Genomic DNA, 144,179 nt, shown 5'->3' on the forward strand with positions numbered 1-144,179 from the left:
ACAGGGATGCAAACGGGTCAGGACCAAAAAAGAGAGGAATTGTCTGGCGGGGGGGGGGGGGGTGTCACCATTAACAAATAATTACATTACAATATCACGGAAAAGTCAATTTCCAGTAGTTCCAGATGCTTTAAAAAAAATCCTTTGTAATATTTCAATTTAGGAGATACTGATTTTTAGGTCTTCACTGAATGTTAGTCATAATTATTACTATTAAAATAAACTGAATAAATAAAGACATGGGATGTTTCATTCAGTGTGTAATGGACATATAGGCCTATATAATGTGTTAGTTTCACTTTAATTGAACACATTCTACATCGCGGAGGTGACTTTTTTTTTTTTTTTTTAGAAACTTCATTAAGTCAGCATGGTGCAATACAGGCGACGTCTTTCCACTCAGGGCTTCCTTCACCTCTGAAACGGGGCAGAGCTCCGTGGAAACACCTGCCTGACACAGCAACGTAGGGAACCGTGCATGTCCACGGTGCACAGCTCCACATGCACGGGGGGAAAACGGCGTCGCCGTCGCACCGACTGCACGCGGCTACGCGCCGCTTTAACGAGCGCGCACGTCGCGCGTCTACATCGGAGGTCGGCTGTTATCAGTATAATCAGAGACAACCATGAATGAGTTCGCCTCAGTTTCACGTGATTGTCACTGTCAGCCTGTTAGAAAAACATTTTACTGACCCCAGCTGAGACGCTGAGACACTGAGACCCCCCCCCCCTTTACCCTTTACCGGGTAAAGTTAGCCTGCCGCTCCGCTCCACCATGACACTGACACACCCTCTCTCTCTTCTCTGTCACCGCCGGTAAAGTTAGCCTGCCGCTCCGCTCCACCATGACACTGACACACACCCTCTCTCCTCTCTGTCACCTGTAGCCTCACTCTGCCGCTCCGCTCCATCGTTACACTGACACACCCTCTCTCTCTCCTCATCCGTAGCCTGACTCCTGACACCTGACTGCTGCTTGACCTCCCTCCTCTCTGTTTCTGTCAAAGATAACATGTTTTGTCAGGCTTTTGCACAAGCCAAGCTAATTAACGTTCGTCAGTTAGGTTACGTTACCAGGTTGGCCGCACTACTTACCTTGCTCTATTTTACTTGTCCCAGCTTCACCGTCACTACATTTTTTTTTAAATATTTGTTTAGAGCATTTCTCAACCCTTTGTTTTCCTCTTCTCTTTTTCTCTTTTCTTTTCTTTTCTGGGCACCGGACTTGTGCTGACCAGACATTTTGAGTGTAGGCCTTCTGAACTAATAATAACGTCAATAACAAATTCGATCACGGGCCAAACCATTTTTGTGTTTGGGGTGGGGGGTGGGGGTTCTTGACCACCACTATTTTAAAGGAAAATTAGGAAGAAAACAAATAAGAAAGACTTAAATGTATTAAACATATCTTTTTCCACATAGGACTAATTTGACAATAATAATAAAAAAAAAGTCCACAATTTAATGAGGGCCCAGTTGTGGGCCCCCCCTCTTTCCTGGGCCCGGGACAGCAGACCCGTTTGTCCCCCCCTATCGGCGGGCCTGTCTACCACATCACATCAGGTGATTTTCCATCCTTCCTCACTATTACTCACCACATTAACCTGCTGTCATGAATGTTTTCACATCAACAACAGATCAAATTGTTCGATATCCACTCATAATAACATCATCATCAGCTCTGCAGCTATAGCCTGTCCTGAGTTAAGTAAGATTGGATCTTTGACTTCCTCCTCCTAACGAGCTCACCTCGCTACACCCTGCCATCAGTCACTGAGCTTGTTTAGCAGAGATCACATCACATGCTTCCAGTACAACACAAAATAGTCAGAGGAATTATTTATCGACTGTATCATGCACCAGGGATGCAATAGACTAGAAGATGACATAACTCTGCAAAGAGTTTGCATCTATCTATCTACATTTGTTTAATCATATGATAAGCAATAGGACTGTGATTTAACATAATGACGTAACAACAGCTGTCTTTTCTTTCTTTTGGCCGCGTTTGGGCTGAGAATTAATGCTCGTAAATTGGGCCGCATCGGGTTCGGGCTTCCGACCCGGTCGGGTTTAAATTCTCTGGCCAGTTGAGAACTCTAGCATGAATTAAACAGCTTGGAAACTGCTCAAACAGGCGATCATGGGCTTTGAGAGGTTCTTTAGATCCACAAGAACTTGCAGAAAATAGAAACAGACCCGGCTTCTGATTGAGACCAGATTTTATTCGCTCAAACCTGCAGCTCGACCCGGCGCAGTACAGGAGACCGGCGTCTATTTGAGAATTTACAGGATGTCCACAGTGCCAACAGAAAGTGCTTTTTTTGTTTGTGTGTATGTTTCTGTGTAAACCCCCCCCCCCCCCCCCCCCCCCCCCCCCCCCCAAAAAAAAAAAAAAAAAAAACAAATACTCAGGGTGGTCTATGCAAAAATGTCCCAGCTACAGATCACTGAATTATCTTCTATTCATAATCTGACACTCAGACGTTTCTCTCCCACGTCAGAACCAACTCATTTCACCTCGGTTATGGTGATGTTGTAGATTTAGCTTTAAAGCCTGATTGACTTCGGTTTACTCAGTGGGAAAAAAAAAGTCTAATCAGATGTAGATGCCGCAGAGAGAATTGCCACATATTATGATCCTTATGATACAGCAGCCGCGGCGGTCGGGTCTTTTACCCTGAATGTGTGAGACATTTCCTCTCTGCTCTGGCTTTGTTCCAGCTCTTTCTTAGAAAAGTGGCAGAGGAGCAAATGAGAGAAGAGGAGGAGGAGAGACAGAGTCAGTCAGCAGTGTCTTTAATGGTGCTGGTTAACTGCCCCCGTTCAACATACGTGATATATGATCATGCCATGTATTGATTGACGTGGCAGTACGGCAGTGGGGTGTGTATTCATTTACTGAAGCTTTACATTGTTGTTCTGTATTTATCGCTATTAATAATGACGTGATTTCATGTTTTAATCCAAACTGTATTAACATCATTAGATTAGATTGGCCAATTATGGTTCACTAAGAGGATTACATCATTTCTAACTGAGATCCCTCCATGCTTCATGTTCATATTTTATCATTTTGCCCTTAATTCATACAGAGATGAATTACAGTATGTGACCCCGCCGCCTCGTGTCTCAGCTCACCCCCTCACTGTTTATTTCTGTGAAGGCAGTGATAGATGTGTGGCCGCGGGTTTTGTATACCACCCAGAGCGCTCTGTTACACTGTGGCCTTTCACAGCTGCTGCCTCTCGCCCCTCAGCTAAATCCAAGAGACGCTGGTGGAGCCGGGGAAGCCACCCGGCGCGGGAGCTGCTGTTTATCCAGGAACATACCATCACTAATGACTGATTTATGCACTCCCGTGGTCCTGCGCTTTGTCGTGTGGGGAGAGGCAAATCAGAAAAACAAACCCATGGAAACTGCATGGCTTTGTGTTTGCAGAGGTGTGTGTGTGGGCGTGGTTGGAAGAGGGTGAAGGGGAGGGGGGGGAGGGGGTCTAGAGGTGGCTAAACAATGTCACGCCAATAAGAGCTAATTTGAATGTGAAAGGCGTCAGGTTTCGCTCTGGGACCAGTCCACCCCATCCTGTCTGACAGAGGCAAATTGAGAGAAATACCACAATGGCATGATTCAATAGTCTGACGGACAAACATATCTATAGACACCGGAGCTTGGATGATCACACAATTAATAATCAATGAATTGTTTGAGTCAATTTCAAACAGTTTCTAGTTCACCTGTGAATATTCGCATTTCAGGTCATACTGTAGTTATCTCAAGGAAATTTAAATCGAAAGCAACTGGACTTGGTTATTTGTCTAGGAAGACGTTTCACCTCTCATCCAAGAGGCTTCATCAGTTCATGTTCACATCTGACCAGGCTGAGGCTGGTCCAGTTTCTAGTTCCAGCCTCTGAAAGCTGGAGTTGGTCATCATCCCTTTGGGGAACATGAAATCCGATGGCGGTCCATCTCATGCTGGACCAGATCTCACCTGACAGACGACCAATGCCATCAATGGATCTGCACCATTCGCACCATCAGCTAAAACCTCTCAGCCACTCATTAAACCCCTCAGCAGACCAATCGACAGTGACTGTGTTTACATGCATGGTTCAGGTCAATATTCTGGTTTCTTAAACATTCAGAACAACCCGTTTACATGCGTGAGCAAACAGGTTTATTCCTGTATATAATTGTAATCAATTGGGATATCCTGATCAAAACAGCGATACACGGACAATGTCTCGACGCACAGAGAATGTCATGACGCAATGCGCGTTATTTCAGCTTCTTCTTCCTGTATCCAAACACAAAAACAACAACAACAGCAGCAGCACGGCAGATAATGAACAGCCCGGGAGCTGGTAGCAGTCGCCTTCGTTGGCGCTTTGGTGCTGGTACTGACCCACCACCAGTACTTGACACTATTCTTTGTCACTTTCTTTATTAATGGAAGTTTTGTTTTGTTTTGTTTATTTAGATCCCCATTTGCTTTTGCCACGCAGCAGCTATTCTTCCTGGGGTCTTTTCATCTTAATAAATGACAAATACAAACCATTAACACACAACACATACTTACAAAAATACATACAGAAAACACATACTTAATACATACACGTACAAAACAAAACATCCAAGACGAACACTTAAAGGGACAACGAGGAGTTTTGGAAAAGCGAAGTGTTTTCACACTACATTTATGAGCCTCCGCGCGCACCGTAAAATTCTTTGACCGGCGCAAGACGGACTCATGTTTTCATTCATCAATAATTAAAGTCAGAGGTTCAAAGACGATCACATACCGTTGTAGTTCCGACCATAAACGGCCACTCTGCGGCGTTATTCTCGTGACTCGCCACGAAACCGAAAGTAAGGAAACGCTGGTCGGCTCGACCAGCATCTCCACCACCACTAATAATAACAAAATAACGATAGAGACAAAACGATATATTTATCAAAAATGGGCCCATTAACAAGTGTGGGTAGCGGAGATTCATCCACATTAATATGAGACTTTTTTTTGTCGCGGAATTTTTTGTTCTGCCGATGGAGAAACTCCTCGTTGTCCCTTTAACATACATTACCAGCTCCTACATTGAATCACTACACAACAAGGATGCCAAGACCCAATTTACAGATACTAATGGTCAAAATTACGATCAAAATAATAATCTCGTAGTTTCATTTTAAAACTAACCATATTTCTTTGTTGTATAAGGCTTTGTTGTATAAGGCGAGAATGTTATTTGCAAGTGGTTCCTGTACTCAAAAGACCAAGAGAACGAGGATATCCTGATAGGCGTATACATGACCAAATATTCAGGTTAGAAAAGAAGTAACCTAGGGCTCATTTTCAGGTTTTTCAAAAGGGTTATTGGTGTTTATATGACCGCATACAACCAGGTTATTGCTAATATTCTGGTTATGAAATGGTTGTGACTGCATGTAGATGTAGTCGGTGTGTCAGTTCGGGGTTTGGGGGGGGGGGGGGGGGTTGGTTGCACTTCTCCTGCCACAGCCTCTCTTTTATGTTTGAGGCTGATAAGACGGGGGAGTTTTCATGTTTAAGTGTTGCCCGGAGCAGTTTCTCAGATACATCACCGGGGCTGAAGCAGAGAGAAGAAGCCGCTCAGAGGGAAAAGTAGTTAACGATGGATGGTAGAGTTGGTGGTCAGAGAGAAAACAAAGGGGGGGAGGAGAGAAGAAGTGGAGGACGGCGGGCGGTCGGAGGCCTGTCAGTGGATGTGCTTTGTTCCAGGGTCAGAAACCTCCGCGTGTTTATTGAGTTATTCATCTCCTCGCATCCACAGGGACTCCCACTCTCCTTAGGCACAGACACAAAGGCTGCTTAGCACAGACACGTGGCTGTGGATGTCTGACCGACTACGTGTGTGTATGTGTATGTGTGTGTGTGTGTGTGTGTGTGTGTGTCTCTTTGCCTTGCGTTGAGATCATTCAACTAAAATAAGGGTGCTGATGTTGGCATCAGAGGGCTGACTCGTGTGCTACTCTGTCATGACGCAGGAAAAGAAAAAGAAAACCAGTGTGTGAGTTATCAGAAAAGACTTCTGGCTGGATGTGTGACACGACTGAATACTGAAGGTGGTGAAATCATATCCAGCTGCAGTGGGCGTCCAGCCATGATGGCAATAAACTGACTGGGGGGCCGAGGAGGAAAAGAATGAAAAACACTGTTACTCATGATATAAAGGGTCATTTTCTAGAGGCTGTAAGTCGTTTTTTGAGGATATGAACTAAATTCTTGTCATTCAGTTATGATATTGTTATTGCCAATCTCTAAAGAAATTGGGTTTATGCTTTAATTGGTAGTGGGCTTAAATTTACAGCGAGTCTGCATTAGAGACTTGGCACATGAAGTGTGATAGAGGAGAATGTTTGTTACACAGTCTGATGAAGGTTCCTCATAAGAAATGTAGCATCCAGTGGTTTTGGAGTGCGTTTGGACTGCGTTTCCACTGCAGGAACCTCAGGGTATTTTACAGGATGGAGCTTGAGGTTTGCTCGGCGTTGATTGGGTGTACTCAGAGCAGGATGTGACGCCAAGAAAAAGTGCCACAAACCCACCAATCAGCAAAGAGAAAGTGTCGATACAAACACCAGAATAACAACAACAACAGAAGCGGTAAAATAATCCATTCATTTTGTATTTATTTATTTTTACATCAATGTGTTTTCTCTTCCTGTCAAATGAATTAAAATGTTCGATGACTCATCCTGCACTCTAGGGTGTTCAGAATATGGCACCCAATTAAAATTGTTTTTCAAATTTTACGTCCCTCCCCCAAACTTTAAAGGGCCAACGAGGAGTTTTCTCCATCAGCAGAACGAAAAATTCCGCGACAATAAAAAAGTCTCATATTAATGTGGATGAATCTCCGCTACCCACACTTGTTAATGGGCCCATTTTCGATAAATATATCGTTTTGTCTCTATCGTTATTTTTTTATTATTAGTGGTGGCGGAAATGCTGGGCGAGCCGACCAGCGTTTCCTTACTTTCGGTTTCGCGGCGAGTCATGAGAATAACACCGCCGAATCGCCGTTTATGGTGGGAACTACGACGGTATGTGATCGTCTTCGAACCTCTGACTTTAATTTAAGAAAAAAACGCTTTGCTTTTCAAAAACTCCTCGTTGTCCCTTTAAATACTGTTAGCAATTGCCACAGCCTCAGTGCTATAATGAGCTTATTCGCGAACATACCATGTACTCCTGAGATGTACAGGGGAAGGTGAAGGGGAGGGAGAGACGTCCTTCACATGATCACGTACATTCAACACTATTAGCTACTGTAGACAGCAATCAATATCCATGACAGGTTCCTCACCAGCTTCCAATTTTTACGGGAAACACTTAACCATGAGGAACTGAAGGACACTCCTCAGTCTTTCAGGACGTCTTAACACACACAAACACACACCAACCGCGTCTCAGAGAACACAGTGTAAACAGGTTCATGTAAAACCCAGGCGACCTCTCTGTAAACAGCAATAAACTGCATCAGGAAGCGGACGGATCGGTTTGCATATTTGTGTTTAGAGCTTTCAGAAAGTGGTGCAAATGTATGAACTCTCAGAAACAGGCAAATGGATGCTGCATGCAGTGGACCATTCACACGTCTCAAACAGTGCACAAGAGCTACACAGCTCAAGAAGAAGGTCTTTAACACCACAGACTGAGGTTTCAGCTGCAGCAGCAGTTTGGTAAAAGGCTGGAAAAGATAAAGGTTTGAGTTCAAATCAATACAGATCCAGTTTCAGATCACTCATGACTTTTTCAACATTTTATCGAGACCATGATCTTTCCTAAGACCTTAAAGGGATAGTTCAACATTTTGGCAAATTGCCACAATCCATATAATCATAGCAGTAGGTTCAATACCTTTAATTATCGGTGCATGTTGTTTTGAGATCAGCGGGGCAGAGATGCGAGCTGCTCAGTGAACACAATGGAGGTGAATGGTACAGGTCCACTGTCCCTCATCCAACTCCTCAAATACATAATCCAACAACTCCAAAACATTATGGTGGTCCATGAAATAATAACATAACATTACGAGACAGAGTTGTTTTCGAGGTAAATACGTAACCGGAACTACATTCCAGACATGGCTGCTGGGCGGAGTGATTTCAAAAGTGCAAGTAGTTCAGAGAATTTGCTTTGTGTGTCGTAATGTTACATAATTATACGTTATTATTTCATAGCGTGGTGAATGTGCAGGTCACAACTTGTCCATGAAAGTGTTGTGGAGTTGTTGGATTGTGTATTTGAGCAGTTGGATGAGGGACAGGGGACCTGTACCATTCACCTCCATTGTGTTCGCTGAGCAGCTCATGTCTCTGCCCCGCAGATCTCAAAACAACATGCACCGATAATTAAAGGTAATGAACCTACTGCTATGGGATTATGGTGAATTTGCCAAAATGTTGAACTATCCCTTTAACCACGTACTTGAGTTCTTCTATAGGAACACTGAAAGCCTCATAATGTTTTAACTACAGAAACACACATCATCGTGAAAATGACTGAAACATGTCGGCACTGAACCTTTATCAGATGAACCCACTCGTGTGTTATTGTTCCCTCTCAGTATAGCCAGGGATGGCATTTAAATTAGCTAATAGCATATGAATAGCAATTTCTAGGAAACACACACACACACACACACACACACACACACACACACACACACACACACACACACACACACACACACACACATATCATCACACTGCGCACACACATGCACATTTAACTCAGTGGTACTTTATTAAAATGACAGTTCTATTACATATTCATGAAGCCTGATGTGAAGGACATCAGTGATGTGATCTACAGACTGACACAAACACACACGCTCTCTCTCTCTCTCTCTCTCTCTCTCTCTCTCTCTCTCTCTCTCTCTCTCTCTCTCTCTCTCTCTCTCTCTCTCACACACACACACACACACACACACACACACACACACACACACACACACACACACACACACACACACACACACACACACACACACACACACACATTTTGATGATATCATCTTTAGGTTGCTCAGCCCAGCTTTTTGCTCCAGGCTGTAGCATGGTCAGCATTCTGTGTGTGTGTGTGTGTGTGTGTGAGTAGTTAACGTGAGGTATGTAATGAATAATGAATTTAGGTGAATCTAGGTTATATGGCCAACTGGGAGGGACAAAGTGGGAATAGCCTATTCTCTCCTCATGTGTTCACTTTGTGTGTGTGCGTGTCTGTGTGCATTTAAGGGGAAGCACTCTCCTCTCTCCCCTCCCCTCTCCTTTCTCTGCTTTTGCTTAATCTCTCCATCCACACTTCCCAGATCGGAATCTATCAATGAATTAATTTCTCGCTCCGTCGCGCACTATCCGTCCACCTGCACCCCCTCCCTCATCCTTACTCTCTTTTCCCCGCCCCCCCAGCCCCTGATCCCCCTCAAACCCCGGGCCTCCCTGTAGACCATCCCACCTGCACCCGCCCTGCCTCCTCCTCCTCCTCCCCCTCCCCTCAGGCCTCCCAGTGGACTGGCTGGTCCACCTGCCTCTGCCCTCTGCAGGCCCCTCAGGTTCTGTGGGACTGCTCAGGACCCTGGGGTGCCAAGGAGGAAATTAGTACAGTATGTTCAATGTTAACTGGTACAGAACGGAAATATGGCTGCCCACAGGCTCTGAACCGGCTCCATAAAGCTGTCAGTCAAATTTACAGCGTGTGTTTCAGTGTCACCAAAGATGCTATAAACCTAATGCTGTGTTTCGCCTGGTTTACGTTACCAGCACAAAAACACACTTAGTACTGTTTTGTTGTTGTTGTTTTTTTTACAGTTTGATGCTTATTTGCCTTCCATAATTTTATGAGAACTACTGATAAACAGGGCAGTTGTATAGGGGAGAAAGGTGATGATAATTCTAGGGGCCCAGCGCCCAGAAGGGTCCACAAAAAACCCCAGTAGTCTAATCTTTGTATGACTGAATTATTCTGCATAAGACCCTGACTAATACTCATAGTAATGCTGCATTAGCATCAAAACAAAGTCGGCTAAATAAAAAATGATAATACATACGTAGTCTAAGAAAAGAAGTGGAAAAGTCAGGGGCCCACTTTAGTATTCTTTCAGATGTTTACGTTTATGGTCTGTGGCTGTAAAACCAGGTCAATCAGGCACTATACTTAGTTTATTTTATTTCGGTCTAGACATGTCACCTCATCTTACATTAGAAATTAGATCGCACATAAATACACCAGCTTGACAAGGTCTTTAAAGACAAGAAAAAGAAAAACAACAACAAAAGAACAAGAAACAAAACGGACATTTGGACCGAAGAGGTGTAGGCGGAAGATTAGCTTATTTTGCCTACCCTATTTATAAATCAAGTTATATTTAAAATATACAAATATCAGCAAATAACAGAGTCAAAAAAAGAAAAAAAAAGAATATATATATATATACGTATACGTATATATATATGTATTCCTTCAACAAACAACAAACAAACAAAAAACAAAAAACAAAAGCAGCTCTACAGCCCGGCATCCATCACAGCTGATGTAGACTTACAATGTAGGAACACAACAACTCAGATTTGTGTAATTTGAGTTGTACAAGTTTGTCAATGGTGGTTTAAATGACTCCAAACATGTGTTATAAATAATACAATTTTATGCACTAATGTGTCATCAATGCAGGAGACACTTAACTTAAACCTTTCTTGTTTAACATTAACACAATATATAATATCAAATAAGTTTGTAACACATTGTATTGCATTTGTACTCACTAGTTATAACTTCTCACATGAAGACATCAGTTCTGTTTTTACATCCGTCTCATTCAGTATCTGTACTGTACATATATCTGCTCACAACTTCAAAATGAAACAGTTTAATAGGTATATACCACTTGTTTAAAGTCAAAAATGACAAATATTGGGGCATCGTAAAGCTCACTTGGTTAAGCAAACCTGAGGCTATAGTCCTCGCTGCAGAGCCCCTGGTTCGATTCCCCCCAGCGGCCCTTTGCTCTGTGTCATTTCCCCTCTCTGTCTCTCTAAAACTGTCCTGTCAATTAAATGCAAAAAAGACAAATATTTAAACACCAATCAAATGCACTAAATAATTTTACAACTACAATAGATGGTGGCTAAATTTATCCAAATAAAAACACAGTCTTCCTGTCAAACTGCACCAATCACAGGTGCCCTATGGAGCCTGAGAGGCAAAACCCAGGGCAGAGTCCACAGATGCACCGTTGCTGCTCATAAAGCTTTATTGATGTGAGCACACTGTAATGATTAAACACAACTTATGAGTAAACCATTTTCATGAATGATCCTCTCTCACAACTGGGTCCTGTCATCTGGGCAGTAACAGGACACTGTTCCTGAAAACGAATGAAAGAACAAAAACATTTTCTACGACAAAAACCTTCGAATATCTTGTTTTGTTCAATTAAGTGCCTAAAACCCAGAACCTTTCAATTTAACAGCGGTGAGACCAGAGTGAGCCTGAACAACGAGGATATGAAGCCAAACCACAGGCGCTCAAACACTAATCTTTACAACCCGCAGCACTAAAAGGATCAGAAAAAACTCTTCCTGCACATCACTCATCTCCAAATCCTAAATGGACCGTCCAGCTCTCTAATGGCTCCATGTGATTTAATTCAAGAGGCCGGAACGCGCCACGTTGCCGGCGACAAAGGGACAATGAAGAGCGAACAATACTCTGCATTAAATGTCAGCGTGTTCTCCGTCAGCGCGGGTCAAGGATCTTTAAGCTGCTGCCTCAATAAAGACACGCCGACACACTCCACGTCTGAAAAGAGACCATCCGCCATCCTGCATAACACTTAATTCATTAATGAGCGGCGGCCCTCCCCCATCCTTAACTCAGCGCCGCAGTGGGAGGCCTATGAATATTTAAATTAAAGGAAGTCCACATTAATAATCTCTCTTTTTTTTTGATTAATGAGCATAAACCAGAATCAGAGTGTAGCCTATAGTGTGTGGCAGATATTATTATCAGTAGAAGCGGAGCATGCTGGGACACCGACATCACCAGCCGTCATTTAGTTTTCGGCACGTCTGTTACATTTTCCGTTTCCCCCTCGCTACATCAGGGAACCCCTGCTGCCGCTCGTTATCTTTCCCCCCATTAACACACACACACACACACACACACACACACACACACACACACACACACACACACACACACACACACACACACACACACACACACACACACACACACACACACACTTCCATCATGTCCCAGTGCTCTGTTTGGGTCATTTATTTTGTAAATAAGCCTGGCAGGTAACAGCAGCCCTAAGGGCCAGGGGCAGGTGTGTGTTCACATGTGTGTGCGTGTGTGTGTATTTGAGTGGCTATGAAGGAAGACAGATGTGTGTGTGTGTGTGTGTGTGTGTGTGTGCGAGAGAGAGAGAGAGAGAGAGAGAGAGAGAGAGAGAGAGAGAGAGAGAGAAAGAGAGTGTGTTAAGAGTCATAATTGACAACCACAGCCGACTACATGGGTGAGGATCTGACAATAGGAGCCAAAATTGGGGTCATGTATGTTTCCTCTGTGTGTGTGTAAGTGTGTGTGCATTCGTGTATGTGTGTGTGAGGATGTGTGTTGGGGACAGGTTGCGTAATTATTATATAAAGGAGGGGGTCTACATTAGCCAGCTGTCACTTCTTGCCTCTCACTGTGTGTGTGTGTGTGTGTGTGTGTGTTTCAAGAGGATCCTCTCAGACGGCCTGGGCCGAGGACTCCAGGCCATTACACTCACAGATTGACAAGTTATGACAACCCGCTGCAACCTCCTCTGCTCTTGTTGTCTCTTCTCATTTCCAGGACTCTGGTGTGTCAGGTCCACTCACCACTTTGATTCACACTAACATCTCTCCACAGCTTTAGGCTGAGCTGTCATCCAAGTGTGTTCAGGCGTCTACAGAGGATGAACCCCACAGACTTTGGTGATCCCTAGGCTTTTTATACTGTATAGCACCACAATTAGCTTTTTTGCATTTCAGTGAAATGTCCCACCAACTACTCAATTCATGATCCTCATTGTCCCCGCCATGACATCCAGTCACATGGATAATCCACTGGAAAATATAACCCTCATAATAAGTAACAGAACTGCTGTTCTAACTCTCTGAGCTATAAAATTCAGCACATCTGTTTTGTCCATGTTAGGGCGGGTTCACACCTAAAGGTTCGTTATCTGATTTGAACCAACGCGAGGATGATACATCCGGTTTGCATTCAAAAAGGTCAAACTGAAACGGTCCAAAAACTGAAAACAAAAGTCACATGACCACAAATGCCGTTCGGTTATTGGTCATATAGTTTAGGTGAGTAAAACGACTTCCTCGCATCATGGAGCATCGTCGGCTTATTTTCATGTTGGTGCCGAATTTGAGTCAAGCTACAGTATATCAGCAGATTTTAACATGCCACGCATTTGAACGGCAGTACATAATGTAATAATACATGCATTTAGCTAAAAGGGATAGTTCAACATTTTGGAAAATTGGCCCATTGCCATAATCCCTATAGTTATAGCAGTAGGTTTGTTACCTTTAATTGTCGATGCAAGCTATTTTTAGAACGGCGGAGCAGAGCCGTGAGCTGCTCAGAGCTACGCTACGGAGGCTCACGGGATTTCTTGGTTTCTCTCATCAAACTCATCAAATACACAATCCAACAACTCCAAACCGCTCTGGTGGACAAGTTGTGACCTGCACATTCACCACGCTATGAGATAATAACGGAACGTTACGAGACTGAGTTGTCGAGGTAAATTCATGCAAAACCGCTGATGCGTGTTCCTGTCAGGGGCAGTTTCTCGGCAAGCAGTCTCTGCATTTACCTCTAAAACAACTCTGTCTCGTAATGTTCTGTTACAGTATTATCTCATTGATGAGGGAAACCAAGAAATCCCATTAGCCTCCGTAGCATAGCTCTCAGCAGCTCGCGGCTTGGCCGTTCTAAAAATAGCTTGCTCCGACAAATAAGGCAACAAACCTACTCCTAAAACTATATGGATTATGACAACGGGCCAATTTGCCAAAATGTTGAACTATCCCTTTAAGACGCTCAACAATCTCCCAAACGAACCGCACCAAGGGGATAAACGCTCCAGGATTCGAACGCAACCTTAAAGTCACAACCCGCAACTTCCTGAAGACTTCCCAGTTCCCAAATGGAACTTCATATGGGGAAGTCTATGGCCACGATGATTTGCGCAATTTATGAAGAAAAGAAAAACCTCACAATCAAGCAAACGTTTACTGTCATCTGCCATGTTTCTGCATAAAAACCGCTATCAACTCCAAAAGTTCTCTGACGTTTGGCCTCGTTGTCCAGCTCCGGCCCGTTCATGTTGGTTATCTGGCTGGAAACTCATTTTTCAGATTATTCTGACACATCTGAATGTAGAAAACATACAAGCACTATCTTTCTTGAAAATGTGCTCATGTTTTTCCCTGCAGCATTTCCTCATAATTCCAGTCATTGACAGAAAAAAACAATACAGCATTATTTTTCATCTATTTATTTCCATCATCTTCCTGAGCACTTGACCAGTCTTATTAACTATTCATCTTCACACTGCGGTGGAGAATCAATGTGTTTGCACCGAAATCGGGCAATTAGCTTAAATTTTACGCTGCGCACAAGTGGAATAACATTTAAAATCCAAATTAGAGCTCATCCCTTTTAATGTTTTCAAATCTCCGTATTCTGACTCATGCCAGCGTGGATGTGTTTGCTTCAGCTGAGTCATCCTCTACATGGATTTGTAGCTCATATGGACTGTATGCATTATATGTTGTGTTTTCTTGATTTTATATGTGTCTTTTGTTGTTTCTAGACACTATACTGTATATCTCTTTTGTGTTTCAAATCTTTTTTATTCTTATTCTCTTATATTGTGTCAGGATATCATTGATAAATAGATTACAGTAAGTAAAAGTAAGAGTTTATTTAATAAAGGTTTATAGTTCTATTCAGGAACTACTAGGGACTCTGGCAAAAGTTACATTTCCCTGCAAAATGGATTGATAGCAGCGATACAGACAGAATCTTTCTTTGCTTGTTTGCATCATCAGAGGGATCCCTTTGCATTTCTTTCACTCCCATTGGCTCATATCAACGCCTTTGAGCTATTTTAGATCACACTGTGAGTTTTTAGAAGTGCAGGACGGGTTTTCACCAGCTTTGAGATCAGCTCACTGATGAGCGCGTAATCCCACACTTCATGTGGAAACAAGAAAAGGAACAAACTTGGAGGTTGTGGTGTTTTTTTTGGGTCTTTTTTTGGCCCGCACAGCCAAGCGGCGATAGGAGGGAACAAAAGGGAGAAAGCCTGATCCATCTGTGTGTGTGTGTGTGTGTGTGTGTGTGTGTGCTTTCACCCCCACCCCCCACCTGCCACCCCACCCCAACACTCCTGCTGTCACGGGTCAGTGTTCAGTCACCGGGCAGGGACAAAAGAGAAGATGTTGAGATGAATGGAAATGCAGCTGATGTGGCAGAAACACACACTCACACACAATCTGTCTTTGTAATGTCATTAGCAGAGAAGATGTTTCCTGCTGCTTTGATCTGATCTAGTCTTTATCAGATGACCTGATCCCCTCTCTCTCTCCGTCTCTCTGTCTCTCTGTCTCTCTGTCTCTCTCTCGACAAAGGATCCAATATTCTGAATTTTGGAGAAATATTTAGGCTCCAAACTGTGATCAAATATTGTAATTAATGTGTAATATCACACACACCCTGGAGTTAATTGAGATTTTTTTTTGGTTTGTAGGTCAATATTAAATTAGGTTTGCCCCTTGGAATATATTAATATTTGTCTTGTTCTGAGATGATTTATGTTTGGAGGAATTAATGATCTCTTTTCTTCTCTCTCCCCATCCTGTGTGCATGTGTGTGTGTGTGTGTGCCCTCCCTTCCTCCAACCTTTCATCCATCCTTTGTTCTCTGGGTCAATTCTCTCCCCCCTTTCTTGGTCCTCTTCTTCCTCCACAGACGCCCTGACAGCCAGAGACACAGAGAGCCTCACACTCTGGACTGTGACAGCGACACACACCCACCAACTTAAAACACACCGTTGTTTACTCATCTCCACTCTCCAGAGGGTCTGGAGAGGTGGTGGTGGTGGGGGGCCGCCGGTGGGGTGGAGGAGGTCGTCCCTGGAGTGTGTGTGTGTGTGTCTGGTCGGGTGTGTTAAACTGGGGAGGCTGAGTGTGTGTTTTTTTATGTGTTGATGAGTGTGTGGGTGTCTCGTGCCACTTTTGATGGGACATTGAGAGATGTGTGTGTCACAGCGTCGGTGGATGGGCTATAGGGGGCCAAGCTCCCCCACCCTCCCCACCCTCCCCCTCCTCCTCCTCCTCCTCCCTCTGTCCTTCCTCACGCCTCCGCTCGCTCAGGGAGCCATCCACATCCCCCCAAACTGTAAGTATACTGCTCCCATGTCAACATCTCAATAGAAGTAGCCTACACTGCAAAAACTCAAGAATATTTGTCTCATTTCTAGTCAAAACAAATCTCTTTCCACTTAAAATAAGACTCATCACCTAAAAATTCACTTGTTTTTAGATCATTTTCACTTGTTCCAAAGTCCAAACTAATTTTCACTTGAAATAAGTAGAAAAATCTGCCAGTAAAAGCAAGTTTTTTGTGCTTGTAATAAGAAAGAAAAACTTGCACCACTATCAGATTTTTCTTCTTATTTCAAGTGAAAATATGCTTGAAAGGAGTAAAAAAGTGTCTTAGTTACTTAGTAAAAGTTACTTTTAATATGATGAGTCTTATTTGAGACTCATGAGATTTGTTTTGACTAGAAATTACATTTTGAGTAGAAATAAGACAAATATTCTTGGTAAGATATTTGAGTTTTTGCAGTGTAGCCCATAGCGTGCGAGGAAGTCTTTTTTCCATTGCTCAGTATTCCAATTTCAAAATCTACACAAACAAAACGTTTAAATATCAGAGTAGGCCTAGTTTGCACCAGTGTGAATCACCTCACCTTTGTCCTTCACTCGTTTGCATATTGCATTGCCATGGCAACAGCACCGGGTGCTGAATCAGCAGCTTTGGGCGCAGTTGCTATGGCAACAAGGTCAGTCCGAGGTGAGGCGAGTAAATAGGAGCAATAGTGACCTCAAGACCTTTGTTGTGGAAATTGTAAAACCAAACAGAGTGGGTTCTCAGCTGCTGGTAGCGGGGAGGAAGGTGACATATTTAACAGTTTCCATGTGTCCAGCTGTCAGTCATGTAAACACTGTCTCTGAGAAAATACACAGGGTCTTGTATCTGAAGCTTTTCTCACTGGCAGCTCTACACATGTTCAAACATTCATACTCAGAGGTGACAGAGGTGAAACATTACAGCGACAGAGACACATACAATATATTTAAAACTATGTAACTAAACACACAAAATTATTATATTATATTATATTATATTATATTATATTATATACACTGCCCGTCACCACTTGGATTTAACTAAGCTAATAGGTCAGAGCCTCCCATTGGATAATTACTGCATGGATGATTATGTTTCAGCTGGCTACACTTGAACGCTAACTGATGCAGTCTCATTTCTTAAACAACCATGTCATAAGACACATCCTGTGGTCGTGGAAAAGATGTTAATCTGTTTCAGAAGGGTCAAATTATTGGCATTCGTCAAGCAAATAAAACATCTAGGGAGATTACTGAGACAGTCCTGTCCAACGCATTATTAAAAACTAGACAGATAGTAGGGAACCATCATCGTTTGGAAATAAATGTTGTGACATTGCAGAAGCTTATTGAAACAATGGCAAAATGTGTGCTGAAATCAAAGCTAAAGGCGGTGCAACGAAATATTAGAGTGTGTGACTTTTTGGGGGATGGGCAGTGTATAATAAAACATTCATCTCTGCTTGACATACTACTGTATTTACATTTTTCAATCAATTGTTAAGTTGAATAGGCCTACTGTATGAAATTGCTTTTAGAAATAAGTTTATATTAAAAACAGAAGTAGGCTATACCACGTGATATTATGAAATGTCAGCAAGTTCATTTTAATTCTGTGCTGAAATTATGATTTATAGTCAATTATGTATTTCTCTGGTTATTCTCTTGTCTTGTTCATTTATCTGCAATTATCGGTGTTTGCTCTTGTCTTTGTTTGAAAAGGAGTCGTACCAAATGTACCATTTCAACACAATCACCTAAGCTCAAGTACAAACACATTTATCCACACAATCAGGTTAGAATGACCCCTGCCCCGCCCCCCCACACTGGGGTTAAGTTCAAAGGTCAGCGGGCTTAGCCAGGCCGGTCCCAGAGGACAGGAAGAGGGGATGAGAGGAGTCAGGTTCAGTTCGACCTTCAGCTGACGACCTTCTCCCATGGGCGGGGCAGGGAGAGGAAGACGTAGAGGAGGAGGAGGAGGAGGAGAAGAACCGAGAGAATATAAAGAGGGAAGGAAAGAAATGGATAAAAAGGGACAGGGGAGGTGAAGAGATGAGATAGACAGAGGAAAGGGTGGAGAGGGAGATGCAAAGGAGAAAAAAAGATAAAGAGAGTCAGGATGTAAAATGATCCACCAGTGACGCCAGTGAGTCTGAGCCAGAAAACTGAGACAAAGACAAGTCCAAGACCTGTAGTTGATGTTACTCATAATGAAGTAATATCAATAAGTATAGCTACTCTTTAACATGCTGTCAACATCAGCATCCATCTTCTAAGCTCATATCTGTGTGTGTGTGTGTCTCCGGCATTTTAACCTCGGCCTTCTTTAAGTGTTTTCTTTTCTGCTCTCCTGTTTCTGCTTTCCCACGGACAAACAGACAAAGTCCATAACAGTAAGTGACTCTCCTCTTTGTGACAATGAAGATGTGTGTGTGGATTTGTGACAGCTCTCTCTCTCTCTCTCTCTCTCTCTCTCTGTTCTGCACACACAGACACACATCTGTCATACAGATGATGGAGGCCAGTAGTCCAGTCTGTCACATTGAGTGTCTGTCCTCCATCATCCGTCACTGCAGTCAAGCACAATATAATCGGACAGTGAAACCCCAGTCTTCCCTCTGCAGAGACCTGTAGCCTACCTACTATAAGTCAGGAAAAATGTAGCCTATTAGTTGCCACAGAGTAGCTGTTAGCATGACATCAGGGTTACATTAATTATTTACAATCATCATTTTTGCATTTCTGCCTAATAACACCGATAACAACACACTACGTGATAGATAATGTATGAAATGTTTACAGGTAGAAATTGCACAATAGCTAGGCTACTGTCCGTACAACTGATTCAGTGACACAAAAAAAGACATTATTGTGGCCAGTAAACAGTTTCAGCTTGAGATTACTGAAGTTCCTTCGAGCCTCCAAGATTCGAGTCAAGCTAAAATAAAAAAAAATCCGACCTCTGAGTTCTAATGGAAGTCCTTTTAGCCCCAGTGATTAAGCTAGCTGTTTCCTTCTGCCTCCAGATATGTTAAGTGTTAAGTTTGGTTATTAGATTGGTATTGATCTTATCTAACTTGAGTACTCCAAAATGTCATAAATGGAGTCACAAGGTTACCACAAAGAAACAACAAAAACTTTTCTTCACACTGTTCTGTGTAGCAGCTGTGGTTCACTAGGCTACATTTCTGTCCCTTTCAACAAGCTCCCTCATTTTCAAGTCCCTGAGCCGGGCACTTAGAGCAGGATGTGGTTACAGTCCATTACACTCTGTTTATTTAATATGCAGGTTTTACCGTAATCATTATAGCTACCGAAATTTGATATCAATCATTTAGTCCTTCTGCAAACTTTATAATAAGTCCTGAAACTTTTAGAAGATGGTTAGGAGAGAAACTGTGCCACGCAGATATAGGATGTAGCCTATATTAGCTAATGGTTAGCTAAAATAAATGGTTGAGATAAGCAGCTAAGAACAAACGAAACAATTTCAATAGTTAGCTCAATCTAAGACAGGTGACAAACTGTGTTTAGCCATAGACATATAACTATAGTATGAATAGTTAAAATAAACAGTCTAAAACGAATCTAGTTTAAAAGTATTTAAATAAGCTAGCTGAAATACATAGCTAAAACTATCTATCTATCTATCTATCTATCTATCTATCTATCTATCTATCTATCTATCTATCTATCTATCTATCTATCTATCTATCTATCTATCTATCTATCTATCTATCTATCTATCTATCTATCTATCCTCTTACTTCAGCCGGTGTAGATCAAGGAGGGGTAGTCTGGCTTCAGTCTGGCCCACGCTTATGTATTTGCTTGCCTACTACTACTTACTGTACAATCAGTTGTACATCAATAGTATTTCATTACTCTGTGTGTGTGTGTGTGTGTGTGTGTGTGCTCAGTTTCACAGCCTCCTGTGCTGATGGAGATGCCGACATCGTTCACAGCCTTCTCTCCAGAGGACCTCAAACTGCCCTGTACGGCCACCGGTAACCCAACACCCACGTACGTACAGCGTGACCTGTGTTTCAATTACCCGCTCTCTGTGTGTGTGTATGTACATAAGTTGATGGACAAATAAGACATATGCATATGTCTGGCTTCCTGCCTCTGGCCTTTCTGTTGGCATGGCAATAAATGTTCCTCTAATGAAATCATAGCAATAATAAAATCATCTCTCTTCCTTTCCTTGTCTCTTTTGTTCTCCTCCCACTTCTCTCTCCTGCTCACTGACCCATCTATCTATCTATCTATCTATCTATCTATCTATCTATCTATCTATCTATCTATCTATCTATCTATCTATCTATCTATCTATCTATCTATCTATCTATCTATCTATCTATCTATCTATCTACCCGTCCGTCCATCTGTCCATCCATCCATTCATCCATCCATCCATTACTGTATTTTGTCCTGTTTTACAAGATTTACATCTTCAGTAGAAACCAATGAGATTTGAGTTGAGAGCCACAGACAGAGGGAAGTCTGTCACTTTTTGCTGACCAGACTAAAACAGATATCATAATATAGACTATCACCAGTTATATGAACTTATCCAGTGTCAGTCCAGGTGTCCTTAGAACAGTTTTAATCTGTTCTTTGGTCATTGTAGGTATTGAGGTCATCACATTTCCTAGAAATGCGGTTGACATGGTGAGAAACTTTCCCCTGGTCTCTGTAGTTTCCGGTGGGTGAAGGACGGTGAACAGTTCGGCCCCGAGCTGGAGGGATCTGGGACATTTAACGCCAGTAACGACGAGCCCCTCGACGTGTACCAAGGATACTACCGTTGCTATGCTTCCAACCCACTGGGGACCGCCGTGACCAAAACTGTACATGTCATCGTGGAGCGTGAGTCTCACACACACACACACACACACACACACACATGCACACAGAATGAGTACTACATGAAACATACATTCATAGATGAATGAAATGTTATGAAGGTTGTACACACACCCTTCGCTCTCTGTCTTGCTTATCTCTTTCCTACACACACAAGCACACACACACATACACACTCCAGTGACTCAGTGAGGTTGACTGGGGCCACCTGTTCTGCGCTCTCATCTCTTGTTACCGTGGCAACCATTTCCCGGAGACGGAGCCGTGACGTCACTCGTTCGGGAGGCTGCTCCAGCCTCTGACAAACATGTGCTGGTTAGAGCAGAGAGTTGACACCCAGAGCGCAGGACATCAGCTGCACAACCATGTCACCATTTACACAGTCGCCATCACATCAAATCACATCAGATGCTATTTATACAGCACTTTTCATACATAAAAGTAACACATAGTGCCTCACCCCCACAAATACAGACAGAAACACAGAGGCATACAGACACACACACATAAGGTGTGGGGCCCTCTAGCCACCCGGGCAAGAGCCATGAGGAAACATTGGAGCTAAAAAACTGAGGGAATAAAACAGTAAAATGAGATAAAAGGTATATAATGAACAATATAGATAAAATGCTCTTTAGCTCATAAATTCAAAACATTAATAAACCTAAAAATAAAAAAATAACAAAAACATGTAGTTAAAACATGTAGCTAAAATAATATAAAAGAGAGATTAAAGGTGATAGCTACAAGTTTAATTCCTTCTGGCCAGTAGGTGTAGAACTCACACTGCCTGCTCTCGCTCCAACCAGAAAGTTGTAGCTATAACCTTTAAATATGATAAGAAGCGTGATTAAAAGGAATAAAAGGAATAAAAGAAATCAATTAAAAGCCTGATTGAAAAAGTGAGTCTTAAAGAAAAAAAAAAAAAAAAAAAAAACCTCAACAGTCTCTGCAGCCCTGAGGCTCTCTGGCAGGCTGCTCCACAATCAGGGGCCATAATAATTGAATTAACTGAAAGAATTATGTAATAACTGGAGATTAGAGATACTCTATTTAGGACCAGGGAGCAGGACATTACAATAATCTAAACAACACCAGTTAAAAGCATGAATCAACACCTCTGTGCTGGCCCCAGCATCATGTTTACAGCCTCTAACTGCAGATCAACTGATGACTTGATAATTATATAGAGTCTCCTGTATTTATTACTGCATAATGTTCACATCACATAATAATATTTTTTATGTCTTTTTGTCTTCTACATGTAATACATCTCTCGTTTCACCATGATCCCGACCTAGTTTCCTCCCGTCTGCCATTTCCTTTCATCAGTGATGTTACAGCAACAGAAGAAATAAGATGCTCTGCACAGTTTACAGTAGAGAAGCAGTTTACAGTCAGAGGGGAACTGAAATAGAGAGCTGCTGCGCTGACTCACAGGCTCCCTGCAGCATCTCACTGCATCATTCACTAGTAGTGCTTCCTGAACCGAACTGTTGCTAAGACAGAGTGTAAATACAACACAGATGACAGCAGCCAGGGATGTGTTGAAAAGGCAGAGACTGATCAGAAGCAGGACTGATGCCTTGATGAAGTGTGACATCATGACCTGAGGTTTTTAACTAACACTTGTGCTTTTTCTTTTCTTTCTTTCTTTTAGCTCAACCGATTCTTCAGAAACAACAGAAAGTGGATAAGCGGGAGTACGAGGGGGAGAGCATCGTGCTGTCGTGCAACCCTCCAGAGAGCTCAGTTCCTCCATATATCCACTGGATGGACCGTAGTGAGTCTGTCTTCCTCTGTCCTGTTCTATCAGCTGCCACTGTCTGAGAGACAGTTTTGATTGAGATGTGTATTTTGTATGTTTCATGTGCCTTCGGCCCCCACACTGATTTAAAAAAGGATTAAAATGCAACATTATGTCAAAAAAAGAAAAAAAGGATAGGCTACGGTGTCAAGAAAAAGTATGTGAACCCTTTGGAATTTCCTAGTTTTCTGCATTAATTAACCATTTAATGTGATCTGATCTACATCTAAGTCACAAGTATAAACAAACACAATGTGCTTAACCTAATACCACACAAATAATTATAATACTTCATTTCTTATTGAACATATCCATTAAACATTCACAGTGCAGGTGGAAAAGTAAGTGAACCCTTGTGTTTCCTGTAGCTGCAGATCAGAACTGAACAACACTCAGGATGAATCCTGGACCATTGGTCCTGACAGAACGGCTTCAGCTCAGCCATGTTACTATAGGATGTCTGGTGTGAACGGCTCTCTGGAGCTCATTCCATAGCATTCCTACTGGATTCAGGTCTGGGCTCTGACTGGGCCACTCCCCAAAGGTGGAGTTTCTGTTTTTGAAGCTACTCTAGACAAAACTGTAGGAAGCCTGGATAAACTCTGGAAGTCATTTTGCCCTCGATGATGGTAAACTGTCCAGGCCCTGAGGCAGTAAAGCCCCAGACCATGATGCAGTGCCATTTTTACACCATACATACAGAAAATATATATATATAAAAAATGTATTAATAAAAAAAATACAAATGATGAAATCTTAGTTTCATCAGTCCACAAAACATTTTCCCATTAGTGTTGTGGAGTGGCAAACTTCAGACCTGCAATGGAAAGTAAAGCAATTAATGCAGAAAACTAGGAAATTCCAAAGGGTTCACATAGTTTTTCTTGCAACTATGCAGTCTATCTATTTTTTAATGGCTGTGGATCTAACTTAAATAAGGTTTCATATGACAGAGTTTAGTGATATAGCTTAACATGTGCGAGCCTGTTTACATGGACGCCTTAAACTTTAGAATGACAAAAAAAAAAAGATTTCTGTTGCCTCCTGATTCTTGTCGTCTAACGAGAATGAGAGATATAAAATGAAACATCTGGAATCTGCAGCTGTTTTTTCTGTGCCTGTCCATCCCTAACTCCTCCGCCCCGTCGGAGGGATTTGCATCGCTGCGCTGCATTGCAGACCGTTTCCACTCAAACTAATGAATGCAGCATCGTCAGCTGATGTTTCTGGACTCTTTTATATTTCTTTCATTTTTTTCTGTTTCTCCCTCCCTCCCTCCCTCCCTCCCTCCCTCTTTCTCTCTGCTGGTATTGCTCTTCCTGATGAAATAGTGCCTTTTAAGGTGTCAATTTCAGTTAAGTCACCACTGCAGTGCTGCTGAGGAGTGTTCCCTTCAACTTGAAGAGAAAATTTATTCTTTCTGGTTTTTTCATGCCTTATCTCTCCTGAATGTGTGTGTGTGTGTGTTTGTTGTTTGTCTCAGGGATGGTGCACATCCAGCAGGATGGCAGAGTGACGGTCGGCCTGAACGGGAACTTGTACTTTTCCAATCTCCTGCGGAGCGACAGCAGAGACGACTACATCTGCAACGCCCAGTACACGGCAGCCCGGACCATCCTCCCTGAGACCGCTGTTAAACTCACCGTCATTCACAGTGAGCACACACACACAGAATACACACCTATAAACACATATGAAGAAGTGCAAGAGTATAATTTGTTTTGTCAACATTTCATACAGATTACAGGAGGAAGGAAAAGTGCAGATGAAACCTCCAGAGCAGCGTCAGTGCTTCTTTCAGTGCCTTGTGCTGTTTCGCTGTTAGAGCACTGCCTTATCCTCCCAGTTGGGAAAAGATCTGGACCTGCTCAGCATTTTTAATGTCTATATCACAAAGCATAAATAGAATGTACACCGTCTGTTTAACACTGCATTCCCCAACGCAGTAAAAGCCAAGATGTCCTGACTTTCAGTTTAACTCCAAAAACTGCTGCAGTCTACATTTCCTCCAAAGGAACTGGACCCAATTCAGTCACAGTAGAAGCTGACACTTTTTCTCCATTGGTTTGGCTTGTTTCTTGAAACTGAAATTACATTCTCAAAACTCTAAGATCATTTGGCAAAACAGTCTTACGGTTCAGCACAACACCATAGCTGACTTGCAAAAGTGCATAATTTCTCCCAAAACCAGGGCCGTTGCTAGGAATTCTGGGGCCCCTGAAAGAATACTAAAGTGGGCCCCTGACTTTTCCACTTTTTTTCTTAGACTTCATAGTATTATCATTTTTTATTTAGCCTACTTATACTGAGTATTAGTCAGGGTCTTATGCAGAATAATTCAGTCATGCAAAGATTAGACTACTGGGTTTTTTTGTGGGCCCTACTGGGCACTGGGCCCCTACAATTATCATCACCTTTCTCCCCTATACAACGGCCCTGCCCAAAACTGTTCACTAATGTGTCAAAACATAATTCCTTTCTCATATAAATAGTCAGTGCCCCCAAAATACACCATCCCTTTGGCATTGTGTAAGCACTGCAAGTCAAAATGTTTTGTCGCTATGGCAGAGAACCATTGAAATGTCCCTCATGTCCACCTCTCAGTCTTCGCCCAGTCCTTCATTCACAATGGTTACTGTACTAGTTTTTTTGTCTAGCTAACAGAATACAATTGTGTATAAAACTGAAAGAAAAAAAAGATTTTACGATAATCATCATCACACATTGCACTCATACAAGGAAATTTTACAGTAACCATTGTTATTCGCACACATAAATTACGTAACTTCCATTCATCAGAGTAAAAAGATGTTCTTGACTAATTTTGACAGTTGAACAGACTAATTTGCATGTGATGACTTATAGAATGAAATGAAGCTGACATGTTTTGGAGAGAACAACCATTAGACTGAGAATCAAAAATCAGTTTAGATCAACAAGATCTATTCACTTGGAAATTGTGCTAAATGTAGGCTATCTCTATTTAATCATTTGCAAAGATGTACGAAGACATTTGCAAATAATGTGATAAAATGAATGAGAAATACAATTCTGTTACATGAACATTTGCCAAGTGGTTTGGAGGTTTTGTCCATGTTGTTTGGAGAATGTCATTTCCGTTTCGAAAAATGAGCCAAACCAATGGAGGAAAACTGTAATGCAATTTGCAGGATGTGACCTGTGATGTTCTTGAACGTGAATTTCTCTGCTTTGGACTGACACAGAAACAACACAGTTCTGCAGTATACATCGAATGTATCATTTCAGATCTCTCTGTCTCTCTCTCTCTGCAGGTAATGATGTCGGTCGTGTTAGGAAACCCCGCCTCTTCACTCCCATGGGGCTCCACAGCAAAGTGAAAACCCTCAGCGGTCAGAGTCTCACCCTTGAATGTATCCCCAAAGGCCTGTAAGGACCTCTTATAGATGTGTTTGTGTCTAGAACTTTCAGTGTGTGTGTGTGTGTGTGTGTGTGTGTGTGTGTGTGTGTGTGTGTGTGTCGACAGGTTGTCTGATTTGCACGCTTTCATCTTCACAAACGAATGAATTCTCTTTCATTCACTCTACCTGACCACCGACAACACTGTCACACTGGCTAAATCATGTAGACTTGTCTATAATCTTAATTATACATGATGATAACAATATATTACTAACTACACGAGAAGGAGATGTGGTGTGTTCATGGTCCTGCAGTCAGTGTGTATAAACACGGAGCCAGGTCTGTGTGGTGGTGATCAATAAATACACTGTGAGCTGGTCACATCATCGCATGTGAAACAGCCGAGCCAATCACAGTGACACACGCTCAACAAATACAGGGATGGTTTACATACAACAAAACTACGGAGGCCCTGAGAGCAGTTTGAACTGGAGAAATGTAGTTTGTAAAAACTACTTCCACTCATCATAGCTACTCATTTAACTCAGTGTTAAATAAATCAACATGTGGTGTATACGAAACAAAATGTAATAGCCTACAAATAATTCACATGCCAGCAGAAATGTGCTTCTAAACTCAGTTTTTTTTTTGTTTAAAGTAAAAAAGTTGAGTTTTTGGTCAACATACTGTAGGTTAGGTAATATATAGCCTATAGGTTGGGTAATATAAAGAGAAAATGAAAATCCTACCCCACTTGTAATTCAGAAATGTATCAGTCAACAAAATATGTAATAAACAATACAAAGAGGTCGACATATTCTAGATCGCTGTGTCTTGAACAACAATGTTTAAAATTAAAACCAGGACAGGAACGCCAGGGCCAGCCAATCAGAGGCAGCGTTGACTTGGCATGATTCATGCCTTTTATCAAAGAGAGTTCTGGAACACAATAATGGTAAAATAAAATTGATATTAGCCTAGGTCTTTTTTTTTTATAGAAAAAAATATTATTTAAAAAATTGAAGTTTGTAAACTGAGTAGTTAAACTACAAAAAATGACCAAAAAAGTAGTTGAAATACTCGACGCAGCACAAAATATGAATGTAGTTTAACTACCAGCAAGTCACAGCAAATTGTAATTAAGCTATGTAGTTCAACTAGGCTACATGTAGCTTAAGTCTCCCCAACACTGCTTGACAGGCCCATTCCTGGGCAAGGCAAGGCAATTTCATTCAGCCCATTTTTACAAACAGTTTGGTTTGAGGTTTTTACATGGCAACATAACAGAGTTTTTTTTTTCTTCTTTTGATATTTGCTTAAATGAAAATGCCTAAACAGATTCACAGATGAAATTAAAAAGAGAGACTCAGGGAAATGATCATGGTAGCAGCATTATACAATTATGTTTCAATCCCAACTGTATCAGTCATTCAGGTGAATTCTTCATCAGATGCTGCATATTTAATAAGTTACGTGTCCTGTTGCCTTCGGTTGCCGCGGGGATTCACATGTTCCACAGCTGTGAACATCAGATGCTTTTAGCCCAAAGTACAAAACACTGAGCCAGACAGTAATCCTGACGGCTCAGTAGGATCCTGTCACTGGAATCACTCGTATCCAACATGACTCCGTTAACTGTTCCTGCCAGGTCTTCACACTCATAGAAATGTCAGATGTCAGATAGGTTGAGCTTGATGTTTTATTGTTAAAGGGATAGTTCACCCAAAATTGAAATTTCAGTTACAGGGGGTCTCGGCGTAGCAGTGCATGTCCATTATAACGGTTGCAAATGGATACCAACTGTCTTCGTAACAAAAAGACACACCAAAAAACATCCAAATACCTCCATGCTGCTTGTATGTAATGTCCGTCTTGTATTGAAGCCCCGAAATGCGAAATTGTCCCAAAAAAAATGAAATAAGTCTATATTTCAAGCTTGTTTGTAGCGGAAGCTTCTCGAAGTTCCTCTTCCTGGTTCGTCAAATTTGACGAACCGGGAAGAGGAGCTTCGAGAAGCTTCCGCTACAAAATCTTGAAATATAGACTTATTAAATTTTTTCCGGGACAATTTCGCATTTCGGGGCTTCAATACAAGACGGACATTTGAGCAGCATGGAGGTATTTTGGTGTGTCTTTTTGTTACAAAGACAGTTGGTATCCATTTGCAACCATTATATGGACATGCACTGCTACGCCGAGACCCCCTGTAACTCAGAGAAGCCACGGAGGACTCTGAAACTTCTCCCAGCCCTTAGTCCACATGAAGGGGAGTGTAATTTCAATTTTGGGTGAACTATCCCTTTAACCTTGGAAACAGTAGCTTGATATTTTGTGTGCCACCAAATAAAGACCAAAGAGTCTGGTCCACACACACACACACACATACACTCAGTGTATTATACCATTGACAACACTCCATATTCCTCAGCGATCAGTCGATCTCTTTCCACGTCTGTTTTTCTGCTTTCTTGCCATTCTCATCATCCTCTCCTCCGTCTGTCTGCAGACCCACCCCAGCGGTGAAGTGGACGAAGAAAGACGGCATCCTGACCGAACCCAGTGCGAAGGAGGAAAAAAATGGCCGCTGGCTCTACTTCAAAAACATCAGTCACGAGGACGACGGAGAGTACGAGTGCAGAGCCTCCAACGAGCACGGCTCCGTCCACCACACCTTCACTGTCAACGTGGAAGGCAGGCCGCTCCGCACACACACGAACACACTTTGGCCTTGCAGCATTGTTTTTTTTTTGAGGGGGGGGTTTAAACCTTACTGTTAATGTTTTGTGTTTGCAGCGGCTCCGTACTGGGTGAAGCAGCCTCAGAACCTGCTGTACGCTCCCGGGGAAACTGTACGACTAGACTGTAAGGCTGAAGGTACGCCGCCGCCCCTCGTCACCTGGAGCATCAACGGTCAGCCTCTTGCAGGTACGGCAAGGTTCCATGTTCTCTTTATCTTTAAGTTGTATTTTTAGGGCTTTTTATTCCTTTATTATAGAGAGAGTGAGTGAGAGAGAGAGACAGCTCCTCTGGCTCTAATGCTTAAAGCAGAAGTAAGCGGAATGTTTGTGTTAATATAAGTCTTAAATAGTTCTATCTTCCGACAGCAATCACTTCTATAGAGTGTTTGGTCTGAAACACGGGTCTGTCAGTCACTCTGCTCTGCTGTAAACTGAGGAGAAAACTTTCCTTGTATCCTACAACCTTTATCCAATGAGGAGAGAGAACGGCATAAAGGGGCGGTCCTCTCTGTGTGTGCAGCCAAGGGATGCGCCTGAATGTGGTGACGTAGGGACGAGGACCAATAGATCCATGACGAGGGCGGGGGCTGCTAACTCCATCGGCTGACAAGAAGTTATGGTGCGTTCAAGGCAGCCCGTAACTCGTGTTTTTCCGACCTGTGAAGTGGTACCAGTTCGATCTGGTACGAGTTCACGGGTCTGAAGTTACGAGTGGCCGTTATAGTGACTTTCACAGGCAACAGGTCGGAAAAACACGAGTAACGGGTTGCCTGGAACGCTACAAAGTCGTAAGTCGTGACTTGAAGCCGTAACTTACGGTTTCAAAAGTCTGCCTGGAACGCAGCATTAGCCAAAACGACCGGATCGCTTACTTCTGCTTTAAGAAAGAAAGAAAGAAAGAAAGAAAGAAAGAAAGAAAGAAAGAAAGAAAGAAAGAAAGAAAGAAAGAAGGAGAGGAAGTGGAGCCTGTAGCAGCTGCTTCTTCTTTTGTTGGAGGACAGCGTCTTGTTAAAACATTTCTTTGTTCAGCACTTTGTGTTTGACAAACTCACAGCACCATCAGTCTGCTCTGTCCCAGACTCCTGTGTCTAACCTCTCCACCTCCCCCACCCCTCCCCTCCCTCTCCTCTGTTTCCCCCTCCCCTCGTCCAGAAGTGGATGACGATCCTCGTCGGATTATGAAAGACGATAAATTGATACTGATGGACGTGGTGTATTCCGACACGGCCGTGTATCAGTGCGAGGCCGCCAACGAGCACGGCTCCATTCTCCTCAACACCTTCCTCCATGTGATCGGTGTGTACCCCACCCAGCTCAGTGAGACGCTCTCTCTGCGTCTGTCCTCCCCTCGCACGTCCCTGACTCACCCTCGTGTCTCCGTCTGTCCCCTGTGTCTCAGAGCTCCCTCCTCAGATCCTCTCCTCTGATGGCGTCGTGTACAAAGTCATCGAGGGTGGAGACATCAAGCTGCACTGTGAGACCTTCGGTTCTCCACGGCCGCATGTCACATGGTGAGACACACACACCACATCTATCTATCTATCTATCTATCTATCTATCTATCTATCTATCTATCTATCTATCTATCTATCTATCTATCTATCTATCTATCTATCTATCTATCTATCTATCTATCTATCTATCTATCTATTTATTTATTTCTATCTACCCTGTTTCTCTGTCTTTTTCTTTCTTTCTTTCTTTCTTTCTTTCTTTCTTTCTTTCTTTCTTTTCTATCTATCTATAATCAATCAATAATCATTTTTTAGTAGCATGTACTGTTATTCATAAATGACATGTATAATTGTCTATTGTTTTTTATTTATTTATTTATTTATTTATTTATTACAAAACTCGTTATCAGCACCATTTGTTAGTGGGAAAAATGTTATGTCTGATTTTGTATTGATTATCTTTAAGTTTATTTGGGATGTTAAGTTTGTAGGACCCAAACTTTGTCCATCTGAATACTGGAAAATGGGACTTCCATACAAATTTCCCATATGGAGAAATTGCCCTTTTGCTGTTTAGGACTAAATAATAATAATAAGAGTTACGTAAAGTTTTCTGTTGACTTTTCACCAGGCCTTGTCGTTCAGCTGCTGCCTTATCAGTGAATATAGCAGCGCCCCCCGGTGGCTGCTGTCTGTAAGCTCAGTGTCCCATGAAGGAGCCGACCACACCCTGGTCTGGAGTCAGTTTCAGCCAGTCAGTCGGTGGCGTCTCCATGCTGACTGTTGTTATACACACACAATAGTGTTTAATGACGTGTGCAAAAGGGCCGAGGAGACAGAGCAACAACCGTCTGTGACTGTTTGACTGTTTCCTCTGGAGCCAAATATGGAACGATAACTCAGTAGCAGTAGCATATCAGTCGGTTGAGACGAAGGTCATATATTTGGTCATATTCCTAGGAATGTGAGGTTTTCTGGGGCTGTTTATAAGCATTATATTTTACATTAGTGTTTATATTTTGATATTACACACATATTTATGCATGTTGTCATTTCTGGCCAATTCTAATATTATTTACATATTATGTTAACATGTTGTTTAATTTTAAGCCAAAAAAAAACAAAAGAAAACTGACAGACCCAGCAGTATAGGCCATTATATAAGACATTACACAGAAAATAAAGTTAAATTAGTTAACAAAATTTCAAATTATGAAAATGCATGACTGCAGTATTTCAGTATTTGGAGTGTATGAGAGGCCGGCCTCATACATTATGCTCAGAGTGCTGCTTCCCTCTCTGGCCCATCTTTTATTGATCCTCTTCAGTCTATTATTAAATCACTGATGGGTCAGAATACACACTTTCACAGATGGAGACACAGGGATTCATTGCAGCTGCTGTCATACTAATCCCTGTGTGTGTATAAGCCCCGAAAGAGCTGCAGGGACACCTCAGATCAGTGTGTGCAAGGATCAATATTTCTTTCTATATATTTGTGTGTGCGTGTGTGTGTGTGTTGTCTGTAGGGAAAGTGAAAACATGGTTCCTCTGCTGTTGGACCCTCGTGTCTCCTTGCTGACCAATGGAACCATCGAGCTGTCCGATGCCAGTCACTACGACAGTGGGACGTACACGTGCTTCGTCAGACACACTAATATCTCCATCACTGCTCATCTGGAAGTCTACAGTGAGTCTCACACACACATTCTGCTGCCAAACACTCTTATTAGCTTTATACCCAACAGAATATTCACTAACACAGTGGTTCTCAACGTGGGGTCCGGGGACCCCTAGGGGTCCTTGAGAGATCTGAAGGGGGTCCCCAATTTATTTCTTGAAAATTTACCACTTTTTTCTGGAAGTTTTTTTTATTTTTATTTTTTTTTATTTTACCACTTTTTCTAGATTTTTTTTTTACTTTTTTGTTTTAGAAATTTTACCACTTTTTTCTAAAAAAAATTTATTTTGAACATTTTTTACGAGATATTTTACCACTTTTTTTTAAAGAATTATTATTATTATTATTTTATTTTTTTTTTAGGATTTTTACCACTTCTTCCTAGAAATGTTTAAATGTTTTTGGAGAAATTGGACCATTTTTTTTCCAGAAATTTCTCTATAATATTTCCAAAAATTCACGCCATTGGCCCTAATTTAAAAGTATAAAAAAGTAATATTATTCAGTCTCAGAACAAATATTTGTGTATTTCTGGTGTTTACTTCTACATTTGGTCCAATGGGGGTCCGTGGTCTAATTTGTGTCAATTTAGGGGTCCTTGATGTACAAAAGGTTGAGAACCACTGCACTAACACACCCTCCTGTCCCGTATGTCCTCCCTTTAGATCGAACAGTGATCCTGACTGGCCCCCAGGACGTGCGCGCTCTCAGGGGAACAAGCGTTCTGCTGGACTGTCAGTTCTACAAGGACCCTCGGCTGTACAATAAACAGATCGTCTGGAGGATGAACGGACAAAAACTGCTGGAGTCGCCGCATGATGACAAGTAAAGACACGTTTGACGTTCACAGCTAAACTAAAGCATGTTAGGGTCAGGTTGCTTCAGCCATGTTTCTCCTGCTGTGTGGGAAATAGCTTCACGGCGAACCTCAGGGTGTGTCTTTTCCTATGTGATTATGTAATGGTGATAGCTTTAAGCCCTAATTTTACTCACACTTTTTTTCTCAGTTCTGATTCTGACATTTGTCCCAGATAGAATAGAGAATAGAACAGAAAAATACTTTATTCATCCCCCTGGAAGGAAATTCCAAGTTGTCCAGCAGTAACGAAAACATGTGACAAAATAGATAAGACTTTATCCACACACACACACAGAGCAATAATTAACCTAAAATGATATAAATACAATGAAAGCAAAGCAGTTCATGGCCTAAACAAATGGCATTGTGCATCCTGATGGCAGCAGGAATGAAAGATTTCCTGAATCTTTCCGTTCTGCAGATGAGCCTTCAGTTTACTCCCCATCCTCCTCCACCCCAGCAGACAATGGCAAAGAATGTAACACTTGCAATGACGGACTGATAGGACATGCGCAGCATTACATTATGTCAAAGGAGCTGAGTCTTCTCAAAAAGGAGTGCCTGCTTTGTGTCTTTTTGTACTTCAAACTTTATTTATTTAGCACTTTTTATACATATAAAATGCAACACAAACTGGAACAATCTACCAGCAGAACTGAAATCAGCCCCAACTGTGAGCACTTTGAAATCCAGGTTAAAAACATTTCTCTTTTCATGTGCTTATGGCTGAGCTCTTTTTAAGAACTTTAAACTTTATCCAATTTCTTTTCTTTAACTTTTTTTTATTCTTCTTTGCTCTTGCTTTTAACTCTATGTTCAATATTTACTTTTTTTTATTTATTTATTTTTTACATTTTTTAAAATTATTATTATTATTTTAATTTTTTATTTTATGCTGTTCTTTTTAAATGTTTTGTCTTTATGTAAAGCACATTGAGTTGCCTTGGTATGAAATGCGCTATATAAATAGGATGCCTTGCCTTACCCTACTTTTGTGTGTGTGTGTGTGTAGGTACACTTTCTTTGAGAATGGAACCTTGAAGGTGACAAACATCCAATCAGACAATACGGCACCTTACACCTGTGAGATCATCACTGACCTGGACAACGTGAAAGCAAGTGGCTCCATCACTGTCGTGGGTATGTCTGTGTGTGTGTCTGTGTGTGTGTGTGTGTGTTTCTGTGTTTCCCCACTGTGTGTGGGTGGTACAGTTCAGTTTTAAACACTAATGCTTGTCCCCTGGGCCCTCAGCACAACCGGACCCTCCTAAGGACCTGTCTCTGTCTGAAGTGGCCGACCACAGTCTCACTCTCAGCTGGATCCCAGGACAGTCTCACAACAGCCCCGTCACAGGTGCTTAACACACTCCCACACACACACACACACACACACATATATATAATATATATATATAACATACAGTAATACAGACTGGCTGTATTTAGTTACATCTTCAAATTCCAAAGGCAGCTCATGTTACACATAGAATTCTGCAGCTTCTGTCAGGGCCGTTGCTAGGAATTCTGGGCCCCCTGAAAGAATACTAAAGTGGGCCCCTGACTTTTCCACTTTTTTTCTTAGACTACGAATGTATTATCATTTTTTATTAAGCCTACTTTGTTTTGATGCTAATGCAGCATTACTATGAGTATTAGTTAGGGTCTTATGCAGAATAATTCAGTCATACAAAGATTAGACTACTGGGTTTTTTTGTGGACCATACTGGGCGCTGGGCCCCTAGAATTATCATCACCTTTCTCCCCTATCCACAATTTTCCGAACGTCATCTATGGTCAAAACCGGAAGCCGGTTTTGCCAGCTTGGTGGAATTGTACGTTTCCGTTTCCATGGTTTTCAGTCGTTGTCATAGTTGCGGTAAACGCGTGGATCTATTAACGCTGGCTTTTAACACGGATGTCAATTTGTGTGATATCTATTGTTAAAAGCTGGTGTGATGATCCATGTGTTTTACAGATTTTCATTGAAAAAAAAAAAAAAAGAAATCCATGCATTTACCGCGACTACCGAAACCATGGAAACGTAACATAAAATTCCACCGGAAGAGCAAAACCGGCAAAACAGGCTTACGTTTTTGACGTTCGGAAAAAGGTGGATACAACGGCCCTGGCTTCTGTTATGAATGATCAAGATCTTTAGCTCTGACCAGATGTTGCCAGATGCTGACAGCAGAGAATCCCTCCTCTATCCACAAGTTTCCGAACGTCATCTATGGTCAAAACTGGCTTCCGGTTTGCCGGTTTGGTGGAATTTTACGTTTACGTTTCCATGGTTTTCAGGCGTTGTCATAGTTGCGGTAAACGCATGGATCTATTAACGCTGGCTTTTAACACAGATGTCAATTTGTGTGATATCCACTGTTAAAAGCTGCTGCGATGATCCATGCCTTTTACCGATTTTCATTGGGGGAAAAAAAAATTAAAATCCATGCATTTACCGCGGCTACTGAAACCATGGAAACGTAAACATAACATTCCAAAACCGGCAAAACAGGCTACGTTTTTGACGTTCGGAAAAAGGTGGATAGATACAGAACATTTTCCACACATTGTTTTGTCATTGTTTTCATGCTGTAGGATTTTGCTGTTTACCTGTGTCTCCCTGTTAGACTTCATCGTGGAGGCGCAGGAGGAGCAGCACACCGAGGAGGGGAAGTGGAAGTGGGAGGAGTGGAAGCGAGTGCCTGGGGACTTCAACCACGTGCAGCTGACCCTCCACCCCTACTGCACCTACCGCTTCAGGGTCATCGCCGTCAACGACGTCGGCGTCAGCGCCCCCAGCATGGCCTCGCACCACCACCGGACGCCACCTGCTGGTGAGTGATGCCAGACCGCGGAGCTGTGACACCAAGGGTCTGATTTAATAAAGGTTTGCATGTGTAAAAACGAATGCAAACTTGATTGCACGCGCAAACACATGTTGAAGCTGATATACTAACCGGGCGCACCGAGGATTGCGTCGCTCAAACGGGCAAATTAGCACGCACAATCTGTTTTGCATGTTTGCCTATGCAAATCTGGGTGTTTCTGCCAGTGTTACCTTAGATCACCCGTTTTGCGTGAATTTTTTTTACCAGGAGCACCCCTTATCTGGGATCTTAGTAAATCAGGCCCTAAGTGCATTCAAGTTAGATCAGGGACAAACTTTCTGCCTTAGGGGCCACAATGGGTTTAAGGTTAGGGTGTGAACTAATATAAATTACATGTTAAAGCCATATACCTCAAAGTAAAAGAACACTTAAATTCAAACTACATTAAGTTTCAGTGGGAGCAGTGTTGTTGGTCACCCTTTTTTCCCCAGTGAATCAAAGTTTGCAGACTTTGCTATAACTTGGACAATTTGGTACCAGTATTTGACAGGATGGATTAAAGAGCCCAACAGGCCGCTAATGGCACGCGGGCCGTAGCTTGCCCATGCCTGTGCTAGATCATTCTCAAAGAAACTATAGCCTGAAGTTGATACGTGCTATGTCTTCACGCTGACACCTCTGGATGAGAGCAAAAAATAAGAAAGGTTTTATCGATTCAGTCTTGCTCCTTCACAATAGAGTAGAAAATAAGGCTGTTAAACAGAAAAAATGCGACTGGAAAATAAATCCACAACTGGATATAGTCCACAACAACATCTACAACACAACTGGAAAACTGTGCAGCTCCACTCTTCCACAATTTTTGCAGAGGCTGCTGCATTTCTTTTTCTGTAGGCTACTGCCATAAAAATGACTTTAAGTGTTGGCAATCAATCGTAACACTGTGTATATAATAGATAAACAACTACTTGTAACACTAAATTGCAACACCAAAAATAGAGACTCAAGCTGAATGGAAGTTTTTTCCATTCAGCTGTTCAGATTAAACAGACAGAGCTTGTCCAGCTGTTTCCCAGATCCCCTGCTTGATGCTAAGCTAAGCTAACTGCCTGCTAGCTGTCCTTTCACTCTGACAGGATAGGAGAGTGATAACAGTCTTCTCTATCTCAGGAAAGCTAATAAACACACTTATCAAACTCTGGGATGTTTTTCTGTCTGTGCTCCCTCTTCCAGTTCCTGACAGTAACCCCACCAATGTGCGCAGTGACTCCACAGACCCAAAGGCTCTGGTCATCACATGGGATGTGAGTAGCCTACATGAACCTGTGTGCTCATGCATGATGTGTTTGAAAGAAACAAAGTAATACATTAAAACATTATTTATCTGCTTCATAAATAAACTTCATTATTGTTATTGTTGTTATTAGAGCCCTAAGGTGTTTTTGCATTTCACTTAGCCTATGTTTTTTCATTTTATGTTATGTAGCCTACTTTGTCATTCTCCAGGATATTCTAGACTGCATGTCCAGAAGGAAATATTGTTGTAGCCTACTTTTTACTCTGCAACAGCCTGAAATGCTCTTCAAATAACTTATTTTCTTTTTTTAAATAAGATTTTACTGTTGGAGACTGTAGGCTGAACTCATCAGTTAGAATTAGCTCCATATCAACAGTGTTGGGCATGTTACTTTAAAAAAAAGTTACTTTCCCCTAAAAGTTACTCAGTGTAACTGAATTACAACACTATAAAAGTAACTAATTACCAGGAAAAGTTACCATTGCTTTACTTTTTATTTTATTTTAGCTCAAATATGTCAAATTACTTGGACTCGCCCCCTCTAACACCCCTACCATACTGAGTGAGTTGGTTAGTTCCAGATAAATGTCTCTGATGGACTTCAAAAAAAGTGTAGCCCATATAACGTACACTTAAACAGGTGTTTTATTTTGTGATGGGACTTCTTGAGTCAAGTAACGGCGCATTTTGTTGCCAGTAACGGTAACAGGGGAAACAGTAACTTCTTTGATTACTCGTTACTGAAAAAAGTAGCGCTGTTAGTGAATGGAAGCTTTTACTTATATTGCTGCGCTACTGCTGTTGCTAAGGTTAACAGATTCGTCTCATCCCACTCTACATCCCTGTGTCTTTGCAGGACATGGAGAAGCGCTTGCATAACGGCCAGGGCTTCCAGTACAAGGTGTCATGGCGGGAAGCTGGGAGAATGGGTGTACACTGGAACCACACCTACGTAAAGTCTCCGCCATTCTCGGTGAACAACACGGGGTCCTACACGCCCTTCGAGATCAAGGTCCGGGCCGTCAACTCGCTTGGAGAAGGACCGGATCCAGAGCCTGAGATTGGACACTCTGGAGAGGACAGTACGTCACCTGACCTGACCCTATTGTGATGAGATCTTGCCCACTGGTTGGAAGTGTAGCCCCCTGCTGGTGCCCTCTGAATTCACACTTAAAGGGATACTTCGCCCAAAATCAATAATTCACCAATTTTCCACTCACCGTCATGCCAACGAAGGGTTGAGAGAACCTTCGGAGTTATCAAAACCCTTTTGGAGTTCTGGAGGGGGTCCAGCTAGCGGATTTTCATATAATATATATGAATGAATGAATGAATGAATGAATGAATGAAGAATGAATGTATATATATATAATATAATATAATCGTCCAAAACACAACAGAGCCACTGGGAGCTACTGCTTCAACAAGGCTAAAAACAGAGATAATTTTTTCTGAACAACTTTTTCATGTGGTGGCTTCAGGACACTTAGATCAGTACAGACGAGCAGTATGGAGGTATTTTGATGTTTCATAGTGTGTGTTTTGGACGATTCAAAAGTGAGCTCTATCCGCCGCCATTATATGAAAACCGGTTTCTAGCCGGACCCCCCCTGGAACTCCAAAAGCGTTTTGATAACTCTGAAAGTTCTCCAAACCCTTCCTTGGCATGACGGTGAGCAGAAAATTGGTGAATTATCGATTTTGGGGCTAAGTATCCCTATAATTCCATTCATATATTTCGTTATTTCAACAAAATTTCGAGTGACCATCGCAAAACTAGAAGATACACATTATAGCTCACACAGAAAGGAATCCCATAGAAAAGTACCTTAAGACAAAATGACAATCCCTGTTGTTGATCCTTTTCCCTCTTGTGTCCCTCTCAGTGCCTGAAGATGCTCCCACTGGAGTAGAAACCACGGTGATGAACAGCACAGTCATAGTGAGGTGGAACAAAGCCCAGAACATCCGGGGTCTGCTGCTGGGATACAAGGTACTGCTGCTCACCACAACCCAGCAGCTCCTCCACCTTTCTCCAGGGATCCAGAGGAAACTGTGTTGATCTTTTCCTGCCGTTCGACCTCGGCACACAAACACACATTTTCTTAAGTTGTTGGTCCTGTTCGATTTATATAGCAGGACATGTAGGAAAAACATTTTGCGGTGTAGATAGCACCACCAAGTGGCTCTTTTTATGATGCCACTCATAACCCTTGCACCATTTAGCTTGAAGCAAAACACGTTTCCGCCAGTCTTCATAGTTCATCATATTTTCATCAGTTTTTGTACAACCAAACAAAACCAAATCATGAGAACCAAAAAGAGAAAAACTGTTGATCAGCTGCCATTATTCTTCATGTTTCATCACAGGTTTAATCTTAAAAAAAAAATCTCAAATTGACAAATGTGGTAGTAACAAGGCAGTGCAGGTTTATTATTTGTGTCATATACAAAATCATCTTAGGGTTTTATTTTACACATCAGTATTGTCAAAATGATCACACACCTTATTATCTGATGTTACAAATTCAACGATTTAGGTCTACATTTTTTTTCTCTTCAGAAAGTGAACAGGTGAACCAAATTTGGTTGAATATGTTTCTGAAATAGATAAAATAGAGTAGAGCAAAGCGAGGTAGGAATAAGAATAGATAAATAGAATAAAACAGTAAAAGTGTAGTTTTGCATTAAAAGGGGCTTGAGTTTAGTAGTCTGAGTGAACATTCAATGCTGGGGATGCAAGAATCTCTTACATACAGTAGATTATTTCTAAATAATTAACAGAAAAGAAGATAGGCTTTTTTACTTTTCAAAGGCGGGGGGAGGGGGGGGGGGATACGAGTGCTCGTGGTGGAAACAAAGGTAACTCCAGGTGTCGCGGGGTGCTCTTGAAATTGAAAAGATTTTGTAGAGACGAAAAAAACACAACCTTACTTCAGGCACTCACGCGCAGGAGACAAGGTGATGCGTAAAAAGCCTTTAATAAATCAGGGCATGGATACAAAAGAACGCCGACCGGTTTCGACCGACAGGTGGGAGTCTCTTATATAAACTCTGTGGGTGGGCCAATGGCTGGCTGCTAATCAAAAACAATACAGGTAAACAATTACATTGTGCGTATCAACCAAAGAATATAATGGTGAAAAATGATATGTAATCAAAGGATATATATTCAAAGAATAATAATAAGGGCTCTGTTTATGGACAATGAGGACATACCAAACAAATAAAAAAATGAAGAAACTTAGTAAATCCAACTAGGGCAAATCGTGACAATATCAAGTGAATATATTAAAAATGGGTGTATCGAAAAAAACATGATTACAGTAAATCACAAGGGAATTATCACAGGCAATATAAAGTTATCACATAACATCACATCAGAGTTATCATATCGTCGTATATCTACAAAAATAATCTGTGAAAAAGAAAATATAAAAAACACTGTAGTGTGTCAATGTAAAGAAAAGTATATTGTAGATGGGTGTATCACTAAAGACATGATACAATCGCAACATGATTATCACAGGCAGAGAAACGTATATCTAGGCAGTTATAGGAAGGGTCTAAAGTCTATCTCCTCGTTCAGGCCAGGGTGTATCAAGGCATCAAACTGGAAAATCCAAAATGTTTCTCTTTGGAGGAGTTTTTGGAGGCGATCTCCTCCTCTGATAGACTGCTCCATCGTATCTATTCCCTCCACTCTTAAAAGACTGTCATTGCCATTGTGATGGCTATGAAAGGGGCGTGCCATGGGGTAATCAACATTATTTGTTGCCACAATGATTACAGTTAGTTTGTAAACACTTATATGTGCCCACAGGTCTTTTAAGCCATGTCTATCTCTTCTGGGGGGGAGATAGCTGTGGGTGAGTTTATCCTGAATAGAGGGAGCTTGTCTGTAGTGGAAGGAGGGGGGGATGCTGAAAAACTTCTTTTAGGGAGGGATCACTCCTAAGTATATCCCAGTTGGATAGGATGATCTGCCTGATGGACTGGGCTTGTTGGCTGAAGCATGTGCCAAAACTGATACCTAAACGATCTCTCTTGTGTTTTTTAGATGGCTCCAAGAGATGTTGTCGTCTAATGGAGGCTGCCTTAGTCTGGGCAGCAGAGGAATACTTTAGACTCTAGAGTTAGTATTCCAAAGACAAGATCAATTTCCTGGATTTGTTTATTTACAAAGGGGCTGACAACAATTTGCACACTACTTTATACAGAAAACCCACAGACCGTAACTCCTTGTTGCATTATGACTCCTTTCACCCTCAGCACCTTAAAAACAACATTCCTTTTGGGCAATTCCAAAGGATAAGGAGGATCTGTGACCAAGACTGTGATTTCCAGATACAGGCTCAACACATGACCAAACGTTTCACAGATAGATCTTATTAAAAAAAACAGTTGTCTCTGCTGCCCAGACTGAGGCAGCCTCCATTAGACGACAACATCTCTTGGAGCCATCTAAAAAACACAAGAGAGATCGTTTAGGTATCAGTTTTGGCACATGCTTCAGCCAACAAGCCCAGTCCATCAGGCAGATCATCCTATCCAACTGGGATATACTTAGGAGTGATCCCTCCCTAAAAGAAGTTTTTCAGCATCCCCCCCTCCTTCCACTACAGACAAGCTCCCTCTATTCAGGATAAACTCACCCACAGCTATCTCCCCCCCCAGAAGAGATAGACATGGCTTAAAAGACTTGTGGGCACATATAAGTGTTTACAAACTAACTGTAATCATTGTGGCAACAAATAATGTTGATTACCCCATGGCACGCTCCTTTCATAGCCATCACAATGGCAATGACAGTCTTTTAAGAGTGGAGGGAATAGATACGATGGAGCAGTCTATCAGAGGAGGAGATCGCCTCCAAAAACTCCTCCAAAGAGAAACATTTTGGATTTTCCAGTTTGATGCCTTGATACACCCTGGCCTGAACGAGGAGATAGACTTTAGACCCTTCCTATAACTGCCTAGATATACGTTTCTCTGCCTGTGATAATCATGTTGCGATTGTATCATGTCTTTAGTGATACACCCATCTACAATATACTTTTCTTTACATTGACACACTACAGTGTTTTTTATATTTTCTTTTTCACAGATTATTTTTGTAGATATACGACGATATGATAACTCTGATGTGATGTTATGTGATAACTTTATATTGCCTGTGATAATTCCCTTGTGATTTACTGTAATCATGTTTTTTCGATACACCCATTTTTAATACTTGATATTGTCACGATTTGCCCTAGTTGGATTTACTAAGTTTCTTCGTTTTTCCCTTTCTTCCCCACATTTTCTTTGCTCTAGATTATTTAGTGTGGGTATATATTTTTCCTTATTTGTTTGGTATGTCCTCATTGTCCACAAACATAGCCCTTATTATTATTCTTTGAATATATATCCTTTGATTACATATAATTTTTCACCATTATATTCTTTGGTTGATACGCACAATGTAATTGTTTACCTGTATTAATTTATCATCTATTGTTTTTGATTAGCAGCCAGCCATTGGCCCACCCACAGAGTTTATATAAGAGACTCCTACCTGTGACTCTGATCCTTGATCCACGCCCTGAAGAAGACCGTGTCCGTCGAAACCGGTCGGCGTTCTTTTGTATCCATGCCCTGATTTATTAAAGGCTTTTTACGCATCACCTTGTCTCCTGCGCGTGAGTGCCTGAAGTAAGCCTTGTGCTTTTTTCGTCTCTACAGGCTTTTTTTCTTATTTTATATTTTTATATTTAAGTATATTTGCAGTTACGGCTGCAAACATTATTGTCACATTATTACCAATTTCATCTACAGGTGTATTTTCTGAAAATACTGCAACAACATGAGTTACAGTAATAGGCACACTGAAAGCCGCTCAGTGGTTTAACTGCATTACTGCTTTCTCCCCATCAGCTCCACATCACAAGGTCGGGCCCCCAGGTTCCACGGGGCCGGAGGTCTCTTGGAAAAAGGCACAGGGCCGAAGAGAAGGAGGAGAGGATGGAGCAATGGAAGAAGGATGACAGAGAGAGCAAAGAGGTGGTTGTCAACGGTGACAAGACCTCAGTGGAGGTACCCGATCTGAGGCTGTTCTCTCGATATGAAGTGTCCGTCGCTGTTTTTAACAGCAAAGGGGACGGACCCCACTCTGCACCTCACCGCTTCAGCACTCCAGAGGGAGGTATGTCTGTCTATCTATCTATCTATCTATCTATCTATCTATCTATCTATCTATCTATCTATCTATCTATCTATCTATCTATCTATCTATCTATCTATCTATCTATCTGCAACTTTACCTGGGGAATTATTTGAAGACTGAAGCAAAAGAACAGATTTGACTTAATTATTTGCTAACTGTGTGCATGTGTGTGTGTGTGTGTGTAGCTCCTGGTAAACCTGCATCGCTGTGGTGTGAGAGCCCAACAGACAAATCACTGATCCTCTACTGGAGCCCTCCAGAAGAAACCAATGGCATTCTGACAGGCTACATGGTGGAGTACCAACAGGGTAAGTTAGGGTAGACAACAATGGAATATTTTTGTTGGCTGATCCTTTTGATTGCACACACACACTCTCTCTCTCTGTATGTATATTTGGATTTAGCCTACGTAAATACAGCGATTTATTAGAGTCACCACAAAGAAAGGAAGCAGGAACTAGAGTTACTGCTGCAAACATTATTGATAAAGTTATTATTATTATTATTATTATTATTATTATTATTATTATTATTATTATTATTATTATTATTATTATTTCTGTTACCCATAGGTCACCACTTGCAGAACAAGCTGCAGTACAACAGTGTAGAGGTCTTCACGGTTCCAATTTGACAGACCCGAACCCAAATGGACCCGTGAAAATTGTACCTGGAGCCGACTGGCCCGAGCTATTATTGTAAATATGAGTTCCGTACCCGAGCGGCACCGAGATATGTCAGAACCGAACCCTAAAAAACCTGTGGACCCGAAATGCCAAAGTTGCTTTATGATTTAATACAAGTTGTCTAGCGTTAAATAAGACTTGTTTTTATTAGCTACTTCTTTCTGTTTCTTACCTAAACGTAGTCTTCTTCTACCTGGATCCGGCTGCGGCCGCTGCCAGCCCCCACTGGCCATAACGTGATGTAAACAGAAATAAATCCACGAAAAAAGAAAAGAAGGTTCCACCGCACTCAATGGGGTACATTCAATTAAATTATTATTAAAACCGCAGCAACGCGTTTCGCCCTGTGGGCTTCATCAGGCAGAAATAAATCCACGTCGTCATTTTCTTGTTTAGATGGTCATGTACTACTGTAATCCTTATTCTTAGCCATCGCTAACGCTAATCCAGTAGAACATATTTCCTCTTGTTTAATTAAAGCAGAAGTGAGTGATCCGGTCGTTTTCGCTAATGCTGCGTTCCAGGCAGGCTTTTGAAACCGTAAATTACAGCTTCAAGTCACAACTTACGACTTTGTAGCGTTCCAGGCAACCCACTCGTGTTTTTCCGACCTGTTTTACCGGTGAAAGTCACTATAACGGTCACTTGTAACTTCCGACCCGTGAACTCGTACCAGATCGAACTGGTACAACTTCACAGGTCGGAAAAACACGAGTTACGAGTTGCCTTGAACGCACCATAACAGTCCTCGTCCCTACGTCACCACATTCACGTGCATCCCTTGGCTGCACACACAGCCCTGCATGCCGTTCTCTCTCCTCATTGGATAAAAACTGTAGGATACGAGACCCGTGTTTCAGACCAAACACTCGTGATTGCTGTTGGAAGATATAACTATTTAAGACTTATATTAACACAAATATATCACTTACTCACTCACCACGTAACGTTACCGCGGTAACAACACGCTACGGCAACTCGATTGTTTAACCATTTTGAACCATTAACCAAAACGTTACGTTAATAAACAAACTTTTTAACTGCCCCGAGTCCTGACCTAGGCTCTAACTTCTGCTTGAACTGTCACCTTTGACGTCATCATCAGAGTCGTGTAGTTGTTTTGATCATGTGACATAAGTCACACAGGCAGCTCGCAGCCTCGCATTGGACAGAAGGGGGAGGGTGATTGACAGCTGTGACCGTCAATCGCCGGGTCCTCTCGGGTACCGTAGGACCCGGCCTTTCACAATAAGAGCCCCGAGACAAACTCTCCCGGTTCCGACCCGGCCCCGGCGTCACTTCTTGTGAATGGACCCAAGACCCGAGCCGGGTCGGGTCGGAACCTTGGGTTTTCGGGCTGTTGGGTTTTTCCGAAGACCTCTACAACAGTGTAAAATCTGACTTGTGACTTGTGTTTCCTCCGTAGTGGTGGAGGGCAGGGACAGCCCGTTCCAGATCCAGAGCCTCAGTGACCCCGCTGTGACTCACATGTTGCTGGAGCAGCTGGATCCAGACAGCTTTTACACCTTCAGGGTGATGGCACGCACTGCCAGCGGAGTGGGGCCTCCACACACACTGGTGGCCGCCACGCTGCTGGAAGGAGGTGAACAACAACTGTGATTCGCTGTCAACAGCACCAGTCTTTTTTTTTGCTTCTCATATCTCTCCTTTTTTTATTCTCATTCTTTATTTCTTCCCTTCCAGCTCCTCCGACCAACATCACCTTAATCCCAGGTAACACCTCGCTCAACCTGACCTGGGTGCCCGGAGAGCGAGAAAGGAATCACGGCTTCCACATCGACTACCTCAGGAAGACTCGTGAGTTCACTTCCCTGCTTGATCAATCTAAAAAGAGACACATGGAAGAGTACAAGAGAGTGTTACTATCAATTATTAAATGAACACACGCTTAAAAGCTTTGCAGCAGGCACCGGTCACGACTGCCGTTACGAGGCGAGGACAGGACACGTCCATGTTAGTCCAACCTGGTTCCCTCTGCAAAAAAGACATTGGGATTTTTTACAGTCTTTTGGATTATGACAGAAAATAATCTCAGTTACAGTTATGGCAGGATAATCTCCACTAATGCAACACTGTATGATGTTTGAACCAGCAGGATTAGAAAGCTAATGTAAGGGTGAAGATTAATTTATCAGATTATATTATATTAGATTAGATTAGATTAGATTAGATTAGATTAGATTAGATAGATCTTTATTCATCCTGAAGGAAATTCTTATGGCAGGTTGCTCTAAAAGGGAATGTTCAAAGGAAATGCAATTACAAAGAAAAGAAACTACAAAGAGGAACGATGCCTAAGAATAAGACAGGAATATTTAATAAAATATTATATCCTTCAATGTCTAAAACAATAAAAATATACAATACTAGTGCAAAAAGGAGTGGCCTAAACATAATTTGAATTTCTCTGGCAAGGAGTATGAGGCTGTAACATGTTGAACATTGTGACTTTTAACATCCCCTACAAGCTCTGCCTCATTTTGACACTTCAAAACAAACTAATTACGACTAAAATGCAATGTATGTGTGTGTGTGTGTGTGTGTGTGTGTGTGTGTGTGTGTGTGTGTGTGTGTGTGTGTGTGTGTGTGTGTGTGTGTGTGTGTGTGTGTGTGTGTGTGTGTGTGTGTGTGTGTATTTGCTGCAGCTGGGGCCGACTGGGAGAAGTCAGAGGTGGTGAACTCCACACAGGGGTTCTTCTGGCTGACGGGCCTCCAGCCGTCCACTCAGTACCACCTCCGCATCACACATGGGAACAAGACTCAGTGGGAGGATGTGATCTGGACCGTAGGACCAGGTGTGAACCTTAGCTCTCAGTCTTCCAGGTCATCGTAGTCTTCAGGTGCCGAAGTTGAGGGCAGCTGGACTTCTTTCTTGGTTGATTGAAGAAGTTTCACCTCTCATCCAAAGGGCGGAACATGAGGAAGCCTTTGGAAAGAAGTCCAGCTGACCCTCAACTCACCACCTGAAGACTTAAAGGAGACATAATCTGCCCCTTTTCCACAAATTAAAATAGTTCCCAGGTGTCTTAAAGACATGTCTGTGACATGCCCTGGTCAAAATCCCCCAAGGATCAAACATCACAGCTCTTTTCATCCTCTCAAAACAGCCCTGTTCAGAACGGCTGCTTTCAGTGCCTGTCCCTTTAAAGGGAGCCTGAAAATTACAGATTTTTTTGTCAACTCTCACATTTTGAGGACCAGAAGGCAAGACAAACACCTACATATATGTTAAAGGACAATTCCAGGCGAATTCAACTCGGTTGTGTATTTTCCTATCATTTTAGGTCTAAAAGAAGGAATCTGAAGATTTTCAGTTTAATTGCTCCTGTTTTGCGGTAGTTGCGTCTGTCCCCGCATCGCCACGGCAGCAATGAATGGGAGTGGATGTAAGTTCCGCTGTTTAGGCTGTTTACATCCCTCAAAGCCGCAATTTTTTTCCACAGACAGCGTCAGATGGCGACTCAAACATGCACCCAGAAGTTTATTTACTTCAAGTAAGCCGACATGTTTGTAAAACTAGATCTAATTCAAAGTCTCCCGGAGTCTCGCGAGACCCAGTTGCCGTGCTCGGTGTGTTCAGGTGCAGTGGGAGCTACCGTTTGTGTCATAAACACAGGAATATCAACTCTTGACTTGCTTTAAGTAAACATTTTTTTCCACAGACAGCGTCAGGTGGCTACTCAAACATGCGGCGAGAAGTTTTTTTTACTTGAAGCAAGTAAAGAGTTGATATTCCTGTGTTTATGACACAAACGGTAGCTTTCCCACTGCACCTGAACACACCGCGCACGGCAACTGGGTCTCGCGTGAGACTCCGGGAGACTTTGAATTAGATCTAGTTTTACAAACATGTCAGCTTGCTTGAAGTTAATAAACTTCTCGGTGCATGTTTGAGTCGCCATCTGACGCTGTCTGTGGAAAAAAATTGCGGCTTTGAGGGATGTAAACAGCCTAAGCAGCAGAACTTACATCCACTCCCATTCATTGCTGTCGTGGCGATGCGGGGACAGACACAACTACTGCAAAACAGGAGCAATTACACTGAAAATCTTCAGATTCCTTCTTTTAGAACTAAAACGATAGGAACATACACCCCCGAGTTGAATTCGCCTGGAATTGTCCTTTAAAGTCCCACTTCCGCGACCCTTTTCGGCCATTTTAAAACCAGCTCATTAGCCATGCACATTAGCAATGCACCTCTGGAGGGTGGGCGGAGACTGAGCTGCTCTGCACCCGCCCAGCCACCTCCTCGCACCCCACCACCCGCTCGCTGACAGCTGGACATTGTACAATTACAGATTCAGCGCGTTTAGCGTAAAACTCCACACTGGGATTCGATCCCAGACTGGAGCATAGTCCTTGCTCACAGTGCAAGCTGCTCTACCAGGTGAGCTATACCTGTTATACCTTGACAGCTACACCGAGCTGTCCAGCGTTTCACCTCTGAGCCAGATGCAGAGCGGGGCGGGAGCTTGTAGCATTAGTGCCCTCCCCTGGAGCTGTGACACGTCAGCTCCAGTCTCCCTGAAACTGCCAGTTTGCGTCTGCTATTGGTTCACAGCAGTTGGAAGGCAGAAAAACTCAGAAATGCAATTTTGCACTTCCTTTTCTGCTGATATGTCCTCTAACACAAGAAAAATGCCACAGGAACACGTGAAAAGCTCAAAAAACACGATTTTCACGGGAATGGGTCTTTAAAGAGCCTTCAAAAAGTGATATTTCCATAATATGTCCCCTTTAAGAACCTGAAGTACCACACTACTGCCTCTCAGAGAACAAGATGTTCCTCATAACCACACAACTTGAGGATCAGTTTAATCAATCCCTGTCACTTTTGCAATACTCAGAGTTACACAACAAACTTTACATTACACTGAAATAGTAAAACATATAACATCAAATCCTTCATGTAAGTGCAGGACTACATGAAGATCACTGGTGTGAATCTCCTCCCTGTTGCTTTCAGAGCCGTCTGAGATGCCCAGCCGCTTCGCCACTCAGGGCTGGTTGATAGGACTCATCAGCGCCATCGTGCTGCTCGTGCTGATCCTGCTCATCCTCTGTCTGATCAAACGCAGCAGGGGTGGCAAATACGCAGGTAATACACATACACACACACACACACACACACACACACACATATATACAGTATATATATATATAACGATAACAAACTTTATTTATAGAGCACTTACCAAACAAAAGTACAAAGTGCTTAACAGAGAAATAACAGTTAAAACAAGAGACAGCTTCAACAAGAAAATAAAATCACAGGAGATAAAATAAACATTAAAATGACAATAAAACTAGCATGGCTGTATAGAAACAAACAGGTAAAAACAGAGAAAATCAGCAATTCAGATAAAATCAGGAAAAGCTGAACCAAAAAAATGTGTTTTAAGTAGAGACTTAAAAAACGATACTGACTCCGACCACCTCATTTCCTCGGGCGGGTCATTCCAGAGCCTTGGGGCTCTCACAGCAAAAGCTCTGTCCCCTTTAGTTTTAACCTGGCCTCTGGAATGGACAGAAGACCACTGCCTGAGGATCTCAGACTACGTTAGGGTACATATGGGGTCAAAAGGTCAGAGATGTAAAAAGTAATTGATAAAATCTTAAAATCAATCCTAAAACAAACAGGGAGCCAGTGTAAAGACGCTAAAACAGGTGGAACCAGTTAAAAGCCTAGCTGCTGAGTTTTGTACTAGTTTTGTAATCCATTCAAGGCTTTTTGGTTGATACACGAAAAGAGACACTATACTGGTTTGAGCATCTCTAGAATTTAAAATGGATCATATTTTAGCAATATTTCTGAGATGATAAAAAACAAGGTTGAACAAGCTTAGTCGTGTGGTTTGAAGCTAACATTGTTGTCAAATAGCACACCAAGATTTCATGGAACAGGTTTGATATTTTGCAACAAGGCAGCTACAGTACAGTAACCTGTAGCCAAGAGCTGGACATTGAGGGGTTTTTTTCTTACAGTGAAGGACAAGGAAGACAAGGAGGTGGACTCTGAAGCTCGGCCGATGAAAGATGAGACCTTTGGAGAGTACAGGTGGGTTCTCTCTCACCCCCAGTCTTAGTGTCATACCATCATATATTAGGCCTCATCACCAGATTTCCAGCTGATCCAAGTGCAGTACAGCACTGCATTAAAGAGAGCTGATTTCACCAACCAACACTTATTTTTACATTCTCATAGACACACCCCCTGGTACCATGTTCTCTGGCTCTTTGTTGTAATTGTAACTTGAGGGTTTTCATTCCAAAATGAATTATTTTTGATATATTGTCAATATAAGAATCAGTATGTTCAGTGCATTAGATTCACTTTATTTTGAAATGAACCCTCTCAATAACACTTGACCTAACATTTGTAGCTGCTTGTGTCATTTCTAATGTTCCCTCACTTCCTGTTCCTCCCTCACTGCTCTGCCTGCAGATCCCTGGAGAGGTGAGGACTTTAACCTCCTTTATTAGCTCCCCAATGCATGTTTCACATCCCATAATTGCATTGCTATGGTGTGTCATTACATTTAGATGTTAAGAATTCCAGGGAGTTGGGTTTTGAGTGATTTAAACCTTTTTTTCATCTTGTGTATGTGTGACCTGCTGGTATTTCATATACCCAGAATAACCCTGGAAGCACAGACTGCAGTGCCAAAATGTTTCCCTCACTAAAAAGTGATGGGAAAAATGTACAACTATATATAGAATTATAGATGAAATAAAATAAAATAAAATAAAATCTAATTAAAATCTATCTGCAATAGAAGTTACCAATGTCACATCTGAAGTCAATCAACCACACAGTAAAACACACATGCTACCAACACCTCCCCCCTCCCCCACCAAGACACACCACAGGAAAAACAAAATACACTCATGAGACACTGATGTCAAGGGAAATAACATCCCATAAGGCAGAGTGGTTGGCTCTTTTAATTGGGTCTGTTTGAAAACCCTTTACCTGCTGCGATAGCGCTGGCGCTATGCTTCCTATGTGCAGAGTATTATTACCCTAACTCCATAGTCTCATATAGTTTGGTTTTGCCATTAATAGAGTTCACTTTTGTACTGTTTTATTCAAAAAAGATTATAAAGATTGTTTAAAAATATGTACAGGTTCACATTTTAAATGTCAAACCAAAACTTCATGCTGTTTTTCTTTATAACTGCAAATACTTTCTTAACATGTGCAATCATCATTTACCAGATGTTACATATTCAAATGTAAAAGGGGGGGGGGGGGGGAAGCCTTCAGACATGGGGCATTTTCTGACCATTTTCTGAAAAGTAGAAAAAGGTGTTTGCGCTCTTACTCAAAGTCAAAAGAACAAAGAAAAACTCTCTTCAGGTGCATAGGCAAAATATTTAAAAGAGAAAGCAGGGAAAAGCTCACACACTGGTCAAAAAATGAAATGTTCACTAAAGAGGCCGACAGATGTAAAATGACATGTTTAATGGTCCATCAGAAAATAGCAGCAGACTGAGGATGGCTGTGTAAGCCAAGACGTTTCTGAGTTGCTTTTGTTTTTGTATTTACACCATGGTTGCACTTGTCCAGTGTGCAAGCTTTTCCCTGTTTTCTGACCATTTTTATAGCCATAATAACAAAATATGTCCAAATGGCAATTTTTAGCCCTCAGTAGGTAAAGGGGTTAAATTTTTTTTTAAACATTTTGGCAAATTTGTCTATTGCCATAATCCCTATAGTTTTAGGAGTAGGTTCATTACCTTTAGTTGTCTATGCATGTTTTTTTTTAGATCGGCGGGGCAGAGATGTGAGCTCTGCATGGTGCACTGTATTTCCGAGCTTTCCCTCATCAAACTCATCAAATTCACAGTCCAACAACTCCAAAACAAGTTGAACAAGTTGTGACCTGCACATTCACCACACTATGAAATAATAATGGAACAATACAAGACTGAGTTGTTTTTGAAGCAAATATGTAGGCAGAACTACATCCCAGACACGGCTGCTGGGCGGAGTGACTTCAAAAGCGAAAGTAGTTCTGGGTATTTGCCTGATGTGTCCTAATGTTACATAATGATACGCTATTATTTCATAGCGTGGCGAATGTGCAGGTCACAACTTGTCCACAAGAGCGTTTTGGAGTTGTTGGATTGTGTATTTAGTTTGATGAGGGAAACGTAGAAATCCCATTAACCTCCGTTGTGTTCGCTGAGCAGCTCACGTCTCTGCTCCGCCGATCTAAAAACAGCTTGCACCGACAATTAAAAGTAATGAAGGGCCAATTTGCCAAAATGTTGAACTATCCCTTGTGTTGTTGTGTGAATTTAGGGACTTGCCGTCTCAGCCTCCTCTCAGCTGATCACTGACGGTGTCCCCTGTCTGTCCTCCTCTAGCGACGCGGACGAGAAGCGCTCGGACAGCCACCCGTCTCTGAACGGGGAGAGCAAGCTGGGCAGCGACGACTCCCTGGCCGAGTACGGGGACAGCGTGGACATCCAGTTCAACGAGGACGGCTCCTTCATCGGCCAGTACAGCGGCCGCGGGCCCGTCCCCCACGGCAACGAGAGCTCCGGCCCGGCCTCCCCCGTCAACGCCATTCCACCGCCCCCCATCGCTCCCTCCATGTCGACCATCCTGAACCGGCCCAGCTAGACACACACACACACACATACACACACACAAACACATACACACACACATTACAAAACCACACGTACACACACACATATGAAATACCTGCCTACAATAAAACACCAAGGGACAGACCACTCCTGACTCCACTGCCTATAATGTTATAGTGTAAGACCACACACACACACACACACACACACACACACACCTATACACACACACAGTGTCAATACATTCCACAGGTTTATGCAGTGAAGCTGTTTACAGGATGTCTCATCTTTTCTACTCAAGTTTACACACACATTTACACACACACACACACACACACACACACACACACACACACACACACACACACACACACACACACACACACACACACACACACACCCACACGCACTTACAGATAAACAGACTAAGTTAGACCCCAAGTTAGCCCTCCAGTCTTCTATATGAGAGAAAGACAGAGGTGGAGGACAGGAGAGGAAGATGATGACAGGTGTGATGAAGAAAAGAGGGGGAAAAGTAGTGAAAGTGGTTTTTGTTGTTCATCTGTGACCAAAGTGTCTCCCACGAATTTTTTTTTCACTTTGTCCAAACCCTTCAGTTTTTTTTTATACAAACATAACATTTACAGTTCCTATACGTTTTTACTCTTTGTGCGTCACTGTCCAACATCACCATTGTGTGTCTTTGTTTCTGCGTTCTCTTTCTGCATTTTCCAGCTGTTTCTGTGTTTTGTGCGCATGCGTCTGGGAATGACTCTGGTATTTATTTGAGTGTGTGTGCAGCTGTCAGAACAGCTCCCAAACCTAAGATGCATGCCCCGCCCTGTGGTGCTTATTTAGTTGATATTTAGCATTTGAGGTTAAGGAGAGACTGTTTGTGTGTGTGTGTGATAGTGTGTTTGTGTGTGCATGTGCGCTTGTGGTGTGACCATTCATGCTCTCCATCCCTGCCCTTTGACCTGCAGTGATGAGAGATCTGTTGCCTTAAGAGAGTCCAGTTGAGCCTCCTCTCCTCCTCTGTCCATCCATCTGTCAATCATCCATTGCTCCTCACACACTCGCTCCTTCTCCGTCAGGATGCTACGGTGGCCCTGAGAGCTCAACAAACTGCAAAAGTGCAAATGGAGAAAAACAGCTTTACCACTTTTTATTAAGTTGGAAAAACAGTTTTCCAATTTTTTTCTCACTAACTTTCCAGCTCTAATTTACTTTTGTTCGGGACTATTTTCAATGGCGTATCAATCTGCATATGAGTAGGACCTATTTGCGCCGCAGGACAGTGTGTGCTGGAGTGAATCAAAATGAAAACACAAATTTAATTCACTTACTGGAAATAAGCTGAATTAACATTATTTTGACATGCATTTCACTTACATCCCCATGGCAACAAATAAGAGCATCCCCGGACGGGTCCAGGCATGTTCACAGCTTTACTGTCACCTGGATACTGTTGTTCTGTAATTGACGCTGTGTCATGGAAGTGATGAGGTGCGGCTGCAGTGTGTTGAGCTTTCAGGTAGTGGGACTAAGCTTGATGACTCCATATCGGCCTTTTAACGTAGACATGTCGCAGCGAGACGATTTTAACGCCTGAAAAATCACACGACCGTAGCGAGGTGTGTTTACATGACACCGGTGTCAGAGCCGGTGGGTTTTGAATGCAGTCTGCCTGAGTATTTAAACTCACAGATGTAAATTCTGTGGAAACATGATCAGTTTTTTTTTAAAATAGGAAAAGCTTTATTGAACTAAATAATGAAAGCAGTGACACCATGTGTCATTGTGGCTGTATTTAATCCATCCGTAGAAATGCAATGTCAAGGATACGGCAGCTGATGTCACCGGGGAACAATGTCCGATTAAAGAGGAACTATGCAAGTGCTGTTTTGCTAACCCTCATCCTGGCCATGTGCATTTGTTTACAACAAAGCCGTAGAAAAATCAGTACATGGAGCGTTGGATAACGTAAATGTTACGACGTGTATATCACAATTATCACAATTACTCCTGAGCTTTTTAATTAAGGTAAAAATGTAGCATAGCCACGGGAGAAATCCTGCTTAGTTCCTCTTTAAGGGTGTCAGAAAGTTTGTCACTACCTTAAGGGCCACAACAGAACATGCTCACACACACACATACACAAACATAAACACACCGATGCATACATGAAGTCGAGGCCTATAGAAACCATTTGGAGGGTCGGTCCTCTGTAGCAAAACCCTATGGGACCCTCTGGAGAAGAGAGGGAAGGAGGAGGAGGACAGAAAAACATGAGGAGGAGGAGAAAGAGCTGACGGATATAGAGAATCTGACGTATCGTTCTCTGAATGTAAATAGAACCTTGAGATTGTCATTTTTTTTATTTCCATTGCTTCTTTTATAAAATGATCAAATTGTACGATTTTTTTTAAATGATATGTTGCTCTCTTTGGTTTTTGTACAGCAGCGCTCTGACGCTGCAGCGTTTGTATCATACAGCCCCATCACCTCCTCTTAGGTTGTCCTCTCGTGTCACTTTACCGTAGTAACCCAGAGACATTTAGAGAAGACTAGAGTGTTAGCGTGCCGCCCACCCCCTCCCCCCTCCCCTCATCCAAGTTTTCTTTATAGCGCTTAGAGATGCAGCAGATAATACTGATTATTAAAAGTCATGTCATAAAAACATTTATACACCTCGCCATGACAGAGCTGTTTTTACTGGACGCGTGTGTTTACTGGAGATGTCTTCTGCAGCCCTCGATCGACCAATGCTGGAAATCAATGATCGAAATATTTTCGAGGGTTTAATTTTGTTGCCTTCGAGTGACAGGTGGGCTGTAGCTACCGCTGCTGCTGCTGCTCAGCGTGGCTCCAGCTGTGCCAGACAAACTCGATCTCGAAACCAACCAGGGATGTCCTTCAATGTCTGGAAGTTTGTTTATAATGTTTGCGGAGCAGAGAGACACCAGAGAGACGAGCCTGAGGAGCAGAGAGCAGAACCTCTCATGTTTGGTGTTGATTTTGTTTTATCTAGATAGATTTTTTTTAATGTCAGTAAATCCCATGAAAAGTGTGTTAGTTGATGCGTCTCTTGACTCTTCCTGACTAAGAACTATTGGCTCCAACAGCCGACTTCATTTCAATCTTAAATCAAACAAACAGGAAGTAATAGTTGATTTGTCGGGGACTATTTTCAGCAGCGCACATGTGGCGCTCTAATGAATCTATTTGGAGTAGCGGCGTGATGCACAGGGAGCTGAGTCAAGATCAATTACAGTGTGTGGCTCATTAGTCACAATTAAAATCTACAATTGTGTTGTATTTTGCTTTTTCCATCTCAGCTGAATGCTATTTGAATTTCCAGCAAATTTTGAACTCAGGCTTTGTGTGTGTGTGTGTGTGTGCTAGTTGAAAGTTCACATAAAAACATATAATTGTAAACTCACTTACTTGATTTGATTCTAAAAAATGTTTGGATACACACACAGTACTTGGTAATTGGAGGTATTGTATTTCATGGGGTTTGCTTACAATTAAAAAAATATAAAAAGATTTGAGATACCAAAGTAAACAGCCTTGCTAATAGTCTGGGAGGAAAAATATACAGTTAAACATGTTTTCAGCTGCCCCTGATGGAGATACACAGCAGTGATCCAGGGGTTAACCATTCATTCTCTGTGAGTAAACCTATAGCATCCAGCCCAAACTAACTCATAACTTAGAACTGTATTTTGTGTTGGGATTGTAGCCTACTGTGGTCTTTCAGACAAAGTTTAAACACATGAAAACAGGTCCTGCTTCCTTCATGTAATGATTCCACAGTTCATCCTCAACTTGTTGCCTTGTTAAACGACTGGCAGGCTTCGGCCCGGCTCCTCTCCGTCTCTCTGCTCCGACACTGTTTGTATGACCTTGTCTGTCCGCCTTGTCTCTGTCGCAGCCTTCTTTTATACATATAAACACAATGGGGGGCGGGAAAAAAACAACATAAAAACTAATGGAAAAAAACATTTAGATATAAATAATAACAATACTGCTAATGGTAACAACAGTGCTATCATCAGTTACGGTGACGTCATCAGTATTGTCATCAGTAGCGATGATGTGATCATTTAATAACAATGAAATTAATCAGTATCACAGGATTTAGCAGGGAGATTACAGTGGTGTTGTGTCTGTGTGTGTGTGTGTGAGAGTGTGTGTCTGAGTCTGTGTGTGTAGTATGTAGTGTGTATAATTGAGGGGGGGGGGGGTTGAAAAGAAGTGTGGTTCCACACACACACACACATACACACTTAAGGCCGGGGGAGGGGGGGAGGGGTTGATGGGGGAGGGTGTACCGCAAACTGAGGTGTGCTGATATTGTACCTGCTTGTTGCATTGTGCGCTGTTCTGTATCTGACAAACTAACCCCAGACTGTCGACTAATAAATAAACATGGACTACGCATATCCTCAACAGGCCTCAGCTGCTGTTTGTTTCCTCTGTGTGTGTGTGTGTGTGTGGGGGGGGTGGGGGGGGGGTAGCATGGCTAACTTACAAAGGGCTCCTTTAAATTCAACATAACTTAATTTTTCCTTAATTGAAGAACCTGAACATTTCTCAACAATAACATTTTAACATAATTTTATTATCTCTTATTTAACTTTTTGTTTCAACTAGTAGCCTACTCATAGTTAGTTTGATGGTAATGATAGCTATTTATAAGTTTTACTATAATTTGCCAACTTTAGCATTAACATCTGTTTACCATTACCATGAGCTTCAGACTGTTTCGTTTACCATAAAAGAAATGAAAGAAGTTAGGCTCCTCCCACAAGGCAGCCTGGACAGTGACATGGATTTGTAAAGTGATAAGATGGGCGGGGCTAGGCTAGCTGGTTAGCGTGCTAGCAACATTGACATTAATTACCACTTGCAGACAGTTCCTGGAGAGTAATGGATTTAAGTTTGATGTTGAATTTGTTAAGTTTCTTATACAGCTGTCAATGTGCATGCTGCTGGCAATGTGGCTACCTTTAAAGGGGACATATTATGGAAATAACTTTTTTTAAGGCTCTTAAACATACAGGCTAGTGCTCGTCTTGCCTTTTGGCCCCCAAATTGTGGAAATTGACAAAAAAAATTGCAGGCTTCCGAGGTTGAAATCCATGTGGTTTTACAGGTTGTTCCCTCAGTTTTTGAAATTGCATAATACCACCCCTCTGTGAGTACCAGTACCTGTAAGGGACCAGTGGCTCATTTGCATTTAAAGGGACAGGCACTCAAACCTGCCGCTCTGAACAGGGCTGTTGTGAGTGGATGAAAAGAGCTGTGATGTTTGATCCTTGGGGTACTTTGACCAAAGCATGTCTCAGACATGTCTTTAAGACACCTGGGAACAATTTAATATGTGCATAATATGTCTCCTTTAAGCTACCCAAAGTAGGTCTACAGGGTTTGGTTACATAGTTTAGATGCTTTTATTGGTATGTAGCACTTATGTAACATTTTATTATATTGTTTTATCTTGTTTGTTACATATCCTGTCTGAGACTGTGGGAATGGATGTCTTGTACTTTTATGCTTTTATAGCTGCGAACCAAATTTATCTAAGGGCACAAATAAAGTAACCTGAACTTGAACCTACCCAACAGTAGCCTATTTAAAATGTAGATTATGATGACCCAGATCTATGAGGAGGAATGCTACATTACAGGAAGGATGTTCATAACATTCTTGGGAGCAGTTAGAAAGAACGGACACAGTGGATGTTTACAGATGTTTATCTAAAGACAACATTAGAGCAGTGAGGTCATAACAGATAAACAAGATCAAACTCACTAAACCCATGGGGAGCAGCAGCTTCAACCATGATTCACTGGGTTCACGCTGTCACATGTGTTTTAATGTTTTGTAAAAAAAAAAAAAAAAAAAAAAAAAAAAAACTATTACAGGTGCTTTAATAGCTACGTGAGCGCGCAGCATCATTGATGCTTATGGCTCGCCAGAGGACAAGAGGTGTGGCGGATGCTTGGATCAATACACTGTGGCGATGTTTACTGTCAAACAGGGAGGACGGGATGGTGAGGAGGGGTTAAACCTGGCGGACTAGTTTTCTTGACGCACACGGTATGTGTGTATGTAGCCTATGTGTGTGTGTGTGTGTGTGTGAGAGAGAGAGAGCAGCCATCGGACAGAATACTAAACCGGAGCAGGCTGAGGAGGAAGAGCAACATTTAAGGACTGTTTGACAAGCAGCAGCTGGCGTGGACCGACCGATCATCACTGACTGCACTGCCTCCACGGCAACGGTGGGGGACAGTGGACACACAGCGTGCACATACATGATATACACACACACACACACACACACACACACACTGCCGGGAATAGATTTGGAGGATGAACAGAGCGGCGATTACGCAAGACGGAGCCGAGCCGCAGGGGGGCGCGGGGAGGACGCTCCGGTTCCAGCGGCCGCACGGTGAGTGACGGCGACACACACACACACACACACACACACACACACACACACACACACACACACACACACACACACACACACACACACACACACACACACACACACACACACGCATATACGTGCACGTGCATGCGTGCACAAGACCTGATGTTTTGTTCTCAGTTCAACATCTCTTAGTTATTATGCAATCGCTTACAACCACGCGCGCGCACACATCCTTCCTCCTTTTTTGTCTCCATTCATTTGTTCAAATGTGTGACAGAGAGGCGGCTGCGCGTGCGCGACCGCGTGACGCAACTGTTGATCGGTTTCATTGATTGATGGGTGAAACGCGTGGTAGTAGTCGTCTCGCTCCCATAATCCACACACAACATTTGACCCGGACGAGCCACACACACACGCATGCAGCAGCAGCATTATATAAGTGCTGTGGCATGTTCGCTGTGCTCTGGGCTTTTGGGACAGGGCCAACATATAGTACAGCATGTGCAGCTGGAGCCTCCCCAGTGTTGTGTGTCCTCCGGCCCGGTCCGTCAACAGGAAGGAAGGAAGGGCGGAAGGAACTAGGTCCTAATGGTCTGTCAGACTCCGAGTCCGGACCGACCGGTTGCAGGCAGCTTGGAGTTGGGGGGGCAGGGAGGGAGGGAGGGAGGGGGTGGGTTTATTTTGGGGTAGTCCTGTGACGAGGAGCGACCCACGTGTCCTCTGGATCTTCGCCTGAAGAAACAAATGGAGTCCAACAAGCAGGACAGACCTCCGGTGCGGCGTCCGCGGCGCGTGCGGTACGAGAGCACAGGTGAGGTCTGATTCCAGATCAGATCAATAATAATCTGCCGTCATTTCCCGCGGCTCTCTCTCTCTCTCTCTCTCTGTCTCTCTCTCTCTCTCTCTCTCGCTCACCCACTCACGCACACACACGCTGCACAGTTGCTGCATGGCTCAGTGATGAAACTTGTTGTTTTTCTCTGAGTAGCCTAAAACGCGAACTGCGCCTTTACAGAGATGACAGAGCATTGATGGAGGAAATGCAATGCAATCTCATTTAGCAGGCAATGCAATCTCATTTAGCAGGCCTACTGTGCTATAGGGGGTATAGTAGCCTACCACAATGTTGAATTAGTAGGCTAACTGAGTATATTATGGTCTGGTTAAGGAAGAAGTATTTTTGAGCAGCAGAAACGGGCTGTGTTTGTGTCTTTACCGGTTTGCATCCTGTTGTAGATTACTAATATGGTTTATGGAAGCAGAAGTTTGAATGGGTGGGTTAGATGACAGCAAGCAGGTTTCGGAGTCAACATCAGCACCTGACCATTAAAGCAGAAGTAACCGATCCGTTGGTTTTGGCTAACTTCTTGTCAGCCGATGGAGTTAGCAGTCCCCGCCCTCGTCCCTACGTCACCACATTCACGCGCATCCCTTGGCTGCACACACAGAGAGGACCGCCCCTTTATGCCGTTCTCTCTCCTCATTGGATAAAGGTTGTAGGATACAAGGAAAGTTTTCTCCTCGGCTCAGAGCAGAGCAGAGTGACTGACAGACCCGTGTTTCAGACCAAACACTCTATGTAAGTGATTGCTGTCGGAAGATATAACTATTTAAGACTTATATTAACACAAACATTCCGCTTACTTCTGCTTTAAGACTGGGAAACTCAGTTATTGTACTTTTTGTACTACACATTCTGTTTACTACGTCTGTATTTTATGTTGCCATATTTATGTCACCGATCATGTCGTATATTTTATGTAAAAAAAAACACAGGGTCAGCTTGCATGTTCAAGACACTGCCACTTTATCAGTTACATGTACAGTAGTTGTAGCGGCAATCTTTCTTCCTCAGCCTACTCTGCTTTACCGCTACTATTAAGCAGTCTTCTTGACAATAAGCTTGACACACACAAAAAAAAGAATCTTCCAAGGCAATAACTGCGTTCAAAAAATAACTTTACTTAAAAGGCAAAAAACAAAGTTACAAGATTCGCTCTGAGGTATTGTCAAAAAACTGTCTTGCTCCTTAGGCTGCTTAACCTGGTCTGAGAGCTAAGCTACTGTGATGTCATCAAACATCATAATTAAAGGAGCAGTTCCACATTTTAAAGGAAAACTACTAACTATTGTAAGCAATACAATATGGCTCTTACAGTAGTAAACACTAACAGAGCGTCAAGATAAAAAATAATCCTTCAGTAAAGCTGTAGTGTTGAATTTGTTGAAAGTAGTAATACAACAGTGAAATAGTGAGAGGTTGCCTAGATAGTGGAAAACGCCAAAGCCAAAACAGAGCAAAAGACAGGATAAATAGAGTGCAGAATATAGGACTATATACAGTGTAAATGTGAACAAAACTAAAGTCAGGACCAAACAGTGAACAGAGCAAACAGACCGAGCAGAATCAAGAAGGGAATAAAAAAGTGTAAACATGATTGACCCTTGAGGAAAAGAATGTAGCTTCTAACTGGAGCTGTCCTAAAAATATATTATACTACATATATACCAAGCTGCACAAAATGGGAGGAATAAAAAAAAATGTAATACTTGACATTTGTTTTTAATTAGTTTCACATGGTACAGTGCTGGAGAAAATATGCAGGCTAATGATTTTAACTGACGTGTGTCCTCACATGTCACTGTGAAAATGCACGGAGGCCAAACATGCAACAAGCACACATCCAGTATTCCTCTATCACCTCACATTCTAACTCATTCCTCTGTCACCCAGACACACTCTCACTCACCCACACACGGGGCTGTGCAACGTTATATCAGACGTCATCTTACGACACCACAATAGAGCTGCTCAGCATGGCCCCTTACTTGTCACACTACACTACTTCCTGCATGCCGGGGGCAAAGTTCACAGTTGCACTTTTGTGATTGGTGGACGACCTCAATTCTGAGCTTCACTGTGGGACAATTAGCATGACTGACAGGTCACCAAACCAATCGGAGGCGCTCCCCGCCTCGGCAACGAGCCAAACAGGTGTGCTGACTGACAGGCCACCCAGGCTCCTCCCACACTGACACCATATGAGAAAGTTCAAAATCTGGTCGCTCCTCTTTGTCTCATCCTGTTAAACACATATACACATACACATACACACACATACATACATACATGCTCACCTGGCTTTTAAAGCCATGTCAGAAAAACAAAGGACCCTCACCCAGAATCCCCTGGAGAAAACATGGGGGCCATGGATGAAAAGCAGGCTGAGCCAGCGCAGAGGCTGTGAGTACTCACACACACACAACACCACCTGACACACACACACACACATACACATACACAGACAGACGCTGCATCTTTTCCTTTCAGTTCAGAGCGACAGGTCCATACGTGTTTTATTCTATGTGGCGTGAAACTGTGCCGTTCAGTTTATCGAGCTGGTTTGTCGGTGTTCATGGTCTTGGGAGGGTTAATCAGCGTGGACAGAGCTCAGTGTCAGAGTCCAGAGGGCCGTTCACCCCCAAGGTTCACGGCCACACCACCAGTCCACGCTCGTCAGCTTCATGTGATAATCCCCAGGAACTTTAAAGTATTTAAATGTCAGTTGCTGCAACATGAGAGTGGATTAACAGTGCTGGTAAAATAAATAAATACACAGGAGGACCACAATGTAAAAAATGTAATGATCATTTTAATGCCTAAGAATACAAGTAACATTTCACAAACCCACTATCAGTAACTGTTCTACAGTGACATGAATGATTTTATTCAAGTCAAGTTTATTTATAGAGCACATTTAACAACAACCCAAGTTGATCTAAGTGCTGTACAGTTTAAAAAAGAAGGAAATAATACAAAGAAATAAGTGATAAACAAAAATAGAGAGATCAAAGATCAAAGCATATAAAAGCAATATAACAAAGATCAAGAGGTTTGTTTTTTAGCTTGGATTTAAAAGAGCAGCGACCGCGAAGGCACGGTCGGTCACCCCTGAGTTTGTAATGAGTCCCTTTTTAATTAATGGATTATGTTAGTTCTGATAAATGTGAGGGGCTGTTCGTCCACACACTAAAATCACTGACCAGCACCAGTTGAAACCAGTCCACTATGACCTGTGGTTTCAAATCAAACCTTATGCAATTAGTCAATTATTAAACTAGCTGCTTATAAAGAAAATGTTTAAGCTTTGGATTCGACCTAAGCCGCTCGAAGCATTTGCAGGTTTAAACATCAGAGGATGGTTGAAGATGAGATGTATGCAGAGTGTCACATCGGTTTAATTGTCTGGTATGAAAGTCAGGTCAGATTCATCTCAAGAATAGACAGAGCTGTAATGATAATTACTGTTGATTGCTTTATATATTTATTTTATTTTTCATATTATTAGCAATCCCTGGGTCTGAAATGTTTGTTAACAACTAAACAGGAGAAAGAAACAATTCCCATAGACTCTCATATTAAAATGCCAGTTTAAGAGCAGAAATAAGAACTGTTTACACCCTGGTGCGAAAAAAGCTTTGGTTTAAGGGTGTAAATCACATGTCATGAAGATAATTTATTTACATTAAAGCAAGTTTTTGGTGTAAACTTTATTCCTTATTCTCAAACAAAATGTTTTCAGGACTTATTAATTAGTGAAACACATTTTATATATGAATGGAATGTGAAATTACAGCAGTGCCAAGGTACTGTAATTTCTATTTACATGGTGTATCAGAAGTGAGCCATATCTTATCATTTGTCATAGATAAAATGTGTTTCACTAATTAAGTGATAAGTGACCCATATCTTATCAGATATGGCTCACTTCTGATAGAACATGTAAATAGACATTTACACCTGCTTGGTTTGTGTGGGAGATTTATTAGGTCACGTTATAATTCTATAATAATTATAAAGGAAGGTGAGTCTGATACTCAGAGTTCATATCCAACACGTCACTGTTTACAAATTGTCTAGTCTGTCCTTACAAGATAATATTAATGAAGTGCCTGCGTGGAGCAGAGCTGTTGTGAGATGCATGATTATGTGCAGATGAGAGTGACAGTTGTGCCACCATCCAAGGACGGAACAAAGCCTCTTGGACACACGTGTACTTTGTTTTTCCTCTCTTGATTTCTAATCGGCTCGTTTCAGTTTTTGCTGGTAGGCAAACGTGAAATCCGGTGTTTTTCTCACGCACTCTCTCTTTCACAATCCCTCTATCTAAATATAAATGAATGTTATATGAAAACAAGAACTAGTCGGGGGGGGAAAAACAGAAGTGCGGACAACATGCTTTGATAGGAAAGATCTGCTCTGTCTGAAATTAAAGAAAAGTATACTACGTTTAGAAGCTGGAACTTGGTGTTCTTGCTTGAAATAATGAAATACTGCATTTATTATCGAAATTTACGTTCACCAAAATCACAGCATGGTTAGGTATATGTGTATTTCATTACATTGGGCAAGAGTTAAAGGATGTAATTGTAACCAGTATCAGATTTATTTCCTATACGCACCATCAGCTGTTTCTAGATGTGTAAAGCAACATGAATCCTACTCATGTCTCATTATCCTTTTCCTTCTACTGACATTAGCATGCTAGCTCCCATCATCAATTTTTGAATAGCTACTCACTGTAGCATTTTGTCATCAAAATGCAATGGCTGAAGCACTTACAGACTGGAAACGATTTTCCTTCTAGTTCCTCTGGAAGAATTGTGTGTGTTTAATCAGTAAAAAAGAAAAAAAATGTGGGCCTGTGGTTTTCAGGCAGCCTTCCTCAGTGTGAGACCTCCACTTTTCCATGGAAATCAACATGTGTTTACGTGCAACGTTGAAATGTAGTGTTTTGTCTTTCAGCGTCGGTGCCTCAGTTCACCAACTCCCCGACCATGATTGTGATGGTGGGTCTCCCAGCTCGAGGAAAAACCTACATCTCTAAGAAGCTTACCAGATACCTGAACTGGATCGGGGTTACAACCAAAGGTATCATCTGACCGTACAGGGTTTCACTGGGACTCACGGCCCGAAAACCTATGATTAGGACTCGACTAGAAAAACATTTCACTGCACAGTGACACTTACATTTTGTGCGTATTTTACATTGAGCTTATTGTGAATATAAACAGTAACAGAAAAGACTAAATTTTAAGATATATTTATTTGCTTACCCTGTATGTGTAAAACTTTATTATAGTGCAGGCTACGTCAGAGATAAGAAAATGCCATGATATTGTTTGTTCACTTAAAAGCACAAAAAAATTATATTAGATTTATATATCTAGGTAACAGCCTACAAAAGCAAAAATATGATGCCAAGATTGTTTATGTAAAGGCTATATGTCTTCATTATTATTAGTTCACATCATTATTGGAATATTTATATGCTCAAATATTAACACCACACCTGTTCTTTATAAAAAAGGTAATGATCTTAAGCTCCTTGTCTGGAGAGTTGGCAGCACATGAGGCAACATGTGCAGAATCTCAATCAGATGATAATCAAACAGCAGCAGCATCAGGAGAGGCTGTGACTTTAACTTTAATTAGCTACAGAACCTTTCCCACCGCTTCAACCTGTGTCATATGTGCTCATCAGTATTTATTGTTTATGTTGTCACAGGTACACGTGTTGTTTGTCACCAAAACCAATATGTGTTGTGTTTTGAAGTGGAATCGATGCCATGCCCAGTCGGCATAAACTGGTTTTGTGGCATACGCTACCGGTTTTTGAGCGGGAATACCAGTCTACCTGGGTGTTACCTTTGATTCCTTTGAACCTTTAGCAAGTTCCAACAGGCATAGTGAAAGAAATGTTTATAAATATCTACGTATGATAGATGATAAAGCATATTATCATATGCTTTATCATCTATCCCATCCCATCTGCATTGGCTAACTACAGGGATTATGGCAATTGGCCAATTTGCCAACATGTTGAACTATCCCTTTAAGAACAAATTTGTTCTTAAAGGGATAGTTCAACATTTTGGCAAATTGGCCCATTGCCATAATCGCTATAGTCATAGCAGTAGGTTTGTTACCTTTAAATGTCGGTGTAAGCTATTTTTAGAACGGCGGAGCGGAGCAGCAGGCTGCTCAGAGCTACACTACGGAAGCTAAAGGAATTTCTTGGTTTCCCTCATCAAACTCATCAAATACAAAATCCCAAAACTCCAAAACGCTCTGGTGGACAAGTTGCGAGCTGCACAATCACCACGCTATGAGACAATGACGGAACGTTACGAAACTGAGCCGTTTTCGAGGTAAATAGGGGGTAAATACAGAGTCTGCTTGTGGAAAAACTGTCCCTGAACGCAACGCGCATCAGCGGTTTTGCATGTATTTACCTCGAAAACGGCTTTGTTTCGTAACGTTTCGTTATTATCTCATAGCGTGGTGATTGTGCAGCTCACAACTTGTCCATGACAGCGTTTTGGAGTTGTAAGGTTGTGTATTTGATGAGTTTGATGAGGGAAACCAAGAAAGCCTCCATAGCATAGCTCTGAGGAGCCTGCTGCTCCGCTCCGCCGTTCTAAAAATAGCTTACACCAACATTTAAAGGTAACAAACCTACTGCTATGACTATAGCGATTATGGCAATGGGCCAATTTGCCAAAATGTTGAACTATCCCTTTAAGTCCCACAGTTTTTACGAAGATTGTGGCATTCACCGATGGTTTCTTATCCAGGATTTGTTCTTAGCTAAGAACAAAGAACAAATCTACACACACACAGGAGCATACTCATATAATATTATATGATTTGAATTTGAATAGTTTTCTCATCATTAATGACGTTTTTGGTAATTATTTTATGAAGTACTGCAATCTCTTGAAAAACAATAGACACGTCACATCAGTTATGTTTATTGGGAATCACCACACCATCCAATAGCAATGAAGTGACTGATCATATGATAATATGATGATGTTAATGATGTCAGACCTGAGAGTGTGGTCTCTCTGATAATGACCCTATGTCCTGGTCCAGCTCAGACCAGTCTGGACCAGCCTGTCCCCTCCACTGCTCTGCATTTCTATTCTTTCTTTGACAATACTTTCTTTAACCACAGATTTGAGATCAAACCATTTCTTCCTTACTTCGTCAGTAGTGTGCTCCTCTCCAGACTCTCTGTGGTTGTAGCTCAAGGCACCTACAGCACCATCTCTCTCTCTCTCTCATTAACAGTGTTTAATGTCGGGCAGTATAGGAGAGATGCCACACGTTCCTACAATAGCTTCGAGTTCTTCAAACCTGACAATGAGGAAGCCATGAAGATACGCAAGTATGAGCCTGCAGATTCACCTGTGTGTGACCGTACACATCTTATCACCTAGAAATATAAATATAAATATTTCATGTTTTCTTCTATTTCTGTGCACAGGGCCTGTGCAGTTGCTGCCCTGAAAGATGTGTGTGATTACTTCACCAGAGGGCTGGGCCAGGTTGTGGTAAGTGAAACACGGAAGATGACATCCTTTGATAGTTTTACACCAACTAAGTATTGAATGAGATTTTTAAAAAGTCATTTTAATTTAGAGGAGTGGTCATATCACATATCATATCTGATTTTAAAGGTTTTTGATGCCACCAACACTACCACAGAGCGGAGAGAGGTCATCCTTGGTTTTGCCAAAGAAAATGGTTACAAGGTTCGTTCTGCTCTTTTAAAGATGAACCATTTTAGATTTTTCTGGCCACATTCTTCTAGAACGTGTCTTTCTCTGTTTCCACCTGTTCAGGTTTTCTTTGTTGAGTCAATATGTGATGATCCTGAGATCATCGCTGAGAATATTAAGGTAAGTGTGTTTGTGTGTGTGTGCACATGTTGTGCTTCCAAATTCACTGTGAGAAATATCATTGGAGCCAAGAGCTTGAGCCAAACACTCAGCATGTTTGTTTGTCATCGGTGGAACAGAGTGAACTAAGCAGGCCCTGGGTCAGAGCACCCGTCTGACATGGCCAGACTGGCTGTGGGGCAGTTGATGGTTTTTCACATATGGAAAACAATTATCCTGCTGGTGGTCGGTCATGTATTTTGCTGTTCTCTCTTTTTTAAATTTGCAATTGATTTCAGCTCAATGTGGTTCAATTCGCTTGGATTAAAGTGAATGTGTGTTAAAACATTGTTGCTCACAAGTGTTATTCACAAAAACCTCTATCTTAAATCATGCTTTTGACTACATACAATTTTAAAATGACACTTTTGTCAGCTTTGGGTTTAACATTTCAATAATCTTTATGGTTGGCACTCAACAAAAGTCAGTGTTCCACAAGATCATAGTAAGTGCAGGTGCATGTGAAATGTGTGATCTCTCAGAAACTCAGACATATAGGAAACCTACATTCATACAGGAAAAAATGGTTCCCTCACACCACCTCTGTTCTCTGACAACAGCAAGTGAAGCTGAGCAGTCCGGACTATGTAGACTGCGACAAAGAGGAGGCCGTGGCCGACTTCCTGAAGAGGATCGAATGTTACAAGGTGACCTACGTCCCCCTGGATGACACCAAGGACAGGTGAGAGCATCTGTAATGCCAAACCCAGCCCAGTCCTTTTCCTCTACGCCTGTAATATAGGGTAGCTGGTTAGTTCTGGTTTTAATCTGTTGTAGAGGAGAGGAGGACTGCTATGAAATGGATCGTACCTTATCAGGTCTTAAAGGGATAGTTCAAAATGGCCCATTGCCATAATCCCTATAGTCATAGCAGTAGGTTTGTTACCTTTATTTGTCGGTGCAAGCTATTTTTAGAACGGCGGAGCAGAGCCGCGAGCTGCTCAGAGCTAGATTGGCAACAATAAGAAGGATTCTTGGACTGAGGGGGCATGTGACAGTAAATCTCTATATAAACTTGGCCTTTGCATGATTATTTTATTTCCCAGAGCTTTTATATTTATTATGATTATTTTATGCCTCTTAATTGAGGGAATGCAGCAGGGCCACCGGTGGAATCGAAACCGGGGCCGCTGTGGCAAGGACTATAGCCTCTGCATATGGGGCACGGGCTCTACCCACTGAGTTAAACCACGCCCCTACTTGATTTCATTTATTTTTTTAAAAGCTAATTATAAGGACACAACTATTTTTGTCAATAAAAGTATTTGAAAATAGTAAAATGTTGTGCGTTCAATTTATATCTTTGTAACAAATGTTTGAACTATATTCAAGGGATCAAAAGAAGCCATTTGTTTTATTCCGTTCATCTTTATTTTTTGAAAAATGTAAAATGTTTTATTCCCTAATATTGTCCTGTTAAAAGAAATCATTATGGTAGATGGATGTTAGCCTCTGATGAGGGCTTTTAATTTGAAATAATCGATAAAGTGGAAGCATGTTGTAACAACCAATTCTCCCTCATACCAACAGAGAACTTGTTTTGTCTTCATGCAGGAACTTGTCTTACATCAAGATCTTCAACGTGGGCAGCAGATACTTGGTGAACCGGGTCCAGGACCACATTCAGAGCAGGATCGTCTACTACCTCATGAACATCCACGTCACCCCCAGATCCATCTACCTGTGTCGCCACGGAGAGAGCGAACTCAACCTCACTGGTCGTATCGGGGGCGACTCTGGGTTGTCACATCGTGGGGCAAAGGTCAGGACACTGTGTGTGTCTGTGTGTGTGTGTGTGTGTACTGCAAATTATTATAGAGCCATTCTCTACACCTAGTCCTCTCTGTGTGTCTTGTCAGTTTGCCAGTGCTCTGGGTACATACATGCGTGGGCAGTGTATCGCTGACCTGAAGGTGTGGACGAGCCACATGAAGAGGACCATCCAGACAGCAGAGGCGCTGGGAGTCCAGTATGAACAGTGGAAGGCCCTCAATGAGATCGATGCTGTGAGTGTGTGTGTTTGTACACAGCATTTTCACATGGTCTGATAGATGCATCAAAAACATCCCTGTCCTGTTGTTATTTCATAGAGATGTCATGTTAGAAGGTGACGTCAGATAAAGACGATGTGTTTTGGGCTCTGTGTGTTTGGTCAGGGCGTCTGTGAGGACATGACATACGAGGAGATCCAGGAGCATTTCCCAGAGGAGTTTGCACTGAGGGACCAAGACAAGTATCGCTACCGCTACCCTAAAGGAGAGGTGAGCTCTGGCTAAAGGTGGAATCTTTGAGGAGACTGAGGTAGTGGATGGTTTGTGAGATCTACCACTGGCAGAACTGCTGACGAGCCACTGGAAGGATGAGGAGGATTTCAGACTGGAAGATCCTGCTGGTTGATGTGACTTCAAATCAGCAGTGCAATTACTTGTAATTTGGGTTGTAATGATTGATTGAACAAGCATGTTGATTGCACCACTGTCTGGTAGTTGTGACAGATAAGACTTGATCAAGAGACAAGGCCGATGTCCGCTTCAGCATGTCCTAAAGTCTTCGATGCAACCTGGAGAACTACAATTTTATTTATTCATGATTTAATTAAAGGGATATTTCAACATTTTGGCAAATTTGCCTATTGCCATAATCCCTATAGTCTTAAGAGTAGGTTCATTACCTATAATTGTCGGTGCACGCTGTTTTGGGAGTGGCAGGGCAGAGCCGCGAGCTGCTCAGTTTACGCAATGGAGGCTCGTGGTATTTCTACGTTTCCCTCATCAAACTAAATACACAATCCAACAACTCCAAAACACTCTCGTGGACCAAGTTGTGACCTGCACATTCGCCACGCTATGAAATAACGTATGATTATGTAACATTATGACACATGAAGCAAATACTGTGAACTACTTTCGCTTTTGAAGTCACTCTGCCGAGCAGCCGTGCCGGGAATGTAGTTCCGGTTACGTATTTACCTCAAAAACAACTCCGTCTTGTAATGTTCCATTATTATTTCATAGCGTGGTGAATGTGCAGGTCCCAACTTGTCCATGAGAGCGTTTTGGAGTTGTTGGATTGTGTATTTGATGAGTTTGATGAGGGAAAGGCGGAAATACTGCGTGCTGTGCAGAACTCACATCTCTGCCCCGCCAATCTAAAAACAGCTTGCACCGACAATTAAAGGTAATGAATCTACTCCTAAAACTATAGGGATTATGCAAATAGGCGAATTTGCCAAATTGTTGACATATCCCTTTAAGCAAACAATTGTGATGTAAAACAATGCTACTTTTCACATGTGGAGATGGCAAGACTTTAACCTACTGTTTCTGTGGTGATGTCCTGTGTGTGTGCACCAGTCGTACGAGGACCTGGTCCAGCGTCTGGAGCCGGTCATTATGGAGCTGGAGAGGCAGGAGAACGTTTTAGTCATCTGTCACCAGGCTGTCATGAGATGTCTGCTGGCCTATTTCCTAGATAAGAGTGCTGGTGAGGAAAGATCCTTTTTATTTTGTTTACAGTAGCCTAACTTATCACCCAAGTCTGGTTGTTTTAAAGTGAAACTATGCAAGTCCAATCGCTTTTCTGTTGTTTTCTCTAACCCTCCTCCTGGCCATGTGTATTTGTTGTTCAACAAAGCTGGCGAGAAAGCAATCCATGGAGCGGTAGATAATGTTTATCATGTTATGATGTGTACATTTGTGTAGTCTTATCTACCAAAAACAAGAGATTACGGGTTACAGCGCTCATTTGTATTGCGGTGCTGCAGAGACAAGAGCTGGGAAACCAGGTCGGCAACTCTGATCTTGGAGGGTTGGTTTTCAACAAAGAGATGCCAGGTGGAAGGCAGAGAGCCTCCATTCTCCCTGGAACAAGTTACAAGTCATTTATTTAACCATCACAATTACACCAAAGCTGTTTAATTAAGAGACTCTTCTGTTCTCTCTGTGTTTTTGTGTATCAGGTGAGCTTCCCTACCTGAAGTGTCCTCTCCACACGGTCCTGAAACTCACCCCCGTCGCCTACGGTTAGTCTCATTTATCTTTTCACATGATGGCCTGTGTGTCGGCTCTCTGACATACCCGGTCGTCAGAGGTTTATGCTCTCCTGAGGATGACTTTTTATTATTTTGTGATCACTATTTTCTTTTCTTTTTTAAAACAAAAAAATGTCAAATTCTTCAGCCTACAAAACTAATACGATTTCAACCCCAGCTGTCATCAAGATAATTTAAGTCTATAGGTTCAGCTTTACAGAGCGACCAGTGTGGCTGTAGACTCACAACCTCTGTTTTTTTTTTCAGGCTGTAAAGTGGAGTCTGTCTTCCTCAACATTGAAGCTGTCAACACACACAGAGATAGGCCAGTGGTAAGTCTTTCCTTTGTTTCTTGGACTGACCAGGGGGATCGAAACTAAAACCGCTGTGATTCTCCAATACACCTTGTGGACACAGGGCAGGATATCACCACTAGTTGGGAGCTCAGCTGTCTTTCTAATAACTTAACTCATTGAGTGCCAACCACGTAATTTCTCGTTTTTCGTTCCCATGCGTTGAGTGCCAAAAACGAAATTTTTCGTTTTTTGCTTTTTTTTTAAATTATGAAAATAGACACTTTAATACACATTATATGTAAATTTGGGGACTCTACGACGAGGAGAACTGAAATAGATGACGATCAAAGTCACATGACAGCTCATGATCTGGAAGTTTTTATCATAACTCGGCTTCTGCAAACGAGTTCTGCATGCAGATGCAGCGCAGATGCAGCGCAGCTGCTCCGCTCTCACCTGCGCTGCTGCTCCAGCTGCTCCAGCAGCTCGGAGCAGAAACAGGAAGCTCTCAGCCGACTGTCCCGCCCGGTCTTCATCTGGAGCAACACCGTGTCCTCCCCAAAGTCCTCCCGCGGTAAAATCTGATGGTCTCTGGGCCAAAGCAGACCGCCGTCACCGACCCGAACCACAGACGGACCGCGACCACCGGCGGGACCGGTATTCGCGAGCCGCTGTGGCCGACAGACCCTCGCGTTCCGCGGCTAGAGGCTGTGACAGGGCACGGTGCGTCTGTGTTATTGTTGTTTAGTGGCGCCCCCCCCGCCCCCGATGGTGGTTTTGTGAATAGAACAACAATTGTTGTATATATTTATCTTATACGAGCCCTTTGATCCAGAAATGCGAGTGTCAGAAGAGCGACAGACACAAACAGAGCACCTTTCATAAAAGACGCTCTATCTCCTTTTCTAGAAAAAAAGGAGGGATTTTGGTGAAACCCAGCCATGTTTAGCTTGACTTTTCTCAGGAATGGAGGCACGTAGAAACAAACGGTTTGTGGTCATTTGAAGCATAAAGTTAAACCTTTCAATTGAGCTACAGTATGTGTTGGTGGCTATAATATAGAATACACTATGGCTCTACATAAAAAGTCAAAAATGGTCTAAATTGCCGGTACACTTGACTAAAACTTTGGAAAGGAGCGCGGCACTCAATGAGTTAAGAACCAGATGTCTGGTGACTAAAATCCTCCATAAAAACATACAGTTGGAAACGGTGAAAAGGTGTGTCTGAAAAATGTATTCAATTTTGAGTTTTCTGCAGGTGACCCTGCATGGGATGATGTTATAACTTAAAATCAAGTTTAGACGTTAGAAGTCATTGAAAAGAGATAAATCCATAGGTTTTCCAGACATATTGATAACCAAGTTTGTTTGTGTCTCTATCTTAGAACGTGGACGTCGACAGAGACCCAGCAGAAGCATTAGAGACCGTCCCAGACCACATATAGAGCAAAGTGAACAAACTGAACCAGGGAGCTGGTTTTGTTTCCGCCCACCATGACGGAAAGTGGCCTTTTTTTATTTAATAGGTAATCGTATTGATCATCATTGTTGTGGTCATTGTTGTGAAGTGGAAATCCCAACAATGCAAGTGTGTAATTTCTCCTGTGGCAGCCTATTTTCCATTGTAAATGCACTTTATAATGTAGGGCTCAGGCCAAATGTCAGAGTGATATGAAGAGGAAGCATCTGGCTAGCAGCTATTGAGCTTAGCTCAGCGTAAAAGTTTCATTACGGGGAAACGGCTAACTTCACTCTTGTCAATAAAAGAATTGCCTACCAGCACATCTGAAATTCAATAACATACTCTATTTCATGTTTATCGGACAAAAAACAAAAGACTGCGAAAATATGACATTTTTAAATGTGAATTTAAGCTAGTAGTTAGTTACTTGCAAATAACAACCAACTACAATCTGATGGGTAGGTGAGCTTTTAGGAAAGATAGCCACCTAATGTTCGCTACTTGGTTATTTGTAATAAGAGAGAATCGACACATTTCCCTAGCTGTTTTCATTAGAACAAGACTGGTTGAACATGTAGTTTGACTCATGCATTAAAGAATCTGTGGTAATAGAAAAGTGGCTACCTTCAGACAGAACCAAGTTAACCGTTTCTCCGTTTGCAGTCTTTATGCTAAGCTAAGTGGCTGCTGTCTATAGCTTCACGTTTAGTGCACAGAAATCAGAATTGTATCGACCTTTTCATCTGACTCTTGGCAAGAAAACAAACATGGAAGGTTAATTTCCCGAAATATCAACCTATTCCTCATACTTGAACCAGCCTGTAGGTTTTGAGTCACGTTTTGTGTTTTCTTTGCATCTGAGCACTCAAATGGTTTCTGGGTGGATGTGGTTTTAGGTCGCTGTCATGGTGCTGCTGACTTTGGTAGTGAACATCGACCTGAGAGCAAACAGGGCCATGCCAACCACAACTCCCACAGTCCTTTGAGAGTGAAACTAGAGACATTTGGCACTTTAACTGCCTGACACCATGATGTGCCTCACATTACTCAAATCTACACGATTTACTCTATGCACCCAACTTACACAGACACACGCTCGAAGGGCAGTGTGTGTATTGTTGTGTGTTTTTTAACAGGCGTAAGAAACATGATGGGATCTGGTGCAATATAATTAACTGTGGTGTCAGTGTTTTTAAAATATGAAAATATTTCAAAAATGGCTGGCTGATTGTGAGACCTTGGTGAACTACAGTGACTATGTTCATGGTCTGGGGTCTGTGTCACAAAGCGACTTCCACCTAGGTTCTGCAGGTTTCCTGGCTTTTCATTAGTGATCCATTTGGTAGTATTACAAACTCACAACAACATGTAACAGTCTGCATATTGCAGCAGCAAAAAGTGATATCCAAGTCAAAAACACATAATCACACAAGGAAATTAAGAACTAACAGAGTGGGAATGATATATAAAAGAAACAAAATAACCTAAACAACTGGTAAATTTATATTGACCTATTTAAATATATTTGGATTATTTAACATTTAAAAAATAAAATGAATTAAATGGATAGCCACAATAATAAAATGCCAAATATTATATAGTAACACATATATATATATTTAAAACATTTTTTTTTTTTAAGTTTACATGTTAAGTCTCATGCATGATGTCTTGGTTACCAATATGATCATTATCTCATAATGGACAATTTTAGTTTTTCTTAGTGGCAAGTTTACCTCGTGCTCAATAACTTATATTCACATTTTAAAAATGACTTTTTATTGCTATTAGCTTATGGATATTTTTATTTTAAAGGACACCTCTTGATGCTGCTAAACTTTAAATGAACACTATGAATTCTAAAACAACTTAATATTATATTATTTCATAAATATCACTATGTTCTTCTGTCTCCCTTTTGTAATAATTAGATCTGCTTCTTCCATTTAACGATGCTGTTGGATTTCAGCCTAGGCTGACAAGGTGATATCAAAAGAGAGCCAGCTTTATGACACAGGACCCTGGTGTGTGCTTGTCAGATGCATTACTAGTAAATTTTACAGCTTGTTTGTGTTGCCTTGGGGAGCAATAGAAATACAATTTCCTCAGGGGGCTCTTATTTTGAAAAAAATAATAATAAAAAAATACAGATGCCAGCACATGACAGTGTAAATAAATGCATGTACCTCTTTTCCATATAATGTGACAAGTTAAATTATCATTGAACACATGGAGTCGTCCCTTTAAAACCATGTTCAGTTCCTCGGTGGTAGCAAGTCCTGTGTCAAAGCAGTAAATCTGTGCTGTTGGTTTAGACAAGTCAAACTATATCCACTGTCACATTTTTGTTGTGCTGCTGTTCTCTTGTCTATGTAATTGTATATTTGTGCCTGTGAGTCCCTGAGCTCTGTAATATGTAGCAACCAGAGTGTCAAAGTGGTACTGCAACGGTACTGTCCTCTTGTCCAACAGCAGTGAGAGTGTGTGTGAGAAATGAAAGACAACAGTTCAAATCATTGATGTTGAATCCATTAAAAAAAAAGTGATTTTATTTTCTGAACTTGAACAATAAAATGCAAAAATTTATCTCTGGCTACTGGTGCCAGCCTGGGTGGAGTTGAGGGAGACGTGGGCTTCTCTGTACTGCTGAGTCCAGTTCTGAGGGTCCTGGTCATGGAGCTAAGATCAAAAAAGTCCACAAGTCCCAAATCTTCAGATTAATGGTTCAATTTAAATAAATAAAACAGCGGGCAGATGCATTCGGTTGGTACTTACTTGACCCATGAACTCCAGGATTTTAGCTTTTGACACCTCCTCGTCAGCACGTTGACCCCAGCGAAATTCGTGCTCAGCTGGCTCCGTGTGAGGGATCCGCACATACTCCAGATATCTATATTTACACACACAAACAGTATGTTAAATGTGTTGATGGATTGGCCACTCTCAAATAATCTGAGGTTTTTTGTTTTAAGTATATTTTTGGGCTTTTGCCTTTAATCAATAGTGTAGTAGTAGTAGTAATAGAGAAACAGGAGATGGGGAGGCAGAGAGAGGGGGAATGACATGCAGCAAAGGGCCACCCGAATCGGGATTCGATACAGGGCCGGCTGCAGCTAGGACTATAATAGCTTCTGCACATGGGGCGCCGGCTCTACCAACCGAGCCCCTAACCAGAGGTTTTTCGCTGAAAGCAAATCAGGTCATCTGTGGTGACAGTGGCGCTGAACAGTCTAATACTACACAATATACAATACAGTCTAATACTTAGTCAAAACAGTCAGTTCTCACACTTATGTGTAACCTTGGAGTCATATTTATTTTCCTGTTCATTCAGTGTTGTTTGTTTCCTGACCCCAACATGCATCTCACTGATAATGCAGCTTTGAATCAAGAAGGAAAAGGTGCTGGATACTAGATAACTCCACTCAAAAAAAGGCCGTGTAAGGTCAGAATTTAGAGGCCGTCTGTAAATTCAGTTTAAGTTTGCTCTCAGCTCCTATCAACCGTCTGAGATTTAAACATGAACAACAAGCAAAGCCGACATAAACTTATTAAATTAATTTATTATCCGGTTAACCTAGGATTAAAAAACAGCACGTTAGAGCGCGGTCTAGTGTCGGATCAAACTACATTATCATGCCGTGGTTCGGCTTTTTGTAGTGTTAAACAGGAAACGTGACTTTTTGCCGTGTAAAAGCGTTTTTGGGTCGAGCCTCGGACTTTCAAACCTTTTACAATAATCTGTGGTGGTTCCCTCGGCGTAAACTGTCGGGAGGGAGACGACAGGTGTCATCAAGTCTGTTAGAAAATATGCTTTCAGTTTACAAACATTCTGAAACGTTCCCAGTTATTTCCTGAAACAATGCGAGGCAGAGAGGCCGAGACCGAAGGCACCAAAATGTAGTGTGGACTAATAAATAAGCACCACTAATGATTTAAAAAAAAAAGAAAAAGGTTTTCTCCTCCGAGGCAGCCGTGGCATAAATGCGCTGTGCTCAGCCCTCAGAGTGCATGCAGCGCATTTATTCCCCGGCATAAAGATGCACATCTGCCCCATATGTGCATCTTAAACTCCAGTCTCTACTCTTATTATCCACCTGATATTTTGTCTGACAACGCTGTGTGTCAGTAATGCGGACTGTCTGACAGACAGAGCGCATTTATGCACCGGCTGCGCTCTGTCCGTCAAACATGACGTCATTTTATTTTTTATTACAGTATTTGGTTACCTGGTTACGACAAGATTAGGATACTCGGTTAGAAAATTATTCGAAATGCCCATCCCTAGCGAGTGGCGGCCCAGACACTGCTGCAGTGGCCTGGTTTCATCCACACTCCTGCTGCTCTATAGGAACACTCTGGCCCGACCGTCGGGCGCCGGGTCCGTGTCTGTTTGGTGTGTTCATCTCCGTCAGGGAGCGTCGGAAGCCGTCGGGTCTTGTTGGGGCCGATTCAACATGCTCAGTCGGGACTCGTCGGGTACTCTGATTGGCTGTGTGCCAGCTATGACGATTATGACGGGCAGTGCCGTAGCGAATCAGCGCGGTGTGTGGGAGGGGCGGAAGTGAAGATAGTAAACAAACCACACATAAATCACATGTAGCAGGCAGAGACGATGTCTTCGGGCAAGAACGAGCCCGAGAGCAGTCAACGCGACCATCAGCTCAGCCGGAGTGACCATTTTGCTTCCAAGATTTATTTTCCAAAACATCCAAATCATCTTCTCAAAACTAATACCAAGCTGTTGTGTGCGCCTTGTTTTTAATCTGACTGGTTTCTTCTATGGTTTCTCCGTTAGGTCATTTCCTGTTTTCATGTTTCGGATAACGGGCACGAGACTAGCGCCACCCGCTGTTATGGTGAGTTATAGCGCAGAAAGTACAGGCTGTCGTGTGTAGTCGGCAGTCGTCGGGGCGGTGTGTTTCACTAAAGCTAAACCACGCCCCTAATCAGAGGTTTTTCGCTGGAAGCAAATCCAGTGTCAAATCATCATCTGTCATCTGCGTTGACAGTGGCGCTGAACAGTCTAATACTTAGTGAATGAACAGGAAAATAAATATGACTCCAAGGTTACATGTGTGAGAAAACTGTTTTGACTGTTGTTTGTTTCCTGACCCCAACATGCATCTCACTGATAATGCAGTCATGCAATCAAGAAGGAAAAGGTGCTGGATACTAGATAACCCCACTCAAAAAAGGGCGATGTAGGTCAGAAAACTGAGGTCAGAATTTAGAGGCCTTCTGTAAATTCAGTTTAAGTTTGCTCTCAGCTCCTATCAACCGTCCCAGATTTAAACATGAACAACAAGCAAAGCCGACATGATAAACATAATAATGTTTGGAGTGAGTGGCGGCCCAGACACTGCTTCAGTGGCCTGGTTTCATCCACACTCCTGCTGATCTATGGTGTGGTATAAACCAGAGTCTATGGTCTGAGAGACACTGGCTCTGAACACACCAGTACAGTGAAATACAGTGGTCTACAGCGGGACTCGAACCTGTGACCCTCTGATCACAGATGTGCTGGACTAGAGCACTGAGCTATCGTCACATCCACAACTCTATGTCTCAGCTATTCACACCTGTAGCTGCCGGGGGGGAGGGGTGTCCTACCAGGCAGCCGGATTACAATTACCTTTGTTGTAGCCTTAAAGGGATAGTTCACCCAAAATTCAAATTTCACTCATTATCTACTCACCCTCATGTCGACTAAGTGTTGGGAGAACTGTTCATCTGTAATGTCCCTCTTGTATTGAAGCCCCAACATGAGAAATTGTTCCGAAAAAAATTAAATAAGTCTATATTTTAAAGCGGAAGTAAGCAGAATTTTTGTGTTAATATAAGTCTTAAATAGTTATATCTTCCGACGGCAATCACTTTTATTGGTCTGAAATACGGGTCTGTCAGTCACTCTGCTCTGCTGTAAGCCGAGGATAAAACTTTCCTTGTATCCTACAACCTTTATCCAATGAGGAGAGAACGGCATAAAGGGGCAGTCCTCTCTGTGTGTGCAGCCAAGGGATGCGCGTGAATGTGTTGACGTAGGGACGAGGGCGGGGACTGCTAACTCCATCGGCTGACAAGAAGTTATCCAAAACGACCGGATCGCTTACTTCTGCTTTAAGCTTGTTTGTAGCGGAAGCTCCCAGTGTCTCAGTTCACTGCTCTGCTGGTGTCAGTGCAAATCGCGCGAGATTTGAGACTGAGACACTGGGAGCTTCCGCTACAAACAAGCTTAAAATATAGACTTATTTAATTTTTTTCGGAACAATTTCTCATGTCGGGGCTTCAATAAAAGAGGGACATTACAGACGAGCTGTGTGGAGGTATTTGGATGTTTTTTGGACAAAGAAAAGTGAGCCCCGTTTGCAACCATCATATGGACATGCAGTGCTGCACGGAGCCTCGCTGTAACTCAGAGAAGGCACGGAGGACTCTGAAACTTCTCCCAGCCCTTAGTCGACATGAGGGAGAGTAGATAAAGAGTGACATTTGAATTTTGGGTGAAATATCACTTTAATGAGGGCCTGACACTTAATCTGTCAACTTGGCAATTACAAGGAGGACTCTGGGACTGAGGGCAGTGACAGTAAATGTCTTAACTCATATATAAACTTGGCCTTTGCATTATTATTTTATTTCCCAGAGCTTTACTTCCTTTTGCACATCTTTTTTATATATATATATATATATATTTTTTTTTTTTTTTATTTAAGGAGCTTGTTATGTTAGAATTGTTCATTTGCTGCTCGCCCCTCAGCAGATATATCGATTATCTACGTTTCTTTACTCCCAAATATTGACATCAACCCCAAAAAACCATATCGGTCAGGCCCTACTTTTAATCAAATCAAAGGCAAAAATGCTCAACATGAACTTTATGTAAATGAAGGCCTTTTCAGTGTTAAATCATCTGACAAGACCTGTGTTGATGCTTACTTTTGACGCACAAACTCGTCCGTAACCACCTTCTTGACGTCACCAAACTCCTCGTGTTTTTCCCTGGAGAGAGTTTCAGTCATCATCAGTGAATGAATAGAAACAAAGGTACCGGTAGCACATTAAAAAGTCATGAACATGTCAAATTTTTAAAAATGAGATGAACTCTTGCTTTACCCGGTGTCAACACGGAGTTTCTTGAGAGTATTCCAGATCAGGCCTATGAAACGAAACCAAACAAACAAAATGAACAAAAAGTGAATTTATTAATAAGACGGTCTGACCGCTTTCTACTTCAAAAGAGAAATGAAGAGCAGAAAACTCCATGGCTCACCTTCTCTCACCACACCTCCTTTCATGAAAATAACGCTCAGGACGACAAAGAGCAGACCCGTCTTCGGGTTGGTGGGGCCACTGCACACAGAGAAAACAGACACTTGCAATTGTTGTTATCAGACATACTAAAGTCTGAAAATACATGGGTTTTTATTCTCACTTGATCAACGAGGCTCCTTCAGAGGTCTCCAACTTATTGATGAGTATGTACGTGTGGTTTTTGGTGTCGATCTCGACCAGTTTGAGGCCAAACACCTGGTTGAAGAGGTGGAGGAGAGCAGCACTGTGACCGAGTCTCAGTTTTAATGTGAAGCGACTGTTTATCCGATCGCTGATCCACTCAGAATGAACCAACCTGGTCAAAGGTCCGTACTGCCCGCTTCATGATCTCAGGGTATATGTTTCTGTACTCTTTAATCACGTGCTTCACAAGGTCTGAAAAGGAAACAAGTAGAAAATACCAGAGTATGACAAAACATTTTAGTATATTTCCTATGTGCTACTACGTTTCCTGTATAAGGAGGTGTAAGGAATACTAAGTAGTACTACTTCATACACAGTTTTAACTGTTTTATTCACCTTTTTCCCCAACTTCACTAAAGTAAGCTGGTTTTGCTCTTCTGGTGGAATTGTATGTTTACGTTTCTATGGTTTCAGTAGCTGTCATAGTCACGGTAAACACATGGATCTATTAATGCCAGCTTTTAACTACGAAAAAGGTGGATAGAACAAATGTTTGTTATAAATGGTGTACAGAGATTTTCTATCGGCTGATAAATCATTACTAGATTCAATGTCAAAATCAGTATCAGCTTCAGATGGTAAAATGCTTGCAGAGTGTGTAGGATTTTCCCCCCAAAAATCTAAACATAGACTTAAACAATGGAATGACTGTCTGCTTCTGTGTCTGCCTCTACCTGCTCGGCGGATGGGGATCTTCTTTTGGTCCTTCACCAGGAAGAACTGCACCACTTCAGCTGTCTGCAGAATCAGACCAGTGAAATGAGAGAATAAATGATTAAATGAATAAAAGATATTTCAGTTTTCATGATCTCTTGGATTTCTGTGACTCTTATCACCTTTTGGTCCACCTGTGCAGAGGTGAGCTTCTCCAGGCCTCTCTGGACCTGTGACGTACTCGGCTGGGTGAAGTTGATGTCATCATCCTGATCCTGAGCGACTAAGGCGCTGGGTTGTCTCTACATGAGAAATCTGGGCTGAGACCTTTGTCATATTGTTCAATACAATGTTCAATGTTTTCTACAGAGGGGGGAAATTGTGGAATTCAAAGGCGCCATTATAGTTAGAATCTGTGTTGATAATCAGTTTGTCTTTTCAGTCATGATTAATGAAAAACAAACACAATATTGATCAGAATTTTTACGATTATTTAAATTTACATATAAAAAGACTTCCATATAAAAGAGCATTATTAGACATAATGCAGAATATTCATTTCATAAAGCATAGTGGATCTTATGATGATCATGACTTTATATCTTTTGATTCTTCTCAATGGTTTCCTTTGTAATTCCACAATGTAAGTGAGTTAGAACCTTTCCTTTTCATCCCATCACAACACTACTGTTCCCATCTTGTCGAATAAACTAAAGGTCTAATGTAAAACTTGATCACGTGCACTGCCACAACGTCCTCTTTCTCCAGGATTTAAATGAGGTGGAAATGAACAATGTTGGGCTCAATACTTTAAAAAGTCATTAGTTACAGTTATTTTCCCCCCAAAGAAACTAGGTTAGTAACGAATTGCTGCATTATAAAAGTAACTAATTACCAGGAAAAGTAACCACTGCATTATTTTTTTAAATAAAATGCTCAAATATGACAAATTACCCGGATTCACCCTCCTAACCCTAACCTTCCCAACTAACCAACTCACTCGGTGTTCCTGCCTGTGCGAAGGAATACTGAGTGAGTTGGTTAGTTCCGGATAAACAGCTTTTTTTCCAACTAAATGTACACTCTAACCAGTGTATTATTTTGTGACAGGACTTCTTGAGTCTAGTAATGGCATATCTTTTTGGATTATTCGTTACTGAAAAAAATAGCGCCGTTATTTTATATAACATCGTTATTCTTCCCATCACTGGGAATGAATACCTAACAGAGAAAGTGCCCTGTATTTGTGACACACCAAGTTTAAATAACTACTTATCATGAAAATGTCTGGAGTTGCATTTTGTTAAATGAAATTCCAGTCAGCAACAACAATGTTTTCAGAAACCAGCTTAATAGAAACAGACGAGACTGTTTCTATTAAGCTGGTTTCTGAAAACATTGTGGAGATGGAAAACCTGTAACCAGCCAGAGACTGCGTGGGAGGGGAAGGACAGTGTTGGGGTTATGACATGATGGAGGTACACTGTCAGGAGGAGGGAGGACAGAATACACTACTAAACTGAGAACATTGTGTTAAATCCCGGCGGAGGGAGACGGACTCACTGCGCTCTGAGACGACTGGCTCCTTCTCTGCGTCATGGCGTCACGCTGCCTGACAGACAAACAAACAAACACAGATATAAGCACGAGCAGCTCCGCGGGCTTTATTCGTCTTTTATGGTACAGACACACCAACTCCGTCAACCGACGTTCAGTCAACGGATTCCATTCATGTCTATGTAGAGCAGGAGCTCCGGCCGGGCGGGGCAGATGGATACAGCAGGAGGAGTTGACGGCCCCGTCGCCGTATGTGAATTTGCATAAAGTTCGATAGATTGAACTTTATGCAAATGAGGTCCGTCCAACGCAATGCGGCCGGCTCCAGAAACTTCGTTCAAACTATCAAACTAGGCGGTGTTGATCAAATATAAATCCAGATTCTGTTACTGCACTACACATTTCCCGCCTCAAATGTTTTCAGAAACATACTTTAGTGTGTTGTTTAACTGTAAAATGAGATCGTTTGTGACCCGGCCGCCATGTTGGAAACGGCAGAGCGAAACTCAAGCTCGGCACTACGTCACATAAACGTCACATAGTCCTGCCCACTCGCTGCAGCGCTCGCCGGTCCGTTGTGGCCGGATCCGTCGCCGCCGGAGTTGGTGTGTCTGTACCATTAGAGAGAAGAAAACTTACCAACTAACGCTACCTCAGGCTCAAACAGCAGCACCGACGGAGGCAGACAACGAGGAAGTGGCACGGTGAACTAATGCTAGGGTAACGTTAGCCCACAAACCGGGCTCTGTGTCGGTAGACTGTGTGCACTGAACAACGTTCACACACTCCCGGGTTGTGTTTCCTCTTTCACTTTCATGACTTGTTAACATGATGAGTTGAGGCCACTTCCATTGACTTGTTCAGTGAAAGTGGCCTTAACTCAACCTGTTTTGAATATTAAACAAAAGCCTCTCTTTGCCCGCTCTTGCCACATTTTCTTAAACCCCGATAACACTCTTAATTAACCTCTGCTTTACCGATGCGATACTCACTTGCATTCCTCCTTCCTCCTTCCTTGGCTGCCCGTTGTCCGGTTCCCGCTTCCCGCTCCTTCTTCTTCGTTGGTGTTCCTCGTCTTCTCTTCCGTTTTTTTTTTTTTTTTGGCGAGCGACGCCAGCTGCTTTAAAGGCGCGTTACCGCCCCCTGCTGGAGCCTACACTACACTACACCAATACAAAAAGGGGGAAAATACATTTCAGCCGGTCATATTCTGCTCAGAAACATAATGAAAAGAGCCACAAGGCCAACAAACAATTTAAAATAGTTGGTTCGTCAAATAAACGGAGAAAAACAACTGTCCAAATGAGGTTATAGTCATATCACAAGGTAGCTGGTTATAGTTTGCCACAGGGACCGGGTAAATGGTAGGATTTAGCTGATATGAGAACTAATCGGCTTTTCTCTCTGAATCAAATTAGGTCTTTACATTAATGACGAGGTGTGATGTGCTTTGTTCATAATGCCTCTGCAGTAGGCTACATGTGACTGAGAGGTCAGAGGAACTTCCTCCAGGTAGGAGAGCTCTTGCAGGATGGTGATAAACAGGTGCTCTCACCTTCTCTGTCAGACGAGTCGCTCTGGTGGCCTACCTGCCTTTAAAAAAAAAAAAAAAAAATCAAAAGTATTAGGTTACACAATTATCAAATCCTTACACTCAAAGAGCAAAACATCGGCCAAGATTTGCACCACTATAAGCACAATTTCAGCCTCCCACTAATTCTACTAAACACGCAATACGACGTATGGGTCACTTCTTTGGAATTCAAAAGCACTGATTATCAAATGATCACACCCATAAATAGGTTAAACACAACCATCAGGTAGGTCTACACAAACACGCTTAATTGTAGACAAACTGATCAGGTTTAAGCACCATAAAAATGCAGTGAGTGAGTTCTACAGCTCTGCTCTGGGTCAGAGGTCTGTGACCAGGATTTGACATTCAAGACTTCACATGTTGTCTTGCCATTGAGGATATCACGTGGTATTGATTGAATTCTCTGGCCTTATCTAGGTGAAGAGAGAACGTCTAGCATGGTCTGTATTGTATTTTCAGCGTTTTGTTTTTTGTTTTTTTTGTTTTTTTACTGTAATCTAAAACATAATCTACTGGTTTTATGTTTGTCCGACATGTGCTGAGCTTTCAGTGGTACTGTACGTGCATGCACTGTGCTGTAGTAGGCCATCATGAAAACTGGATGTTGTTTCTTTTTGTTTTGTTTTGTTTTTATCATGTTGACTGATTTGGTTATACAAAGAGACATAAATTATATTTTGATTTACTCGGTCTGTAGCATTGGTCTTGTGTAGTGGTTGGTGAGTATATTGTATATTTGCACTTTTTGTGTCTACTTCACTTGAGAATAGAATTGCTAAAGCAGTTTTTAGGTTAAACACAGCAGTGTGTAACTGGTTCAACAGAATAAAGTCATATCAAACGTGTGTTTCCATAACAAAACATGATAAAGTAGTGTAGCCCATTGTTTTTACAAGAGTGTTTCATTTTGCAAAGTGTTCTGCTAATTGTGTGTAGTGTTGTGACGAACGGGACCCAGTTTTCAAAATATAAAAAAACAACAACCAAAAAACAAATGTAACTCCAGGACATTTGATGCCGCCCTCGCCCTGTTCTTGGCCGTCTTCGTGTCTCCATGTCATAAGGGGCAGGATGAGGCCTTTAAAGCAGGAATATATTGTATCAGGGCGAGACATTTAAATTCTGATTGTTTTCAGCCGCCAGATTTATCGCTGCCACGCCGGCTTTACACTGGAATTGGCAAAGTAGTCTACACACCTTTCATAAATCACAGCTGACACCTGGTGGACGCTCATATTTACACCAGGATCTGTACAAACGAGGGCCAGTCCATCTACTACGGTAGTAGATTTCATTTAGGCCAAGAAGTCCACATTCGTCTTAGGTACTCTGTTTAATGTGCAGTAGCTTCAAGTCTTCCTCTCGCTGGCTTCTCCCATCCAGACGGGCTTAACAGGCCACAGCACTGTCTCTCAAATCCTTTCTGCTTTTTAACTTTCTGCTATTTAATTTCCTTTCCAACCAGCTTGATAACTCATCTTTATCACTCACTGCATCATTTATGGACATTTACACAGAGTGATGTGGGTGTGCATACAATTAATTTAACATTTATTGAAAATGTATTTTAGCATGTGTCAAAATGGTCAATTAATTGACAACAAATACATTTTGAGAGAAATATGCCATATTCTGTTCTTTATCAACTCCGTGAGGATTTTTTTTTTTGTGCAAGTTTCTTTTTTTCATGCCAATTCCTATCTTAATCCTCAATCTCAAAAATGCGCACTCCCGCTAGTGCTAGTGCTGTCCCGATTCTCAGAAAAATTAAGTTGAGGGGCAAGTTAAAGGCTGTATAGCCCTCAATATTGAGATTTTCCGACACCACCCTTGGGAGCAAGGGCTATCCAGAATGCAGTATTTTCTTTGTTAATAATTAAAAAAAATGTTTTTAAAATTTATTTAGCACAAATGATATCATATAAAAACAACATGGACAATCAACATAACTGGGATCTGCAATGGGGAGGTATGAAACCCAAAAGGGCTTATATAAAAACCTCACCCACATTTTCAAAGACCAAATTTGTTACAGTATAAAAAACAATAACATGTTAATAGAGATATAAATATTACGAAAACCATTGTATTATCTAAGTTTAGCGCCATTTTATGGATTATTTACCTCATTGTTGCATAACATTTATTTTTTTATTTTATGAACTTTTCTCAATAGCCAGCCGGTGCGGACAAGCCATAATGCTGTCGTTTAGTTACAAAATGGTCATCTTTCTCGATGGTAAAGTAGTTGTTAAGTTGTTTACAGCCTACGTACAGTGTTATAAGATGACTGGGCTAATGTCATCACCCGTAGCCGCAGAGTTACCTAACGATTGGTGTTTACCTTTCAATAAACCCAGCGCATCCAGTTATGAGGGGGAGCTAAGACGTATCTGCATTTAAGGGGTGTCCCATTTCTAAGTCACAAAATACCCCTTAACACTTGGTTTTGAGGGCTACTAAAATGAAGAGTTGAGATTGAGGGTTAAAGGGATAGTTCAACATTTTGGCAAATTGGCCCATTGCCATAATTGCTATAGTCATAGCAGTAGGTTCGTTACCTTTAATTGCAGGTGTAAGCTATTTTTAGTACAGCGGAGCGCAGCAGCAGGCTGCTCAGAGCTACGCTATGGAGGCTAAGGGAATTTCTTGGTTTCCCTCATCAAACTCATCAAATACAAAATCCCAAAACTCCACAGCGCTTTTGTAGACAAGTTGTGAGCTGCACAACCACCACGCTATGAGATAATGACGGAACGATACGAAACGGAGCCGTTTTCGAGGTAAATTCATACAAAACCGCTGATGCGCGTTGCGTTCAGGGACAGTTTTTCAGCAAGCAGTCTCCGTATTTACCCTGTATTTACCTCGAAAACGGCTCAGTTTCGTATCGTTCCGTCATTATCTCATAGCGTGGTGGTTGTGCAGGTCACAACTTGTCTACAAAAGCGATGTTGAATTTGATGAGTTTAATGAGAGAAACCAAGAAATTCCATTAGCCTCCATAGCGTAGCTCTGAGCAGTCAGCTGCTGCGCTCCGCCGTACTGAAAATAGCTTACACCTACAATTAAAGGTAATGAACCTACTGCTATGACTATAGCGATTATGGCAATGGGCCAATTTGCCAAAATGTTGAACTATCCCTTTAAGATAGGAATTGGAATTCACCCTTCCCTGTCCCTTAAGATCTTTTGCCTTCTAGCTGTTTTGCTCCAATTAGAATGTTTGCATTCACTTTCATTTGTTCATTTGTTTTTGAGTATCTTCCTTCCTTCGATTGATAGGCCTATTTGTTATTTTTGGCAGGATGTCTGGGTGGGACAGTTGGCACAGAATTGCTGATTGTACCTTGTCGGTGGAAACAAATTTGCTTGGCTGCCATTCTTAGGGGTTTTTTCTGGGTCAGGTCAAAGTGAAAGTTAGATGTGATGTAAAAAGGAGGTCGTTAACGTGACCAGCTTCAGTTCATTCACTGACCAGGCAGACAGAGAGTGGAAGAGGTGACAGAGGTAGTTGAAGACATTTTCTGCACCATGATCAAGTTCAGAATGGTAATCCACCACGGTCTGCTCCTCTGCTTTTTATCAGGTGAGTGCTGGTTACCTGAAAGTCTCTTTAATACTGCAGCACATACTGCTTTGGAACATTTGACCATGTTTTTCAGTTGCTGTATTCTTGTTCTAATATCCTCTCATCTTATGATCTGTATTCTTTTACTAGATTCTGCTGCTGCATTTGTACGATTACACCCATTATTATCTCATGAACCTACAGTCTGGTTTACAATACGTCTTAATAGGAAAATGTCTGACCACCAGTATTCACTGTTCATCTTTTCAACAGCTCTGTGTGGGGGAAACTCTGGACTTGTCGATGCAAAGCCCATTTATACAGGGCCTGAAGGTGGAAATGGTACAATTAATTGCTTTTTCAATGGGTCTGGAACATGGAAGTTCTTCTGTCGGGACGAATGCAAAGAAAAAGACATTCTCATCAAAACAAATGCGCCCAGTGCTAACAATGGCAGATACAGGATTCAATATAGAAAACAAAAATCAGGAAAATACAAACTGACTGTGGCGATCACAAATCTGGTCCAGTCCGACGCAGGACGGTACAGATGTGGTCAGGGTGGATCATCAGTACCAGAGTCACTCGATGACTTTGATGTCAAAGTTTCAGATGGTGAGTTTCTACTTACACTCATTAAAACCAAATAAATGTGTGTGTTTATATGTATATTAAAATCTAAAATATTTCTAAAACTAAAATATAACATTTTTCATAACATATGGAATTCATTTATCATATTTTTGGAATCAAGACCTTATTTCCTAACTCCTTAAATCAAACTTCTTCTAAGTAAGACTGTACCTTTTTAATTGTATTTTATTTATGTTGGTTTGGCATTATCATTTGCTTCTGTTGTCTTTTTAATGTTACATACATAAATACTCTCTTTTCCTTATTTTCACATATGCATAGGTATATTTTGTATGTTGCAGGTGTCACTATATTTATGGACGAAAGGATAACTAAGCTTTAATTTGAAATGGGAGCGATGCCTATCCTATATTGCTGACAATGCAACATGTTATGATCTGCTATTGTTTTCTGTTTGTATATTTGTTTTTGTCTTGTTTTTTTCTGTTTGATGGAGTGCAACTACTTTACACTATAGATATAGTTCTACTTTCTGTATACAAGTTTCAACATTAATTGTCATATGACCAAACATTTGCCACGTATACTTGTAGTGTGTAATATTCAGAAATCCCAATGAAGTAGTAATCATCAAAAATGTACTAAAGAATAACTGAAATCAAATTAAATAGTAGGAAAACATGAGTTGGGAGAAGTGAGCTGCTCTATATTTGTGCAGCATCTTACACCTTATACAGATTGTAACCATCTGCTGTTTGTTTTTCCTACAGGACTGTTGGATAAAAGCTCTGATTTCTTCCTCACGAATGCAGAGGGACAGGACGTTGAAAGTCCATGTGATGAGTCTGCGAGAAAAAGCAGAATGTTCTTCTGTAGGGGTAAATGTGAAAACCAAGAGGACATTCTCATAGAAACAGACCAAGACAAAGCTCAGAATGGCAGGTACGGCATCAAGTATAATGGATCTCTATCCAGACAGTATGTCACGATCAAAAAGGTGGTCAAGTCGGACTCTGGAGAGTACACATGTGGTTATGGCAACACTTCGTCACCAGATTCATCCTTCACGATTCTGATCCTCGTTGACAGTGAGTTTTTTTCTGTTTTCATTTGATGCAATGATCCTTTATGGACCACCCATGGAAGGCATTTCTGAAAACCTGACAGAAACAGATGTATTTACTTCTAGAAATGTGCAGATTAATTCTTATCAGAATTAATCAGAATGAATTCTTATCAGAATTAATCTGCACCAGTATTTGTTCAGTATCATATTGTTTCACAGAGTGCGAACTATGGGGGAGCCAGGGGGGTCTCAGCCCCCCTTGATGAGACATGAGCTCCCCTGAAAACATGATTTGTGAAATTTTGGGGAGGGTCTCTAAAATATTGGCAAAATGCTGTCTTTTCCCATACATTTCCTCTTTGTTTTGTTTTTTTGTATTGTCAGTATAATGGATCATGTGTAAATTTAGGCTATTTTAATGTATTTGCGCATGGGGGTGATACAAAGTGTAATGGAAACACTTTTTTCACTGTTCTACACAGCGTCAGCGGAGTTGTGTGTGTCCACGCTGTGTTGGTTTATGTAATTTGAGGGGACAAATGAACCACATGTTTTTTGTCATGCATTGCTGACCGGGGCATTGTTTCTCAATAAATTAGAAAACCTTTCCTATCATTCCCGTTTTCCGAGGTGCTCGAGGTAGTGTGAGTGCGGGCCAGCGGGGGACAGAGGAGGGGGGGCATTCGTCCTTATTTTTGGCCGCTGCTAGCGCCACACGGGCTTTGCCTTTCAGCAATCAAGCGCTGTTTTCGTCTTTGTTAAAAACAATAACAGCAACAGCTGTATATAAGTGAGCCCCCCCGAAAGCCACACTATATTTGCACACTGTAGTTTCATTGTGCCTATTGTTCATGGCTGCAACCATACAGGACCCTCCAACCTTTTTCACTCTCTCATCAGCCATCAAAATGCAAAAAAAAGGGAAAAAAAGCAAAAAGAAAAGATTATGATAAATATTTTTTTATTCTGTGGGTAATGGGGGCGGGACTAGATAAGCTTTTGCTTCTCCCGCTTTCCCTTTCGGCCATGTGTATTGTATTATTTGAACTAAGATAAAGTGTGCTGACGATGATTTAAATTGACATGTCCGAAATAAACAAATTGATTGATTGATTGATTGATTGATCACAGAGTTCAAGGCTCCACATCTTCCCTAAAACCACCAAACAGCTTACAACTGCAGGTTACATGCTGTTGTTGAGTTAAATATTGGCACCAAAATGAGAAACTTGAGTACTTACTGCAAACCTTACTGCTTTTGTTGGCACTTACTCAGGAATCTCACATGGAGGTGCTTCATTATGTAGTTCTTGTGTGACCGATGTTGTTCTGGCCTGCCCTGAGTGCGACGATGCTGACCGTTTCGCCAAGAGGTCAGTGACCACTTGGCAAGTGGGTTAGCATGTCTTTTATCGTTGAGTGCGTTTAACTTCAGTACCGCTAACCGCCACACGCTGTCACTTGTCCTTACTGGTACCTTGTGACTGTGACTATAGGCTACCCGCGGACCTTGTTAGTGTTTCTGTCACTAAAATCTCCAACCACATCAAAACCAAATACAACTCTCCAACCTTTTGCATTATCTGTCCCATCAGCATCTACACCCAACAACAACCCAGATTAAATCTCTAGTTGCCGCCCCATGTTGAGGCTACAGTCCTCACCGCAGGCGGCACTTTCCTGCATGTTATTCCCCCCTTCTGCCTCCCCATTTCCTGTCTCTCTCTTGACTGTTCTATCAATGTAAGGCAATAAAAAGCCCCAAAAATATACTTGAAAAAAATCTTGTTCAGGATGCTCAATGCCTTCATCAGTTTTCTCTTAAACCATAACTCAGACCACACTTGCAGGTACACATCATGGAGTTACAGTTTCAAACATTCAGGCCAATTTGAAAAAATTTGGGGTCGCCTGTTCTCCTCTTTTTTTGGATGTCTTTTCCTGGCAGCCCTAACCATGACTCAGCAGATCCTCCCTCCCTCCAAATTGAACTGCTTTTGTTGAGTCCATTGTTTTAGTTATGGGGAAGAGCCTCTCATTTAGAGTTATATCAGATTTATGTTGCTATTATTATGTCACGTCAGTGTTTTTGTGTTTGTGTTTTCCTCCAATTTCCAGTTCCAACCACTTCTGCACCAACAACAACACAGAGTTTAATCTCCAGTTCAGGAAGCTCCACATCTTCATCTGTTTCCCCTAAAACCACCAACCAGCCTACAACTGCAGGTTAAATTCTGTTGTTGTGTTAAATATTGGCACTAAAATGAAAAACTTGAGCCCCTACTGTTAACTTAAGTGCTTTTGTTGGTGCCCTCAGGAATCTCACACATTGTGTTGATATATTGTTCTTGTTTGTGTTTCTGTCATGAAAAACTCCAACCATATCAGAATCAGAATCAGAATCAGCCTTTATTGTCACTGTACAAGTACAGGGAGATTACAGCAATCCTCCTGTCAATACAGCATACAATACTGAGTTCTCTGAGTGGGAGTACAGTGTGGGGACAGGGAAAAAACATCCAGCAACATAAGCACATATGAGCACATTTTACAACATAAGAACACAAAAACAACTATCTATATCAAAACCAAATACAACTCTCCAACCTTTTGCAACATATCTGTCCCATCAGCATCCACACCCAACAACCCAACAATAACAACCCAGAGTTTAATCTCCAGTTCAGAAGACTCCACACCTTCACCAGTTTTCCAAATTGAACTGCTTTTATTGAGTGCTCTTGTTTGTGAAGAAGAGCCTCTTGAATTTAGATTGATATCAGATTGATATCAGTAGGCCTATTAATTAATTTTGTGTTTTCCTCATTTCCAGTTCCCAGCACTTCTGCACCAACAACAACAACACAGAGTTTAATCTCCAGTTCAGGAAGCTCCACATCTTCACCAGTTTCCCCTAAAACCACCAACCAGCCTACAACTTCAGGTTAAATGCTGTTGTTGAGTTACATATTAGATTAGATTAGATTAGATTAGATTAGAAAACTTTATTGATCCCCAAGGGGAAACTGCTTTGCCACGCAATAAAAAACACAAACATCCACTTAACAAACAATACAAACATTTCCATACCATTGCACAAAACTTATCAACATGATTGGATACTTCATACAACAGAGTAGGCTGCTCAAAGCAAGTGATTTAAATTGATATTAATATAGGCAAGGATAAATAAATAAATATAAGAAAAATATACACCTCCAGAAGATTAAAAAACAACAACAACAGCAACAACAATAGACAGCCGCTATTTGTGGTTAAAATATCTGACTGCTGCAGGAACAAAGGAGCGTCTGAGTCGTTCAGTAGAACACCGAGGCATCACTAAACGCTCACTGAAGGAGCTTTTAAGATCCTTGAATATATTGTGGAGTGGGTGGTTATCATAGAGGAGGACTGTTTTCAACTTGGTCCTTGTTCTCTTCTCCACTATCACCTCAAGCTTATCTGGGTTAAAACCAATCACTGAGCCAGCCCTCTTGATTATTTTATTAATCCTATTCTTGTCGTCAATAGGTATACTGCCTCCCCAGCACAGAACAGCATAAAATAAAACACTAGCCAGGATGCCCTGGTAGAAGATGCCAAGCAGCCTTGGGCTAATGTCAAAGGATCTAAGTTTCCTTAGAAAGAAAAGCCTGGACTGAGCCTTCTTTACAAGGACCCCAGTGTTTTCCTTCCAGTTGAGCTTATTGTCCAAATGGACACCAAGATATTTGTAGGACTCCACAATTTCTATTTTCTGATTATTAATTGTCACTGGGACAGCCTCCTCTTTTTTCTTTCTAAAATCGATAATTAGCTCTTTTGTTTTACCCACATTCAGCTGTAAAAAATTTGTATCGCACCATTTGGCAAAAGAGTGTGCCTCTTTTTTATAGGCCACGTCATTGCCATGGTTAAGCAGACCCACAAGTGCAGTGTCGTCTGAAAACTTTTGTATTAGACAGGATGGCTGACTATGCCTGTAATCAGCTGTATAAAGCGAAAATAAAAAAGGAGATAAAACTGTCCCCTGTGGAGCTCCTGTATTGGTTAAAATGATGTCTGAGGCTTTATCAAGCCTGACATACTGGGGACGGGCTAAAAGATAATCTAAAAGCCAGGCAATGGTTTTGTTATGCAATTTAAAATTACTTAATTTATCGGCTAAAATGTGTGGCTGTATTGTATTAAAAGCACTGGAAAAATCAAAAAACAGGATCCTGACAGAACTGGCTGTGGTTTCAAGGTGACTGTAAATGTTATGCAACATGAAAATTAAAGCATCATCTACTCACTTGCACTACTCACCCACACATCTATTCACTCCAGAATGAAAGACTTGAGTCCTTACTTCAAACTTTACTGCTGTTTGGGTACCTACTCTTTACCTTTTGGAAATGAATTTTACACATAGAGTTGAAGAATCTAGATTTACTTAAGCTCCGATTCAAATACAACTCTCCAACCTTTTGCAACATCTGTCCCATCAGCATCCACACCCAACAACCCAACAATAACAACCCAGAGTTTAATCTCCAGTTCAGAAGACTCCACACCTTCACCAGTTTTCACTAAGATCATGAGACAAACCACACCTGCAGGTACACATCATGGAGTTGTAGTTTCAAACAGTCAGGCCAATTTAAAAAACTCCAAATTGAACTTTTGTTGAGTGCTCTTGTTTTTTTTGTGAAGAGGAGCCTCTTGAAGTTAGATTGATATCAGATTGATATCAGTAGGCCTATTAATTAATTTTGTGTTTTCCTCATTTCCAGTTCCCAGCACTTCTGCACCAACAACAACAACAACACAGAGTTTAATCTCCAGTTCAGGAGGCTCCACATCTTCATCTGTTCCCCCTAAAACCACCAACCAGCCTACAACTTCAGGTTAAATGCTGTTGTTGAGTTACATATTCACTCCAGAGTGAAAGACTTGAGTCCTTACTCCAAACTTTACTGCTTTTTGGGCACCTACTCTTTACCTTTTGGAAATGATTTTTACACATAGAGTTTAAGAATCTAGATTTACATCAGCTCCGATTCAAACACAACTCTCCAACCTTTTGCAACATCTGTCCCATCAGCATCCACACCCAACAACCCAACAACAACCACCCAGAGTTTAATCTCCAGTTCAGAAGACTCCACACCTTCACCAGTTTTCACTAAGAGCATGAGACAAACCACACCTGCAGGTACACAGCATGGAGTTGCAGTTTCAAAACAATCAGGCCAATTTGAAAAACTCAAAATTTAACTGCTTTTGTTGTGTACTTTTGCTTTGTTTGTGAAGGAGAACCTCTTGAATTTAGATATTATATTAGATTGATATCAGTATTAATTAATTTAGTGTTTTCCTGTTTATGTTTCCCTCATTTACAGCTCCAACCACTTCTGCACCACCAACAACAACACCACCACAGAGAATCAGCTCCACATCTTCACCGGTTTTCCCTAAAACCAACCAGCCTCAAGCTGCAGGTAGCCTTCACATTATGGACTTGTAGGTTCAATCAGGCCAAGATGAGAGCTCAGGAAGCTCCACAACCTCAACAGCTTTTTCTGTTAGCAACAAGTTTGCAGTGCATTGTATATCAACCTGTAAATGAAGAACGATATTTCCTTACAACAGAATTGTCTCATATACAATATAATTAGTTCCTTACAATATGTTTCAGCTTTGTGACTTCTTATTCTCCCCCTCTGTCTCTGTCACTCTCAGGTTTACTCCGCCCCACCTCCGTTCCTTCCAAAGTCTTGCCTGTGGCTGTAGGTGTGCCTGTATTTGGTGGGCTACTGTTGAGTGGTTTTGGGTTGTTCACCTACATGCGGAAGATAAAGAAGTTCACAGAGCAACTACCTTGAGGTGATGTTTTTTAATGCTGTATGGCTCTGTTCACTGTTACTACCAGTTTTAGTGACAGATTCTGCCACCAGACTCTGAATGGGCAAGAAAGGAATTGAAGACAAGTAGAGGTAGAAAAATAAAAGCTTCACATTTCCAACAGTATAACAGTTGCTTCATTATATTATCTATCATATTATTTACTGGGGGAGCATACATCAGTCCGACTGCCCAAAAGTCCGACAGCTCATTTCTCCGACTACCCATTCTACAGTGTTAAGGTTAGGTTTAGGGTAAGGTTAAGGGTTAGGGCTACTTAAGTCGGAGAAGTGGGAGGTCGGACTAATGGACGCAAAAATAAAGAAATGTATGGTTGGAGAAATGGGTAGTCGGACAGACGCCATGCGCCCTATTTACTGTACCTTGTAGCTAATTAATATCAATGCAAGACAGTGGGTTACTATAAACATTTGCTATACAGTATGTATTCACTGATTATGCAAATAATAAAGATATGTTGAATGACAATGAGTCAGCTTTTTGTGAACTTGTGACTGGTACCTTGTTTCTTAGATAACCTTCTTTATTCAATGGTAGATATCCTCTGAATATTAAAGTAAGGTCTCATGGAGTTGGAGGTTTGTTTCATACAGCGCTTTCAGACTCAGACTCAATTGCTTCATTAATGTTCTAAAGCCTCAGGCTTCTGACAAGTGTTCGATTAACTCACGCTACTTTCATACATTTCTGTTTTCAATGTTATTGCAATTGTAAATCATCTGTGGTACCACAGTAAAGAACTTTGCATTTTGATCAAGGTTAATTTATTGTCAAACACATGGTTTCACATAATAGAGATCAAAATAATCACAGTAGAAAAGCAGGTTTAAAAAACAAAATCAAGTTAAACAGATAAATAAAAAAGGCAAGTCCACAGCAGCAGCAGCAGCAGTAAGGGGTGAGTTTGTGAATCTCACAGCATATGGGCATGCAACACATGCAACCCTGATGAGCTACAACAGTCGCAAAAAGGCTCCAGGTCCTCAAGTCTGAGAAACCATATGGTTTTTTCAACCCACTGATATTATTGTCTCCTTAAACATGTCCCAGTAACATACAGTACCAGGCCTTAGTTGTACTAATGGTTGTTGAGGATTTGAAGTAGGCTAATTGCTTTTTCCAGTGAAGCTCATACTTAGCTACATTACATGTGTATATTTAGATAAGTGATGTACAACCTTGCTTCCCTTCTATCACATGATACTTTTGGTTGTGGTTCGAATTGTGGAACAGGAGTGACATAATGTAAGAGCTCAGACAGAAATGAGAGGCTATTTAATAGTTTTAGGCTTATACTGCTGATGATTCCCTACTCTTTGATAGATGTTATTTATATAAGAGCATAGTGGTGCAACATTATTATAGATAGGCTATTTATTGGAATATGTTATTATTATGTATTGCATTTTTTCAAGTGCAGATGTTTATGCAGCAGCAACAGTAGTTACTAAAACCTACACTGAGACTTTGCAGTATACAACACATTGTTTTTGCCTGTTTAACAAATAGAGACGTCGCTCTGTTTAAATGAAGCAGTAAGAAATTCATCAATTCTCAAACCACTTTCCTGACTGGCTCAGTTCATGATGATGTTTTATCTCACCATCACTAAAATGTATTATTTTCAGGAAAACTTGCGCAACATTATACAATATTTCTTTCATGGTTACACCCCGATGACCTGCTATCAGGGCTGCTGAAAGTCATTTTGAGCAGGGGGTGCTGAAAAAAAATTGCCTCCCGTTATGGAGATATAAACCCCTGACAGAATGAACGGAGCCCTGATGCAAAGCGTACAAGACAAATCTGCCCACATTTTGTGTCTTATTATTAACTAGAAAAAGCATTTCCTAACGGAAAATGCGTGTGAATGCTGAAAGCCATTGCTGAACCATGCTGAATTAGCAGAATAAATTGACAAAGACATGCAGAATGGCATACAAGAAACATGTCCAAGGAAGGAATTGAACCCACAACTCCATGAGTGGTAACCTAACACACTAACCATATGGCCACAGAGGACCTGAGTTACAATGAGCTTTATACTATGAGGAATCAAAGACTGTCCAATGACAGTAATTGGAATTGCTTTCAGCATTCACACTAATAATAAGTATAAAGAAAATGGCGGAGAGGAAGAACAATAGTTCTTCCAATTCTTCCACCTCTTCCAGTTCTTCCACTAATGTAACCTTTATGAAGGTACAGAGTACACAGGGGCTTCAATGAAGAGGCCACAACAGCCAGTGTGGGTCATACATGCCATTTATTTTATTATACTGTAACTAAAACTCTATAAGAACACAGGCAAGAGGAGACAAGAGGACAGACAGTCTATATACTACGACTGGGACACCAACCACTCACTGCTAGGACACTCGGAGTATACTAAGTATTCAAAAGAAATATAAACCCAACACACTTCAAATAAAACACCACATTAACTCTTTCACGACCATTGACGAGTAAACTCGTCACAGCCTGCCGAACGTTCACGACCATTGACGAGTAAACTCGTCAAAACCGTTTTTTTTTTTACAGATTACGATAATAGACACTCTGAGGTACCCTGTGTGTGAATATGGTAGTCCTCTGATATGTAAAACAGTTTTAAACTAAAATCAAAACATAATGTTTTTTATAAACTGTGTGATTTTGGTTTTGTTTGAGTAATCTGTCTCCTTGAATGCTGCTCTGTGGACAGCGTGCAGCGCTGTGCGGCTGTCGGCTACAGTGTTGCGACTTTCTCGCTGAATCTGGTGACTTTCCAAACCCTCTTTTGACAAAAGCGACCGACGACAAATGTGGCGACTTTTACCGGTGCTGTTACAAACGTTTCTGGTTTGGAGACTCGGATCTGAAAGCCCGTTATCACGGCTGTTTTCACGGTGCAGCGGAGCGGGCGCTCTGCAGCGGGGGCTGTGACCGGCTGCCCCCGCCCCAGAGCACCCACCGGCGGCCAGTCACACAGCAGTGTCACGGAGCTGCTGCGCTGCAGCCAGAGACCCGCACCGCTGCTCTCCACGCTGCCACACCCCCCAGATTTGCCTACAAATATATTTATTTAGCCGTAGAAATGATTTGGGAGACATGCCACACTGCAGAGTACCGGTAAAATGAGCCGATTGCCACTTGACACAAAAGTGCGTTTTTCTCTGAAACTAGAGCGGGAGCTCCGTTTTTGGAGAAACCCAGCTCTCTTCTTCTCCTTCGTACTCACGAACGAAACGGCGGAAAAACTCGCCGTTTTTTCGAGGAGCACATTGGAAAGTCACTCTTCAACCACGTGAAGACCGTTTGTTTCTAGGTGATGTACAGAGTTCAGTTCGACGTGAGAAAAAGGTAAACAAATAGCCAAAAACATGTGGTCCTGAGCGGATGTGCTGAGGAATTAGTGTGGTCGCGAAAGAGTTAATAACCATGTGCAACCACAAACCATATCACCATCTAAAGTGAACTCCCAGCATCAACCACAGCGGTGAATGGAGGACCTCGCCAGCCACAGCACTAGAGACAGAAGGAGACAGAGTGTTAAACCAAGACTAAGGAACTTTTCAACCTTCATAAAATATTTTCATAACTTTTGTGATGATACATCGACTTACAACACAACCTGATCTCACAGAAATGCGTGAAATGACCACGAACACCTAGTACCAGATTCCGTGCTCCTTTCACGTAATGTGTTAAAATTACGTGAAAGAAGCACGGAAACAGTCTCCTCTGAAAGCCAATGAGTCCAACTTCCGTGAGATGGCCACGCAAACCGTGTCGTGGTGGATGCACGCATTTTCAGCTTCAAAGACAACACCCCCAGTGCGTCAACAGCCTGACGAACGGTCACTGTCCCTCCTCGTCACATGCTTGACTCATTAGGTGCCCGTTTTTTTTTTTTTTTTTTTACTTTTCCTTAAAGCTTTATTGAACCTGATGCTGCTGTGTCTGACGTAGTTTACAGCAAGGACGTCCTTTCGGTTATCTATTTATTTATTTATTTAGTGATCATGGTGTTTGGTGCAGAATAATCAATCATTAAATAAATAAATTAGGTCGGAAGCTACGTCAGAGGGAGGGGGGGTTGTGGATTCTACAGGTGAAGACCACTTCCGCGTTCAAAAAACTGCTCTGTTTAATCAATATTCTGAAGAAAGATCTGATTATTAGCCATAACGCTGTAACCATCCAAGGAAGACTGTGTAACAATATTATGTGCTTCTGCTGAGTCCAAAAGCCCTGTGTAATATCAACTTTATTTTAAGAAAACACGTTTTGTTTCCAATGTCATATCACGGAGAAGCACTACATTACCCATAATCCTCATATTTATCAGCGACGTGTCTAATTGGTTGAGCTTGCTGTTACCAGCAAATGAAAAAATAAAACAAATTGAGCTTATATTATTTTCTTAGTAACTAAGAGGTCTTAACATCTTTTTTGTTTTCAACATTGAATAAAAAAACGGTGCTATATTGTTAAAATTCAACAATAAAGTGCATAAAAGTTGGCTTGACTTCTTTCTTTTTTTCTTTTTTTTCATAATTTTCACCAGCATCTTTCTGGTCCACATCATCACATTTAATGTAATTTTTAATTCAATGAGTGAAATTTTATTTTTTATCTGAAAAACATTATTATGAATTCAAGGGTCACAGGTCACTGATTAGTGTTAAATTTAACCTTTTTGACCCTGTTTCCTTGAATAAATCACTAAGACTTTGATGCGGGAAGCTGAGATTTTGATTTGATTTTGTTCAGAGCACTAGGGACAAAGTTTCTGTAGAATTTCAGACCTGTCGGACGTCCAGAAGGGTCACAGCTGACCGTCCAGGCTTGTTTCTCGGCCTTCAAAGCCTGGATTTAGAAGCCTTTTGTCTAATAACGTCCACATTCTTGGGGTTATAAGGCTGAAAGTTTAATGCATTTGTCCGGGGCCTAAGGCCATCCACCATGTGCAATTTCAAACCCGTGCGACCTTCACAAGTGTCAAAGGTCACTGATTTGTGACCTTTTTGACCCCGTTTCCTTGAATAAAACACCAAGACTTTGATGCGGGAAGCTGAGATTTTAAAATGTGGTCCAGAATGTCTAGTAGATTGTGTGTGCAAAGATTCAGAGCTCTGTGACATTCAGAAGGGTCACAAATAGCCAAAAAGCAATGCTCCTTTCTCTGACCTCTTATTAAAGGAGAAATGTTTAAGCAGCAATTCTTTAATAGCTTCCAGATGCTTTGGCCTATCAGGCAGAACTTTTAGCTAAAGGAGCTGGTGTACGATCAGGAAGTAGGGGAGCTGTGCATAAAGCCAATTGGTAAGTGTCAAAGGTCACAGGGGTCAAACATCAAAGTGAATCCAGCCATTCCTGCTTTTTCTCAACAAAACATACACGCTTTAAGTTATTGTTTTTCTCCTTGACAAAATATAAATATCTTGTATATCAGAGAGTCCTCTATCAGAATATTTTGGTCCCGTTGCTCTAGGGGCCCCGGGGGGCCACTTGGCTTCCCCATGCTCCCACAGAGTTGGGCCTCGGGGTGATGGATAAGGGCCTCACCATGAGTCCACAGGCCAAGTTTCAATAGATTTGGTCGACACGAAGCAGCAGACACTGTGCTGAGACGGCATGGGAGCATAACAATAACATTACACACTGTACCCAAACAATACGTTCAACCAGAGAAACTTGTATGCCAAAGGTCTAAGTCAGGTTGTGTATAGCAGGATGTTGTTTTAAAGTTTATCAACAAGGGGGTGATAAAACTGAGCACAAAGGCATGCCATGACATTACTGTGACAGATCAGACGCATGCTGTGACATTACTGTGAGAGATCAGAGCAGTGGAAAATTCAACTGAGTAAATCAACTGGTCAATCAACTGGTCCATGATGGATTTGCTAAGCTGGTCACTGAATGCCATTGACAGAGTGTTCTCAACAAGGCGTGCAGGTTCTGGGGAGCCCAAATGCCCGGACGGGACCTTCATCTCCGGCTACATTCTGGATGGATGGGAAAAGTGGAGAGTCCTCTGCCTTGCCGCACTGGATGTTGAGGATGTCGAAGACGTGTACATATTCACGTTCATGACAATTGGGATGTTCACCCTGGGATGCGGAATCTTCATGCAATACCAGAAAATGAGAAAGATCGCCTCTGAGCAGAGCAATGCGAGGGGGGACAACGCCACTACTCGAAGTGCTGTGGTCGGGATGCGCTCCGACATCTCAGCAGTTCGTGAATACGTGTCAATACTGCGAGCTGACATGGCCAAAACTCGGGAGGATATGGCCAAGTTAAACGCGGCAAAGGCTGCAGAAGAGATGGATGAATAAAAGAAAAAGGCAAAAAAAAAAAAAAAGAGGGCTCTCACACCATCCCAACAAATAATACACTGGACTTTGCTCGCTGTCGATTGGACCATTCTGTGACTTTGTGACATGTCAGGCTACAGGAAGAGACTGTTGTTCACTCATGATTGGAAATATGGACACATGTGCAAACACACACGTAATCTATATGTACTGTCTAGAGCTAGACTGCAGCTCTATGTGCTACCTACTGCTGTAACATGTTATGTCAAAATGTCATAAGTAAAAGAATGCTATATCAAAATGTAAAAAAAAGAAAAAACAAACGAAAATATTATGATATGATCTGCACACTACCTACTGCTGTAACATGTTATGTCAAATGTCATAAGTAAAAGAATGTTATATCAAAATGTAAAAAAGCAAAAACAAAAGAAAAAGATTATTATATGATCTGATTATGAAAAAGATTTTATTCTGTGGGTAATGGGGGCGGGACTAGATAAGCTTTTGCTTCTCCCGCTTTCCCTTTCGGCCATGTGTATTGTATTACTCGAACTAAGATGAAGTGTGATGATGATGATTTAAATTGACATGCCCGAAATAAACAAATTGATTGATTGATTGATTGATTGGTTTCTATGGAAACAGCGGCCTCAAGGATACAGAGGAATGCGGCTGTTTGAAGCCCCGCCTCTCGAAAAGTAATGGCTCAATCAGGACCGAAGACACATCTACGCGTTCGTCTTGGGCCCCCGAACCATGTATTAAAAAAATCAGAACTGTACGACTTTTGGAAATGTGTTTTGTCTATTTACGCTTTTCTGACTAAGAGGGTCTCTCACGCTATAAGTCTGACAGACTCTGAGTCAGAAAAGCCGAAATAGACAAAACACATTTCCAAAAGTCGTACAGTTCTGATTTTTTTAATACATGGTTCGGGGGCCCAAGACGAACGCGTAGATGTGTCTTCGGTCCTGATTGAGCCATTACTTTTCGAGAGGCGGGGCTTCAGACAGCCGCATTCCTCTGTATCCTTGAGGCCGCTGTTTCCATAGAAACCGACCAAATCACTTGAAACTTGGCCTGTGGACTCATGGTGAGGCCCTTATCCATCACCCCGAGGCCCAACTCTGTGGGAGCATGGGAAGGCCAAGTGGCCCCCCGGGGCCCCTAGAGCAACGGGACCAAAATATTCTGATAGAGGACTCTCTGATATACAAGATATTTATATTTTGTCAAGGAGAAAAACAATAACTTAAAGCGTGTATGTTTTGTTGAGAAAAAGCAGGAATGGCTGGATTCACTTTGATGTTTGACCCCTGTGACCTTTGACACTTACCAATTGGCTTTATGCACAGCTCCCCTACTTCCTGATCGTACACCAGCTCCTTTAGCTAAAAGTTCTGCCTGATAGGCCAAAGCATCTGGAAGCTATTAAAGAATTGCTGCTTAAACATTTCTCCTTTAATAAGAGGTCAGAGAAAGGAGCATTGCTTTTTGGCTATTTGTGACCCTTCTGAATGTCACAGAGCTCTGAATCTTTGCACACACAATCTACTAGACATTCTGGACCACATTTTAAAATCTCAGCTTCCCGCATCAAAGTCTTGGTGTTTTATTCAAGGAAACGGGGTCAAAAAGGTCACAAATCAGTGACCTTTGACACTTGTGAAGGTCGCACGGGTTTGAAATTGCACATGGTGGATGGCCTTAGGCCCCGGACAAATGCATTAAACTTTCAGCCTTATAACCCCAAGAATGTGGACGTTATTAGACAAAAGGCTTCTAAATCCAGGCTTTGAAGGCCGAGAAACGAGCCTGGACGGTCAGCTGTGACCCTTCTGGACGTCCGACAGGTCTGAAATTCTACAGAAACTTTGTCCCTAGTGCTCTGAACAAAATCAAATCAAAATCTCAGCTTCCCGCATCAAAGTCTTAGTGATTTATTCAAGGAAACAGGGTCAAAAAGGTTAAATTTAACACTAATCAGTGACCTGTGACCCTTGAATTCATAATAATGTTTTTCAGATAAAAAATAAAATTTCACTCATTGAATTAAAAATTACATTAAATGTGATGATGTGGACCAGAAAGATGCTGGTGAAAATTATGAAAAAAAAGAAAAAAAGAAAGAAGTCAAGCCAACTTTTATGCACTTTATTGTTGAATTTTAACAATATAGCACCGTTTTTTTATTCAATGTTGAAAACAAAAAAGATGTTAAGACCTCTTAGTTACTAAGAAAATAATATAAGCTCAATTTGTTTTATTTTTTCATTTGCTGGTAACAGCAAGCTCAACCAATTAGACACGTCGCTGATAAATATGAGGATTATGGGTAATGTAGTACTTCTCCGTGATATGACATTGGAAACAAAACGTGTTTTCTTAAAATAAAGTTGATATTACACAGGGCTTTTGGACTCAGCAGAAGCACATAATATTGTTACACAGTCTTCCTTGGATGGTTACAGCGTTATGGCTAATAATCAGATCTTTCTTCAGAATATTGATTAAACAGAGCAGTTTTTTGAACGCGGAAGTGGTCTTCACCTGTAGAATCCACAACCCCCCCTGTCGTAGCTTCCGACCTAATTTATTTATTTATTGATTGATTATTCTGCACCAAACACCATGATCACTAAATAAATAAATAAATAGATAACCGAAAGGACGTCCTTGCTGTAAACTACGTCAGACACAGCAGCATCAGGTTCAATAAAGCTTTAAGGAAAAGTAAAAAAAAAAAAAAAAACGGGCACCTAATGAGTCAAGCATGTGACGAGGAGGGACAGTGACCGTTCGTCAGGCTGTTGACGCACTGGGGGTGTTGTCTTTGAAGCTGAAAATGCGTGCATCCACCACGACACGGTTTGCGTGGCCATCTCACGGAAGTTGGACTCATTGGCTTTCAGAGGAGACTGTTTCCGTGCTTCTTTCACGTAATTTTAACACATTACGTGAAAGGAGCACGGAATCTGGTACTAGGTGTTCGTGGTCATTTCACGCATTTCTGTGAGATCAGGTTGTACAACAGGTTGAATGACACCTCTGTCATGGCCTGAGGGGGTCTGTATCTCTTTCTCTGGCACTAAGCAGCTTTGAGGAGCATGGTAGGAACCCTCACTTAAGTTTCACTTTCACTTTTGCGAGTCACAACAAGGAGGGAACAGGCAAAATGGCACTTTAGCAATGGATTATGTTTGTGTTTTCACTTTGAAATGATCCACTGGAAACAGAAACTTAGTTTTGATGTCTTCTGTTAATTTTAATGCAGGATATTTACAGGGCTTCATGCTAGTGTTCATGGGAAATGGAGTCTTCCTTCAGGCAAAACACTACCGCTTTGGTCCACAGGCACCGCCAAACTCAACCAAAACTGAAAGTTCTTTAGTACTGCTTTAAAACTCTAAAACAATTCAAATTCTATATTAAACAATAAAAACAATAAGATCAATAAAACTAAATATATAATACTAAACTAAAATAAACGGCAGTCAGTGCTTTGCCTAAAAAACTAAGCACTGTTAGTTTACTTTTAGGACACACGTTTAAATGCTGTATGTTTTACACACCTCTGTGCTGGCAGTGAAGTCAGTCCTAAAAGCAAGTATGGCAGACCCACAATTAAAATCATTAAAATACAAATACCTTGGGGTACAAGCACCCCTACCATACCCTAACCCTAACATGAGTATAAAACAATGTTAAAAGTCCATCCTACCAGAGCCACAGGGAATCAAGCAGTCACAGCCCTGGTGTGCACAAAGGATTTGAAGAGTGGCTGCTGCAGTTACACCTGCTGTCAATCAGTCCCTCCTCCAATTCCTCTCACTTGATTGGTCTCTGCTGTTTGGAGCCAAGTGACCTCCTGCTGCATGATGTGAAAAGGAGGTCGATAACCTGACCAGCTAAAGTTCATCCACTGACCAGGCAGACAGAGAGTGGAAGAGGTGACAGAGGTAGTTGAAGACATTTTCTGTATCATGATCAAGTTCAGAATGATAATCCACCATGGTCTGCTCTTCTGCTTTTTATCAGGTGAGTGCTGGTTACCTGAAGGTCTCTTTTAATACTGCAGCACATACTGCTTGGGAACATTTGACCGTGTTTTTCAGTTGCTGTCTTTGCTGTCTTTCACCCAGCACACTACCTCTTTAATCTCCTCCCATCAGGCAGGAGATATAGAAGTACTAAATGTAGAACATCTAATTTTAGAGACAGCACCTACCTCCAAGCCATCATACATTTGAATTTGCACTAATCACTTCGCACTTTCTCCTCGCACTGAATATGACGCTGCTGGGCATTGTCCTCCCCGTATATTGCATTGTACGGTATTGTGTATATTATTTATTGTGGTGTATGTAGTGGAAGTACTGCATAAACTGTAAACTGTTTTCTTGTCTGTAACAACATCTATTGCACGTCTGTCCGTCCTGGGTGAGGGATCCCTCCTCTGTTGCTCACCCTGAGGTTTCTCCGATTTTTCCCTGTTAAAAGGGTTTCCATGGAGTTTTTCCTCAGTCGATGTGAGGGTCTAAGGACAGAGGATGTTGCTACGATGCGATGTAAAGCCCTTTGAGACAAACTGTTTGTAAAAACGGGCTATACAAATAAAATGGCCTTGCCTTGCCTTGCATTGTTTCTCTCTGAGAGCAAAAACCAAGACACATTCCTATCAACTTGATTCTACTTGTTGACATGGCAATAAACTTTTTGAATCTTGAATCTTGCTGTATTCTTGTACTAATATCCTGTCATCTTCTGATCTGTATTCCTTCATCAGATTCTGCTGCTGCATTTGTACGATTACACCCATTGTTATCTCATGAACCTACAGTCTATTTTAGCTACAATAATAGGTAAATGTCTGACCACCAGTATCCACTGTTCATCTTTTCAACAGCTCTGTGTGGGGGAAACTCTGGACTTGTCGATGCACAGCCCATTTTCACAGGGCCTGAAGGTGGAAATGGTACAATTAATTGCTATTTTAATGAGTCTGGAACATGGAAGTTCTTCTGTAGAGACGAATGCAAAGAAAAAGACATTCTCATCAAAACAAATGCGTCCAGTGCTAACAATGGCAGATACAGGATTCGATATAGAAAACAAAAATCAGGAAAATACAAACTGACTGTGGCGATCACAAATCTGGTCCAGTCCGACGCAGGACGGTACAGATGTGGTCAGGGTGGATCATCAGTACCAGAGTCACTCGATGACTTTGATGTCAAAGTTTCAGATGGTGAGTTTCTACTTACACTCATTAAAACAAAAACAATGCGTGTGTTTATATTAAATCAAAAATATTTCTAAAACTAAAATATAACATTTTTCATAACATATGGAATTCATTCATCATATTTTTTTGGAATCAAGACCTTATTTCCTAACTCCTTAAATCAAACTTCTTCTAAGTAAGACTGTACCTTTTTAATTTAATTTTATTTATGTTGGTTTGGCATTATTATTTGCTTCAGTTGTCTTTTTAATGTTACATACATAGATACTCTCTTTTTCTTATTTTTACATATGCATAAGTATGTTTCTCTCTTTTTTTTTTCTTTTATCCCTTTTCTTTTTCCCTTTTTTTTCTCTCTCTCTCTCACCCTTGCCTATTGACAGTTGACTATGTAATCACTTTTAACTAGATGACAGGCAGGTGTACTATATTGTTTTTTTGTATTTCTGTTTTGCGATGCCTATCCTGGTTAGCATATTATCATCATTCTGAACACTACACCTTATATTGTTGACAATGCAATATAAGGTGCACCAACTAGTGAGCGTAGGTCGTCCATCTTGCTTCTTAGGGCACGGGGGTTACACAGAAGCATGGGAGGTAGTGGCAGCTTGGTGGCTCTCCGAACCCGCTGCCTGATGCCGCCTTTCCTGCCGCGTTTCCTGGCCTTCCCGTCCCGTCGATAGTGCGGTTGGTGGCGTCGAAGCAGCTCCCTCGGCGCGCCGTGAAGCAGGGCTGGTGAAGGTGATGGCAGTCCGGCGTCCCGGAGACCAAGCAGCTCCGTCCGGCTGTACGCAAGCAGGTCCGAGTTAGCAGGTCCATCGGCTACACACCGAGCGACCCGGCTTGATAGAAGAAGCCATAACAGGGCTAGTGTCAGTAGTCCCGTAGACCTCCGTCTCACTCCCCCCGCGTGCCGCGTGAAGACCGGCGCTGACAAAGCCGGAGAATCGTGCGCGGCTAGCATTAGCAACGCTAGCAAACAATTCGGGGCTAACGTTAGTAGCCCCGACTTCCTTCCAATCATGTCCCATACATGCCGCATACAGTCCACAACACAGCATACTTTCAGTAGGAATATTGCACCTGCAGTCCATTGAAGGTAGACAGGGGACAGACGATGAACAAGGACAAAGAGACAGACCGGGAGAGTGAATAAACCAAACGGCAGCAGGAGCCCTCCTCCATGTCGCCCGCAGAGCAGCGCCATCTTGGAAGAGAGTGTATATTGTGTATTTGTTTTTGTCTTGTTTTTTTCTGTTTGATGGAGTGCAACTACTTTACACCAAACATTTGCCACTTGTAGTGTGTGATATTCAGAAATCCCAATGAAGTAGTAATCATCAAAAATGTACTAAAGAATAACTGAAATCAAATTAAATAGTAGGAAAACATGAGTTGGGAGAAGTGAGCTGCTCTATTTTGTGCAGCATCTTACACCTTATACAGATTGTAACCATCTGCTGTTTGTTTTTCCTACAGGACTGTTGGATAAAAGCTCTGATTTCTTCTTCACGAATGCAGAGGGACAGGACATTGAAAGTCCATGTCCATGTGATGAGCCTGCGAGAAAAAGCAGAATGTTCTTCTGTAGGGGTAAATGTGAAAACCAAGAGGACATTCTCATAGAAACAGATCAAGACAAAGCTCAGAATGGCAGGTACGGCATCGAGTATAAAAATGGATCTCTATCCAGACAGTATGTCACGATCAAAAAGGCGGTCAAGTCGGACTCAGGAGAGTACACATGTGGTTATGGCAGAGCTTCGTCACCAGATTCATCCTTCACGTTTCTGATCCTCGTTGACAGTGAGTTTTTTCCTTTTTCATTTGACGCCATGATCCTTTATGGACCACCCATGGAAGGCATTTCTGAAAACCTGACAGAAACAGATGTTTAACGGTAACCAGATACATGACTTAGTTATATTTACTTCTAGAAATTTGTAGTATTTGTTCAGTATAGTTTGTGCCTATTGTTCATGGCTGCAACCCTACAGGGGTCCATGCCTATGTTCCCACAGCCTTATGTTCCCACAGCCCTATGTTCCCACAGCTCTTTGTTCCCACAGCTCTTTGTTCCCACAGCCCTATGTTCCCACAGCCTTATGTTCCCACAGCCCTTTGTTCCCACATTTGAGATTTATCACATGGCGGATGCTCTGCTACATGTGGAAAGATGTCTATTGGTGTGATGTTATGGGAACATAGGGCCTAATTTTCAGTGGGATTTTTTTTTTTATAAATGTGGGAACATATGGCTGTGTCATTCCGACATCCCACCACTCCGACATCCCGCTATTCCGACATGCCATCGTCTCACCATTTCGAGAAGGCTTTATGGAAATGTGCGTTACTCAGGTGACTCCCTCCTACTTCTCTGTACTCTCTACTTCTGGACTCTCTCTTATCTATCTGGCCTGTCTATCCTCTATTATATGTTATTAAAGGAATTGTTGGAAAGGCAGGATGTTTGTAAAAAGAAAAAAATACTGTCATTCTGACCACAGGAGACAGGAATTGTCGGAATGATGGGATGTTTGATAGAAAATTGAGTGTTGCCATTTGGACAATTAGAGGCCTATGTTGGACTGGTGGGATGTCGGAATGGCGGTTGCCCCCCTGTGGGAACATAAGCCTGTGGTACCACAGGGCCTAATTTTCAATGAATAAAAAATAAAAGTTAGAAATCCGGGAACACAGGGCCTAATTTATAGTGAAAAGTCTCATCAGCTGTCACACATCTTCCCTAAAACCAACTGTAACCTGAGCCAGGTAAGTTTAAAAGTAATGATGCAAGTGACAACAATAAGGACGGACAGAGACAAGTGATTCCCCCAAGATTACAGCTTTTATTATATAAAAATTCAGCAGTTTCTGATAAGAGCAGCAGGAATATTTAAAAAGCACTTCAATATAATGGCCTCTAAATAACATAAGTCAGTAGAAGCCGGTGCATATTCTCATTTGTCCAGGTCATAGTATTTCAAAGGAGGTTAAATCGAAAGCAACTGGACTTAGTTATTTGTCTAGGAAGACGTTTCACCTCTCATCCAAGAGGCTTCATCAGTTCATGTACGCAGCTAACCAGGCTGGGACTGGTCCAACTATCTGGTGTGGAGACTCACTATTTAACCTCTTGTGTGGGCGTTCACAAGTGATGATGTCAGTGGTTGTTCTTTGAGGCTAGCCTCAAAGAACAACCACTGTTCACAAGTGGCAAGTGACTCCAACGACTGCCGTTAGAAAACAATAGGGCACTAACGAAGTCGAAACCAACTTCCCACCAACGACTGTCACTCCAACGACTGTCGTTGGCACTTGGAGCACAAAAGGGAACCAGTGACATCATCACTTGTGAACGCCCACACAAGAGGTTAAATAGTGAGTCTCCACACCAGATAGTTGGACCAGTCCCAGCCTGGTTAGCTGCGTACATGAACTGATGAAGCCTCTTGGATGAGAGGTGAAACGTCTTCCTAGACAAATAACTAAGTCCAGTTGCTTTCGATTTAACCTCCTTTGAAAAAAAAAAAAAAAAAAAAAAGTCAGTAGAAGGAGTTTTACAAGATGGCTAGGCGAAGCCACCATCGAGGGAGGGACAAATTCTACAGGGCCAGAGCACTCACCCTACTTCGTGCTCAACACATGCACAGGCACACACAGCAAAAGTACCCAAACCTACAAAAATATATATAAACTGAGGGGCATGCAAAATTACCAAACACACAGGGGGAGTGTGAAGCTCGGGTGAGAACTCTGAACCACCAGTCCCTCCACTGTCAGGGCGACCACACCGTCGCCAGTCCTGCAGCGCTCACAAAGATAGAAAACAGATTAAAACCTTACATGTACTGCTGCAACAATCATTTATAATTATTATTTCTTGGGGGAAAATAAAAAAAAAGGAATAGAGGCTAACAAAATGTACTCATCAAACAAATAAATACAAACAAATCAATGTAAACAAAACAGCAGTGGCAGTCTGTCAGTAAAAAAAGAAAGAAACAAATTAAGTGAACAACATCCTGCCAAACAATCCTAAACAAAATAAACTGTTGCTTTACCTCATGGCATACAGGTTCGAGGTGTACGGCTCTATGTGGGAGCGAGGTTTACATCAAACAGCAACAGAACCTAGAAACAAACAAAACTAAACATAAAAATGCACATAACCACAATAATCTTGCACCAATATTTAAAACACCTGCCTACCACAGAAAGACATCCAACAATCACACCGGGAGGGGGGAGAAATGGGGACGCAGCAGCAGCAGAGGAGAGGTCTGTCCTGCTTGCTGGTGTGTTTATATACTGACAGCAATTTGGGAATGAGGAAGTGGGAGGGGCTGACCTCCCTACGGTGTCTGGCTAGGGACAAACTTCCTACCGGTCACACAACCACCAACCAGCTTACAACTGCAGGTTGCTGTTGAGTTAAATATTGGCACCAAAATGAGAAACTTGAGTCCTTACTGCAAACCTTACTGCTTTTGTTGGCACTTACTCAGGAATCTCACACGGAGTTGCTTCATTATGTAGTTCTTGTGTGACCGATGTTGTTCTGGCCTGCCCTGAGTGGGTTTCGAACGCGGGTTTCGCACACCACGGGCGACGATGCTGACCGTTTTGCCAAGAGGTCAATGACCACTTGGCAAGTGGGTTAGCATGTCTTTTATCGGTGAGTGCGTTTAACTTCAGTACCGCTAACCGCCACACGCTGTCACTTCTCCTTACTGGTACCTTGTGACTGTGACTATGCTACCCGCGGACCTCCGTTACACTTGTTTGTGTTTCTGTCACTAAAAGCTCCAACCATATTAAAACCAAATACAACTCTCCAACCTTTTGCATTATCTGTCCCATCAGCATCTACACCAACAACAACCCAGATTAAATCTCTAGTTGCCGCCCCATGGTGAGGCTACAGACCTCACTGCGAATGTGCGAATGTGTCTTTGGTATTTTGGTGCCATCGCAAATGTGTTATTGTTTTACAAATGTATATTTATTAATGTGTACCGAATGTGTCTTTGGTACTTTACCTCATTGTTGCTCTTTTTTAAGGTTGCCCTTTGTCATCAGGCAGAGGGACTGGCGATGAAAACTAGCTTTTTTTAGCTAACTCGGGTGCTTTTATATTGTGTTTGTTTTTTCCTCATTTCCAGTTCCAACCACTTCTGCACCAACAACAACACAGAGTTTAATCTCCAGTTCAGGAGGCTCCACATCGTCATCTGTTTCCCCTAAAACCACCAACCAGCCTACAACTTCAGGTTACATGCTGTTGTTGTGTTAAATATTCATTCCAGAATAAAAGACTTGAGTCCTTTCTCCAAACTGCTTTTTGGGCACCTACTCTTTACCTTTTGGAAATTATTTTTACACATAGAGTTGAAGAATCTAGATTTACATCGGCTCCGATTCAAATACAACTCTCCAACCTTTTGCAACATCTGTCCCATCAGCATCCAACCACCCAGAGTTTAATCTCCAGTTCAGAAGACGCCAATTGCAGTTTCAAACAATCAGGAAAATTTGAAAAACTCCTAATTTAACTGCTTTTGTTGAGTACTTTAGCTTTTTTAGATTTTATATCAGATTGGTATCAGTATTAATGTTTTCCTCATTTACAGCTCCAACCACTTCTGCACCACCAACAACAACAACACAGACAATCAGCTCCACATCTTCACCAGTTTTCCCTAAAACCAACCAGCCTCAAGCTGCAGGTAGGCCTTCACATTATGGACTTGTAGGTTCAATCAGGCCAAGATGAGAAGCTCCAGCTCAGAAATCTCCACAACCTCAACAGCCTTTTCTTTTAGCAACAAGTTTACAGTGCATTGTATATCAAACTGTACATAAATGAAAACAATATTTCTTTACAACAGGATTGTTTCATATACAGTAGATTTAGTTCCTTACAATATGTTTCAGCTTTTTTAATTCCTTTGTGACTTTTTATTCTCCCCCTCTGTCTCTGTCACTCTTTCCCCTTCTCAGGTTTACTCCGCACCACCTCCGTTCCTAGGTGTGCCCGTAATTGGCGGGTTACTTTTGACTTTTGGTTTTGGGTTGTTCACCTACATGTGGAAGATAAAGAAGTGCACAGAGCAAAAACCTTTAGGTGATGTTTTTTAATGCTATATGGCTCTGTTCACTCTTACTGCCAGTTTTAGTGACAGATTCTGCCACCAGACTATGAATGGGCAAGAAAGGAATTCATGGGTTGCAGTGACGTCACGTCGAAGGGACCGCCGCCATATTTGTGTCCGATTTGACAGGTCTCCTCCATAGACTGTAAAAAGAATGACAGCATGCAAACCTGAAATGACAGGGTTTCATACATCCTGTCCGGGTTTATATATCTATAACAACAGACAAACTCTATATTATCCCACTTATCACACAGTTTATGAATTAATTAATTAATTTGAGACGTAATGTTGATCAAAGTCCTTAGTCCGGTCACTTGTCCGCTGTTTGCTCCTCACCCTCCTACTGGTCGACTCTTGTTTTCAACGAGCTTTTGATAATCAATCAGTAGATTGATGAATTATCATGTAAATGTTACGATGTGCGCATTTATGTCGTCCTGTCTGTCATAAGAGACTACGATACGGGACACGTTTGTGTCACGGACTCGCGGTGGCAGAGACACAGCTGGTCACAGCTGTGACACTGCACTGGCCCGTCCGCTCTGTCCGCTCTGATCGCAGGTTTGGTTCCAGCAGCGGTGAGGGAGGCAGAGAGCCTCCACTCTCCCTCTAACAAGCTACAAGTCATTTTTCTAACATCACAATTAGTCTGAAGCTGGTAAAAATGAAACACAAGGTAAACATCCTTGATAGTTCTTCTGCCCTGTTCCGCTGATCAGAGCGGCGTCCCTAGCAACGGCCCGTTTTACTTAGCAACGGTCTGTTATACAGAAATAAAAGACCCTAAATGCAGAATCAGTGAGTAATTAATAAGAAAGTAATCAAAATGCAGAATTCAATATATCCATGTTGTTAAAAAAAGTGAATCCCCTCTTTTTGTGAGACTTGTCACAGCCCACGCTGCCACTGATAGACTGCCTGCAGTCAACCATTTATTCCGCCTATAACTTTACGTCTTTTGGGATGGAATAAAACAGCAGTCCGGGTTTTTTTTGGCGACTGCTATCACAGTCAACAGCTCAATATAATCCTGGCATCTTTCAAATAACGTCAATTTTTGGTCTCTTGCTGATTTCCTCCTATTACTCCACTTGTTCTGGTAACGTGACATGCTGTGATCTGTGCCCAGATTGCCCTGATTCGGACACAAATATGGCGGCGCAGAAACACAGTGACGTCATGTGAATCTAATGAATTGAAGAGAAGTAGAGGTAGAAAAATAGAAGCTTCACTTCCAACAGTATAACAGTTGCTTCATATACATAAACCTAGGTTGATATTATTTACTGTACCTTGTAGCTAATCAATATCAGGGCAAGACAGTGAGTTACTATAAAGATTTTCTGTACATGATGTATTCACTGATTATGCAAATAATAAAGATATGTTAAGTGACAATGAGTCAGCTTCTTGTGAACTTGTGATTGGTACCATGTTTCTTAGTTAACCTTCTTTATTCAATGGTAGATATCCTCTGAATATTAAAGTAAGGTCTCATGGAGTTGGAGGTTTGAAATGTAATTTAAAAAAGCAGGTAATTAAGAAGCTACTTCATACAGCGCTTTCAGACCCAGACTCAATTGCCTCATTAATGTTACTTTTTTCTAAAGCCTCAAGCTTCTGGCAAGTGTTTGGATACCAAATAATGTCCACATTAACTCTCACTACTTTCATACATTTCTGTTTTCAATGTTATTGCAATTGTAAATTATCTGTGGTACCACAGTAAAGAACTTTTCATTTTGTGTTATGTATTGCACTTTTTCAAGTGCATTTGTTTATGCAGCAGCCATAGTTACTAAAACCTACACTTTGCAGTAAAAAAAAAATATATATATATATGTGTATATATATATATATATATATATATATATATATATATATATATATATATATATATATATATTTGCCTGTTTAACAATATGTTCACGAGACGTTGGTCTGTTTAAATGAAGCAGTAAGAAATTCATCAATTCTCAAACCACTTTCCTGACTGGCTCAGTTCATGATGACGTTTTATCTCACCAACACTAAAATGAATTATTTTCAGGAAAACTTGCGCAACATTATACAATATTTCTTTCATGGTTACACCCTGATGACCTGCTATCAGTCATTTTGAGCAGAGGGTGCTGAAAAAAAAATTGCCTCCTGTTATGTAGATATAAACCCCCGACAGAATGAATGGAGCCCTGAAGCATACAATTCAGAAAAAACAACAAATGTTTGTAACCTTTATGAAGGTACAGAGTACACAGGGGCTTCAATGAAGAGGCCACACCAGCCAGTGTGGGTCATACATGCCATTTATTAACTCATTGAGTGCCAACCACGTAATTTCTCGTTTTTCGTTCCCATGCGTTGAGTGCCAACAACGTAATTTTACGTTTTTTGCTTTTTTTTTAAATTATGAAAATAGACACTTTAATACACATTATATGTAAATTTGGGGACTCTACGACGAGGAGAACTGAAATAGATGACGATCAAAGTCACATGACAGCTCACGATCTGGAAGTTTTTTATCATAACTCGGCTTCTGCAAAGGAGTTCTGCATGCAGATGCAGCGCAGATGCAGCGCAGCTGCTCTGCTCTCACCCGCGCTGCTGCTCCAGCTGCTCGAGCTGCTCGGAGCAGAAACAGGAAGCTCTCAGCCGACAGTCCGCCCGGTCTTCAGCTGGAGCAACACTGTGTCCTCCCCAAAGTCCTCCCGCGGTAAAATCTGATGGTCTCTGGGCCAAAGCAGACCGGCATCACCGACCCGTACCACAGAAGGACCGCGACCACCGGCGAGACCGGTCTTCCCGAGCCGCGGTGGCCGACAGACCCTCACGCTCCGCGGCGAGAAGCTGTGACACGGCACGGTGCGTCTGTGTTATTGTTGTCTAGTGGCGCCCCCCCCGCCCCCGCTGGTGGTTTTGTGAATAGAACAACCATTGTTGTATATATTTATCTTATACGAGCCCTTTGATCCAGAAATGCGAGTGTGAGAAGAGCGACAGACACAAACAGCGCACCTTTCATAAAAGACGCTCTATCTCCTTTTCTAGAAAAAAAGGAGGGATTTTGGTGAAACCCAGCCATGTTTAGCTTGACTTTTCTCAGGAACGGAGGCACGTAGAAACAAACGGTTTGTGGCCACTTGAAGCATTAAGTTAAACCTTTCAATTGAGCCACAGTATGTGTTGGTGGCAATAATATAGAATACACTGTGGCTCTACATAAAAAGTCAAAAATGGTCTAAATTGCCGGTACACTTGACTAAAACTTTGGAAAGGAGCGCGGCACTCAATGAGTTAAACTCTAATGGCGCGTTTCCACTAGCGCGCTTCGGCTCGGCTCGACTCGACTCGGCGCGCTATTTGCGTGTTTCCACTAGCACGCAGTACCTGCAACCAGGTACACTTTTGTGCTGTGCTAGTGGAAATGCGCCATAAGAACACAGGCAAGAAGAGACAAGAGGACAGACAGTCTATATACTACGGCTGTGTTATGTATTTCTGTATTGGGAATAGCTGTCCTCCTCCTGTGTGGTGGGGGAGGCGCTGTTTCCCTGGTGCCTTGGTGCTTTTCTCATTTTTGCCTTTCAGGTCAGGTCCAATCCAGGTGCACAGGATTGGGTCTGATTGCCTGGGAGGGTATTTAAGGAGAGGATTCCAGCATAGACGGATTATCATGACCACGGGCCCTGGACACAAACTCGCCACGGGCCCCTGCCTACACATGCAAACAGTGTGCGCGCAAAGGCGCTCTTCCCATTACGGGAAAAGGGAGGTTTTTATACGCACATCATGCTGTAGGCTATTGAGGTGCAGGGCAATAAAAAGTAACGTAAAAAAAGAGAGGGTTGCCCGCACACTCTTACAGGAGGTCACAGTGATTTATTCAGCACAAACGTTTTCGACCATGTGTGGTCTTCATCAGGTGCCAGCTCTTCCCATTACGCACATAACAACACCGGGCAACACACAAAACACAACACAAAATTACTGTCATTTTAGGTCTTTTTTGCGAGGGGGTTGGGGGGGTTGTGCTCCCCTGAACCGGGCTCTACAAACACTGGTGCGCATCATGCCACGTAGCAATGGGATTGGATTATTAATAAGAGCCTATTGCACAACTGAAAAACTGTAAATATTGTAGCGACCCCGCAGTAACGTTCTTGTTATGTTTAAATTCTGTGATTTCTGACTGACTGTCAATGTTAACGGTACAGTACGGGCAAGTAGGGTATGGTTGGATGAGGGGCCGGGGTGAGGGAGACAGAGTCCTGTGTGTGTGTAGGTGAGTTAGTGAGGAGGAGCAGATGACGAAGTGAGAGCTGTCAGATAAATGTGTGTTATGTTGTTATAGTTACGTCGGATCGGACACGACAATGTCAATACAAACGTGAGTTTACCATAGACGTCGGACGTGAAATAGCCGCGGAGCGGAGCCAGTTTCCTTTCTGCGCCGTTAACAGGTTGTGTCAGATGCGCCAGAGCGCGCACCTCTGTGCCAGGCTCGCGCTCTGCAGCGGTTTCTCTGTTTATTAATTTAACAGAGCGCGAGAGAGATTACACGCACATAACCAGGGGGTCGGACTGCACTCGGATGCCGAGTAACCTACTCGAGTATCGGCTACAGCCTATAGACTCACCAAAACCACCGGCTTTTTCCTGGTCTTCTTCGAGGAAAAGTCCTTAAGGTAGTCCAACACTCGGATCAGTCTGTCCTCTACGGCCACTTACATAGCGCAGTTTCAGCCGTTTCAACCGTTTCAGCTTTTTCTTTCCTTTGTTTTCGTCTAGCAGCAACAGCTGATCCACTGAGCGCCCGCGTCTCCATTTTAAAAACGCACTGTATATTTGACCCCAGCGCACGTAGGCTACGTCATTGTGTCATCACACATTACTGATTTATCATTTCTAAAGCATTCAATTGATTTTATAATCATACTACATTTTCAAAACCACATTCATTCCAATATATTTTTTTTATTGTACAAAAAAAAAAAAAAAAAAAAACTCTGAAGGCCAAGGGCCCCTATTGGATCTGGGGCCCTGGGCACACGCCCACTTTGCCCATGCGGTAATCCGTCTATGGATTCCAGGGCCGCCAGTCTCTCTCCCTCCCTGCCTGTGACAACAACGGCCAACCATTTTTCCCTTAGTTGTTTCTTGTTACTTTGCACATTATTATCTTTAGTTACTTTGTACCTTAGGGCCTTATTTTTAATAAATACATTAAATGGTTTACCTGTGTGGTCTCCCTACTTGTTGTGATCTACCGTGAGCCAGGTGGTCATAACAAATGGGGGCTCGTCCGGGATATTGGTAAGGTTGTCAGTACCTTACTAATGCCTGGATAGTTCGGTAGTACTTGTGTAGGAGACTCACAGTGCTTGGTTAGTTTGCTTGATTGCTTAATAAGTGGTTAATCTTGGTTTGGTGTAGTATTGGTTATTGATTTGGCCTGTTGTGTGGTTTGCCTTATTAAACTTTGATTTGCTTGGCTTGCAGCAGGGGAGGACTGTGGCCGCTTTCCTCTTTTGAGTGGTGACCTGGTTATCGGTTATAATCCTCAGCTGGATGGTGAGTAGACGGGGTTACTGTTGTCGCCCACCTTTTGTCTGTGAAGCGTGTGGTTTAGATACCATGAGCTACGTGAACCCCCGTGGTAGGAGGAGAAGCGCTTAACACTTGTTTGTTTTTTTTGTTTGTTGTTTTAGTTTGTTGTTTTTGGTGTGCTGTAAGCCGGGGCGCTATTCAGCAGTGCCATTAGGGTGCTGTTGGTAGTTAAGCTGCTATGAGCGCACTGAAGACTAGGTTGTGGTTAGTAAGGGATCTTTGTTGAGTTAGACGCGGGGCAGCTCTTTCGCTTCATTTGCTATTTAAAGCTACTCACCGTTCCATGTTGGGGTATTATGGTTGATAACAGGGTCTTTTGTCTATACTTATGATAGTGATGGCCTGGTAAATGTTTTGAATTTGATTTGACATTGTGGCCTTGGTTGCCTATTGATTACTGGTTATCAGTTACTGGTTGGGCGTTTGTAGCCATAAGAGTTTTGGTGAAATGGATCCTGTGAGGGAATTTTTGGGAGCCCCATCAGTTAAGTTGTTACAGCAGTTAAAGGTTGAGGAGTTGTGGCGAATTATTGAGCATTATAAACTGAGTCTTGATGTTGTGCCTGGTCGGTCGAAGAAGCCGGAAGTGGTGGCGGCCATACAGAGAGAGTTGGTGACCCAGGGCATATTGGAAGGCCATGAAAAGTCTCCGCCCATGGTGCCTCTTGGAGGTGCGGTGGGGGGAATCAGTATGGGTACAGGCTTATCATTCGCAGAGCAAAAGGAGCTGTTAGCGATGCAGATACAGCTACAGGAGCTTCAGACGAGAAAAGCACCAAGGCACCAGGGAAACAGCGCCTCCCCCACCACACAGGAGGAGGACAGCTATTCCCAATACAGAAATACATAACACCCTCCCCCTTAAAACAGAGGCCCAACACCGTGGCCTCTGTAAATAAGGCTTTCAGTGCTGCCAACACCAACAAAAAAAAACATGACCCACTGTTGCCATTTACCAGTACTAGTGGTAACTGTAGTTTGACTATGTACACAACAAAATTAGAAAAAGAAAACTATAAATGTCACCCACAGCACCTTCCACAAAGAACTCGTGGTCAATTGGGGGTCGGACTCCACCCTGCTGGTTCACCCCTACATACCTCCACCCACCGCTGCCCAGCCACCCGCAACTACTATTTTTAATAAATACATTAAATGGTTTACCTGTGTGGTCTCCCTACTTGTTGTGATCTACCGTGAGCCAGGTGGTCATAACAGCTGGGACACCAACCACTCACTGCTAGGATACTCGGAGTATACTATTCAAAAGAAATATAAAGCCAACACACTTCAAATAAAATACCACATTAATAACGATGTGCAACCACAAACCATATCACCATCTAAAGTGAACTCCCAGCATCAACCACACCGGTGAATGGAGGACCTCGCCAGCCGCAGCACTAGAGACAGAAGGAGACAGAGGGCCCTAGTTTTGTAGACGAGGCGCGGTCTACAGTTGCCGTGCCAACAGGGTGTGTCCAGGTGCATTTTGCAAGTTTGGTGCACGGCGCGAGCCAGTGCAGGCACTCCCCTCGTCCCTCCTACCAGCGCAAATGGAAAAGAGGGAGGAGATAAGGTGTGAGTGAGAAAGGAGGAGGAGAGAAAGGCGTGAAGTGGGATTAACAGAGCCGATACAGAGCTTCACCAATCAAATGAGCTCCTCTCCTCACCTTTAACTGCACCGTGGGCTATGCGCACTGCAATTTTGTCATTTTATACTTCGACATGGACGGAGGAGACAGTGACGCCAGAGGCCGAACCTCTCCCAGGAGGAAACAGGTGTTTTGTCCGGGAGGACCGAGCTCAAAGTGGCCGAATAATGAGTTTACTAACATCCTTAATCAGGTTTGATCTGATACACTGAGAACCGCTGGCCAGTGTAAAAAACAACAACTAATAAACTAATAAAGAAACTCACATTTATTTAAACCCTGTGTAAGAAAGATGAGAGGTATACACTCTCATCTTTCTTACAACATAAACAACATAAACACCATGCGTAACAGGGATGAAACCAAGAGCATCTCAGCATAAAGGAGGCATTGCTGAGCGTCTCTCTCTGTCTGTCTCTTTTTTATTTATTTTTTCTGTGATGAGAGATGCTGAGTATAGTAGGGCTGTCAATCTTCCCCCCAAATCAGGTTCGAATTTCTAACCCCTCTCATGTTAAATATTCAAATAATATTTATAATAATACGGTGGCGACGACGACACAGCAGAACGGTCCTGCATAGGAGATGTGTACGGTTACTTAACCAAAAGTCTCTTTAAGTAAATGGTAGGATTTAGCTGATCGGAGAATCGGCTGTTCTCTCTGAATCAAACTAGGTCTTTACATTAAAGGGATAATTCACCCAAAATTCAAATTACACTCATTATCGACTCACCCTCATGTCGACTAAGGGCTGTGAGAAGTTTCTGAGGTAGCCGTGACTTCTCTGAGTTACAGCAGGGCTCCGTGCAGCAGTGCATGTCCATGACGGTTGCAAACGGTGCTCACTTTTCTTCGTCCAAAAAGACACAGCAAAAAACATCCAAATACCTCCATGCTGCTCGTATGTAATGTCCATCTTCTATTGAAGCCCCTGTAAAGTTTTAGAAAGAAGACTCCGATGCACTTCGTGACTCTTACACACTTTTAGTTAGCTTTTCAAAACACAAGAATACAGCGTAACTCTTGTGCAAAAACCCGTGTTACACTCCTATCCTATCCGTCTTTCTCTGAACCTTATTTCTTCCTCTTCCGGCTTAACCAACACAATAATAACTGAAGAGCGCCTCCTTCTGGACGAACTACAACATTGCATGCATGGGATGCATCAAACGCTGTCTTGGATGACAGTAGAACAAAGATTTGCTTTGTTCTACTGAGACAAAACAAAGATTTGCTTATAGTTTGGTCACATTTTATAGTTTGGTCACATTTTTGTTTAATATTTATCATGTGGGAAAACCTAATAATTTGGTGTTGCAGCTACAATCTACTAAGGAAAGGCATGGCTATGCAACAAGGCATGCATTGAGTGCTCATTTCACCCTGCCTCTACCAAGAACTGAGGCACTTAGGAGAACTGTAATGTACAGAGCAGTGACATACTGGAATAGGCTCCCACCAAACATGACCAACATTGGAAATAAATGGAGATTCAAAAATAAAATAAAAGAGGCCATTATTAGTAAAGAACTTAATTTTTTTTAAGGTTTTGAAAAGTCATAGTTGGTTTGTATTTGTAAAATATTTTTATTCTTATTATTTTGTTTTATTCTGTTGTTTGTCATTTATCTAATTCTGTAAGTTATTGTATTATGTTTTGATTGTCTTATATGAGTGTCTGGACCCCAGGAAGAATAGTCCTTACCAAGGTGAGGACTAATGGGGATCCATAATAAAAACAAAACAAAAACATTGCATGCATTGCACAACAACATTACAGCCCCGACATGAGAATTTTTTCCGGAAAAAATGAAATAAGTCTATATTTCAAGCTTGTTTGTAGCGGAAGCTCCCAGCACTCCCACTGTTTGCAACTGTCATATGGACATACACTGCTGCGCCGAGCCCCCCTGTAACTCAGAGAAGCCACAGATAACTCTGAAACTTCTCCCAGCCCTTATATTAGTCTACATGAGGGTGAGTAGATAATGAGTGTAATTTTAATTTTGGGTGAAGTATCCCTTTAATGACAAGGTGTGATGTGCTTTGTTCATAATGCCTCTGCAGTAGGCTACATGTGACTGAGATGTCAGAGAAACTTCCTCCAGGTAGGAGATCTCTTGCAGGATGGTGATGAACAGCTGCTCTCACCTTCTCTGTCATACGAGTCGCTCCGGCGTGGTGGCGACCTGTTCAGGTGCAGGTGTTCTCCACAGCGGAGTTTCTGGCCTTTTTTTTAATCGCTTAAACACTAAAATCAAAAGTATTACACAATTATCAAAACCTTACACTCAAGGAGCAAAACATCGGCCCAGCATTTTGTGTGTGTGTGTTTTTTTTTACTGTAATCTAAACCAGTCCTACTGCTGGTTCTATGTTTGTCCGACACTTGCTGAGCTTTCAGTGGTGTACGCACTGTGCTGTAGTATCATGAAAACTGGATGTTGTTTCTTTTTGTTTTGTTTTGTTTTTTCATGTTGACTGATTTGGGTATGAAAAGACATAAATGATATTTTGATATTCTCAGTCTGCAGCATTGGTCTTGTGTAGTGGTTGGTGAGTATATTGTATATTTGCACTTTCTGTGTCTACTTCACTTGATAATAGAATTGCTAAAGGTGTTTTTAGGTTAAACACAGCAGTGTGTAACTGGTTCAAACAGAATAAAGTCATGAAACGTGTGTAACAAAATAAGATAAAGTAGTGTAGCCTATAGTTTTTACAAGAGTGTTCCATTTTGCAAAATATCTGAAGTTTTCTGCTAATTGTGTGTCGTGTTGTGACAAACAGGACCCAGTTTTCAAAATCATGCTTAAGCAATCAAAAAAAAAAAAAAAAAATGTAATTCCAGGTCATTTGTGACCCTGTTCTTGGCCGTCTTCGGTGTCTCCATGTCATAAGGGGCAGGATGAGGCCTCTAAAGCGGTAATATCAGGGCGTGACATTTAAATTCCAATTGTTTTCTGCCACCAGCGTTATTGCTGCCACGCCAGCTTTACACTAGAATTGGCAAAGTACACACCTTTCTTTGTGATTCATAAATCACAGGTGACACCTGGTGGACGCTGATATTTCATGAAAACTGGATGTGTCATATCTCCGATCTTACCAAAAAACTTAAGGGAAAATTATCATTCTTGTATCGTAATAGATCTTGTCTGTCAATGGAATGTAGAGAAGAACTTGTTCAGGCCATTTTCTTATCAGCACTTGATTACGGTGATGTCATTTACATGCATGCTGCTCTCTCTACATTGAAACCCCTGGATGCACTTTATCACTCCTCTCTTCGTTTTATTACTGGAGATGTGTTCCGAACCCATCACTGTGTTCTTTATAATAAGGTTGGCTGGCCATCCTTAAGTGTAAGGAGGGAACAACATTGCATGGTTTTTATTTACAAAGCTTTACTTGAAATTTTACCTGTTTATCTTACTAGCTTAATCTCACTTAGAATCTGTAACTTACACACTCGATCACAGGACACCTTGGTTTTACAAATTCCCAGTATCAGGACAGAATTGGGGAAGACTGCCTTTCAGTTTTATGCCCCCCAAAAGTAGAATAACCTACAAAACTGTCTGAAACTGGATCATCTTATTTCCTTAGATAGTTTTAAAAACATATTATCTAATGTTGTACAACCTGTATGTAATTGTGAATCATGACCTTGTATATTGTATATTTGTGTTTTTGTAATCAGGGCGTCATTGAAAAAGAGAGCTCGCTCTCAATTGACCTTCCCTGAATAAATAAAGGAGAAATGAAAAATGAAAGAATTTACACCAGGATCTGTACAAACAAGGGCCAGTCCATCTACTACTATCTATATGGCAGTATAGTAGTATTCTGTTCTTTATCAACTCTGTGAGGATTTTTCTTTTGTGCAAGGTTTTTTTTCCCTCGCTCTCCCCCCTATCAACTGTTACTTTTGCCTTCTAGCTGTTTTGCTCCACTTAGAATGTTTTCATATCAATTTTGCCTGATAAGAGAACGATTAACGATGATGAAGGAGGTGTTTATCCTTTTATTACAAGGACACCAGAGGACATTTTTTAATAAGCATTATGTTGAGGTCAAAGTGCCTCTAGACCGCCAACACAGCTTTATCTGGATCTGCTTGATTGATTTACTTTGTGGGAAGAAGCCCTCTGCTTTGTGTTCCAGTTTTCCTTCCTCAGATTGATAGGTATTATTTTTGCCAGGATGTCTGGGTGGGACAGTTGGCACAGAAGTGCTGATTGTACCTCGTCGGTGGAAACAAATTTGCTTGGCTGCCGTTCTTAGGGTTTTGTGGGGGGTCAAGTCAAAGTGAAAGTTAGATGTGATGTAAAAAAGGAGGTTGTTAACGTGACCAGCTTCAGTTCATTCACTGACCAGGCAGACAGAGAGTGGAAGAGGTGACAAGAGGTAGTTGAAGACATTTTCTGCATCATGATCAAGTTCAGAATGATAATCCACCACAGTCTGCTCTTCTGCATTTTATCAGGTGAGTGCTGGTTACCTGAAGGTCTCTTTAATACTGCAGCACATACTGCTTTGGAACATTTGACCATGTTTTTTAGTTGCTGTATTCTTGTTCTAATATCCTGTCATCTTCTGATCTGTATTCCTTTACTAGATTCTGCTGCTGCATTTGTACGATTACACCCATTGTTATCTCATGAACCTACAGTCTGTTTTACAATACGTCTTAATAGGTAAATGTCTGACCACCAGTATTCACTGTTCATCTTTTCAACAGCTCTGTGTGGGGGAAACTTTGGACTTGTCGATGCAAAGCCCAACATTTATACAGGGCCTGAAGGTGGAAATGGTACAATTAGTTGCTATCTCAGTGGGTCTGGAACATGGAAGTTCTTCTGTAGAGACGAATGCAAAGAAAAAGACATTCTCATCAAAACAAATGTGTCCAGTGCTAACAATGGCAGATACAGGATTCAATATAAACAACCACAATCAGGGAAAAACGAACTGACTGTGACGATCACTAATCTGGTCCAGTCCGATGCAGGACGGTATAGATGTGGTCTGGCTGGATCTTCAGTACCAGAGTCACTCCACGCCTTTGATGTCAAAGTTTCAGATGGTGAGTTTCTACTTACACTCATTAAAACAAAAAAAAATGTGTGTGTGTTTATTTATTTTTTTTTATATGTGGGCGGCACGGTGGTGCACTGGTTAGCACTGTCGCCTTCAAGAGGGTTCTGGGTTTGAACCCGCCGGCCGGCTGGGGCCCTTCTGTGTGGAGTTTGCATGTTCTCCCCGTGCATGCGTGGGTTCTCTCCGGGTACTCCGGCTTCCTCCCACCAGAGGTGGGAGAAAGTCCCTATGTTGCAAGTCCAAGTAGAGTCTCAAGTTCCAAGTCCAAGTCCTAAGATTTTTTTTCGAGTCCCAACCAAGTCCTAAGATTTTTGTTTCGAGTCCCAACCAAGTCCAAAGATTTTTGTTTCGAGTCCCAAACAAATTGATTATAATTAATGATACATAAAGATCATGACCACGCCTCAGTTGTTAAGTTGTTTATATTTTATTGTTAATGTTCTGCCACTTATTCATCTGTTTATTTTTATTAATATTCTATTGTGATATGCTTTGTCAATGTAAGCGCTACCTTCTCATGCCAATAAAGCTATTTAAAATTGACGTACAGTAACACGTCAGAAATCTCACGTGATCAAATGTGATCTGACGTACTCTGTTGATGGTAGCCATGGAGTCGTTAGCCACACTGGTTTGTTATGCTACGTGTGCTGCAGCCAGCTCGCTTCTTTATTGGTTACATTCAATTTCACGTCAAATTCCGCGGAGCCGGTGACTCAGAGAGAGAGGATTGTCAGGATTGTTGGCTTCCCCCACTTTTGATCCAAACTGTCACGATTGTAGGGGCCGACAATTGAACATGTTTAATATTTACAATTGTCAGCGCCGACCGTTTTACAAGCCGATTGTCGGGAGAATTTAAATATTAAAACACCACACACCACAGGAGAATCTCATAAGATAATCTTAAAAGCCTATAATTGGGCGATTTTTGTCTTTGGTCAGAAGGGAGAAAATCGGGGCAAAATCAGCCATCTTTATGTGTGTGGTAGGCATTAGTGTGTTGGCATTAATTATACAGCTAAGACTGATGGAGTGGGTTCTATATAGAATGTGAAGAAAGGCCAGCAGTGTTGGCCTTTCTTCTTTTTCTTTAAGTGCAACTTTTGGCCGTGCACCTCTTCAGTTTGTCACTGAGAGGTTTTTGGAGAGTGCGTGTTTTTCTTTGTTTTGTTCTTATAGAATATCTCTGGCTGGTTGCTACAGTATAACATTGTGACACTTTTTTGTGCTTGCTGCATGTGACTTGACTTGAATTTCAAATCAAGAGGGTTAAGTCCAAGTAGAATCTCAAGTCTTTGCTCTCAAGTCCAAGTAGAGTCTCAAGTCTTTGGCATCAAGTCCCAAGCGAGTCCAAGCCTTTTTTTGATTTGATCAAGCAAGTCTTAAGTCATCAAAATCGGGACTCGAGTCCAAGTCCCCACCTCTGCCTCCCACAGACCAAAGACATGTAGGTTAGGCAAGGCAAGGCAAGGCAGTTTTATTTGTATAGCCCGTTTTTACAAACAGTTTGTCTCAAAGGGCTTTACATGGCATCGTAACAACATCCTCTGTCCTTAGACCCTCACATCGACTGAGGAAAAACTCCATGGAAAACCCTTTTGCAGGTTAGGTTAATTGGCGACTCTAAATTGTCCATAGATGTGAATGAGAGTGTGAATGGTTGTCTGTCTGTATATGTTAGCCCTGCGATAGACTGGCGACCTGTCCAGGGTGAACCCCGCCTCTCGCCCTAAGTCAGCTGAGATAGGCTCCAGCTCACCCGTGACCCTAGTGCAGGATAAGCGGTATAGAAAATGAATGAAAATGAATGAATTAATGTTTTATGTATATATTAAATCTAAAATATTTTTAAAAACGATATACTTGTTGCCACGTGTATATGTAACACACACTGTATTTATTATTTACAGCAGTCTGAAAAGAGAAACAGATAGACACATACACTTAGTTGTAGCTCAACCGGATGTAAACTACTAGGCTTAGGCTACACTGTTGTGGGTTGCTGCTGGACTTCCTCTCAGCCAGGCCCGGCTCTAGCCATTTTGGTGCCCTAGGCGAGATTACTCCCAGGCGCCAACCCCCCAACAATGATCAATAATGATTATAATGATAACGTAGCAGTGTATCTGTATGTCCCCTCTGACCCCGAGATACACAACTTGCACAACAATCAGTAAAATGTCATTAAGTAAATCCTGGGTGAAGACATGAAAAAAATTAGTCTACAGTCATGAGAATAACCTGTTGTGATGCTTGAAATGGGTATACGAAAGTCTTAGCTTCACAAAAGCAGTGGAATATACTGTATGAATAAAAGCTAATAGATACGTGTGGAAAACAAGTTAAAATGAAATTTTGTGAAATTGCTTTTTGAGCATAAATGTTATCTGTCATTCTATTTTCACCAAATGTCTCAAATGTAAAATAAAAGAAGCTAAATATTGACTTAACATTACATTTCAAACTTCATGAGATGTGTGTAGCCCTAAATGAGAAATTAGCTTTTTTTCTCCAAACAAAATATCAACTAAACAGACAAAAAACACAACATTTACAATATTTAACCTATATAATGTACCCTATGTGTTGTCACTGTGGTGCTGTTTGAGAGGTAAAAAAAAATGGTTTGAGAGCTCAGCAGGTCTGGAGCTGGAGCTGTGGCCCTGCTGTCTAAGCAGGCTGAAGTCTCAACTCTCTCTTCTTTTTTCAATATTGTTACCTTTTTAACCCTCTCTCTCTGTCCGAACCGTAGTTGGGAGCTGGTTATTATGTTTGGCTCGTTGCTGGTAACTGGCGTCTTGGAGTCCGGGCCAAAGTGTAGGAAGGAAGGAGGACGAAGTCGAACCGTTCGTGCATAACCGCACATTTAATTCCTCAGTTTATCAAGTGCAGAACACAATACTGGGCCTGGTCAAACTCTGGACACTGTTGCAGACTAAACACTAGAGCATAAACAGCACCTAGCTCTCCTTTTCGCGCCTCTATCACTGTAGATGTCTTTTTCGTTTCTGTTTACCTTCCTGCACCACTACGTCACACACACACGCCGGCCACGGTCTTAAAGGGACAGGGCTGGCCGGTGACACTACCCCCACTCTGGATGATGATTCACACTTTAACATCACTCCAGCATGTTACAACTAAGGAAAAGAAACATGAGACATTAGAAATTCAAACATTTCCCATAGCAACCCTTGTTTCCCACAGTCTTTGAATGAGCCTTCCTCTTGTGGCAAAACAACTTCAGGTGAAGGACAATGTTGATATAACGTCCATGGAAGCGTGCTGCATATCCTTCCCATAGAGCTGTAACCGAGCAGCAAAATAACATTCACAGTCCATACATACTGAAAGGAAGTAATGTCGTCCATTAAACTATCTACTGTAAACGAGTCTTCTGTTACTTTAAGACACAAGTGAAGTGAATTAGCTATTACACCTTAATTACATATAAACAAATCAAAGTCTCTTTTGTTTGTGCATGTTTCTATTGTATTCTCAAGTTAACTCAAAGGTGCAGGGTGTTAAAACCAATAAATGCAGCTAAACAGTGTCCAGATCACTCAAATTAGTCAGTTAACTACTAAATAGGCCCATAAAAGTATGCAAAAATGTACAAACTTTATAGAACAGTTACAGCTTCAAACATTTATGGAACTTTTTTTTTCTTTTTCTTTTTTCCTCTGAGGAGGGCAGCGATCCGCCTACACCCTACCTCAGGTCAATATAAGTTCTTCTCTTTCCTTTAAACTGGGTTTAGTGACTTACCCAGTCACCAAACATGTCTGGTGGTCGGCGACCCCTCTGGGGTCTCTGGAGAGGCATAGAGTTCAACAGAGGACGATGATCCTGTCCCCCGGCAGCCAACTGAGTGCCAGCCCCATCCAGTTGGGGCTGAGCAGGAAGAACAGGGAGCTGGCTGCAGCTAGGCTGGTCTGGAGATGAGGAGTAGAGACCCGGAAGGGCCTCCAGGGCTCCATCCTCTGTGTCTGATGAAGCGTTGTCCCGGTTACGACTGTCGATGTCTGGAGTGAGGGAGCTTGAGTCTGGTGAAGGCGGCAACACCTCCACTGGTGCCCAGGTGCCAGCATCTTGGAGGACCCAGGTAGTGTCCAGCGGGGCCCTGGAGTGGTAGGGCTTGAGCCTGTCGTGGTGGATTACTTTGGTCTTTGCTCTTGGGCTCTTTTTGATCCGGTAGACCAAGTCGTCCAGCTGTCCCACAACGAAATAAGGGCCCTCGTAGGAAGGTAAGAATTTCCGTACCCTGTCTTTCACCCTCTTTGTCCCTTTTATCAGGTACCAGACTGCATCACCAACTTTGTGTTGCACCTGACAGATGTTTTTGTCGTACTGTCGTTTGGCCCGTTCAACAGATTTTCCCAGCACTTCCCATGCCAGCTGGTGTGAGAGCTCCAATCTTTCTCTGAGCTGCTGGACATACTGTGGAGGTGTGTTCGAGCTGTCAGTATCCGGAGGCAGACCAGCAACCAGGTCAATCGGCTCAGTTATCTCTCTTCCAAAGAGCATCATGTTGGGTGTCAGGCCTGTGGAACTGTGTTTGGTTGCTCGATAAGCCATCACTGCATATGGAATCATGACATCCCAGTCCCAATGGCAGCGCTCAGCAGGGGTGGCTAATATTTTCTGCAAGGTGGCATTAAAGCGCTCCACTTGGCCGTCAGACTGAGGATGAAATGGTGTTGTTCGTGTCTTGTCAATTCCCAGTAGTGCGCACATCTCCTGGAACACGGCTGATTCAAAGTTGGTGCCCTGGTCACTGTGCAGGCACTGAGGGGCTCCAAATCTACACACCCACTCGGAGGTGATCTTTTCTGCCACCGTCACTGCCTGCTCGTTGGGGACAGGGTAGGCCTCCACCCATTTGCTGAAGTAGTCCTGTACTACAAGTATGTAGCGGTTACACCTCTCTGTTTCATTCAGGGGTCCCATCAAATCGACTGCTATCCGCTCCATGGGAGCACCAACCCGCACTGTACCCATAGCAGCCTGAGGGGTTTTCTTCGGGCGAGCCTTTGAAGCGCAGCTTGTGCAGGTGCGGCACCAGAGTGTGACATCATCTTTCATATTATACCAGAAGTACCTGGGCTTAAGGCGTGCAAGGGTTCTCTCCACCCCGAAGTGACCGCCCACTGGCCCATCATGCATCTGTTCCAACACGGAGGCACGGTACAGGCGGGGCAACAGGATCTGGGGGTAGAACACTTGACCTTCTGTGCAGTAGAATTTCCTCAGCAAGACTCCATCCTTCCGATAGAGTCGTTTCCATTGCGCCCAGTAGGCTTTGGCAGCTGGACTGCAGGGGGCCACGTCAGTCCACGATGGTCGGTCTCCTGCGTCCATCCACTTCCTTACTGGCGATATATCCGGGTCAGTTAGTTGGGCGTGGTTCAACTGTTCCTGGGTCCAGCCGCAGAACAGGTTAGTGTGAGCTGACTCACTCACCTTGTGGATGCTTGGACGGGTGGGAGCACTGCCACAGCTGTCGTCGCTGGAGGTGACCTCTACCCCCACTGGCGGAAACTCTGGCTTAGATGTTAAGCGGCCCCCACAGTAGTCAAGCTCCACTACCCCCACTGGCGGTTGCTCTGTGAATGTTTCCGTGGCAACTTCCTCAGCCGAAAAGTCATCTAGGCTGCACTGCACCGCCTTATGCTGACGCTGGGCACTTAGATTAGGCTCTGGCACCGTACATGGACATGACTCACGGCACGGCCTCCTGGAGAGTGCGTCCGCATTTTGTTGGTGTCTCCCGGGGCGATGGATCACCTGGAAATCGTACTCTGCCAGTTTTTCTAACCAGCGGGCAAGCTGGCCCTCTGGCTCTCTCAGTCTCGTCAACCAGCGCAGGCTGCTGTGGTCTGTCCGGAGGGTAAACGGCCGTCCTAGCAGGTATTGCCTGAAATGGGAGGCGAACTCCACCGCTGCCAGGAGCTCGCGTCTGGTGGTGCAGTAATTTTGCTCCGTAGCCGACAGCCGCCTGCTCCCATAGGCTAGGACCCTCTCCTCACCCCTTTGTGTTTGGGAGAGGACTGCCCCGATTCCCCAATCACTGGCGTCGGTGTCGAGAAACAACTCACCGTCGTCGAGGGGGTAGCCTAGCACAGGCGCAGATGTCAGCTGGCTTTTCAGCGCCTCGAATGCTTCCTGGCATTCCGTTGTCCAGTCGAAGCGGGCATACTTTTTGGTGAGTTCATGGAGCGGCTTGGCAAGCGTGGCAAAATCCTGCACGAAACGTCTGTAATAAGAAGCCAAGCCGACGAACTGACGTACCTCTGAGATGTTTCGGGGCGTCGGCCACTCAACCACTTTCTGAATCTTTTGGGGGTCAGTGGCGACACCTCTGGCAGAGACGATGTGCCCCAGATAGGACACTTCCTCCCGGAACAGGCAGCACTTGGAAGGCTTCAGCTTGAGGTTGGCTTCCCGTAGCCTGGTGAACACTTGGCTGAGGCGCTCCAGCATTTCAGTAGCATCCCGCCCCAGAACAATAATATCATCGAGGTACACCAAGCACGTCTCCCACTGCAGCCCAGCCAGGACACGATCCATGAGGCGTTGGAACGTGGCCGGCGCGTTACAAAGCCCGAACGGCATCACGTTCCATTCAAAGAGTCCTTTCCGGGTGCAGAATGCTGCAGCTTTGCGGGCCCTTGGCGTCATTTCCACCTGCCAGTAGCCGGATGTTAAGTCCAAGGTGCTGAAGTACTTGGCAGTGGAGAGTGTATCCAGAGTATCCTGGATGCGTGGCAGGGGATAGGCGTCCTTGATGGTCCGTTCGTTTAAGGGTCGGTAATCCACACATAACCGTAGGCTCTGATCTTTTTTTCTTACCATCACGATCGGTGCAGCCCAGCTGCTGTTGCTGGGTTGTGCTACACCGCTCTCCAGGCTCTGCTGCACCTGTTGGTCGGCTGCAAGCTGTTTGTCGCTGGCCATCCTGCGTGGGGGGTGTTTTACAGGTGGCCCAGGGATGGTCAGGATATCATGCTGTACGAGGTTAGTGCGGCCGAGGTCTGTGGAGAAGACGTTGCTGTACGATTGCAGCAGGCGGGCCACCCTACTGCGGTCATCCTCCGACAGGCTGGCACAACTCTCGGCGTACAGAGACTGCAGGTGACTGGGGACAGAAGCAGAGACAGAATTAACAGGCTCAGACACTGTTGAGGCCTCCATTGGCTGGAGCTCTACCTCTCCCATAACTTTCGCTGGCTGAAGGAGCCCGGCCACGGCCCCCTTCCTTAGGGTGACAGGTGCAGTGCCAGGGTTGAAGACTCTGATGGGGACGTTGGTAGATTGCTGCATCTGAACAACAATGCGGGCCACTAACACATGGTGCTTTTCAATGAAACCTTTGGTGGGGCTCAACATCATGTCTCCCTCAGCAGCGTGGCGGAGGCGGGCAGTGCCGGGCACTACATATTCACAACCCGACGCCAGCACGGTTGTGCGGGCCACTCGGACGATATGTACTTCGGGCTGGTGGTTTGGGTTGAAGCGGGGAACCTTTTCGCCGAAGAGGGTTATCTCTCTGCGCCCATAGTCCAGGTGCGCACGTGCCTGCCGCAGAAAAGGGTGCCCCAGGATAATCTCGGTGCCCTCAGCGGTGTCGGCGATGATGAAGTTCACATTGGTTATCCTGCTCCCCGCGTGCACTGGCAGATTGACTTCCCCCATGACTGTCAAACCCTTGGGTCCGATGCCCTGCAAGACCTCTGCGGTGGAGGGCTGGATCTGAGGTCTGAACTCAACAGGAATAGAGTCAAAGTGGCGGAGAGGTAGCACATTTCTCTGAGCAGCGGAGTCTAGCAGAGCACACATTTCCAGTCCATGCACCAGTATTTTAACACTCATCTCACCTTCCAGGCCGCTGGTGCAGGTAACCACTGTGCCTGGGTGGGGAGCTGGGGTCAGGTTGACACTCGAGATGAGCTGTTTGGGTCGACGAGGAGAAGGGCAGTTCCTCTGCAGATGCCCTACACCAGAGCAGTTGTGGCAGATGATCTCCGCTGAGGTAAGTTCAACATTTCTGTGTCTCTTTGGCGGCCACCGCTGGTGAAATCTTGCTTTTCTGTCTGGTGGGTTGGTGGACCCTGCAGCTACCCCTACTGGCTCATCACACAGCATCACACTTGTCTCTTCTCTTACCGTCGCTGCCCTGGCTCTCCGCTCTGCCAAACTCCGTTGACCTGGCTGCATCAGCTGGGTAACCGCTCTGGCAGCCCTTCTGGTTGTCTCGTACCTGTGTGCTACTTCGTATGCTCTGGCCAGGGTGCGAGGCTGCTCCTCCAGCAACCTTTGAACCACCTCAGCATCAGCCAAGGCGTTGGTGAAGACCTCCACGCTGATGGCGTCCTGTTCCCGCTCTGTACGATCAGCATACACGATGGAAACTTTCTCGTAGATATCATCCCTCAGACTGTGCAGAGCTTCACTCGGCCCTCTCACTCTCTGTCTCAGTTCAATGCCTATGGCTGCTGCATGCTCTGAACATGGCCCGTAGGCAGCGTCCACTTCATCCACAATCCGCTGGTAACTCCATCGAGTAGATCTGGGGTTCTTATGGACAATAGCACCAGCAGCACCGGTCAGGCTGAATCTGAGCTGGACAGCCATGGTCTTCTCCGACCAGTGGTTAGCCTGGGCACAGCTTTCAAACAGGTAAAGAAAGTCTTTCCATGAGCCTGATCCATCAAAACGACCCGGTTGTAAAGTGGGGATTATCTCTCTTCTCTCATACTGTTCCTCATCGCTACTGTCCACACAATCACCGCCACGCACCATGCGGGAGGAAAGACGTTGTGGTGCGGACTTGGCTCTTCTCCAGCTGGGCTGTCCACTGGAGTCAGGCTCTCTACCCCAGGGGGTGGAGTGGTGGAGTGGTGCATCACAGTGGGGGGTAGAGTAATAATCATGAGTCCATTCTGCATAACCGCGTCTCACAGACTGGGACATACATGGCGTGAAGGGGGACACAGCAGGCTGGGGAGCTGGTGGACGGGCCAGAGCGGATGGGGCGTTTTCCGCGGCATACACATTGTTCACGGGGGAAAAGGGGTTTGCCGGCCGGCTGTCAAAAGTCTGATAAAAGTCATTGTTTGTGCCATAATGTACGGCCGCGGCTGGGGTAGCAACCATATTTCGGGGGCCATCATAACAATATTGAGGGGGAAACATAGACTCACTGTCCGCTGCGGTCTCCTGCTTTGCCGGCGTACGGAAAGGATTAGTCAGTACCGAAGGCGGGGGGGTCGGTAACCATGCACCGCCGAGCAGCGCTGTCCCTGGACGCACCGCCGCTCCGCCCGTGGTTAGCTCCGTTGCTCCGGTGGTTAGCTCCGCTGCTCCGGTGGTTAGCTCCACTGCTCCGGTGGTTAGCTCCATGCTAACGCAAAATGGGTTGCAGCTCTCCCCGCCGCCGACACATCTGCCACCCGTTGGGTCAACCGAGTCCACATCAGCTCGAACAATGTCTCTTATGTCCGTTAAAAACGGATTGGTGCTAACGTTTGGGCTGCTTAACGTTAGCTTCCCGTGTCTCACAACATCAACATTAGCGCGTACCGCCGCCATTTTCTCGCATTCGCGGCTCTTTTTATTTCTTCTTATCTTTTCTCCTCCTTCTTGGGCAAAACTTTGTATCCCGGACGAGCCCCCAGTGTTACCTTTTTAACCCTCTCTCTCTGTCCGAACCGTAGTTGGGAGCTGGTTATTATGTTTGGCTCGTTGCTGGTAACTGGCGTCTTGGAGTCCGGGCCAAAGTGTAGGAAGGAAGGAGGACGAAGTCGAACCGTTCGTGCATAACCGCACATTTAATTCCTCAGTTTATCAAGTGCAGAACACAATACTGGGCCTGGTCAAACTCTGGACACTGTTGCAGACTAAACACTAGAGCATAAACAGCACCTAGCTCTCCTTTTCGCGCCTCTATCACTGTAGATGTCTTTTTCGTTTCTGTTTACCTTCCTGCACCACTACGTCACACACACACGCCGGCCACGGTCTTAAAGGGACAGGGCTGGCCGGTGACAATATCTTCCTCATCAAATGAGTCAAAACTTTCAGCCTCTGAAGCACCTTCATCCTCCTCACTGTTTCTCTCTCTCTCCTATCGATTCTGCGGGTTCGAAGCGTTTCACAGCTGTTCTTTTGATTGACAGGTCGTCAAGGGCGGCGTAAAATGACCGAAATATAAACAAAAACATATCGAGACGGTCGCGCAAACGAGCTGGCATTTGTGCCGACTTTGAGGATTAATGCAACCAAGTATCCACACATCTAATTAAAAATGTGGCGTTTCTAACAAGAAAACGGCTTGAAAGCATTCCCACTGCAGACAGGTACCTCTGCTGTGTGTGACTGCGGGGAGAGCGGAGGGCAGTACCAATGGGCATGTGGGGGAGAGAGGGGGGGGCGACTTAGTAAGTAATGTTGTAACATATTATATTATTACTTTTTAATAGGTATTGCTTTGCATTTAAATTAACGTGGGTTTAATGTTTTGTATTAAGAAATAATAGTACCAACTAGTTATAAAAATAGTGAAAGTTACACTTTTTTTTCTTTCCCATTTGTGGCGCTGGCGCCCCCTGGATGGACGGCGCCCTTAGCATTTGCCTATACGGCCTATGCCACGGGCCGGCCCTGCTCTCAGCTGATACACTGTTGCCACGACAACGGCAGCAGCAGCAGCGACCGTGTAATGTTTAACGCTTAGCACAATCCGACACAATTAACACAATATAAACATTTCGAAACAACTGTGTAAACAATATAAACAACAATATTATGTTAGCACGTTAAGACTATACATTTACAGTGTCGACATATTGATAACATAGCCTACTAACATAACAACGGTCGCTAACCGCCCCTACCAAACTCTCACTAACAGTTACATTTAGCCTTACACATTTAACGAGTAAACACAGTAACGAACACCATCGCGATTAAACAGAAAATAGCAAATACACAGAAAACATCTAAACATATGGGTGCTTTTGTAGACTAACGTTAGACTCACCTGAAAAGACAAACAGATGGACACATACACTTAGTTGTAGCTCAACCGGACGTAAACTACTGCTTAGGCTACACTGTTGCGGGTTGCGGCTGGACTTCCTCTCAGCGGATAAACTTGTTGCCACGACAACGGGGGCCCGCAGCAACCTGATGCTACCTTATCTACTGGCGTAAGGTGGTTGTTTTAGTCCAGCCTGAATCAGGTGTGTCTGTCTACACACAAATACACAGCCTAATATGACCAGGGTGCCACATATACTTAATGTGTAATATTCAGAAATCCCAATAAAGTATTAATCATAAAAAATGTACTAAAGAATAACTTAAATCAAATTAAATAGTAGGAAAACATGAGTTGGGAGAAGTGAGCTGCTCTATATTTGTGCAGCATCTGGTACCGATTGTAATCATCTGGGGTCTCATTTATAACCGTTGCGTACGCACAAAACGGGGCTGAAAGTGGCGTACGTGACTTTTCACGCCAAGGTTGTGATCTATAAAAAACAAACTTGACGGGAGAATGTGCGCAGCTCTAAGCAAACTCTGACCCATGCGTACGCATGGTTTGGAGGAAAAGGGGAATTGGCGACACAGACGGTGTGGTGGTGAACTGAAGTCAGACTCAGGAAATGATGATTGAGAAGAACGATTATGTTTTATTATCGGCCGTCACACATTTAATTTCAACCCGTATGCGTTAGATCCATGTTGCCACGGTGATTTAATTCAACAGCGCCCTTATTTTGCATCGGACTGGTGTTTCAGAAACATCTTCTTAGAATCTAACTTAAAATTCAAAATCTAAATTCCTTCTCTATATTTAATCACCACCGTCTCTCCGTCATATTGTCCACTCCCGGAGCGCAGGAGGAGGAGAGGAGGCGCGGCTGCATGGGATAAATACATGGTGTAAATAACTAGGCTATATGTTCCTACTGTGTGAACATATGATCGAGAGTCAATTAAATCTCAAACCCTGGAAAAAGAAATCCAGTAATCGTTCCCATAATTGTTACATTCTGTTTTCTTGTTATCAAGAGAAGTGTCATGTTTGATCATTCCTCAGAATGTAACTGATTCCGCTAATTATTCAAAGTTTTATCGATCAGTCTAATTACTGTAAATGTATGAATACAGCGGTGAGCCCCGTGCGTAATTCTGCACCACGGCACCGCTGGAGGAGAAAGGAGGGAGAGGGAGACCATGATGAATGGTTAATAACTCGTTTCAGATTAAAACTGTTGTCATTGTTGTAAATGTGCCGAACCGGGTCCATGTGAGAGGCAGCGCACCAAAACAACACCGCGTGCGCTCTGAGCCGCTGACGCCGTTAACAGCTGCAGCAACACGTCACGTCGCCACTTTCACACCTGCAGCTAATTCACAACTCCGACAGAACAAGAGCACGTCAGGCTCATTGACATGCAGATCGCATTCATGTGGTGGTTTGCATTGACCATCTACGGTTAAAACAGGGCGTGTACAGGGCGGAACGTGAAGCGGATTCAGCTGCGCACACTTGTAGGAACTCTGTGATTTATAAAGGGAAGTTTGCTTGCAAGTGTGCGTACGCAGGGTTTTATAAGTCTGAATATTTACTGGCGCACGCAAAACCTGGCTTTTGGGCGTACGTACACTTTTAGTAACAATCCCACGCACAGTTTTATAAATGAGACCCCTGCTGTTTGTTTTTCTTACAGGACTGTTGGATAAAAGCTCTGGATTCGTCCGCACGAATGCAGAGGGACAGGACATTGAAGCTCTGTGTGATGGGTCTGCGAGCAGAAACAGAAGCAGAATGTTCTTCTGTAGGGGTAAATGTGAAAACCAAGAGGACATTCTCACAGAAACAGATCAAGACAAAGCTCAGAATGGCAGGTACGGCATCGAGTATGAAAATGGATTTCTATATGTCACAATCAAAAAGGTGGTCAAGTCGGACGCGAGAGAGTACACATGTGGTTATGGCAGAGCTTCGTCACCAGATTCATCCAAGACGTTTCTGATCCTTGTTGACAGTGAGTTTTTTCCTTTTTTCATTTGACACCATGATCCTTAATAATCTATGGAGCACCCATGGAAGGCATTTCTGAAAACCTGACAGAAACAAATGTTAAAAGGGATACGTACGTATCTTGCCTCACTCCCGAGTCCACGACAAACTGATAGACACCATCCTTTCGACTGTGCGTCAAGCAAAGACAATTTATTTTGGTTGAAGCTAGCTACATCGAGGGGAGGTTAGCTTCCTATTTCAAAGTAAAAGCACTTCTGTATGTAAAGGGCAACGGGTGTTTTATTTTGTGAAAGTAACCGGAAGTGCGTTGGTCACAACGGCTAGCTTGAGTATCGCCAAATTCGTCCGAACAAAATTGTAAACAGCTGGTATTTAGACAAATTAACGACACACTGCTGATCTAAACGGCAGGGGTGGAAAGAGTACCAAAAAAATCTACTCAAGTAAAAGTACTGTTACCTTGATGACATTTTACTCAAGTAAAAGTAAAAGTACTGGTGTAAAAATCTACTCAAGTAAAAGTAAAAAGTAGCTCATTTCGTATTCTACGCTGTTTGTTACGGTGCGGTCATTGCTAACGTGGCTACAACTAGAGAAGCTAGCGGTTAGCAGACTATCTCTCGAGGGGGGGTCTAACTCGGTGTTACGGTGCGTTGGACCATGGCTTAAATTTACGCCGGAATATCCCTTTAATCTCCAATTCAGAAGACTCCACACCTTCACAAGTTTTCACTAAGAACATGAGACAAACCACACCTGCAGGTACACAGCATGGAGCTGCAGTTTCAAACAATCAGGCCAATTTGAAAAAAATGAACTGCTTTTGTTGTGTACTTTTGCTTTGTTTGTGAAGAAGAACCTCTTGAATTTAGATATTATGTCAGGTTGATATCAGTATTAAGTTTTCCTGTTTCTGTTTTCCTCATTTACAGCTCCAACCACTTCTGCACCACCAACAACAACACAGAGAATCAGCTCCACATCTTCACCAGTTTTCCCTAAAACCAACCAGCATCCAGCTACAGGTAGCCTTCAGTTGTAGGTTCAGTCAGGCCAAGATGAGAAGCTCAGGAAGCTCCACAACCCCAACAGCCTTTTAGCAACAAGTTTGCAGTGCATTGTCAACCTGTAAATGACGAACGATATTTCCATACAACAGAATTGTTTCATATACAGTAACTAGAAACAGCATTTCCTAACGGAAAATGCGTGTGAATGCTGAAAGCCATTGCTGAACCATGCTGAATTAGACGAATAAATTGACAAAGACATGCGGAATGGCATACAAGAAACATGTCCAAGGAAGGAATTGAACCCACAACTTCATGAGTGGTAACCTAACACACTAACCATATGGCCACAGAGGTGTGAAATGACTAAGGCAGGAATCGAACCCATGACCTCATGATCACTAAACCTTTACTCTGCCACTCGGCCACAGAGATCACACTGCTGTCGAGACTGTTGTCATTCATTGTAATGTGATGATGTGCTGCAAACTGGTGCGAGTAATCAAGGAGATAAAAACACCTGTAAACAATTGAAGGCGGGGGAGGGGAGGTGAATTCTGCCAGTGACGTCCCATAGTGGGCAGCGCAGGACAAGAAATGATGGATACAAATCATTCTAGAGCTTTGCTTTTCTCTGCTGCTCCAGTGCATTTAAATCTTAGAGCAATAGTATAAACAAGAAACATGTCCACAACCCTGGACCTCATGATTGGCAACCCAGCAAACTAACCTCTCAACCACAGAGGGAGATAAAACATGCAAAATGTTATACCGTGATAAATCAAACACTGTCCGATGCAGCTGTAGTTTACACAGTTTAAACAAGGAGCAAGTTATCAGAAATCAACAGAGGAAAACTGGGGGAATGATTCACTAACAAAGTGGTCAGGGCTGGATTGGAATTTCAGGCTGAGAGCAGCAGTTTCAACATGAAGCAAGTTATCAGAAGTCAACAGAGGATGACTAGGAAAATAATTCACTATAATTGTTGTTGAGGCAAGATTTGAACCAGCAACCTTCAGGTCTTCAGCCCAGTGATCTAACCACTTCAACATAGTTACATTCAATGAGAGAAGGGTAAAAGAAATCCCTGTATAAGAGGCTTACTGACTTCTGCTTTAAAAAAAAAAAAAAGAATAGAGTAGAAATGAGCCACATCAAGTAAGTAGAGGACTTTTCTGTGATTTGGGACTATTTTTGGTGAATTCAAACAAAGTATAATGCCCATTCCAGTGAATTACAAAATTGGAATCATAAGTCAAGCAATGACATGACTGAGACAGGAATCAAACCCATGACCTCATGATCAGTAAAGCTTTACTCTGCCGCTTCGCCACAGAAAGCACAGACAAAAGCATGTTGCCATTGTAATGTGATGATGTGCTGCAAACGGTGGCAGTAGCAATTAATGAGTCTCTTAACGACCACCCGTAACCAATTGAAGGTGGGGGAGGAGAGCAGAATTCAACATAACATAACAAGACTGCAAAGCCTGGATTTGAACCAGTGACCCTGGGGTTGACAAGCGGCCACCTTACCCACTACCAGTGTTGTGCCTGAACGCATTCAATGAACGATCGTTCATGAACTCTTTCATATTTTGGGCGAACGTGAACTGAAAGTAGGTATTTCTGCTTGATGAACGTTATTGTGAACGCGTTCATTCTGGCGTTTGTGAACGCCGCTCTCGACTTCGTTCAGGAGTGTGCCAGATTTCCATAGTGTGGCGAGACGAAGGCTGTATAAGTCTCTGACAACAACGCCACCTGGGGAGTTTCGCCCCAGGAGATAGTTATATACGCTAATCAGAACGGTTAGATCTACTATAGGCTACCACAAGTTCGAAACACCACAGGGCAGAGACATTTTAAGAAAGTATAAAAATAGTTTCTTTTTATTATTACAATTAAGGAATGCAATGCATCAAATCAACATGGGCTGCATAAACATTTGAGCTAGGGCCAGAGAAATAGGGTGAACAGGGCTGGGGCTCATCGTGGCGGACCTAAATCAAATCAAAGGAGGGGTTACTAACCAAAAACACCCGTGACACTGCACACACTCACACACAAATGAAGGGGGGTTCGTGAAGAAAATACCACCACCAGGGATTGGGTCGCCACTTGGCCCACAGCACCTGTCCACAAGGAAAAAGACACAGATTAATAAAACGGGCCTCACAGCTGAGTGCAGCAATAGAATAATAAAATATCAAAAGAAACACGCACACCTGCTCGCACACACACACACACACACTCACAAAATATATATATTTTGGGTAAACAAACGAAACAATAAATCAGAATTCGCTAACCAAAATGAACAAAATCAAATATATTTTTACTGGAAGAACCAAACAGAAACAATCAATAACTCAATAATAATTGAACTAAACAAAATACAAAATAAATCCTATTCAGCAGTTAAGAAATTAAAAGAGATTCCGGTGGCTATAAGCCAGCTCAGGGAAGAGCGTGTCGTTGCAACTACTCCAGTAGGGCTCTGGAAAGCCGACGAGCAACAAAACACAGTTCCAATAAGGCAAGATTAAACAGTTAACAAGACAGCAGCGCCACAGCAACAAATCACCGGCGTGGACCTCGCCGGCGCAGCGTCACAGCAGACAGGTGAGTGGATGCACGCTTCCGCCTGCTTCAGCTGTGACACAGAATATTAACATTAGCCAGGAGGATTACGCAGCAGGTAAAAGGAAAGGAGAGGGCGGACAACGCCAACTTACCAGCGAGGAGCTACGACCACACACAGACGGCCTCCAGCGGGGCAACTCGGCCCCAAAGGCAACAGCAGCCTGCCACACCACAACACTAAAACAAAAGAGAACCGCGTCACCAGATGCGCCCTGTGGCACACTAAGTGGGAGGGAGGACAGAGGCGCACATACCTGTCGTTTCACACCGGAGACGTGCGCCACAACAATCCACCACGGGAAACAGGGCTCCTCACACAGACACACTACAGGCTTCAGCGCCTGCACCAGCTCTGCCACGCCAGGCCACAGCCACCACGGAGGACGGGAAGAGCCAAAAGGGGAGAGGCTGCAGGTGTGACCAGACCAGTACAAGAAAGCTCGCAGCGCCGCCCCTCAATCAGCGCGACTGTGCACACCTGAGGTGGATGGAGCAAGGAGGAGGGGGGAAGGGATGGAAGGAAAGACCATCCTGCCACAATAGAAAACCCAGCTAAAACACACTGTAAACAGGCGTTAATATGTAGCGGAAAAACCACCCAATCTGGCAACACCTATCAGCTGTTTGGATCAGCGGCGCATGGAAGAGACGGAGTGATACAGCGCGTCGCGGAGCCTGTCTGTCTGGAGGAATACTGACCCAGTTGGTTAGTAAAAGCAAAGATACTCTATTTATTTTATAAACCGTCTTTGGTAAAAGATAAACAGGGGTTACGCTGGGGCCTCACCGGACGCGCGAGCCGCGGCCCTCCTGTTCACATCAGACGCTTCTCCGCGCGGTCGAGAAGCGCTTCTGCCCCTCAGCTGTGTGTGTGTGTGTGTGTGTGTGTGTGTGTGTGTGTGTGTGTGTGTGTGTGTGTGTGTGTGTGTGTGTGTAGCCTG

The 144,179-nt window shown here is 42.6% G+C and overlaps 5 protein-coding genes across 14 annotated transcripts; 4 read left to right on the forward strand and 1 right to left on the reverse strand.

Annotated features, from left to right (window-relative positions):
- Positions 1-16,355: 16,355 nt before the first annotated feature.
- On the forward strand, positions 16,356-52,975 carry LOC310988903 (neural cell adhesion molecule L1.1-like; the record flags this gene model as incomplete). The annotated part of the gene is made up of 27 exons (XM_083975707.1): positions 16,356-16,500; positions 18,893-18,907; positions 20,435-20,537; positions 21,217-21,386; positions 23,044-23,166; positions 24,674-24,844; positions 26,484-26,598; positions 29,078-29,262; positions 29,365-29,496; positions 30,462-30,605; positions 30,709-30,820; positions 32,293-32,453; positions 33,110-33,269; positions 34,316-34,443; positions 34,556-34,657; positions 35,931-36,137; positions 37,365-37,435; positions 38,285-38,510; positions 39,315-39,421; positions 43,348-43,615; positions 43,822-43,944; positions 45,749-45,925; positions 46,027-46,140; positions 46,989-47,138; positions 49,310-49,441; positions 50,329-50,401; positions 52,717-52,975. 27 exons carry the CDS (start codon positions 16,356-16,358, stop codon positions 52,973-52,975), a joined length of 3,873 nt encoding a protein of 1,290 aa, XP_083831833.1.
- Positions 52,976-62,430: 9,455 nt separating this feature from the next.
- Positions 62,431-76,555, forward strand: LOC310989030 (6-phosphofructo-2-kinase/fructose-2,6-bisphosphatase-like). The gene is made up of 14 exons (XM_083975882.1): positions 62,431-62,636; positions 65,199-65,324; positions 67,530-67,626; positions 67,726-67,792; positions 67,919-67,993; positions 68,084-68,140; positions 68,740-68,861; positions 69,734-69,941; positions 70,039-70,185; positions 70,336-70,440; positions 71,533-71,662; positions 72,138-72,200; positions 72,477-72,541; positions 73,893-76,555. Exons 1-14 carry the CDS (start codon positions 62,546-62,548, stop codon positions 73,950-73,952), a joined length of 1,413 nt encoding a protein of 470 aa, XP_083832008.1. The 5' UTR covers positions 62,431-62,545; the 3' UTR covers positions 73,953-76,555.
- On the reverse strand, positions 75,956-87,325 carry ndnl2 (necdin-like 2). 3 transcript variants are annotated; one of them, XM_083975883.1, is made up of 11 exons: positions 84,691-87,325; positions 83,705-83,753; positions 82,324-82,443; positions 82,162-82,225; positions 81,600-81,679; positions 81,405-81,499; positions 81,243-81,322; positions 81,086-81,128; positions 80,909-80,971; positions 76,745-76,859; positions 75,956-76,648 (listed from the first exon to the last, which is right to left on the reverse strand). In XM_083975883.1, exons 2-11 carry the CDS (start codon positions 83,738-83,740, stop codon positions 76,553-76,555), a joined length of 792 nt encoding a protein of 263 aa, XP_083832009.1. In that variant the 5' UTR covers positions 83,741-83,753; positions 84,691-87,325; the 3' UTR covers positions 75,956-76,552. The 3 variants fall into 3 exon arrangements, with proteins under 3 accessions (XP_083832009.1, XP_083832011.1, XP_083832010.1); XM_083975885.1 differs by lacking the exon at positions 84,691-87,325 and adding an exon at positions 84,351-84,679; XM_083975884.1 differs by lacking the exon at positions 84,691-87,325 and adding an exon at positions 84,338-84,679.
- Positions 87,326-88,559: 1,234 nt separating this feature from the next.
- On the forward strand, positions 88,560-113,988 carry LOC310989034 (uncharacterized protein). Of its 6 annotated transcripts, none has more exons than XM_083975894.1 (10): positions 88,560-88,884; positions 89,140-89,481; positions 90,231-90,548; positions 92,645-92,752; positions 93,360-93,470; positions 95,020-95,130; positions 95,305-95,418; positions 95,616-95,726; positions 95,914-96,038; positions 113,749-113,988. In XM_083975894.1, exons 1-9 carry the CDS (start codon positions 88,830-88,832, stop codon positions 96,036-96,038), a joined length of 1,395 nt encoding a protein of 464 aa, XP_083832020.1. In that variant the 5' UTR covers positions 88,560-88,829; the 3' UTR covers positions 113,749-113,988. The 6 variants fall into 6 exon arrangements, with proteins under 6 accessions (XP_083832020.1, XP_083832017.1, XP_083832016.1 ...); XM_083975890.1 differs by lacking the exon at positions 113,749-113,988 and adding an exon at positions 96,254-96,904 and having other exon boundaries at positions 88,561-88,884; positions 95,914-96,012; XM_083975891.1 differs by lacking the exons at positions 92,645-92,752; positions 113,749-113,988 and adding an exon at positions 96,254-96,904 and having other exon boundaries at positions 95,914-96,012.
- LOC310989035 (polymeric immunoglobulin receptor-like) lies at positions 106,658-115,545 on the forward strand. 3 transcript variants are annotated; one of them, XM_083975898.1, is made up of 7 exons: positions 106,658-106,782; positions 107,651-107,992; positions 109,472-109,798; positions 112,859-112,907; positions 113,158-113,265; positions 113,626-113,721; positions 113,996-115,545. In XM_083975898.1, the coding sequence occupies exons 1-5, from the start codon at positions 106,728-106,730 to the stop codon at positions 113,237-113,239; spliced, it is 855 nt and encodes a 284-aa protein (XP_083832024.1). In that variant the 5' UTR covers positions 106,658-106,727; the 3' UTR covers positions 113,240-113,265; positions 113,626-113,721; positions 113,996-115,545. The 3 variants fall into 3 exon arrangements, with proteins under 3 accessions (XP_083832024.1, XP_083832022.1, XP_083832023.1); XM_083975896.1 differs by lacking the exon at positions 112,859-112,907; XM_083975897.1 differs by lacking the exons at positions 112,859-112,907; positions 113,158-113,265.
- Positions 115,546-144,179: the final 28,634 nt, after the last annotated feature.

This window comes from Trachurus trachurus, assembly GCF_905171665.1.
Source record: "Trachurus trachurus genome assembly, chromosome: 7".
Classification (NCBI taxonomy): Eukaryota; Metazoa; Chordata; class Actinopteri; order Carangiformes; family Carangidae; genus Trachurus; species Trachurus trachurus.

What these genes read in the sequence shown, in the direction of transcription:
- LOC310989030 (XM_083975882.1), top strand. Translation starts at nt 62,546, where the DNA reads ATGTCAGAAAAACAAAGGACCCTCACCCAGAATCCCCTGGAGAAAACA. An exon ending in GATCGGGGTTACAACCAAAG is followed by an intron (nt 65,325 to 67,529) that starts GTATCATCTGAC and finishes TCTCATTAACAG; the next exon opens with TGTTTAATGTCGGGCAGTAT. An exon ending in TGTCACATCGTGGGGCAAAG is followed by an intron (nt 69,942 to 70,038) that starts GTCAGGACACTG and finishes GTGTCTTGTCAG; the next exon opens with TTTGCCAGTGCTCTGGGTAC.
- ndnl2 (XM_083975883.1), bottom strand. Translation starts at nt 83,740, where the DNA reads ATGACGCAGAGAAGGAGCCAGTCGTCTCAGAGCGCA. An exon ending in GCCAGTCGTCTCAGAGCGCA is followed by an intron (nt 82,444 to 83,704) that starts GTGAGTCCGTCT and finishes TTTCTCATGTAG; the next exon opens with AGACAACCCAGCGCCTTAGT. An exon ending in GATCCCCATCCGCCGAGCAG is followed by an intron (nt 81,680 to 82,161) that starts GTAGAGGCAGAC and finishes TTTCCTTTTCAG; the next exon opens with ACCTTGTGAAGCACGTGATT.
- LOC310989034 (XM_083975890.1), top strand. Translation starts at nt 88,830, where the DNA reads ATGATCAAGTTCAGAATGGTAATCCACCACGGTCTGCTCCTCTGCTTT. An exon ending in GCTCCTCTGCTTTTTATCAG is followed by an intron (nt 88,885 to 89,139) that starts GTGAGTGCTGGT and finishes TCTTTTCAACAG; the next exon opens with CTCTGTGTGGGGGAAACTCT. An exon ending in GAGACAAACCACACCTGCAG is followed by an intron (nt 95,131 to 95,304) that starts GTACACATCATG and finishes CCTCATTTCCAG; the next exon opens with TTCCCAGCACTTCTGCACCA.
- LOC310989035 (XM_083975896.1), top strand. Translation starts at nt 106,728, where the DNA reads ATGATCAAGTTCAGAATGATAATCCACCATGGTCTGCTCTTCTGCTTT. An exon ending in CAACCAGCCTACAACTTCAG is followed by an intron (nt 113,266 to 113,625) that starts GTTACATGCTGT and finishes CCTCATTTACAG; the next exon opens with CTCCAACCACTTCTGCACCA. An exon ending in CAACCAGCCTCAAGCTGCAG is followed by an intron (nt 113,722 to 113,995) that starts GTAGGCCTTCAC and finishes TCCCCTTCTCAG; the next exon opens with GTTTACTCCGCACCACCTCC.